This window comes from Ornithorhynchus anatinus, chromosome 1, assembly GCF_004115215.2.
Source record: "Ornithorhynchus anatinus isolate Pmale09 chromosome 1, mOrnAna1.pri.v4, whole genome shotgun sequence".
Taxonomy (NCBI): Eukaryota; Metazoa; Chordata; class Mammalia; order Monotremata; family Ornithorhynchidae; genus Ornithorhynchus; species Ornithorhynchus anatinus.
Genome location: NC_041728.1, coordinates 117,615,948 through 117,760,126, shown reverse-complemented (window position 1 = coordinate 117,760,126; position 144,179 = coordinate 117,615,948).

The window sequence follows — 144,179 nt, the reverse complement described above, 5'->3', positions numbered from 1 at the left end:
CCTCAGTTACCTCATTTATAAAATGGGGATAAAGACTGTGAGCCCCACGTGGGACAATCTCATCACTTTGTATCCCCCAGCACTTAGAACAGTGCCTTGCACATACTAAGCGCTTAACAGATATTATTATTATTGTGTGGCTTAGTGGAAAGAGCCTGGGCTTCAGAGTCAGAGGTCATGGGTTCGACTCCCGGCTCTGCCACTTGTCAGCTGTGTGACTGTGGGCAAGTCACTTCACTTCTCTGTGCCTCAGTTACCTCATCTGTAAAATGGGGATTGACTGTGAGCCTCACGTGGGACAACCTGATGACCCTGTATCTACCCCAGTGCTTAGAACAGTGCTCGGCACATAGTAAGCGCTTAACAAATACCAACATTATTATCATTATTATCATTCTTATTATTACTTTGAACATAGTCATCACTTAATGAATGCCCTCTCTACTCCTATTGAAGCTGTAGCAATACCGCGCTTGGACCAGCAGAGAGAGTGCCACAAACCCAAGAGAAGAGTAACAGCGCCCCCGCCGCCCTCCACCCAGGGAACCTGGGACTAGCATTAGGAATTCCCCTTTCCATCTGTTTGGGTAGTTTTATGACATAAAACAAATAACAAATTGTCCCTTCTTGAGGTTTTAAATGGATTTATGTGACTCTGCTGAATAGAAACAAGGATTTTCCTAGTTTAATGCTGATCCCAGGGAGTACCAAAACACTTATTAAAAGAACAATCTGTTTATCGGCTTCCATTCAGAGGAACTGTAACTAATAATGTTGGTATTTATTAAGCGCTTACTATGGGCAGAGCACTGTTCTAAGCGCTGGGCTAGATACAGGGTAATCAGGTTGTCCCACCGTGAGGCTCACAGTTAACCCCCATTTTACAGATGAGGGAACTGAGGCACAGAGAAGTGAAGTGACTTGCCCACAGTCATAGAGCTGACAAGTGGAAGAGCTGGTATTCAAACCCATGACCTCTGACTCCCAAGCCTGAGCTCTTTCCACTGAGCCACACTGCTTCTCTAGTATCTCTAGTATCGCTTTCTGTTTCCAAGAACATACTGGAATCTAGGACTCCTCTACCCCACTTCACCAAAAGACGTTGGGGAATTAGGTGAGAAGCAGCATGGCCAAGTGGATAGAGCATGGGCCTGGAAGTCAGAAGGAAGTGGGTTCTAATCCATCTTTGCTTGCTCTGCGACCTTGAGCAAGTCACTTAACTTCTCCATTCCTTAATTACTTCATCTGTAAAATGGGGATCAACACTATGAGACACATGTGGAATTTGGACTAGGTCCAACTCGACTAGCTTGTATCTACCCCACTGCTTAATATAATGACAGGAACATAGTAAGCACCTAACAAATATTATTTAAAAAGTGTAGTGGAACACTGTTCAAATGGGTGGATTTCAGATTCCTTGGACTATACAACTTTAAATGAGAAACTGAGCCATAACGGGTTGTCAGTTTTGCAATATGTCTTCTTCAGATCTGAATAATCCTTTATTACAGCACTTTCATTCATTTTTACTAAGGATGGAACATAAAATAGGTGTATTAATAATAATGATAATAGTTATGGTATTTGTTAAGTGCTTACTGTGTGCCAAGCACTGTTCTAAGCGCTGGAGTAGATTCAAGGTACATTATAGTAAGACGGATTTAAGTCATAATAATACTGTGGTTTTTGTTAAGCCCTTAGTGTGAGCCAGGCACTGTACTAAGTGCTGGGGTGGAGACAAGTAAATTGGGTTGGACATAGTCCCTGTCACACACAGGGCTCACAGTCTTAATCTCCATTTTACAGATGAGGTAACTGAGTCTCAGAGAAGTGAAGTGACTTGCACAAGGTTACCCAGCAAACAAATGGTGGACTCCCAGGCCCTAACTCTTTCCACTAGGCCATTTCGTTTCCTATAAGAGCAATTTCTCACAGGAAAGATTGGTAAGAGTAGGGGCTTTTATCGACGACGTGGAATTTTGACCCTCGAAGAACTTTGAAAACTGGAGAGATAATTGTACTGAATTTGATAAAGGCTGCCTGAAGGGAGGGGAATGCATTAGGTGACCTTTAGGGATCCTTTTCAGCTCCGTTATTACAATTCTGAGGGGACTGGCCATATCATCTGGAGTAAGCTCAGGATCATGATGAACTTCTCAGATAAACCCATTTACTGTGGAAGTGCCTAAAGAGGCCTTCTGATGAGGTCAAGGGCTTTCATCGTTTGATTTTGATTTTGTATTACCAATCTAACATTTGGTTTGACTCAAATGACCAGACAAGATTACCAACATTGATATCCTAGATCATAGTCAACTCATCCATATCAGCATTTAGGCAGTATTTAAGTGGGGGCTGGAGGGTGTAGGGGAGGTGGGACTCATGAAAAGAATGTTTTAAAGCAAGACTCCTAAGCTGCTATATGGTGAACTGAAAAAGGCCTCAGGATTGACAGAATAAACTATTTAAAGACATAGTGAAGTACAGTCTCAAACAATATGAATGTAAGTAGACTGTTGGGACCCCAGTGCAGGAGAGAGCCAAGCTTGACAAGCAACGTTTGGGAGAAGAGCTATTTTTCTTGAGCAGAAGAGATAGGAACACCAAGAGACAATTTCACAACCAACGGGCTTGACAAGGATTTAACTTTATATATTATAAGTTTGCATATATAAGTATACAGTCTGGCTTGGACTGTTAGTTGGATATCAGTTTCTTCAGCCACATATGCACATCAGTAGAATTTCACCATCAGATGCAACATCTTTCAAAATGAAGGATCTCCTCTCTCTCTCACTCACTTTCTCTCTCTCTTGCTACACAGTTTCTATTTGTTCACTTCTTGATTTCTTATTGACCTAGACTAATTTATTTCAAGTCTTGTGGGGGCTAATTTACAAAGACCATCTCAATCCCCCAAATTTAATCATATAGGGCAATATCTTAGATTTCCCCCAACTTACACTATTTACATTATAATGGCAGTCGGTTTTATCATAATAGCAAATTACTGTCATAATTCTGAAGCTCTTGGACTCCCTCGAGGTATGACAAGTTCAATTATGCTTAGTTTAGTACTGTCATTCAGTAAACAAATGTTAGGTTGATAGTTATAGGAAAGCTCCAATTTTCAGAAGAGTTATTATTACTTCTTTCTACAATTAGATTTCTCCCAAGCAGCCTCTCCATTGTATGCATTTTTCAGTGGTGTAGATGAAGAAGTGAAAACACCCAGTTTTCAGTAGGGGCAGGCTCACATTTTAATCAGCCTAGCAAGTATTCAACCTCCCTTTGGTTCTCTTTTCAACTTTATTCTAGTGTGTATATAGCAAATCTGTTCTTGCCAGCTGAATATCATTTCCTTGAAAAGAAACACAGAAGGAAAGCATACACTGGAACTGTTTTGGGGACTCTTATGAGCATTCTCTCATGAGGTCTAGAGCCCCCAACATCCCCCAACAGCTGGTGATATATGTGAATCAAGATGACCCAGAGCCAAAAAACAGTACAAGATAAGCAGGGGGTCATATTAGAAGTACCTCAATTCTTGCTAAAGAACTTCATTCATTCAATCATTTTTATTGAGTGCTTACTGTGTACAGAGCACTGCACTAAGTGCTTGGAAAGTACAATTCAGCAATAAAGAGGAACAATCCCTGCCCGCAGCGTGGCTCACTGGAAAGAGCCCGGGCTTGGGAGTCAGAGATCATGGGTTCGAATCCCAGCTCTGCCACGTGTCAGCTGTGTGACTGTGGGCAAGTCACTTCACTTCTCTGGGCCTCAGTTCCCTCATCTGCAAAAGGGGGCTTAAGACTGTGAGCCTCCCGTGGGACAACCTGATTACCCTGTATCTACCCCAGCGCTTAGAACAGTGCTCTGCACATAGTAAGCGCTTAACAAATACCAACTGTGAGAAGCAGCGTGGCGCAGTGGAAAAAGCATGGGCTTTGGAGTCAGGGCTCATGAGTTCGAATCCCAGCTCTGCCACTTGTCAGCTGTATGACTGTGGGCAAGTCACTTAACTTCTCTGTGCCTCATTTCCCTCATCTGTAAAATGAGGATTAAGACTGTGAGCCCCACGTGGGACAACCTGATTCCCCTGTGTTTACCCCAGCGCTTAGAACAGTGCTCTGCACATAGTAAGCACTTAACAAATACTAACATTATTATTACAGTCTAGAGAGGAGAGATAGATATCAAAACAAGTAAAAAGACATCAGTGTAAATAAATAGAAATTTATATATACATTAGTGTTGTAGGGCGGGGAGGGGGGAGAGCAAAGGGAGAGAGTTGAGGTAATGGGGAAGGGAAGGGGAGCTGAGGAAAAGGGGGCTTAGTCTGGGAAGGCCTCTTGGAGTAGATGCACCTCCAGTAGGGCTTTGCAGGGGGGGAATGGTGTTTGGTGGATTTGAGGAGGGAGGGCATTCCAGGCCAGAGGTAGGATGTGGGCTAGGGGTCAACAGCGGGACAAGCGAGAATGAGGCACATTGAGAAGGTTAGCAGCAGAGGAGCGGAGTGTGCAGGCTGGAATGCAGAAGGAGAGAAGCGAGGTGAGGTAAGAAGGGGCAAGGTGATAGAGAGCTTTGAAGCCAATAGTGAGGAGTTTTTGTTTGATACGGAGGTTGACAGGCAACCACTGGAGATTTTTGAGGAGGAGTGTGACATGCCCTGAACATTTCTGTAGAAAGATAATCTGGGCTTGGTTTTTATTGTCTTTCCCTTGCTCTCTGCTCTCCTCCTTTGTTCAGTGCTCAATGATCCAGCTCCCAGGGTGCAGCAGTGGGACCTTGGGAATCACCTGGTAGGATTTTTCCACTCTGCACCCTATCCCCAGTTCTCTGTTTAAAGTGTGATTAAGCAGTGTGGCTGGTAAAAGGCAACATTGGGGTCCATGATTCTTATTGTGTTTGGATAGTCTGAGGCTCCCTATAGATCAGGGTAAACTCATAAGATGGGCTCCTCCTGAGCCAGATGATTTCTGAGTTAGGGAGTAGTTAGGGAGGCAGTGTGGCATAGTGGATAGAGCATCGGCCTGGGAGTCAGAAGGACCTGGGTTTTGATCCCGGCTCTGCCACTTGCCTGCTGTGTGACTTTGGGCAAGTCATGTCACATCTCTGGGTCTCAGTTACCTCATGTGTAAAATGGGGATTAAGACTGGGAGCCCCATGTGGGACAGTGACTGTGTCCAGGTTGAAGAATCTGTATCCACCCCAGCGCATAGAATAGCCATCGACACATAATAAGTGCTACACAAGTACCATTATTATTGGTGGTGGATGGGAGACCCCTGCTTTCTTCAGGGGTTCCCAAACCAGGGTCCATTCCAGTTGGGATTCCCTGTCAGGACCTGCAATATACTGAAAGTTCCCCAAGTCATCCAGCTTCTCTGGCAGGCCTAGGTACAGTACATCACATTCTAGTGAATGTGCAGCAAATATCATTACTAGTCTTGGTACCCACATTGAGACTTAGGTGGCTCCCAAAGGTCTATACCCTCGAATAAGGCCCTGAGGTGAACAGTGGGAGGGCGGTGGGCCATCCCAGTGGCTTCTCACTGGGGGCAAGGTTGTGACCCAATTACTTCCCCAAACTGTGCTCTCCAAGAGTTCATAGTGAACAAGGACACAATATGTGCTCAATAAATATGATTCAATAAATATGGATGAATGAAAGGACAGGGTGGGGAGTAGAAGAGGCACACATGTATTCCAATCCCATCTACTTCCTCTATGTAAATCCACTGCAGGATTTCTGAAGAGGGAAAATCAGTGTCAACATTAAACACAATGAAAAATAGGTGGTTGTTTTAAACTCTGACATAACAGGGTAGTAATGAGAATAAGTGAAAATTTATTTTCATAAAAATGCTTATAAAGTTGCATAGCATATTCTGTTATTCCATACTGCACAAATACTTGAAGTATGTTTGATTCCTTCATATTTAAAATGCATTTAAGGTGAGTGAGTGGAATTATGCAGGGGACAAAAGCTTCTTAAGCCACACTGATTTGTGTGTTTACAAAGCTTTTGCTGCACACAAGCCCACCAAGCCGCATGGGACTAGATCATTCTTTCAACCAAAATTCTTTCAGGCTAATGAAAGTTATGTTTAAGACCTGAAAAGTAAGAGATTAGTCCCCCAACCCTATATCAGTAGCAGTTCTGACATGGAGGGCCAATAAACATATTGCCTAAGGAAGTGGCTAAGAGGGAATCTGGTCATTTTCTGTCCACCAAGGCAAGTTCTCCCTCTCAGGTTGCACCTGGAGAGTTTCTACCAGTCTTGATTTTGGGAAGAAGAGTCAAGCAGAGGTATACTCATTCTATTCCTAGCTTGGGCAGTGGCTAGCAAGTGGAAGGCAATCTGCTACAAGTCAAAACTCACCCATGCTGGGCAGCAGCGGGATGGGACAGAGTCGAGGGTGGAGACTCACGTTTACTGTATGGAAGGAAGCAATGATAAACCACTTCCATATTTTTACCAAGAAAACTCTCTGGATCTAGTGCCCGAATGATTGCAGATGGAACTGGAGCATTCTGGGAGAGATGCCTCCTTGGTGTCACTCTGGGTCGGACACCACTCGATAGCATAAGACAAGACAAGGCAAGTTCATCGGGGTGAGAGGAGGTTTTTTTTTTTTTAATGATGTTTGTTAAACACTTACTATGTGCCAAATACTGTTCTAAGTGCTGGGTAGATACAAGTTAATTCGGTTGAACCCAATCCCTGCCCCACAAGAAGAAGGGAGAACAGGAGAAGTGCGGCACAGAAAAGTTAAGTGACTTTTACAAGGACACACAACAAGTGTTTATCAGAGGTGGAATTAGTACCCTGATCCTCTGACTCCCAAGCCGGTGCTCTTTCCATTAGACCACCCTTCCCCTTGCAGTTCCTTTACTAATCAACAAAAGGGAAGATGATGCAGCAGGCATTATTCCTGGAAGCCCACAGCAGGGACTTGGTAGCAATGATTTCCAGGCACTTCTTTAGAAAGTCGCTCCAGCAACCCTGGGAGAGAATAGAATAACATATTTCAACACAGGCAGTCACTGAAAAAGATTCACTTAAATAGTAATTGAATGAACTGTAGGGAACAAAAAGCCATATGTTAATGAAGCCTTCAGTAATGAACACTATTCAGACTGTCCAAATTAATGGGACTGGAGGTTAGAAGAACATTCACTGACAATGAAACACTAAATTAGGTTGTGTAAACAGTTCCTCGGGGAAAACGCATCTCCATAAGAGATAGGACAGAGGGTGATGACCACAGGCTGCTAGAAAGTTAGCCTCTGCTGGAGCCCTCTTCTAATAACTACATCAGTTTGGAATGATTCCCCAAGGACTAGCACTTAGGTTTCAAAATATCATCCTGAGAGGAGATAGCAGTATGAATGTTGCCTATGATAGAGAAATACAGGAAGAACCTAGTAACTTGCCAGAGCAAGACTCAAATGGACAGCTGTCAAACAATGGAAAAATAAAGGCTCAGTGATTTCTGCTCCCATGCATAGTCCATCCCTGCTGCTAATTAGATCTTTATCTCTGCACTGAGAGGACTCAGGAGAGATGGAGAAACCTAAAACTCAGCTATACCCAGGAATATCAGAAGCTCTCTCTTTGTTTTATAAGGTTTTACTTACTTGCTATTCAGTTTTATGATTTGCTGTGGCCAAAGTAGAGACATTTTTTTCTAGTGGTATTTGTTAAGTATTTACTCTGAGCCAGACACAGTATTAAGCGCTGGAGTAAATATAAGATCATTAGGTCTGATCTGGTCCCTGTTCCACATGGGGCTCCAAGTCTAAGTAAGAGAGAAAACAGGTATTGAATCCCCATTTTACAGAAGAGGAAACTGAGGCACAGAGAAATTGAGTGATTTTCCCAAGGTCACCCAGCAGGCAAGTGGTGGAGCTGGGATTGGAACCCAGGGCCCCCAACTGCCAAGTCTGAGCTCTTTCCACTAAGCCACCATGGTGCAAAATTGAAAACTTAAGCCAGGTAGCTCACATCCTGCCTCTTTCCTGGTGCTTCCTGCCCTCTCTCATCTGGTAATCCACTGCTCTCCCTATCTGAAATTCCATCTTTTCAGGGAGGATTTCCTCAATTAATTTCTCATTACCCCATCTTATAAAATCCCAACTGCCTCTTGAGCACTTCTGTGCACTGGGATGTGCAAACCCCACCGAAGCACTTGTGTATCTATGTTTATATTCTATCTACTATCTGTGATTGAATTTCATGTCTATCAACCCTGCTAGACTGTAAATACATTGAAGGCAAGGAAACACGTCCATTAATCGTACTCTCCCAAGTGGTAGGTTTAGTGCTCTGCACAGAGTAACTGCTCAGTAGATGCTATGGATTGACTGATCATGGTCTCAGTAAAGGACAATTACCTGGCAGCACTGGCTGCTTCTGCTAAAGAGAAGGAGACAGATTTTTTTTAATGATATTTGTTAAGTACTTACTCTATGCCAGGCACTGTATTAAGTACTGTGATAGATACAAGTTAATTAACTTGGGCACTGTCCCACATTGGGCTCACAGTCTTAACTCTCATTTTACAGATGAGGTAAATTTAGGCTCACAGAAGTGAACCAACTTGCCCAAGGTCACCCAGCAGATTTATGATGGAGCCAGGATTAGAGCCCAGGTCCTTATGACTCCCAGGCCTGTACTCTATCAATTAGGCCGCACTCCATCTCTTGATAGCCATCCTCACCATTACCTCCTCTCTGTGCAAGTTGTCATTGCTATTCACACCGGAGCTCCTAAAATGCCCCCTCCCACCACTCCAATTATAAACAGGGCCTTAGAGAGTACTGCCTTGGCAAATTGAGTGGTAAGCCAGAGCCCTGAAAATCATATCCTCCCACACAATGTGGGACTTTTTTCTGTAATGATATTTGTTAAGCCCTTACTATGTGCCAGGCACTATACTAAAACACAGGGATAAACACAAGCTAATCAGGTTGGACACGTCCATGTCCCACATTCATTTAAAGCAGGGACCTGGGAGTCAGAAGGTCATGGGTTCTAATCCTGGCTCCATCACATGTCTGTTGTGTGACCTTGAGGAAGTCACTTTACTTCTCTGTGCCTTTGTTACCACATCTGAAGAATGGAGATTGAGACTGTGAGCCCAATGGGACAAGGACTCTATCGAATCCTATTTGCTTGTATCCACCCTAGTGCTTAATACAGTGCCTGGCATATAGTAAACACTTAGCAAATACCACAGTTATTATTATTATTCATTCATTCATATTTATTGAGCACTTACTGTGTGCAGAGCAGCGTGGCTCAGTGGAAAGAGCCCGGGCTTTGGAGTCAGAGGTCATGGGTTCGAATCCCTGCTCTGCCACTTGTCAGCTGTGTGACTGTGGGCAAGTCACTTAACCTCTCTGGGCCTCAGTTACCTCATCTGTAAAATGGGGATTAAGACTGTGAGCCCCACGTGGGACAATCTGATTCCCTGTGTCTACCCCAGTGCTTAGAACAGTGCTCTGCACATAGTAAGCGCTTAACAAATACCAACATTATTATTATTATTACTAAACACTTGGGAGAGTATAATAAACAATAAGTAGAGAGATTCCCTGCCCACGAAGAATTTACAGTTTAGAGGGGACTCACATGGGGCTCACAGTTTTAATCCCCTTTTTACAGATGAGATAACTGAGGCACAAAGAAGTGAAGTGACTTCCCCAAGGTCAAACAGCAGACAAGAGGCAGAGACAGTATTAGAACCCAGGTCCTCTGACTCCCAGACCCTGGCTCAATGCTGCTTCTCAACCTCTGGTCACGACAAGAAAGGAACACTTGCATATTGCTTTAGACTCTTTTAGGAAGGCACAGGCATTGGCTCTTACCAGCAGAACTGGGCTACATCAGCCAGACATTCCAGGAAAATATCCTGTCAAAATCTATCTTTCTAGCTGCAGTTGGAGGAAACTTTCAGTTGCTATATTTGATCTCATGAAGGCACCCAAAATACTTGAAGGGGGAAAATCTCTGTAATATTTTACTCTCAGGGATAACCTGTTTGAGCCTGCTGGTCATGTCCAGCTGTTAGCAAGTTTCAAAATCCACAAGGGATGGAGTACCAAGAAGGATGGATACTGAATTTGAAAAGAGCAAGGGCAATGAAAAACTAAGAGGGATACTAGGACTGCACCTACAACATGAATCAGATTTTCCTGAACCTAATTCTACAGTGGTAGTTTATAATCCTCTTCACATAGCAAATAATTAATCTAGTTCTCTATGGTTAGGAAAATAGCATCATCTACACCAAGTCTGAATTTCTACCCTACTCAATTTTCCAGGAGAGAGTTCTGCTTTAGAACCTCTTTTTTGGGGGGCAAATTTGAAATAAGAAGCAAAATGGTCTAGTGGATAGAGCAAACCCCTGGGAGTCAGAAGGACTTGGGTTTTAATCCTGTCTCCACCACTTTTCTGCTGTGTGACCTTGAAAAAGTCACTTCACTTCTCTCTGCCTGTTACTTCATCTGTAAAATGGGGACTCAGACTGTGAGCTCCATGTGGGACAAGAAGTGGGTCCAACTGGATTAGCTTGTATCTACCTCAGCATTTAGTATAGTGCCTGAAACATAGTAAGTACTTAAAAAATGCAGTTATATAAAAAAGGTCCACTGAAAATATCATGCTGAGGGTCTTGGGATGGGGGAGACATAACTCTCCATTTATGGGAGCCCCCACCAATGGACATGATGTTAAGGACACCATATGACCTTGCTTATCAGATTGCTTTCCAATCATTATTCCCATCCACCCACCTTGCTTCTGTTTGAGGGTCTTTTCTTAAAGGTATTTAAGTGCTTACTCTGTGCCAATCACCATATATCCACTAGACAATGACTCTCTACACCTTCAAAACCTTATTGAAGGCACATCTCCTCCAAGAGGCCTTCCCTGACTAAATCCTCATTTTCTCTTCCCCCACTCCCTTCTGGGTTGTCCTTGCACTTGGATTTCCTCCCTTTGTTCACCTCTCTCTCAACCACACAGCACTTATATGCATATGCATAATTTATTCATTTATATTGATGCCTGCCTCCTCCTCTAGTTTGTAAGCTCGTTGTGGGCAGGGAACGTACATACCAACCCTGTTGTACTCTTCAGAGTTCTTAGTACAGAGCTCTATATATGGTAAGCACTCAATAAATACAATTGATTGATTGCAGATGCAAGATAATCAGCTTGGACATAGTCATTATCCTATGTGGGACTCACAGATAAACCAATTGAATCACAGATAAGTTAAATGGCTTCCCCAAGGTCATACAGCATACTAGTGTCATATTAAGGACTTAGTACAGTGCTCTGCACACAGTAAGCACTCAATAGATACGATTTAATGAATTAGAACCCAGGTCCTCTGACTCATAGGCCCATGCTCTTTTCATTAGGGAAGGCTGCTTCTCAGCATATCTCCAAAATCTTTGGAATACCCCTAGAATCCAGACTGGCTGTGAGAAGATTTCAGAGGGAAGTCCAGAGCTGCTAACAACCCTGGATAGTGTTTGCCTATCAGATAGACAGACTCCTGGGCCAATTAGTAGACATGCACAAGACAGCCCTCTTCACAGACCCACTGTGAAGTCTTCTCAGAGCCCACTAGGTTTTCTCAAGGTGAGCCACATTAAATTGTCACAGAAACTGTAGTTCCAGATGATTTGAAATGAGTTTTAAATCTCAGTGGTCATAAAACTGCAGGCAATATCCATCCACTCAGATGCTTTTTATTCTATTCAAACTGCCATACAGTTTGCCTGTTGTCATATTGAAACTGAAACTGTTGTGCAGAGCCCTGCTAGTGAAGCAGAGATCTGATATCACCAGAGATTTAAGTGCCATTGTAATGTTCCACCTGTTCAACAGGAAACAGAAACTTGTCCTTAAGCCACAATTGGCTTTTTAATGCCCAGTTGTAGCTTACTCTAGAAACAGAATTGAAAGGAGAATGTCCATCCATTGATCAGTCACTGGTATTTGGTGGGCACCTACCGAGTACTACGCTCTGTACTATGAATAATAATTAAACAATTGTGATATTTGTTAAGCACTTACTGTGTGCCAACTACTGTACTAAGTGCTGAGGTAGATACAAAATAATCACATCAGACACAATCCCTGTTCTACAAGAGTCTCACAGTCTAAGTAGGAGGGAAAACAGGTATTAAAATCCCCATTTTACAGATGAGGCTACTGAGGCACAGAGAAGTTAAGGGACCTGCCCACGGAAACACACAGGCAAATGGGAGAGCCGAGATTAGAACTCAGACCTTTTGACTCACAGGTCCAAGCTCTTTCCACTAGACCAAGCTGCTTCTAAGCACTAAGCACTAAGCATTTGTAAGACCTTTTTCTAATCATCCAGATGGTCCGGTTTCAAAAATAATTGTGGTATTTGTTAAGCTCTTACTAGGTGCCAAGTACTTTACTAAGCGCTGGGGTAGATACAAGATAATCAGGTCCCACATGGGGCTCACAGTCTAAGTAGGAGGGAGAGCAGGTATTGAATCCCTATTTTACAGATGAGATAGCTGAGGCACAGAAAAATTGTCACTTGGCTTAGATCAAACAGAAGACAAGTGGCTGGGCCAGGATTGGAACCTAGTTCTCTGACTCCCAAACCTGTGCTCTTTCCACTAGGCAATGCTGTTTTCAATGAGGCTTAAATAGAGAACACGTAGTTATGGTGCAGGACAATTTTACACAGGAAGAATTAATAGAAAATTCTCAAAACAGTAATAAACCTGTCAAGTTGGCAAGTGATCTTCTGGCATTTTCATGACCCATGTGCTTTGTCAAACCATTGTAGAAGTGTTCTGATTTGGGAAGGGGAAAAGCAATTTAGTCAGTTACATAAAGAAAGGCAGCAATGGAGCTGAGATTTGAACTTATAATTATTCTGATTCCAAGCTCTAGGCTATGCCAAAGATGAAACATCTGGGATTCATTTTCATCTTGAAAGTGTTTAATATGGTGTTCTACACAGAGTAAATAGCGTGGCTTAGTGGAAAGAACATGAGCTTGGGAGTCAGAGGTCATGGGTTCTTATCCCAGCTCCTCCACTTGTCAGCTGTGTGACTTTGGGCAAGTCACTTCACTTCTCTGTGCTTCAGTTACCTCATTTGGAAAATGGGGATTAAGACTGTGAGCCCCACGTGGGACAACCTGATTATCTTGTGTCTACCCCAGCGATTAGAACAGGGCTTGGCACATAGTAAGTGCTTAACAAATACCTTAATCATTATTATTATTACTGATGTTGTGAGGTAGTTTCCTCAAAAAGCACTAAATATAAGTCCACACATATATTTACATGTATACATACATGTATGCATATATGTATATAATGCAGATATTCATCTGTAATTCATAGCCACCCTGTAGCAGGGCATAAGCCACAACCATGACATCAGGAAAAATGTTTTGCTAGGGAAAAAAAAAAAGCTTTTTGAAATGGGAAATTAGGTTTGCCACAACTTTCCATAAGAATGTCTATTTCTGAAAAGTCCTTGCCTTTTCAAACTTCATAAAAATAGTCAAATCAGGGATTTCTTTAGTATTGTTGAGTTTTTGTCATCCTTCTACCTCCCTCACAAAGCCTCACCATGGTCCAACCTTGGGGAGAAGTAAGTATTTCCTTTAAGACACCAATCACTGACATTTATTGAGCACTTACTGTGTGCAGAGCCCTGTAGTAAGGGCTTGGGGAACTACAGTAGAACAGGGATGGTAGACATGTTCCCTGCCAGACTTGAGAGGAAAATGCCAACCAGTTTTCTCTAAATATTCTGATGGCTTATTAAAATGAAATCCAAATATTTCAATGCTGACAATTAAGTTTATAAGTAAAAGCTGCCAAGGGTGAGTGTGACGAGTATTGCCAAAATTATCTTTCAGGGCATGGGGAAACACTATATGTAGGAAAGAAGAGCAGCTATATTTTCAATAATCATTTTTTAATGTGTTAAAATACACTTCCTAATTTTGCATCAATATGTGATTTTAACTAGCATGACAAATATAATTGTTTGGTAAACTATCTGACCGCCACCCCTATTCTTGAGTGGGGTTCAGTCCTCATTCTATCAATTCTATGTTCTTCAAATGGATCACAAACTAATCTTTAATACTTTGTGTTCCCCCCAAATTTCTAGAAATCACTGGGAACTGAGTGTGACGACTTCCCTCCCTTCCCAAAGTTAAAGTATGTACTTCACATATTCCTGTCTGAAACTCATTCCTTATCTCCTTCTAATAGTAATTGATATTTGTGGCATTTAAGGACCTGTTATGTGCTGGTCACTCAATTAATGGTATTTCTTGAATGGTTTCTGCATTAAGCACTTGGGAGAGCATAAAACAGCTGTTACACACATTCTCTGCCTCCAAGGAGCTCTCAGTCTAGAGGGGAGACAGACATTATTATAAATGAATAAATTACAATATGTATATAAGTCCTGCAAAGTTGGGAGGGGTGAATAAACAGAGCGAATCCAAATGTAAGAGAGATGCAAAAGGGAGTGGGAGAAGGGGAAATGAGGATTTAGTCAGGGAAAGCCTCACGGAGGAGATGTGCCTTCAATAAGACTTTGAAGGTGGGGAAAGTAATTATCTGGGGTATGAAGAGGGAGGGTGGTCCAGGCCAGAAGTAGGATGTGGCCAAGAGGTCGTCAGAGTTATAAGACAAGATCGAGGTACAGTGAGCAGGTTGGCATTGGAGGAGTAAAGTGCATGGGCTGGATTAGAGTAAGAGAGCAGCAAGCAAGAAGCAAGCATTGCAGTGAAGCTTTTGTAGAATGAATGAATTCCATAAATCCAAGCATCTTCAAAGTTTAAGTAGAATGAACTTAAATATAGGCTATTTCATGCTGCACACAGTGATGAAAGCCTTGTTAATCATAATGTTTCCATGTCAATGACCTATTTAAAATTGAAGAATTAAATGAGAAAACATTCTTAAATCTGTAAAAAATGATTTCCAGCCTCAAGGAAGAGGAGGCAAGGTGACTAAGTGTTATAAAAAGTTCCTTTTTGATATGGAGGTGGATGGGAAACCATTGAAGGTTCTTTTGGTGGGAGATATGGACTGGATGTTTTATTTAGAAAAATGATCCAGGCAGCAGAGTGAAGTAAGGTCTGGAGTTGGGAGAGACTGGAAGCAAGGAGATCAGTAAGTAAGAGGATGCAATAGTCAAGGCCAAATATGCGTGCAGCAGTTTGGATGAAGAGGAAGGGGCAGATTTTAGCAATGCTGTAAAGATAGAATCAACAGGATTGGTGACCGATTAAATATGCGGGTTGAATTAGAGAGAAGATTCAAGGATAATGAAAATGTATAGGCTTGTGAGACAGGGGGATAGTGGTGTTGTCTAAAGTAATGGGAAAGGAGGAGGACAGGGTTGGGTGGGAACAAGAGGATTTCTGTTTCACACATGTAAAGTTTGAGGTATCAGTAGTTGACAGAACATCCAAATAGAGATGTTCTGAAAGGAGACAAAAATGAGAGATTTCAGAGGAGAGAGGTCTGGCCCAGACAGAGAGATTTGGGAATCATCCACAGAAATGGTAATTGAAGCCATGGGAGTGAATGCCATCTGCAAGGGAGTCTGTGTAGATGGAGAATTGCAAAAGATGCAGAATTGAGTCATGATGGGTTCCCATATTAAAAAAGTGAAAGGCTGAGGAGGAGTCTCTGTAAGAGAATGAGAAAGAGTGACCAGAGAGATAGGAGGAGAACCAGGAGTGGGCATTGATAGTGAAGCCAGTTAGATAATGTTTCAAGGAGAAAGGGGTGGTCCTCAGTGTTGAAGGCAGCTGATAGATCAAGGAGGTTTAAGGTAGGGGTAGAATACAAAATGCTGAGGTAGATACAAGATAAAAAGCTCTAAAATTGTCCCTGTTCCCCATGGAACTCAGTCTACTTAGGAGGGAGAACAGATATTGAATCTCCATTTTACAAAAGAGGAAAAAGGCATAGAGAAGTTAAGTGACTTTCCCAAGGTCACAGAGCAGACAAGTGACAGACCCGGGATTAGAATCAAGGTCCTTTGACTCCCAGGCCTATGCTCTTTCCACAAGGCCATGCTACTTCTCTTCTTGGGTTGGAAAGGAAGGCAGCCATTTTAGTTCTTCTTGAAGAAATATTTAATACTCCTCAAAATTTCATGAGTCCCATTTTATTTCCTTTTGAAACAAATATTTGATACTCTGCAAAATTTCATGAGCATTGCAGTGAAGCCATTGTAGAATGAATGACTTCTATAAATCCAAGCATCTTCAAAGTTTAAGCAGAATGAACTTAAATATAGGCTATTGTATGCTGCACACAGTCATGAAAGCCTTGTTAATCATAACGTTTCCATGTCAGTGACCTATTTAATATTGAAGAATTAAATGGGAAAACATTCTTAAATCTGTAAGACACGATTTCTAGCCTCAAGTGAACACATTATTGATATGTGGCAATATATCAGAAGTGATTATCCACCCTGCTTCAGATGATTGATCCGAAGCCACCTCTGGTTCTGTGGTTAAATAGCTGATGAACTCAGAGAAGCTGGAGGCAATGATTGTTTCAAATTCCGGTGACTTACTGCTGCTATAAAATCTATTGATCTCCTAAGCATCAATTCATCTCACTTTGAGAATGATGTAAAATGAATGTATAAACTGCATTTCTTGGTGAATCAATTAAAAATTTAATGGCTTCTTAAGGCATGGCTTTTACAATCTTACTTTAAAGAATACCTAACACTAGAACTGAATTATTTTCTTAATGGAACAAACAGAAAGAGTGTTAATTTCAATCCAATGAAAAGAGTGTGCAAGCAATTCTTTTGTTTTTCAGGCTTCTCTGAATTGACTGAGGACTGGTGGTTTCGACCCCTGATTACAGAGTTAGATTAGCCGTAGGGTATCAGAGGGAGTACTTCCAGCCCCTCATCTCTACCCCACTCCCTCTTACTTAGACTTTGAGCCCCATGAGTCAAACCTGATTATCCCATGGGTTAGTGGAAAGAACATGGGTTTGGGAGTCAGAGGATGTGGGTTCTAATTACAGCTCTGCCACTTCTCTTCTGTGTGACCTTGGGCAAGATGCTTAACTTCTCTGTGCCTCAATTACCTCATCTGGAAAATGGGGATTAAAAGTGTGAGCCCCACGTGGGACAACCTGATTACCCTGCATCTCCCCCAGTGCTTAGAACAGTGCTTGGCACATAGTAAGCACTTAACAAATACGATGATTTTTTTTGTGTGTAGCTACCCCAGCACTTAGTACAGTGCTTGGAATACAGTAAGCACCTAACAATTGTTATCATCATTTCTATTAGAAGCAGCATGGTATAGTGGATAGAGCACAGGCCTGGGAGTCAGAAGGTCATGGATTCTAATCCCTGCTCTGCCACTTGTCTGCTATGTGGCCTTGGGCAAATCACTTAACCTCTCTGTGCTTCAGTTACCTCATCAGTAAAATGGGGATTAAAACTGTGAGTCCCATGTGGGACAGGGACTGTGTCCAACCCTATGGTATGCACCCTACCAATTGATATACTGCCTGGCATATAGTATGTGCCCAACAAATACCATTATTATTACTATATCCTTATTATTATTATTATCATTATTATTATCATACCATAGTTATTCTTATCCTTATTATTATAATAATGTTAATAATGTTGGTATTTGTTAAGCGCTTACTATGTGCCGAGCACTGTTCTAAGTGCTGGGGTAGACACAGGGGAAGCAGGTTGTCCCACGTGGGGCTCACAGTCTTCATCCCCATTTTACAGATGAGGGAACTGAGGCACAGAGAAGTTAAGTGACTTGTCCACAGTCACACAGCTGACAAGTGGCAGAGCTGGGATTCGAACTCATGAGCCCTGACTCCAAAGCCCGTGCTCTTTCCAATGAGCCATGCTTCTCATAGTATATGCTTAACAAATACCATTATTATTACTATACCCTTATTATTATCAATATATCATACCATAATTATTCTTATCATTATTATTATTATTTCCAGTGCTCCCCACCAGTAGGATAACTCCAGTGGACTGATGAAGGCCATGTTAAGCCAAGTGGCTCATGAAGGTCTATTACTTCTGCCATGACTCTAGGAGTCACTGAGCCATAGAGTCACTTGAAGCCTGAAGAAATCAAGGAACTTCTACCCCCCAAATCTGTAGATATGAGAGAGTTCCATCTGTCTTTGCTCAGGGTTGCCGATACCCTTAATTTTACTCAGGGAGCTTGATTTGGTTATGCTCCTGTACATTTCCTGATTGGCCTCCCCCCTACTTTCCATCCCCTCCCCTTCCCCTCCCCCCACCCTCTGTTCCTCCCCCTTCCCCTCCCCTCAGCACTGTGCTCATTTGTATATATTATTTATTACCCTATTATTTTGTTAATGAGGTATACATCCCCTGATTCTATTTATCGTGATAATGTTGTCTTGTTTTTGTTTTGTTTTGTTTTGCTTTGCTTTGCTGTCTGTCTCTCCAGGTTAGACTGTGAGCCCTTCATTGGCCAGGGATTGTCTCTATCTGTTGCTGAATTGTACATTCCTAGCGCTTAGTGTAGTGCTCTGCAAATTGTAAATGCTCAGTTAAATACCATTGAATGAATGAATGGCCTGGGAGCTAGCCTATTTGATGGTTGCCACCTGGGAATTCTGGGCTCTGTGTTCTTTTCACTCTACTGCCAGCCTGCCTAGACTCTGGCACTGTACTCAGGCTTCCAGAGTTGTGTCAGGATGTCAGGATCAAAGATCAAAGTCTCAAAGCACTCTTCCAGCAGATGGAGTCACTGACATAAGAGTACGTGAGGCAGAGGTGGACTAGTAATATCTAACTCTTTAATTACTCTTGTTCACACTATATACGCTCCCCACATATTCTCTCCTCTTGTTACATTCTGTTACAAATAAGTACTTCCACTTGAATAATAATAATAATAATAATAATAATAATAATAATGGTACTTGTTAAGCACTTATCTATGAGCCAAGAACTTTCCTAAGAGCTGGGGTAGATACATGTTAATCAGGTTGGACATAGTCCCTGTCCCACATGAGGCTCACATTCTTAATTTCTATTTTACAGATGAGATAACTGTGGTCCAGAGACGTTAAATGATTTGACCAAGGTCACACAGCAGACGTGGCAGAGCTAAGATTAGAACCCAGGTCTTTCTGACTCCTAGGCCCGTGCTCTAACCACCCTCAAAATGTTCACTTGCCCCATGAAAATTAATCCACCATGGACACGTTGGCATTAACAGTGACCCCAATTTAGTGATGAACAGCCATACCCCAGGTTATAGCCACCCCGTGTTGAAATCAAGCTTTAGTAAGGTTGAGAAAGGCAATGATCTCTTTGTAAAGTTGCCTCTAAAGCAATCAGTCTTAGGGAATTTACCAACATGAAGATCTTTGTCCATAAAGTTTAATTAGTTTCATGGTACTATATGGGCCAATCTACCTATCACTCCAATGATATACTTCCTTGTTTGAAGACCAAAAATCCAGTAACAGGAATAGGCTACCTGGAGATTGTTAGTGAATCATTTACTGATCCTAAGGCCTCAAAATTTCCTTAGTTCATTTAAAACTTAAGGCCTTTCTGAATTAGAAATCCCAGAATTTCCCAATGCTATAATTCACAAACATATTACCTAGAGCTGTGTTGGAAATTCCAGCATGTACTGATTGTATGTAATTTAGTGGTTTAAATAGCCAGAATTAGATTTCAAAGATTATTTATTATGTTTTGCATCTCCCTTGCAGCCTGAATTGCACATTTAAAAAAAAATATTCAGAAATGTGTATATATATACATATGAAAATGAACATGAAACTATAGCCACAGAGGAGGCTTGTGTTAATGTATGCAAAATGTCTAATTCTGAGACATGCTCTGGAGGTTTACAGAAGACTGAGGAAAGTTTCTCTTTTTCATTTTCATAATAATGATATTAAGCTCTTACTATGGGATATGTACTCTGCTAAATTCCATGATAAATACAAAATAATCATATTATACATAGTCATTTTCCCATTGAGGTTCATAATCTAAGAGGGAAGGGGAATCGGTATTTTATCCCCATTTTACAGATGAGGAACTTGAGCCACAGATAGGCCATACAGCTTCCCAATAGTGATTCTTGCTGGAAATTTAAAGACAATCACATTATAGTGTCTAGATACCCTTCGCTAACACCCTCCCCACCTTCAGAGCCTTGTGAAAATCACATCTTCTCCAAGATGCCTTGCCCTACTCCTTCTTCTTGCATGTCATCTTTACATTTGGATTTATACCCTTCTATTTATTTAAAATAGTATTTGTAAAGTGCTTACTTCGTGCCCAGAGACGTAAAGTGATTTGCCGAAGATCACACAGCAGACATGTGGCAGAGCCAGGATTAGAACCCATGGCCTTCTGACTCCCAGGCACATGCTCTATCCACTAGGCCATACTGCACTCTCCCAACAGCTTAGTTCAGTGCTCTGCACACAACAAATGCTTGATAAATGTGATTAATTGATCAGAGATTGGCTTATGAAAATGAAAATTGAACCACGTCTTTGAGTATGAGTCTGTCTGGAATGCCATGTCTCTTGGTTCATAGACTTCTATTGTGTGAGAACATAATCCTTTTAATGTATCTTGACTTCCTGTCTTGAAATCCAATACCCTCGTAAAACCAGTGTTTCAAGGGTCTGATACAAATTTATTGTGGGTAATAGAGGCAGAATTGAGTGTTGCTAAAATACCCATGTCCATCCCTGTTTATGAAGCTGCACATAACCCAGGTGGCCAACTAGCAAAATTATTGTATTTTACAATGGTTTAAAATACCCCATAAATGGTTTTTATTAAGGATGCTTAATTTTAACTAGGACTTTAAATTGTGGGGCATCTAAATGTCACCGTTCTTGGAATATTTATCGAACTACTGGTTTAAGAAAAATGGGCAAGACAAAGAGACAACCCAATATCAGTAACTCAGATTAGAGTTTTGAAAAGATGGAAAGGATATAGTCTTGCTCGTCAGAGTTTCGGAAAAATGTAGCCATCAATAGAAAGTAGAGCCTGTGTTCTTAGATTTCCCTAAGAATGTCTTATTCGCTAAATGATGTCCGGCTCAGTCACTGAGCTGGCTATGTAAGAGGATCAGTTGGCAACCATTCATTAAAACCTCTCTAGAGCTCGCATTGAAATAGCATCCCCTGGGACTCCTCTCTCCCGGGGAATGTGGGAAAAGGCATTTCTGTCAGGGAATGTGGAAAAAGGCATTTCTTTCACTTAATACTGTCTCTCCTTTTCCCAGGCTTAATTTTAGGAAAAGATGAAAATCAACTGACATCCTCATAATACTGCTTTTTGAGGTACAGTTCCTTTACTCCTGCCCCATTAATACCCTTTAATAATAGTAATTATGGTATTTGTTAAATGCTTATCATGTGCCAGGCACTGTTCTAACCGCTGGGGTGGTTACAAACAATCAGGTTAGGCACAGTCTGTGTCCCACGTGGGGCTCAGAGTGTCAATCCCTCTTCTACAGATGATGTAACTGTGGCACAGAGAAGTGAAGTGACTTGCCCAAGGTCGCACAGCCGACAGGTGGCAGAGTGGGAATTAGAACCCATGACTTTTGACTCCCAGGCCCATGCTCTATTCACTACACCATGCTTCCAAAATGAGGTCATGTGGAAAGAGACATTTTCCATTGCACTCTACCCTACTAGGACCTGCCAAATTACATATGAGATTCAAATAGAATATCAGGGCCAGAAGGAACCTTAAGAAACCATCTACCTCATCCCCATGCCTCTAGGCAGGCCTGTACTTAAGCTCTTCTTTGCAGTGTTCTCTATTATGCTTTTTCATACTTCTATAGAGACAAATTTGACAGCTTCCATTGATGATTACACATTTCAAGGTTTTCAATCTTATTGTCAAATTGTCCTTAACCATTCAGGTAGTGTAAAGAAAGTTATTCAACACATGAGATTTGGTGAATGGCAATCTGAGTAGTATGTCAAGAATAGAATCTGCAGTAAATATATAACTTTGTGTACCTGTGTATCCATAAATTTGTGAACTTCCATCCCAGTCAGGATATTAGAGAATGAAGGTGAAATGAGAAGATGGTTCCACTTTCCAAAGGGGAAGACATGATGTGATCACAGAAATGCAGATCCTCTCCTTGAAGCTGAGTTTGAGTCTGCTTCAGAGAGAGATTTCATACAGATGACTGAAATGTCAGAAAAATCACATAATTCTGTTAAATCTGGGTCAAGTTATAACAAATATAAATCAACCATTCTATGATACTGGTCTGTGTTAAATGGACCATCTTGCATGACTCAAATTTTTGAATTTCTACACCACTGAAATGGAAATATCTATTTCACTGGGGTATTCGTTGATAGGTAGAGCAGAAAAGAAAAGTGTGGAATGAATAGCTAAAGTTTCAGATGGCACCAGGAGTGGAAAATGGAACATTGGTGGGAGGATGCTAGACAGGCTTAGAAGCATAATCATAATAATAATAATTGTGGCATTTGTTAAGCACTTACTCTATGCTAAGCATTCTACTAAGTGCTGGGCTAGATTCAAGATAGTCAAGTCTCATATGGGGCTCACAGTTCATGTAGGAGGGAGAATAAGTATTGAACCTTCATTTTTCAGAAGAGTGAACTAAAGCACAGAGAAGCTCAATGACTTGCCCAAGGTCACACAACAGGTAAGTAACAGAGCAGGGACCAGAACCCAGGTTCTCTGACTCCCAGGTCCATTCATTTTCCATTAGGCCAACTCTGCTTCCCACACTCATAGAACTGACTGAATCACAGTATTAAACTGGTGCTAAATTTGTAAGGTTTTATTCAAGAAGACTTGAGTCACAGAAGCTGAAGCTATAAGGAAAGATAGGTGACTGTCCTGCAACATTCAGAATGGTCCTCATTAAAAAAAATGAGACATAAAACACCCACACAAGAGAAACTGCATGGCCTAGTGGAAAGAGCAAAGGCCTGGGAGTCAGAGGGCCTATCTTCTAATCCCAGTTCCACCACTTGTGGTCTTTGTGGCTCTGCCTCGGTTACCTCATCTGTAAAAAGGGGATTTAGACTGCAAGTCCTATGTGGGATAGGGACCGTGTCCCACCCAATTATCTTGTATCTATCCCAGCACTTAGGACAATGCTCGGCACATAGTAAGTGTTTAACAAATACCATAAAAAAAAAAGAAAGAAGTGGAGGAAACCATGGGACAGTGCAGGGACCTCAGGTTGGAAATATATAAGAAGGAGAATCTCTTAGTTTGAGAACAGATTAGCCCAGCTCAGCATGCCAGCTGAGCCTTAGCCAGTCATCAAATAGTTCCGCAGATGGGGGAGCCCTGCTGCTGATCCAGTGGATGGAGTATGGATTCACACAGCAGGAGCTCTAGTTCCATTCATTCAATCGTATTTATTGAGTGCTTACTATGTGCAGAGCACTGTACTATGCACTTGGAATGTACAATTCACCAACGGATAGACACAATCCCTGCCCAATAACGGGCTCACAGTCTAAACGATAGACAGTCTGCCTGCAGTGGGCCAACGTGGAAAAAGACTTCTGATGCAGATTTTGCTGCCCCCTTACTTGTTCATCACACTCGAGGACCTAGTGGAAATATGACTGGAAGGGGTGAGAGAGGCAAATGGTACTGGACATCCCCCCTTCCCTCAGCTTCCCCCTCCTCCCCCTGACCCTCTGCTCTTCCCCCTTCCCCTCCCCTCAACACTGTGCTCATTTGTATATATTATTTATTACCATATTCATTGTGTTAATGAGGTATATAACTCCTTGATTCTATTTTTCTTGATGATGTTGTCTTTTGTTTTGTTCTGTTTTGCTTTGCTGTCTGTCTCTCCCGTTTAGACTGCGAGCCCATCACTAGGCAGGGATTGTCTCTATCTGTTGCTGAATTGTACATTCCAAGCGATTAGTACAGTGCTCTGCAAATAGTAAGTCCTCAATAAATACTACTGAATGAATGAATGAAGAATGGACAAACCACTAGTGGCCTTGCGGGCAGAGCATAGGCCTGGGAATCATAAGGACCTGTGATCTAATCCTGTCTCTGCCACTTGTCGGCTGTATGACCTCAGGCAAGTCGCTTAAATTCTCTGTGCCTCAGTGCCCTCATCTGTTAAATGAGGATTAAGACTCTGAGCCCCATGTGGGACAGGGACTGTGTCCCACCCAAGTACCTCACAAAATCTCACAGAAGGCAGTATCTGCATACATGCTTGAATCTTATCTGCCAGTCTTTTCTTACATGCCTAAACTCAGTGTGGGCAGGGAACATATCTGTTAACTCTACCATATTGTGCTATCTAGGAATCCTGGCTCTGCCACTTGTCAGCTGTATGACTTTGGGCAAGTCACTTAACTTCTATGCCTCAGTTACCTCATCTGTAAAATGGCAATTAAGACTGTGAGCCCACATAGGACAACCTGATTACCTCGTATTTACCCCAGTGCTAAGAACAGTGCTTGACACAGAGTAAGAGCTTAACAAATACCATCATCATCCTCAATAAATACCATTGATATATGCCTAGTGGACTTGAGGTCAAGTCCATTTAATTCTGTACTTAAAGTTTTTCATCCTTCTCAACAAGTCTATGTAGAGTTGCCATATTGGGATAGGTACAGTAGGGTTTAAAGGAAGCAGCATGGCCTAGTGAATAACACACAGGTCTGGGAGTCAGAAGGACCTGTGTTCTAATCCTTCATCCACCACTTGTCTGCTGTGTGACCTTGGGCAAGTCACTTCACTTCTCTGGGCCTCAGATACCTCATTTGTAAAATGGGGAGTAAGACTGTAAATCCCATGTGGGACAGGGACTGTGTACAACCTGACCCCAGAACTTAGAACAATGCTTGACATATAGTAAATGCTTAAAAAATACTATTATTATTATTATTATTACTACCTTGTATCTACCCCAGCATTTAGAACAGTGCCTGGCACAACATAAGTGCTTAACAAATACCGCAATTATAATCCATTTATCTGGTTAGGTTCTAGGTTCTGAAGTCTCCCATCCAGTGCTCTTCATTCCTGACAGGAGACCCCATCCATCATCACACAAACTAGACCAGCACCCAGGATCAGAGAGAAGGACAAGGCAGAGCAAAAGCAGTTCAAACCCATAAAGATAGGTAATGCCCTGAGCCTGGCTGACCCAAGGAATAGAAGACCTAGGTTGACCAGCTGGAATCAATGCCCAGTAATTATTCTTTCATTCCACAAGTCCATGAAAGACTGCCAGGACTAAGCAGAAGGCCAGTGTTACAGGGAAACCTAGAGTCACCTCATCACTAAATCAGTGGAAGATGAGAATCCTAGAGGAGTACAACGCTTTTGTGTTTACTTGTCATTATTTCAGGAGATGAAAAGCAGTCATGGCAGCAGAGACAGAGGGAGGAAGCTATGGGTGGCTTGGTCAGAGCAGCAGCAGTAGCTATAAATGAAAATAGCTTGAAAATGGGCAGCAGTGTTTTCCTAGCAGGGGATGGGTTAGTAAGCATTTCACAGGCAGACTAGAGCAGGTGAGCAAATAAATAACAATGTAGAGCAGGAAAAAGGGGCAGAAGGCAGAGCAGCCCCAGGACCAGTCTAAGAAAGATGCTATTTTGGGCTGCACTGAGAGATGAGCAATTGGGTCACAGAGACAGTTGGTCAAACTGGGATAAATGAATTCTTACCCTGAAGCAGAAAGGTCAAGGAATGCTGCAATAGGATGAAAGGAGAAGTTAGGGGAAATGCAAACAGCTTTTAATTATCTATCTAACTGAGAAGCAGCATGGTCTAGTGCAAAGAGCAGTGGCTTAGGAGTCAGAGGATTTGGGTTCTAATCCTTACTCTGTTGATTACTTGCTGTGTGACTTTGGGCAAGTCACTTCTTTGTGCCTCAGTTTTCTCAACTGTAAAATGAGGATTAAATCCTACAACTTCCTACTTTGACTATAACCCCCATGTGGGACAGGGACTGCGTCTGACTTTTATTGATCCCAGTGCTTAGAATAGTATTTGACACATAGTAAATGCTCATCAAATATCATTAAAACAATGGAAAGAAACATAGCAGACCTAACTGAGGAAAACACTGATAATCAAGCAATAGCAATTGTAGACTATGAGTTCACTGTGGGCAGGGAATGTGTCTACCAACTCTGTTTATGGTACTCTCCCAAATGTTTAGTACAGTGCTCTGGACACAGTAAGTGATCAATAAATATGATTGACTGATAGATCACTTACTCTGTGCAAAGCACTGTACTAAGCCCAACAAAGTACAGTAGAGTTGGTAGAAATGATCCCTGACTTCAAAAAACACACTATCTAGTTGGGAGAAACAGTCACTAAAATTACAAAAATGGGAAAGAAAAAGAGTTTAAAAATATGTCCACAAGTGTTTAATAATAATAATAACGTTGGTATTTGTTAAGTGCTTACTATGTGCAGAGCTCTGTTTTAAGCGCTGGGGTAGATACAGGGCAATCAGGTTGTCCCTTGTAAGGCTCACAGTCTTAATCCCCATTTTATAGATGAGGGAACTAAGGCACAGAGAAGTTAAGTGACTTGCCCACAGTCACATAGCTGTTAAGTGGCAGAGTGGGGATTCGAACCCATGACCTCTGACTCCCAAGCCCATGTTCTTTCCACTAAGCCACACTGTTTAAACATATGTCCACAAGTGCTATCAGGAGGGAGAGGATCGGATGTGTACCCAAGTGCTAGGGTGGTAAGGATTCAAATGCATAAGTGACATTATAATAGGGAGCATATCAATCCCTCTATACTGAAAGTTCACTGTGTGCAGGAATTGTGTCTACCAACTCTGTTTATATGGTAGTCTTCCAAGCACTTAGTAGAGAGCTCTGCCAACAGTAAGTACTTAATAAATACAATTGATTGATTGCTTGTAAAGAGGAGTGATTAGTGTGGAAAAGCCTCCTGAGTAGATGTGTTTTCAGAGGATCTTTAAGCTGAAGAAGCCAGTGGTCTGCTCTCTGTGGAGGTGGAAAGAGGACCAGTCATTTGGGAGTATGTGAGAAAAAGGTTGACAGCAAGAGAAAAGAGTGAGACACAATGAGTGAAAAGAGAAAAGAGTGAGACATAATGAATGAACTGACTTAAGAAAAGAAAGGAAATATGCCAGCTGGGCATAGTGGCATAAGGGTAATAGGGGAGTAGGGGGCTAGGGGCAAGGATAAGTAGAGAGGAGAGAGCTGACTGCCTGAAAGCCAGAGGTCAGGAGTTTTTGCTTCATCTGGAAAGGAATGATAAACCAGAAATTTCATTTTATCGAATAATTTCAAACTTCTCACTACCAGAATTCTAAATAAGTAGCAGGAAAAATGACTCTGATGTCATCCCCTGGCTCCACCCCTCTCCCCTTTCCCAGAAAGGTGAATAGAACAAGGAAAAATATGAAATTGGGGAAGAGAATAGGAGAAGGATGAGATGTAAGGGGCCTGGATAGTTCACAAACTCGAATATGGAGAATGGAATGCAATAACCTGGAAAATTTGGTCTGCCCCTTATTAGAGGTTTGTGTTGGATCCACTTTGGGTCACTAACTTTAAAAAGAACATGGAGTTATCAGAGAAGATCTAAAGAAAGCCGAAAGAAATAAACTTATGAAGAAAGGTAAAAAGGAACAGGAATTGTTTTGTTTAGAGGAAAGAAGTTTAAAATGGGGATTCACAATAAGTGTCTTCCAACGTTTAAAATGTCTTTTTTAAATGAATCAGTCAAACATTTATTGAGCCCTGTACTAAGTGCTTTTCGACAGAGCTGTAGGTATATTCCCTCTTCACAAGGAGCTTACAGTCTAGAGAGGTAGACAGACCTTAAAATAAATTATGGATACTTATATAAGTGCTGTGGGACTAAGGGTGATGTGAATATCAAGTACTTGAAGGGTAAAGATCTAAGTACACAGACCATGTAGAAGGGAGAGAGAGTATGGGTAATAATGAGGGCTTAGTGAGGAAAAGCTTCTTGGAGAAGATGTGATTTTTACCAACTTGGAAGGTGGAGAGAATGGTGGTCTGTCCTATGTGAAGGAGGAGGGAGTTCTAGACCAGAGGGATGAGCAGTGAGATATATGAGATCTAATAATTATGTTTTTGGAGTGTTTATTGGGTGCAGAGCACTGTACTAACTACTTGGGAGAGTACATCGTAGCAAAGTTGGTAGATAGGTTGCCTGACCACAAGAGGCTTACAGTCTAGAAGAAGATCTGAAGTACAATGAGTAGGTTGGAGATAGAGGAGTAAAGTGTGTGGGCTGGGTTGTAGGCAGCGGAGAGATGATCAACTGTTTTTAAAGCCAATGTGAAGGAATTTCTGTTTGATGTGGAGGTGGTAGATTTTGAGAGGAGGCAGGAAATTTCTTGAGATACTGCTGGGAATGATGGGAGAGTTGAAGAAGGGGCAGAAGAAGAGAGGGACTGAAGAGGAGCAGGGGAAATTTTAGGGAGATCATACCTGATGTTTTCAGTTTTATAAGTAAGTGGCCAGGTCATTAGGGGCAAGAGATGGGGTAGGAGGACTGCGGTTTGTGGGAAGAGTTAAAAGACTGTATCTGGTGTAGGCACTAGGCATGGGAATCAATAAAGATGGAGAAATATCATTGCCTGCCTGGAGGAGGAGAGGGCAGAGTTAAAAATGTATTTTTAGTAGGTAAATGCTGAGCAGTCACATTGACAGTGACCAGGAATAGGAAATCTCCTCTGATTGAATCATGAGAGACTTCAGGTGGGTACTGGGACTAATAATAATAATAATAGGAATAGCATTGGCTAAGTGCTTACTGTGTATTAAGCAATGGAGTTGATACAAGCTAATCAATTTGGAACAATGCCTGTCTCACAGGTGGCTCCTAATCTAAATAAGAGGAAGTAGATTTTACTCCCTATTTTACATATAAGGAAACTGAGACAGAGAAGTTATAATAATTATACTAATGGTATTTTAAACACTATGTGCTAAGCTCTGGGATAGATACAAAATAAACAGGTCAGAAACAGTCCCTGTCCCAAATGGAGTTCACAGTCTAAGTGGGAAGGAGATCAGTTATTGAATCCCCATTTTATAGATGAGCTAATTTAGGCCCAGAGAAGTTAAGTGACTTACCCAAGGTCACACAGCAGGCAAGGGGCAGAGTCAGGATAAGCACTCAGGTCCTTGGAAACAATAACTTGACTGTCACGGGTTTAAGAAAAATAAAGATGGAATAAAACTACCTAGGGACTATGGAAACACTATCTCTAGGGATAATTAAGGAAATAATAAAGTCATCTGCCTTAGATGATTTATATAATCATTTGCTGGGGACAGGGGCCTGGGCCAAATGATCTCTCCAATTATTTTCCTACTCTATGACTAAATCCCTTTCACAGATGGAAAAACTAAGGTAAAACTAAGGTCACTGACTTGAATAAGGCATGCAGCTTTATATAACCAAGAGCAGAATTCAGAATTTTTGTATACATAGTGTTCTCTGTCCATTAGAGAAGCAGCATGGCTTAGTGGAAAGGGCACAGGCTTGGGAGTCAGAGGTCCTGAATTCGAATGCCGACTCATTCATTAATTCAGTAGTATTTATTGAGCTAAAAAAATACTGTTGAGCGCTTGCGCTTACTACGTGCAGAGCACTGTACTAAGCACCTTCTGGCAAGTCACTTAACTTCTCTGGGTCTCAGTTACCTCATCTGTAAAATGGGGATTAAGACTGTGAGCCCCACGTGGGACAACCTGATAACCTTGTATCTATCCCAGGGCTTAGAACAGTGCTTGGCACATGGTAAGTGCATAAAAAATACCATAATAAAATATTTAAAAATTTTTTTATAGTTTTTCAGAAACAGTTATACTGTTATAAAGTAAATTTTAATTCTAACAATTTTTCAGATTTATGGTAGCTTTAAATACATTTTCCTGTAATTTAAATATCACCAATTCTGTATGCTGAAAGTTTCTTTAAGACTCTACTTGCTTTATGAAGCTGTCTCCTCTACATCTCAATCAGAGCTTCCAGCAAAAAGTGTCAATGAAAGTTTGTTTTCCCAACTTCTTCCAATAGTTGAACTTCCTTGGCAACTTGCATGAAAAGTGGAAACATAATTGATGCATTGACAATATTTACCATGAAAACCTTTCAGCAAAGAGAAACTATAGCAAGACAGCTCTGACTGCCAAGTCTCGAAGTAAAAAGAAGGAAAAAAGAGCAGGATAATTACACTAATGTTAAAAACAAACAGTGAATTTTGGAAATGTTAGGATCTGGGGATTATATCAACAGGAGCAATTAGCTAGAAGTATATGTTGTAAGTGGTCTGCCTATTTAATTCCTATCCATTCATTTTATGCCCCTCTGAATAATGGTGTGGTGTGAAAAAGTTAAAAATGATCATAAAAGACAAAATTTATCAAAATCTGCAGGATGAGAGAAGTCACAACCTCTGATCCACCAGGTCTTTCTCCATTTGACTGTAAGGACTAGGAAAAGTTATTCAGTCTTAATAATGATAATAATGACATTTGTTAATCACTTTCTATGTGCAAAGCACTATTCTAAGCTCCGGGTTAATACAGGATAATCAGATTGTCCACGTAGGGGTGGCAGTCTTAAACCCCATCAGATGAGGTAACTAAGGCACAGAGAAGTTAAGTGACTTGCTCAACGTCACACAACAGACAAGTGGTAGAGTTGGGATAAGAACCCATGTCCTCTGACTTTCAACTCTATGCTCTTGCCACTAGACCATGCTGCTTCTCATAAAAAGTATCTGGATAAACTCAGAATACACACTGAGGTGGCAGAACTCTGTTCTTCTGGAGACAGTGGGATATGTGCTCTTTAAAACCCAGGATAATATCACCCCTACAAGTTAATCACAACTATTTGATTAGAAGAGAATAAATAAGTCATTCAAGGGAACAGGGTTGTCCCCAACTCACTGTACCTTGCTCTTGTCTACTTGGTCACAGACCCAGTGCCCTCATTCTCCTTCTGACTTGAAACTCCCTCCCCCTCCATATATGACTGGGTCACTACTCTCCCCACCTTAAAAGCCTTATTTAAGTCACATTTCCTCCAAGAGGCCTTCTCCACTTAACCTCTACTCCCCTTCCTTCTTTGTCTTCTGTATTGCCTAAGTCCTTGTGTCTGTACCCTTTAAGCATTTGATGTTCACTCCAGCTTCAGCTCCACAGCACTTATGTATATAGCCATATTTTATAAATTTATATTATTAGCTGTCTCCTGCTATAGCCTGTAAGGTCCTTTTGTGCAGGGAATGTGTCTACCAAGCTCTACTGTACTGTATTCTTCCAAGCATCTAGTTCAGTGCTCTGCACCCAGAAAGCAGTCAGTAAATACCAATAATTGTTTGATAGTTCAATTGTGAATCTCAAGGAAGCTCTTTTTACCAGATATGGAACTCCCAAGTAGGGGTCCCATTGATGCCTGTTTTGATGGTATTGATGCCTGTTTGTTTGCCTTGTTTTGTTGTCTGTCTCCCCCTTCTGGACTGTGAGTCCGTTGTTGGGTGGGGACTGCCTCTATCTGTTGCCGAATTGTACTTTCCAAGTGCTTAGTACAGTGCTCTGCACACAGTAAGTGCTCAGTAAATATGACTGATTGAATGAATGAATGAATGAATGAATGAATGAATAAATCCATATTTCCCTACATGTGGCTCAAATTCCATCACACTGCTCTATATTGAAACACAACTTAAGGCCTTCATCTAGGAAGCTTTGCCACCCATTTCACTAATCCATCAGCCCCCTCATCATTCAGTATATGCTTAGAATTACTGAGTTGTTTCAAAGCATCTAAGACAGTTTTGATTTTGTCCTCCTGGGCTTCATTTGCTCCATTCAAGTTTGCTGTACAATTGTGGTTTTTTTTCCATTGGTAATTAAGTTCTTACTATGTGCCAAACCCTGTACTAAGCATTGGAGTAGATTCAATATAATCATGTTGAACACAATTCACGTTTCACATGGGGCTCACAGTCTTTATCTCCATTTTACAGATGAGGTAACTGAGGCCCGGAGAAGAGAAATGACTTGCCCAAGGTCACACTTGCCCTAGGATTGCAACCTAGATCCTCTGACCTGCAGACCGTGCTCTTTCCACTAGGCCACTCTGCTTCCACAGCATATGTTTCATGCTTAGGCACCTTACTGTTATCTCTATTCCTCTCATGTCTTGTCTAGAGAAAGTGTGATGCAAGGAGAAATCTCTGAGGTTTGGAGGCTGAGTTGATTCCAGGATCTCATCAGTGGTGATTCCATTTGCCATTTAATGGAAAATACAACACTTGATTGAAGAGCTACGAAAGTTTGTTAAGGGGTCATCTTCTCCAGTCCGCTGCATCCAGATGGATGCTTGCAGAGATCATCTAGGACAGATTTCTTTCTCTCTGGTAAATCTAGGTGTTACTGTTATATAGAAATTTAATTTCATCTGAATCTTGATGCTAGTACCCCTCTGTCAGTCTCCAGAAGACATGTTGATTTTCTACCTCTCTGCTAGCCTTGCAAGTGTGCCGAGTAACTGTTGAAGGAGCCTTCAGGAAATTCAAATTCTGAAGGTGATGCATTGGCATCCTGGTAATAGACACATCCCAAACACATTCACAAATGCACCTACATTACTATTAGTTTGGGTATAAATGCCTATTTGCTTGGTACAGCTTAAGCCATTGCTTGACCAGCCTAGAAGTTAACAACGTTATGTTTCACTGTTAAACAAAATACAATTAAAAATGTTGCAAGATAACCCAATGAAAGCTAGGCCACCATCTATGAATTCATACAAGCTGTGGGGCCAAGCATCTGGCATATTAAAAGGACACTTCCACTATGACTGAATTTTTACTCCCTCATTAAAGAAGAATTAATTTGCAGTCTAGAGAGTACAAATCTGTTTATCTGTATTTATTTATTTAATCCTTTGATGAGATGCCAGTAGGACCAGGTAATGAACACTGAAGAACAAATTACCAACAACCAAATTAAAAAAACCCCAAAACCCCCAAATTTTCAGGTGCAAAGCCTAATCAAGCAATCATTAGTTATACTAGGAACTTTTAACCTCACAGAGCAAAAGCTATCACTTTCTTGAATTAATAAAAATTGATTGAGGAGAAAAGGATATCCCTAGGGTAGAAACAAAATGGGTTCAGAAAGCAGAGGTCTATGGCAAGGCTTTTTGGTGAACCTACAACCATGGAAAGCAGCATCGTCTAGTGGATAGACCCTGGGCCTGGGAGTCAGAAGATCCTGGGTTCTAATTCCAGTTCTTCCACTTTTCTGCTGTGTGACCTCAGACAAGTCACATCACTTATCTGAGCTTCAATTACCTCATCTGTAAAATGGGGATTAAGACTGTAAGCTCCATGTGGGACAGAAACTGTATCTAAAATGATTATCTTGTAACAACCCCAGCACTTTCAGTGCTTGACACATAGTAAACACTTAACACGTGCCATCATTATTACACAGATGCCACTTGCTTGTCTAAAGTCCTCATCAGGTTACACTTTTCCACTGTGAGATGCTTAGTACAGTGCTTTTCACACAGTAAGTGCTCAATAAATATGATCAAATGAATGATTGGAATAGGGACCCAGAGCATGAGCCAAAGGAGGGGAGTTTATGGGACTGAGCAGGTGGGCAAAATCACCATGCCTAGAACACACCCCCAGAGTCAAGTTAGGATAGGACAGGACTACTCTTGATTTTCAGTGGGCAGAGAGGGATGGTGGACAAGTGAGTGAAAGGCATAATCACCCACAGAAGCACTGGGTTTGAGCAAGTGGAACCCCAAAGGACAACTCTTTAACTCGTTATAGGCAGGGAATGGGACTATCAAATCTGTTTTAATGTCCCAAGATCTTGGTACAGAGTTCTGTTTATATAGATGCCTGTTTATTTATTTTGATGTGCCTATATCTATAATTCTATTTATTTATATTGATGAATGTTTACTTGTTTTGATGTCTGTCTCCCTCCTTCTGGACTGTAAGTCCGGTGTGGGCAGAGATTGTCTCTTTTTATCACCTGAATTGTACTGTCCAAGGGCTTAGTACAGGGATCTGTACACAGTAAGTGCTCAATAAATATATGATTGAATGAATTAAATCAATGGATGAATGTTCAGCCCACAGTACACATTCAAACATCATTGACTAACAGCTCTACCTCTCCTCCAGCATCATCATGAAAAAGTGACTCATGTTCAGAACATGCATTCATTCATTCATTCACATTTATTGAGCGCTTTCTATATGCAGAGGAGGGAAGAAATCCAGGTGGAGAAGTCCTGAAGGCAGGAGGAGATGCAAGCCTGGAGGGAAGGAGAACAGGGGATGAGATATAGATTTGGGTATCACTCTATCACCTTGCCCACCTCCTACCTCACCTAATTCATTCATTCATTCATTCATTCATTCATTCAATTGTATTTATTGAGTGATTACTGTGTGCAGAGTACTGTACTAAAGGCTTGGAATATACAATTCAGCAAAAGATAGAGAAAATCCCTGCCCAACAATGGGCTCACAGTCTAAAAGGGGGAGACAGACAGCAAAACAAAACAAGTAGTCAGGCATCAATACCACCAGAATAGATAAATAGAATCATAGATATATACACATCATTGATAGAATAGAGTGATAAATTATATACACAAATATATACAAGTACTGTGGGGAGGGGAAGGGGGTCGAACAGAGGGAGGGAGAAGGGGCAATGGGAAGGGAAGGAGGGGCAGAGGAAAAGGGAGGGCTTTCTCTGGGAAGGCCTCCTGGAGGAGATGAGCTCTCAGTAGGGTTTTGAAGAGGGGAAGAGAGTTAATTTGGTGGATGTGAGGAGGGAAGGCATTCCAGGCCAGAGGTAGGATGTGGGCCAGGGGTTGATGGCGGGACAGGTGAGAACAAGGCACAGTAAGGAGGTTAGCGGTGGCAAAGGAGCAGACTGTGCGGGCTGGGCTGTAGAAGGAGAGAAGGGAGGTGAGGTAGGAGAGGGCAAGGTGATGGAGAGCTTTGAAATCAGTAGTGAGGAGCTTTTGCTTCATGCAAAGGTTGATAGGCAACAACTGGAGGTTTATGGGGAGAGAGTGACATGCCCAGAGCGTTTCTGTAGAAAGATAATCTGGGCAGTAGAGTGAAGTATAGACTGAAGCGGGGAGAGACAGGAGGATGGGAAGTCAGAGGGAAGACTGATGCAATAATCCAGTCAGGATATTATGAGACACTATACCAGCAAGGTAGCAATTTGGATGGAGGGGAAAGGGTGGATCTTGGTGATGTTGTGTAGGTGAGACTGGAAGGTTTTGGTGATGGAATGGATGCGTGGGGTGGAAGAGAGAGCAGAGTCATGGATGACACCAAGGTTGTGGGCTTGGGAGATGGGAAGGATGGTAGTGCCGTCCACAGTGATGGGAAAGTCAGGGAGAGGACAGGGTTTGGGAGGGAAGATAAGGAGCTCGGTTTTGGACATGTTGAGTTTTAGGTCCCCACAGCACTGTACTCGTCCGCTCAACTGTATATATTTTCGTTACCCTATTTATTTTGTTAATGAATTGTACATCGCCTTGATTCTATTTAGTTGCCATTGTTTTTACGAGATGTTCTTCCCTTTTATTGCCATTGTTCTTGTCTGTCCGTCTCCCCCGATTAGACTGTAAGCCCGTCAAACGGCAGGGACTGTCTCTATCTGTTGCCGACTTGTTCATCCCAAGCGCTTAGTACAGTGCTCTGCACATAGTAAGCGCTCAATAAATACTATTGAATGAATGAATGAAGGTGGCAGGAGGACATCCAGGTGGAGATGTCCTGAAGGCAGGAAGAGATACGAGCCTGAAGGAAGGGAGAGAGAACAGCGGAGGAGATATAGATTTGGGTGTCATCTGCATGGAGATGTTAGTTGAAGCCATGGGAGTGAATGAGTTCCCCAAGGGAGTGAGTGTAGATGGAGAACAGAAGGGGACCAAGAACTGACCCTTGAGGAACCCCTACAGTTAGGGGATGGGAGGAGGACGAGTAACCTGTGAAGGAGACCGAGAATGAATGGCCAGAGAGATAAGAGGAGATCCAGGAGAGGACGGAGTCCGTGAAGTCAAGGTTGGTTAATGTGTTGAGGAGAAGGGTGTGATCAACAGTGTCAAAGGTAGCTGAGAGGTCGAGGAGGATTAGGATAGAATGGGAGCCATTGGATCTTGCAAGAAGGAAGCCATTGGTGACCTTTAAGAGGGCAGTTTCGGTGGAGTGGAGGGTATGGAAGCCAGAATGGAGGGGGTCCAGGAGACAGTTGTAGTTGAGGAATTCAAGGCAGTGAGTGTAGATGACTCGTTCTAGGAGTTTGGAAAGGAAGGATAGAAGGGAGATAGGGCGATAACTGGAAGGGGAAGTGGGGTCTTGAGAGGGTTTTTTTTAGGGTGGGGGCGTCATGGGCATGTCTCCCCTTCTCTCTCTTCTCTCCTTCTACAGTCCACACATCACTCCTCCAGTGCTAACCTTCTCACTGTGCCTTAATCTCACCTGTCTCACCACCTATTCCTATCCCAAGTCCTACCTCTGTCCAGGTAGGCCTTCCTTCCTCAAATTTGACAGACAATTACTCTCCCTCCCTTCCAAGTCTTATTGAAGGCACATCGCCTCCAAGAAGCCTTTCCAGAATAAGTGCCAGTTTTCCTCATCTCCCATTCCCTCTGCATTGCCATGACTTGCTCCCTTTACTCTTCCCCAGTCCTGGGTCCCACATCACTTATGTACATGTCTGTAGTTTTATTTATTTGTATTGATGTCTGTCTCTGCTCCCCGACCTAGACTGTAAACTGATTGTGGGCAGGGAATCTCACTGCCTATTATTGTACTTTCTCAAGAACTTAGTACAGTGCTCTGCACACAGTAAGCTTTCAATAAATATGAATGAATGAATGAATTCCACCAGTCACCCAGATCTCTGACATCAAATGGAAACAAAGTCTGGCATTTGGTAGCTCTTCCTGCTGCTGTGAAACTTTCTGAACCAAGTGCTTAGGATGTAATATTCTACTGCTAGCAATTCATATTTTATAGTTCCACTCGAAAATGAAATGCATGAAATTTGTTATTGAGGAATATTAAGTTAAAAGATAAATTTTTAGACATTACCAGAAATAGGTCATCTCATGCCAGCAACTACAGAAAGGAAACAATAAGATATCCCATTAAATCAGATCAGTTTGGTAAAGATCTAACATTTGAAAATGTTAACTTCTCTCCAGAGCTGAAAGAGATCTGTAATTTCACATTTTATCCACAGAGAAGTTGAAAGCCTACATCTCCTAATGCAAAGCATCTTTCAACACCATTAACATAATAAGAACAAATTGGGCAATGATTACACATGAAACAGGATAGACTGTACCCTGGAAACATCTAACAAATTGTAAAAAGGGATATTACTTGCTTTATTTCCCCAAAAATGCCATTTTAGAGGTGATAGCTGTTGGCTCAGTCGGGAAGACGCTCCATGGCTTAGTCAGATGCTAATGATGAGTTTCCCAAAGAGAATTATATTGAAACAGGAAGTTTAGGTGTCAGGGTGGATCCCGAGGGAGCTACTGATGCATTTTCTCTTGTCTTGTCTTATGCTGTTGTGTCGTCTCTGACCCATAGAGACTCAGCAGACACTTCTCTCTCAGAACGGCCCACCTTCATCTGCAGTTGTTCTGGTAGTAGATCCATAGAGTTTTCTTGGTAAAAGTATGGAAGTGGTTTACTTTGACTCCTTCCACGCAGTAAACTTGAGTCTCCGCCTCAAAGCTCTCCCATGCTGCTGCTGCCCAGCGCAGGTGAGTTTTGACTTGTATCAGATTGCCTTCCACTTGCTAGCCATTACCCAAGCTAGGAATCGAATGAGTAGGCCTCTGCTTGACTCTCCCTCCCATAGTCGGGACTGGTAGAGTACTTGAAACTCTCCAGCTGCCACCCTGAGAAGGGGACATTTTCTCTACAGTCTGGCTTTACCACTGAGGTGCTGAAATTCCAGAAGGGTTATAGCTGTGTGTTTTTACTGTTGATGACCACTTTTATCAAACTCTTGTTAGATGTTTATTTCATTATCTGAAATGACCATTGGAACAATGCTCTGTATACTGTTTCAGTGAAATATGTCTCCATTTTATATCTCATTTATCAAACTTTTATGAAGTATGAATTATGTATATGCTTCATGCACTGGGCACACTATAAAATTGCTGGGATATAATTTTTCCAAATAATATTTCATTCTTGCCTCTCAGAATGACAGAAAATGAAAGTGATCGTGTAGGCAAAGCTAAATCATATGAGAGAAAATGAAAGAATAGCTTACATGAAGCATTTTTTTCCCTAGCAGATTACATTCTCATTGAGGCTACTTTCTGAGCAAGGAGAGCCTAAAATGTAGAATTCAAAACCCAAAAGTATGACCTTTGTCATTTGTAAAGTCACACCATTTAAAATGATTCAGCATCTACCAAAGCATTATTGGTAGCAACATGTTTTCTAGTTCATATTAAAACTTCCATTTCTCCCTTCCCAGCTTCTTAAATAGCATGAGATTTTATGGGTCCTTTAATAAAATATACTTTTAAGTTTCTCCAAGATGATTATAAGATTCTTTATGTACACCAAGGGCAAATGTGCTGTACCATATTAAGTGCTCATTAATCTTTTCTCCTCCCTTTCCTCAAATAGTGCATCCACCAATAGAAGAACTCAAAGCCCTTGGCTGAGACAGCTTTAATCTCAACTATATATTTATAATCGACTGAGTGAAACAAAAATTTTCCATAGAAAAGAAAGCCCAATATGGCTCCTACCCGCAGTCAGATGAATAAGGATGAATATGAACTTCATTCTCCTATCCAGAAAAGCAGTGTGGATTGAATTTTTGTTGTGGATTGCTACCACTTGTAAAAGTTGTATTTTTGGAAGCAAAGAGTATTTTTCCCCTATAGGCAAGAAAACCAATGAAGCTCTCAGACTCTTTACATCCTTCAAGGAAAATAGAATTTTACTTCAAGTGAAGTAAAATAATCATCTTTTGCTTCCTTTTTTTCCCAATCGCTCAAAGGCACACATTAAAAACACAGTTTCCTCGATCCTTACAGCTTTCCTAGGAGGCGGGCAGGTATCGTTGTCCTTTTTTCTGATGAAGAAGGAAAGTTCAGAAAGAAAAGTGACTTTTTCGAGGTCAGATGATGAAGCCAAAGGAAATCAATTCAGTCGGTGCATCTAAATAAGAACAGCTCATTTTGGCTTGAAACCCTCATGGGTGTAACCTAAGGTTCTGGTTGGGGGCAAAGGATGCTGGGGAATGAGGACAGTTTCTCATCAAGTGTCCAGGATTTGGTTTTTCCTCTTTTAGGGTGCATGTGTGTGTGTGTGTGTGTGTGTGTATGTTCCACTTTTATCAATGTGTGTTCATCTCCTCATCTAAGCATGCACTTGGAGAGTAGGGACCATGACTGGGCTCAAGCAGTGGAAATTCACAGTGCCTCATGCTTCACCAACGACACTGACGGCACTCAAAAAATGTTCAGTGATGAGGATAAAAACACACTGATTGCTTGAAAGAATATTAGTAGTTCATGGCTGCCCTGCCCTAAATAGAAGGCCTGCACTGTAGTAGTTTGTACTAATTAGTACCTAGCGCATAGTAAAGTGCTTAACAAATACCATAAAAATATATATATTTTGTATTCTAGGGGGCAGGATTAGTAAACACACTACATTTATGGCCCACAAGCATGCATGATAAAATTTACTTAGCATTTATGCATTTTAACAGAAAATCTTGTCAGTGAACTAAAACACAACACAGTTTTTGTCTCAAGCAATATATCGCCTTACATATGAATAGTTTATGTCATGAACAGATGGCAGTGCATCTTTACATATAAAAATGATATGTGTTAACATTTATTATAGACTATTCAGAGAACCCCAGGAAGATTCATACACTTCACTCTTGTACGGAGAAGAACTGGGATTCCTAAGAACACATATCCTAAAGGAAATGCAGTCTATTCCATCAATCAATCACATTTATTGAATGCTTACTGTGTGCCAAGCACTGCACTAGGCTCTTGGGAGAGTACAATAATATAACAGGTGCATTCCCTGCCCAAAGCAAGCTTACAGTCTAGAAGATAATAATAATAATAATTATGGCATTTGTTGAGTGCTTACTTTTGTGTCAGGCACGTTCTACGCACTGGGGTGAATTCAAGTAAATTGGGTTAAACACAGTCCTTCTCTCATGTGGGTTTCACAGTCTCAATCCCCATTTTACAGATGAGGTGACTGAGGCCCAGAGATGTGAAGTGCCTTGCCCAAGATCACACAGCATTCATTCATTCATTCAACAGCAGAGAAGTGGCAGAACTGGGATTAGAACCCTTGACTTTCTGACTCCCAGGCTCATGCACTCTGCCATGGGTTTACTTACTTGGACCACGGTCTTTATTAACCCCCAAAACCTTTAGTAAATTATGAGTGAGCGGTCTGTAAAATATAAGCTGCTGCAACATTGTTATGGTTACAAACCCAGAGTTTAGTCTTTAATCTTTACCAGAATTTACAAGGGCAGTAACAGAACATTTCAGATGTGGCCAGTTTTCTTTGGGGAATAGGCATGGTTTTGCAAAAGGAAGAAAAAAAGAACATTTGTTCTTAAGGCCCTGCTTACCATCCAACTCGTCAACTGTCTCACCTTCTGCTTCTTGATTCTTTTTTTAATTCCAATAAACTCTACTTGAATCACTTTGCACATATGAATTTAAGGAGCTAACATTATTCACTGCTCTCCAGAGTTTCCCATAGCCTAGAAATAGGAACATGAAAACAAAATCAATGTCAAACTGGATTAGACCAGTGGTCCATCCAGTCCAGAATTCTCCCACTGTCAGTGACACCAAAGAACATCTGGAGGAATAATGTGGTGGTTTCTCTCCTTAAATTCTATCTGCAGGCTTAGAGATCTATCTTCTATACTACCTAACCTTTCTCTGTGCTAACCTATTGTGGTCTGATTATCCTTGAGTTATCCGCACTATTCCAACATCCCATTAATGGATCTCATCCGTGAATTTATCAAAGCCCTTCATAAATCTTATTGATATTTCAGCCTCTGTAAATTCCAGTGATAATCCATTCAGCTCCTCTTGTGGGAAGAAATGTTTCCAGGTGCCCTGATATACAACTCTCAAGCTTTGAGGGTTGGATGGGGTTCCTCACATTCTGGTAAAGTAGGATTTGCTGAGCATCAATCTCATGTTCCCCTGCTCTCCTGCTTCATGATTTTGTAAATTTTACAAATGTCCCTTCTCAATGTTTATCTTCCCAGATTCCTTCTTTCCCATTGAAAGAATATATTCAGAACATAGGCTTATTCATGTAAAATTTCAATCCTTGGTATTTACTGGGGATTTACTGTGTGAAGAGCACTATTCTAAGTGCATGGGCAACATAATAAGTAGACACAATTCCTGCTTTCAAGGAGCTTACAGTCTAGTCGAGGAGATGGATATTGAAATGAATTACCCATAATGGAAACAACAGAAGTTCAAGATATGTACCTAAGTTTTGTAGAGGTTGCTATGGGTGAGTATTAAATTGCTTAGTGGGTACACAGCCAAGTGCATAGGCAGCACAGAAGTGAGGGGAAGTAGGGTCAGAAGGTGAGAGGTAAATCAGGGTAGGCTTACTGGAAACAGTATGGTTTAAGTAGGGCTTTGTAGATGGGAAAAGAGGTGGTCTGTCATATATGATTAGAGAAGCAGCATGCCTTAGTGGAAAGAGCATGGGCTTGGGAGTCAGAGGTCATGGGTTCTAATCTCAAGTCCACAACTTGTCTGCTGTGTGACTTCGGGCAAATTACTTAACTTCTCTGTGCCTCAGTTACCTCATCTGTACAAAGGGGATTGAAACTGTGAGCCCCACGTGGGACAACCTGATTATCTTGTATCTACCCCAGGGGTTAGACCAGTGCTTGGCACAAAGTAAAAGCTTAACAAATACCATCATCATTAAATGAAGGGGAAATTCCAGGTAGGAGGGAGTACAGGGGGAAGGAGTCAATGGAGAGAGAGATGAGACTGAGGCACAGAAAGTAGGTTGGTGCTAGAGGAATGAAGTGTGCAGATTGGGCTTTAGGAGAGCAATAAGGTTAATTAGGATCCATCATTCAATATTTATTGAGTGCCTACTCCATGCAGAGTATTGTACTAAGTGATTGGAAGTGTATGATACATTAGAGTTGGTAAAAATTTTCCCTGCCCTCAGGAACTTATGGTGTAGAGGGGGAGACAGACATTAAAATCCAATAAGGATATCTATAGAAGTGCTGTGGTGCTGAGGTGAGGTGAATAAAGGATGCAAATCCAAGTGCAAGGATGATGCAGAAGGGAGAGGGAATAGGGGAAATGCTGGCTGGGTCAGGGAAGGCCTCTTGGAGGAGGTATGTTTTCAATAAGGCTTTGAAGGTGGGAGAGTGGTCTTCTGTCATATCTGAAAGGGGAACAGAGGCAGGATGTGAGCGAGGGGTTGGTGGTGAGATAGGTAAAATTGAGTTACAGAGAGTAAGTTGGCATTTTAAGAGTGAAGGGGGCGGTTGAGTTGCAGTAAGAAATAAAAAAAGGTAAGATTGGAGGGGACAAAGTGATTGAGTACTTTAAAAGCAATGCTAAGGAGTTTCTGTTTGATGTGGAGATAATTAGGTAATCACTGGAGGTTCTTGAGGAATGAGGATACATCTATTGAACATTTTTGTTAAAAAAAAAATCCAGGCAGTAGAGTGAAGTATGGACTGGAGTAGGGAGAGAAAGGAAGCAGAAAGGTTAGCAAGAGGGTTGATGTAATAATCAAAGTAGGATAGGATAAATGCTTGAATCAATGTGGTTGCAGTTTGGATAGAAAGGAGAGTGTGGGTTTTAGTAATGTGATGAAGGTAGAACCAACAGGATTTGGTAACAGATTGAATATATGGGTTGAATAAAAGAGATGAATCTAATATAATGCTAAGGTTAGAGGCTTGTGAGACAGGGAGAATGATAGTGCTGTGTACAGTGATCAAGGAGGACAAGGTTTGGGTGGGAAAATGAGGAGTTTTATTTTGGATGTGTTAAGCTTAAGGTGTTGTTGGGACATTGTCACCCATTTCCGGGGGAAGTGTTCGAGGATGAGTGCTGTGAGAGTGAGAGACTGGAGCCAGAAAGGCTGAGTCATGCAAAATATATTCCGTATGGCAAATTGAACTTCTCTTTCAGGAGGAACACCGTTTTTTAGTTACTTGCATGTGGCAAAACTCCTAACCTCCACCCCGTGAACACTTCTCACTTGGAAAGAATACACTTACGCAGCCAACATGGTTCCCAACTTCTAGCAGCTGGAGGATCTGGGAAGGAGACACAGGTTGTCTCCAGGGGCTACCTCTCAAATCACCCAGGGGCTACCTTTCAAACCACCCCAGCAATTGAGCTCTCTCTGGGAATATTCACTTCTCCAAGCTCCAGTGAGAAGGGGAGATCACTCACTTGGAATCACTTGGAGTCCAATAGAGTGGGCAGCCCAGACTCTGGGAAGTGCCTCGCCAAGGTGGTGTGACAGAATTCCAACCTACTGCCAAAATTTCATGGAGACTCCTCCCCAGATATACCTTACTACTTCCTGATCCTCTTCCCTTCTGTTGGCCATATTTTGGGGGAAAAATGATTGTGTGACAAGTTCCAGCAGAATTTACTCATTTCATTCTAATTGTTCAGCCTTACTGCTCACCAAGCCTTCCAGAGTAGGTCTCACTAAGATGTATGTTGGGTGTTTGTTTAGCCAACTGCTTCTTATAACTTACTACCTGCTTCTCTGACATTAGGAAGCTAAGGTTGTTAGCCTGACCAAGATCTGACTGGTCACAGTCCACCCTTTGGATCTTGCCTACCATGCTTTCCTGACTCTGCTCCACATCACACCAGCCTTATAGTGGGATGAGAACCATGCCATGACGACTCGCCCTAATTCTTGGGCGTGAGCGTGGGCCATCATCTATGTACAGATGGCATTTGAAGCTGTGGGAGTGAATAAGGTCCCCCAAGAGAGTGGGTATAGATAGAAAAGTGATAGGAATGCTTGAGGGGATCCCCATGGGAGTCAGAGGAGGAGCTGTAGAAAGATTGGCCAGATGGATTAGGAGGAAAACCAGGAGATGGCAGTGTCCATGAAACCAAGATTAGCTAGCAGTTCCAGGAGAAAGGGGTAGTCCACAGTTTTGAAGCCAGCAGAAATAATCATGGCCTAGTGAATAGAGCACAGACCTGGGCATCAGAAGGACTTGGGTTCTAATCCCAGCTCCACCACTTATCTGAAGTGTGAACTTGGATAAATCACTTCACTTCTTTGTGCCTCAGTTACATCATCTGTAAAATGGGGATTAAGACTGCGAGCCTTATGTGGGACAGGGACTGTGTCCTACTCAATTACCTTGTCTCTACCCCAGCACTCAGTACATGGCTTGGAAAATAGTAAGTAATTAACAAATGCCACAGTGATTATCATTATTATTATTATTAATAAGATGGAGTAGTGGACATTGGATCTGTCAAGAAGGAAGTCATTAGTGATTTTGGAGAGGTCACTTTCAGTGGGGTAAAGCAGGTAGAAACCCGATTGCAGGGGATTAAAGAGAAAGTTGAAGGAGGAGGAAGTGGAGGCTGCAGGTATGAAGGAGTTTGGAAAGAAATGGGAAGGATGGGATGGGGAATTAACTGGAGGAGTGAGATCATGGGAGGGTTTCTGTAGACTATGGTTATGTAGTTGAATGGAGCAGTGCATGGCTCAGTAGAAGGAGTCTGGACTTGGGAGTCAGACATCATAGTTTCTAATCCCGACTCCGCCGCTTGTCTGCTATGGGACTTTGGGCAAGTCCCTTAACTTCTCTGTGCCTCAGTTACCTCATCTGTAAAATGGGGATTAAGACTGTGAGCCCCACATGGGACAACCTGATCATTTTGTACCCCCCATCCAAGCACTTAGAACAATGCTCCGCACATAGTAAGTGCTTAACAAATATCATCATTATTATTATTATTATTTGAAGGCAGTGGGGAAGCATTCATTGGAGAATGAGCAGTCAGGAAAGGAAAAAGCGTGGAGGCAAGTGGTTTAATAAGTGTGAAGGGGTGGTGTTTGAGACTCAGGTGGAGAGGTAGATTTCAAAAGGAGGCAGGAGATTTCTTGACATATGGCAGAGAAGGATGAGAGAGTCGATGGGAGTAGCGCAGAAGAGATTTTAGTGAATTCATGTTTGGTGGTATCAGCTTTGTCAGTGAAATAGGTGACAATGAAATTGGGGCAAGAAATGGGGAGGGTGGGGAGACAAGGGGTTAGAAGTCAGAAACAGGATGGGCAGTGGTTTCGGGAAACAATAAGGGAGAAGAAAGATTGTTGCTGGGCAGAGGGGAGAACAGAATTCAAGCCTGTGAGGATGACTTCGAGATGGATGAAGTCAGCCTGATAAATGGATTTCCGGCAGAAGCCTTCTGCAGATTGAGCACAAGAGCTTAGGAAGCATACGGAGAAGCTGATCCAGGGCTGCAGTTAGTTGTAAGAGATCGGTGGAAAGGCAGGGGAGCAAGAGAGTTTAATTCAGTGGAGAGGATGGAGTTGAAGGCATGGATTTGTGTCTCAATGGAGGGTAGTTTGGGTAGTGAAACCAACTGGGGCATGATAACATGGGAAAATTGGACAGGATCAAAATATCGAAGGTCTCGGTGGTGGGGCATATCTGTTTAGTAGGAAGGAAAGAAGTTGTAGTCAGAGAGTGGAACTTTCAGAATTGGTGCTGGTATAAACTGAACATGACTAGAGATAATGAGAGCAAGCATTTGTCCAAGTTGGTGAGTGGGTGAGATAGTGTGGAGTGGAAGCCTGGTGGAGTTGAGGAGTGGGAGGAAGTGGGTGATTGGAGAGTTGTCAGATAATCATGTTGCTATTTGTTAAATGCTTACTATGTGCCAAGCACATGGATTTTGAAGGCCATGAGGGTCAGTGTAAGGATGCAGAAGGAGACAGACTAGGAGGAAGGACTCAGAGTGGTTCAGAAAATTGGAATTAGGGTCTGGATGATGGTAGGTGATGGTGACAGGTAATGTAGTGGATGGTAGAGTTGGATGAAAAGGGCTTCAAAGGAAGAGAAAGAGATAGGTAGAGGGGTTTGGGTTGGTATGAAAAATGCCTGAAGGTGCAAAGAACAGGCTGACTCTTTTCTTTCCCAGTAAATCGTGCGAAGTGGGAGAAAAGAGGTTTCTTCGGGAGACAGCGGAGGAGGAAACAGTCTCTCACCCTGCCCAAGTGAAGAGGCAGACTGTATCTTCTTTGTAAAAATAGTAGGGGTGGCATGTGGATATGAAAGTGTTTGAGTCCCAATTTAATGCACTCAGAACTGATTTATTTGAAAAATCACAATCACCATCACCAGAAGATGGAAAGGTACACAATTATCTGCAGCTTTGTTACAGCCCAGATAATCTTTAACTTGCCTGCCAGATTTTTTTCTTCTATTATATTTTCTCAACTTGACCTTTGATTTTCACATCATTCAGGATTTTCTCTTCCAAAATGTTATTCTTCTGATATGTTCAAATCCTTCTGATTCGTACCTCACTGCAGCATCCCTCTCATTGAACTGGGATATCCTCAGATATTGACAAATATCTCCAAAAGGGACTTTTCTCACTCCTAATATGTGATAAGTCCAATTTTCCCCCTTGAGGAGGGAAAAATCTGAATTGTTTCAAGCTGGCAGAGGCTTCCATCTGTTGCCCTATTGGCAGCTGACCTTCTACAGGCTTTGGTGGTAGCTCAGTGCTGAGCTAGAAGGAAGCAGTCCAAGGTCAGTAGGAGAAAGAGCAGTTAGTCTGTTCTTGGGGTGATTATATTGACAGTGTGGCTGCAGTCATTCCACTCTTTCTCTGGCAACTCTCTTGCTTACCAGAAAGAAGTGCATAAGGAAGATGCAGACAGAGGGTGAGTCTCTGCATAACATAGGTATAAAAGCCTACTCTTCTCTCAAAGAAGTATCTAATTATAATAATAATAATTATTGTGGTATTTATTAAACACTTACTATGTGCCAAGCCCTGTTCTAAATGCTGGGATAGATACAAGGTAATCCATTTTGACACAGTCCCAGTCCCTCATGGGGCTCATGGTCCTAATCCCCATTTTAAGATGAGGTAACTGAGGGGAAGAGAAATGAAGTGACTTGCTCAAGATCACACAGCAGTCAGGAGGTGGAGGCAGGATTAGAACTCAGGTCCTTCTGATTCCCAGGCTCATGTTTTATCCACTAGGCCATGCTGTGAAGGGACTGATTTTTTTTTCCACCCAGAAGATAAAGTGGTTGACTGACATGTTGGGATGATGATTCAAATTTTAGTCCCTATTTTAGTGGATAATCCTGGCATTTACTCCTTTGCAGCTTCACTCAGATAATCTACTAGATAAGAAGATGTCTCACATTTTCATTCTACCTTCCCCACGCTTACTAGTTTTGCTGTGAAAACACATCTGAGTCTGATAAGAGCTATTACCTGAAGATAATATGCTCATGCAAACTTAATTCTCTCTGGACTGAGCTAGTCAGCACTCTTCAGAGTCAGGGAGAGGGCACATCAGCTACTCTGCCTAACTCCCAAACCTGTGGCCTTCCCACTTGGTCATGGCAGGTTGACTCTATGCTGCTCATCTCTCTCAACTACCAGCCTAGTTGGCCCCTGAGGATTATCATGACAACTTTCTCTCCCTCACTCTGGGAGTCACTTAAAGCATATCGGGAGGACCAGGGATAGAAAAACCTATCATCATGGTATTTATTAGGCACCTACTATGTTCCAAGCCCTGGGCAGAGTGCTGGGGTGAACACAAGGGAATCAGCTTAGAAATGCTCTCAGTACATCAGAATGTGCTGAAGTTAAGATGTTAAGATAAGGTGGACGCAGGGATAGGATGTACAGAGTCAAAGCATTAATAGACTCTACACAGTGGAATTCATACTAGTGGCATCCTTGCATCTCATCCTAGCTTTGTCCCATGTTGATGTGTGTCAAAAAATATGCTCAATCCGTGAAGACCCCCACACTAATTGAAGATCTACAGTGAACCCGATTTACATTTCTTTAAACCCAAACTAATTTTTTACAAATCCCGACCACCCCGGGGTGTACTTTTTTCTTGGCCTCATTACATTTATTCTCTTCTCTGACACATTCATTGGTATGAAGGCGTTATGCAGGAAAACACAGTTTAAGGCTCTCTTCATCTCAGTCCCAGTTAGCCTTACAAGTTTATCCTTATCAGAGTTCCTAGCTACCAGGCTCAGAATAATTGGCTCATTTAGACAATGAAAATCAAAAGGAATGTGATCTCTGATTCTACCTTTCTAGAATAGAAGTTAGGAAGAGCAATTGATAAAGCAATTATTGAGTAGTTACCCCGATGTTTTAAAATTTGACATAAATCAAGAGGCTGAGAAACATGAGGCTGCTCTGGGTGAGGAGGAAATGGAGGAGGTTGGCAAAAAGGTTAAAGATAACAGGAAACTAATCTGGTTTCCTTCTCACTCTTCTCACTAAGGCAAGATTAAAACATCACACGGTGAAGCTGAGAAACATCAGCTTGAAAGGAAAAGCCAGAGCAATGTTTCCTTTCAAAAGAATACCACTTCTGGATCTTATTGCTGCCGGGTTCATTGGAACAAGTCGTTTTGCGGAAGGGTTAGAGGTCTTGCCTAAGTCAGTAAATTGTAATGTTTTTTTGTAGCTACAGAGGCTAAGGACCGTCACAGGAGAAATGAACTCCATTTTTTTAAGTCCTGCAGGGATTGGTTCTTCATTTCTTACAGCGATTGAGCATGATCTATATTCTTTATGAGGGGCATTTCCTTTCTCTGAATTATTTGGTACTAATAATCACTGTAAGAAACAACCTGGGCACTTAGTCTGAATAAGTGCAAAGTTTGTCCGATAGACACTGAAAAAAAGTTCATTGGTTGTTCAGTTTCTACCCTGCAGCAGTATGGGAGAAGCTTATTCTTACATTACCAGATAGGTAGCTTTACAGGATTAGCTCTAAATATTTAGTGCGTTTTTTCTAATGATCTTCCCAGCATCTGGTATAGATCTGTCTTGGCTAGCAGGAGGTGAAAAGTGATTTCATTCTTAGCAGCAGGTGGGGAATGGAAACCAGTCTAGTGAATTCTAATTCTTGAGTAGAGTGATTTATACCATGAAGGTACCCAGCCCTAGTGTACAATGCAAATACATCCAGAAGACACTCTCCAAGAATGACAGATGCCTGGTGGTCTCCCAATGGAGAAGGCTTAATTTTGTTTTTATGCTCATTCTCCCTTTTTATTTGAGTTATAGAGAGAGAAAGGAGCAACTGGTACTCAGGCTCTCTGTCACAGGCAAATAAACAAAATTGTTTTTCAAAAGAATGACAGTGTATAAATCCATTGGGTAAGAAGTAAATAAATGAGTCCCGGACTATTAGTCGTCCTCTAGAAATATGAAACCCTCACTTTGTTATGTTTCTGTAAATCCTTGCTTATTCAGCCTAGCAATTTTTTTTTTCATAATTTCAGAATTTTCATGAGGGCAAAAAATGAGGAGATTAGAAAGTCTTCCTCATTGATTCTTCCCTGACCTGCTTCTCCTATAGAATGGAAACTCCTTGAGGGCAAGAGATGTGTTTACCAACTCTACTGTGTTGTATGCTGTCAAGTACATAGTACTGTATACTGCACACAACAGGTAATCAATAACCACCATTGATGGATTTTAGACAGATCATATAATGAGAAATGCTAGCTTATAGTGGGAAGAAGGATACTTGACATCCTCTTTACTCATAGTCGTGCTTCTGCTAGAAAATTGGTTAGGTTATAGCTCTGCTAGGGAAGAAGGGTATGGAAAGAGAGCTGGAACTAGAGGGGGAAAGCATTTTCCAGCTGGACCTTAATAGAGACAAATCTAGATTGGGTGAACATGAAAGAGATGGGAATCCAGGGATAGACACACCCAACACTCCTTAGAGTTATTTGCAGGTTAGAAATTATGGTTGAGCGAATCAAGATGAGCTCCCTTCCCTCACTCCCGTGCTCTCCCAGTGTGCTTGAAGACACGGAGCAACAATAAATACTAATAATTGTGGTATTTGTTTAGCTCTTACTATGGACTAAGCACTTGATTTGATATAGACATACACTGATCAGAAACAGTCCCTGCCCCTCTTATAGTCACTGTCCAAGAGGAAGAACTTGCACTGAATCCCCATTTTAAGGATGAGGAAATGGAGGCACAGAGCAGCTAAATGACTTGCCCAAGGTGATGCAGCAGGCAAGTGGTGGCACTAGGACTAGAAGTCCAATTTTCTGACTTCCAGGCCTTTGCTGTCTCTACTAGGCCATGCTGTTGCTTCTGGGCAAGAACCCCCGTGTCTTTGTGCAATAAGGACTATGTATTAGAAATAGTTATTAGTGCCCCACTGGATGAAATGTGCCATACTAGTCTTTTGGGTTGTACAAAACAAGAAAGTGACAAGCTCCCAGCCCATCTTATTCCCCTAAAGACTTTGATTTTGCACCCCACTCTCACAACACTTATGTACTTATCCACCTGTAATCAATGCCAATGTTTCAGCCCCCTTCCAGTCGCATAGCTCCTTGTGGCCCGGGATTGAATCTACCTACTCTCATGTGTTGCTTTTTCCCAAGCATTTAGTACAGTGTCCTGCACCCAGCAAGTGCTTATAAATATAATGATCGATTACACTCTAATGGTGTATGTGGTGGGGGTGAGGGTGGAGGAAGGCGGGGGGAGACGGACATTAAATTATTTATAAAAAAGTAAGCCAAGTAAATCAATTCAATGCACAGCTGAATATACATGTAAACAGTAAACAACTGAATATCAAACAAAAGTACTGAAAATTGATCTATAATAAGGACATTAGTGTAGCGGGGGCTGGAGGTCCCAGAATCAATGATATCAGCAAACTTCTCTCTGCTTCATTCCAAAAGCCATGTAAACTTGTGTTCACTTGCATCTTTCTGCAGATTCCCAAAGTCAAAAGGGTTTTGTTAGATAGTTGGGTCACATCTAACTTCTTGGGTGAGGACCACCTTCTCAACCTCTCTAGTTAGGACAGGCAAAGGAATTACAGGGAATGTAAGAGAGAAAATTTATGACCCAGGAAGCAAAGGAGTTGATCTGTGTCCTGAGGAAGCAGTGTGGCCTATCAAAAAGCACACAGGTCTGGTAGTCAGAGAACCTGGGTTCTAGTCCAGTTCTGCCACCTGCCTGCTGTGCGACCTTGGGTAAGTCACTGTTCTTCTCCGTGCCTCAGTTTCCTCAACTGTGAATTGCGGATTCAATACTGGCTCTCTTTCCTTCTTAGACTGTGAGCCTGATATGGAACTGTGTCCATCCTGATTAACTTTTATCTTCCCCAGGGCTTAGAACATTGCTTGATATACAGTAAGCACTTAAGAACTACCATAATTTGCCTACATCTCCCAGAGGAAACTGGGATTTTCTGGGAGAATATGTCTGTTCTGATAGGACTGGATCAATCAATCATATTTATAGAGTTTTTACTGTGTGCAGAACACTGTTCTAAACACTAGTACAAAATAACAGAGTTGGTAGACACATTCGTTCATTCATTCATTCATTCATTCATTCATTCAATAGTATTTATTGAGCGCTTACTATGTGCAGAGCACTGTACTAAGCGCTTGGGATGAACAAGTCGGCAACAGATAGAGACAGTCCCTGCCGTTTGATGGACTTACAGTCTAATCAGGGGAGATGGACAGACAAGAACAATGGCAATAAACAGAGTCAAGGGGAAGAACATCTCGTAAAAACAATGGCAACTAAATAGAATCAAGGCGATGTACAATTCATTAACAAAATAAATAGGGTAACGAAAATATATACAGTTGAGCGGACAAGTACAGTGCTGTGGGGATGGGAAAGGAGAGGTGGAGGAGCAGAGGGAAAAGGGGAAAATGAGGCTTTAGCTGCGGAGAGGTAAAGGGGGGATGGCAGAGGGAGTAGAGGGAGAAGAGGAGCTCAGTCTGGGAACGCCTCTTGGAGGAGGTGAGTTTTAAGTAGGGAGCTTACAGTCTTGAGGGGGAGATGGATATTAAAATAAAATTGCCGATATGTACATAAGTACTCTGTGGCTGAGGGTGGGGTAAATAAAAGGTACAAATCCAAATGCAAGGGTGACACAGAAAAGAGAGACTTTGGAAAATGGGGTGTAGTTGGGGAAGGTCTCTTGAAGGAAATGTGGTCTTTAATAAGGCTTCAAAGTTAGGGAGAGTGATCACCTGTCAGATCTCAAGTGAGAGAGACTTCCAGGCCAGAGGCAGGACATGGGTGAACAGTCAGTGGTGAGATAGATGAGATTGAAGTACAGTGAATAAGTTGGTGTTAGACAAGGAAAGTGAATGTGCAGAATTTTAGTACAAATCAGCGAGATGAGATAAGAGGTGACAAGGAGATTGAGTGCTTTAAAGCCTGTGGAAAGGAGTTTCTGTTTGACGTGAGGTTGGATGGGCATCCACTGGGTTGTTTCTGAAGAGTAGGGAAGCATGGATTAAATAATCTTTTAGAAAAATGACCCAAGCAGCAGAGTGAAGTGTGGGTTGGAGTGAGGAAAGAGGACAAGAGGCAGAGAGGTGAAAAAGGAGGTTGATCTGTAACCAAGACAAGATAGGATAAGTTTTTGGATTAATGTGTTAGCAATTTGGATGAAAAGGAGAGGAAAGATTTTAACAATGATGTGAAGATTGAAGTGGCAGAATTTGGTGAGATTGAATATGTGGGTTGAATGAAAGAGATTAGGTAAGGATAATTCCAAGGTCAGAGGTTTGTAAGAAATGACGGATGGTGGTGTTGTCTACAGTTATGGGAAAGTCAAGGAGGGACATGTTAAATTTGAGGTGTTGAAAGCACATCCAGGTAGAAATGTCTTGAAGGTAGGAGGAAATATGAGACTGCAGAGTAGAGAGAGATCGGGGCTGTAAATCTAGATTTAAAAATCATTGATATAGAAATGGTAGTGAAAATCATGGGATTGAATGAGTTCTCCAAGGAAATGAATGGAAAGTTGCACCTACCCACTGAGGTGGACCTAAATTTTTAAAGTGATTATCCAAAGGCAAAATCAATCTTTTGGTTTCTGCCTACTCCCAGTCACTCCCTGTATGGGTTTCTGCTCCAGCTTTTGCTCTGACATACAGTGTGCTTTTCTCTGCATAACCAATATGTAGGGCAGAATAGGTCAGGGAAATAAGAATTTCCTTTTGGGGTTGCAATTCCACCATATTCCTAAATGAAAGCGTAAGTGAAAGGGTTCATGTGGTTTAGTGTGCAGTCTTTAAATTGAGAATATGAGCTCAGCTTATCTCTTCAGTGATCCTAGGGTCTGCAGTAGCAAATCTCAGGCTCTGAATCACCGTTAAAATCTTCCTTCTGCATTGTATTATTGACTAAGCCATTGATGTTGACCTATTTGGTCTGAGAACCACTTTGATCTATGCTTACCAGGACTTTTATGATGGTAATATCAAGATCCTGGCCAGCATCTCAACCTGCTTTTCCTTTCAGGGTTCACTGAGAGCAGAAGGGGGTTCATATGTTTCAGATCACTCTTCTTTCCATTAGCAGCAACAAGAAAGTCAGTTTCACAAAGCATGTGCTTATGAATCTAACAAGACTGTACTTCATGATCAATCTAGAGCTCAGCTAGTTATGCTAGTTAGAGAAACAGCATGGCTCAGTGGAAAAAACACGGGCTTGGGAGTCAGAGGTTCTAATCCCGGCTCCACCACTTGTCAGCTGTGTGACTTTGGGCAAGTCACTTAACTTCTCTGTACCTCAGTTCCTTCATCTGTAAAATGGGGATTAAGACTGAGAGCCACACTTGGGACAACCTGATCACCTTGTATCCTACCCAGTGCTTAGAACAGTGCTTTGCACATAGTAAGCACAAATAGCACTCAATGAATGTCACTGATTCATTAATTCATTTAATGCTGGGGATAAATGAGAATCCTCCCCCCCCCCTTCCTCCCCCACCCCCTCAGATTGTAAACTCACTGTGGGCAAGGAATGTACCCATGACCTCTGAGTTCCAAGCCCATGCTCTTTCCACTGGGCCACGCTGTTTCTCTAAAGAGTGAAGAGTTCAGCTGATACAGAAAAGAGGTCAAATAGGGGAAATGAGGGCTTAGTCAGGAACCACTTTGCCATCTCTCAACTCATCTCTCTCATTCAATGCAGACATTCAATCTGTCACAAAATTTTGTTTGTTCTGTCTTCACACCATCTCTAGAATCTGTCCTTTCCTTTCCATCCATACTGCTACCATATTGATCAAAGCAAATATCATATCCCACCTTGACTGCTGCATCATCCTCCTTCTTGACCTCTTGTCCTGATCTCTCTTCTCTCTCCAGCCCATACTTCACTCTGCTGCCTGGATCATTCTTCTGAAAAAAAAAAAAAAAATTCAGTTCATATCTCTCCACTCCTCTAAAATCTTCAGTGGTTTCCCATTCACTTCTACATCAAACAGAACCTCCTTTCCATTGGCTTGCGGTACCCTATCAGCTTTCCCCCTCTTTCCTTACTTCCCTGATCTCTATTACAACAAGAGATAACTCCCTCGGTGAACTCATCCGCTCTCACGGCTTTGACTACCATCTCTACGCAGATGACACGCAGATCTACATCTCCGCCCCTGTCCTCTACCCCTCCCTTCAGGCTCGCATCTCCTCCTGCCTCTGGGACGTCTCCACCTGGATGTCGGCCCGCCACCTAAAACTCAACATGAGCAAGACTGAGCTCCTCATCTTCCCTCCCAAGCCCGGTCCGCTCCCAGACTTCTCCATCACTGTTGGATGGCACGACCATCCTTCCCGTCCCGCAGGCCCGCAATCTCGGTGTCATCCTTGACTCGTCCCTCTCGTTCACCCCACACATCCTATCCGTTACCAAGACCTGCCGGTTTCACCTCTACAATATCGCCAAGATCCGCCCTTTCCTCTCCACCCAAACGGCTACCTTACTATTACGGGCTCTCGTTATATCCCGGCTAGACTACTGTGTCAGCCTTCTCTCTGACCTCCCTTCCTCCTCTCTCGCCCCGCTCCGGTCTATTCTTCACTCCGCTGCCCGGCTCATCTTCCTGCAGAAACGATCTGGGTATGTCACTCCCCTTCTTAAACAACTCCAGTGGTTGCCTATCGACCTCCGCTCCAAACAAAAACTCCTCACTCTAGGCTTCAAGGCTCTCCATCACCTTGCCCCTTCCTACCTCTCCTCCCTTCTCTCTTTCTACCGCCCACCCCGCACGCTCCGCTCCTCTGCCGCCCACCTCCTCACTGTCCCTCGGTCTCGCCTATCCCGCCGTCGACCCCTGGGTCACGTCCTCCCGCGGTCCTGGAACGCCCTCCCTCCTCACCTCCGCCAAACTGATTCTCTTTCCCTCTTCAAAACCTTACTTAAAAATCACCTCCTCCAAGAGGCCTTCCCAGACTGAGCTCCTCTTCCCCCTCTACTCCCTCTGCCATCCCCCCTTTACCTCTCCGCAGCTAAAGCCTCATTTTCCCCTTTTCCCTCTGCTCCTCCACCTCTCCCTTCCCATCCCCACAGCACTGTACTCGTCCACTCAACTGTATATATTTTCGTTACCCTATTTATTTTGTTAATGAATTGTACATCGCCTTGATTCTATTTAGTTGCCATTGTTTTTACGAGATGTTCTTCCCCTTGACGCTGTTTAGTGCCATTGTTCTTGTCTGTCCGTCTCCCCCGATTAGACTGTAAGCCCATCAAACGGCAGGGACTGTCTCTATCTGTTGCCGACTTGTTCATCCCAAGCGCTTAGTACAGTGCTCTGCACATAGTAAGCGCTCAATAAATACTATTGAATGAATGAATGAACTTTGTTCCTCTGTTCCTAGATATTCTCTGTATCTCAATCACATCTACCCCACCACTGATCCCTTGCCTATGTACTCCCTCTGGCCTGAAACTCCCTCCCCCTTTATAGCTGACAATCCACCACTCTCCCCACCATCAAGACCCTCCTAAAATCACATCTCCTCCAAGAAGCTTTCCCTGATTAAGCTCTCATTTCCCCTTACCATCTTCCCCTCTTCATCATCTATGTACTAGGCTGTGTTCCTTTCCAGCATTTTGATATCCTGCCCATCCTAAAGCACATGTGCACATATCTGCCATAGGAAATCTACTGACAGGAACCCCATGGACACCTACCTGGGCAACCATGGCCCTGGGAAATCCACATGACCTTGGGAAACCAGCAAGGAAGGCAGGGGAACTGACTCCAGACATCAGTCAGGAGTTTTATGAGAAAAGAAAGAAATTAGATGGCAGGTCTCGCTAACTTTGGGGAGCAATGTCTCTGGTGTCCCTGGCCCTTGACCCCTCTTTTGGCTCTGAAACCCCCAAGGGCCACCTCTGGACATCTCACCAAGTAGATATTCATTCATTCAATTGTATTTATTGAGCACTTACTGTGTGCAGAAGACTGCACTGAGCACTTGGAAAGTACAACTCAGCAACAAGTAGAGATGGGGAAAGAAGGCAGAGAGAGAGAGGTGGGGAAAGAGGGCTGAGAGAGAAAGCAGAGAAGCAGCGTGGCTCAGTGGAAAGAGCATGGGCTTTGGAGTCGGAGGTCATGGGTTCAAATCCCGGCTCGGCCATTTGTCAGCTGTGTGACTTTGGGCAAGTCACTTCACTTCTCGGTGCCTCAGTTACCTCATCTGTAAAATGGGGATTAAGACTGTGAGCCCCACGTGGGACAACCTGATTCCCTGTGTCTACCCCAGCACTTAGAACAGTGCTCGGCACATAGTAAGCGCTTAACAAATACCAACATTATTAGAGAAAGATGGGAAAAAGAGGGCTGAGAGAGAGAGAGATGGGAAAAGAGGGGTGGACAGGTCCCTGCACACCAAAACCTGTACCAGGCTGAGCATAGAGGTGCCTCATAGCCACTGACAGAGATTTTGGCAAAACTGGTCATTTGATCCATCTACTTTTGGGCTCCTTGGACTCGGCGGGATTGAGGGAAGACTGGAGGCAGAGACCAGGTGGGCTGGTTTATTCCCCAGCTTGTTCATTCATTCATTCACACTCATTCACTCATTCATTCACCCAATCATTCATCTAATCATCTATCCATTTGCCCAATCATTCACCCAATCATCCATCCATTCATTTATCAGTTTTGTTGAAAGTCTACTGTGTGTGGAGTGTGGTACAGGGCTTCCACTGTGTGTAGAGAGCAGCCCTGAACATCTGAAGGCTTAAGTACTTCGATTAATGTTAATAATTAAGGTATTTGTTAAGCACTTAGTGTATGCCAGGCACTATATTCAGGTAATTGGGTTAATCCCCATTTTCCAGATTAGGCAACTGAGATAAAGTGAAGGAAAGTCATTTGTCCAAGGTCACGCAGAAGACAAATGGCAGAGCCAGGATTAGGACCCAGATCTTTCTGACTCCCTGGACCATGCTCTACCCTATGTGAGACAGTGACTGTGTGTCCGACCTAATTATCTTTGGGTTATAATCCCGCCTCTGCCTCTTGCCAGCTTTGTAACTTTGGGCAAGTCACTTAACTTCTCTCTGACTCAGTTACCTCATCTGGAAAATGGGGATTATAACTGTGAGCCCCAAGGGGGAAAACCTGATCACCTTGTATCTCCCCCAGAGCTTAGAGCAGTGCTTTGAACATAGTAAGCACTTAACAAATACCAACACCATCATCATCATCATCGTGTATCAAACCCAGTGCTTAGTATGGGGCTTGACACATAGGACGTATCCTTAAAATCTATTAGTTTTCCCGGCTAATTTATTTTAATGCCTGTATCCTCATATTAACTGTAAGCTCCTTTTAGAGCATGGATCATGTCTACCAATTCTGTTTCACTGTACTTTATCAAGTGCTTAGTACAGTGCTCTACACACAGTAAGTGCTCAATAAATACCATGGATTAACTGATTGATTTATGTTTTTATACACTACTATTTTACCTAGATATAATATATTTTATTGTCTTTCTCCTCTTGTAGACTCTAAGCTCCTTGAGGGCAGGAATTGGGTCTACCAACTCTATTGTAGTGTATCATTCAATCAATCATATTTATTGAGTGCTTACTATATGCAGAATACTGTACTAAGCACTTAGGAGAGTACAGTACAACAAAATTAGCTGACACGTTCCTTGCCTTATAGTATAGAGGGGGACACAGACGTTAATTTGTACCCTCTCTTTACTTAGTACAGTGCTGCACCCACAGTAAGCACCTAAAAAATACCACTGATTGATTAACATTGACATTATGTCTTTCTTCATCAAGATCATCAAGTTTTTCACTGACATAATGTTAATTTGAAAGTAAAGAAAAGAGAGGGTGCAAATCCTTAACTAAAAACTTGGCTCCTCTGAAATTCCTCAGTCAATGCTTTGAGATCTCCTGACCATTTCATACTTCATATTCCATCCCTGATCTCTCTCTTTTCCTGCAATCTCAGATTTCCTCCTGACTTCAAGATAAATCTACTTGGTTGTCCCACTGACAACTCAAATTAAACACATCCAAAACTGAACTCCTTATCTTCCCAGGCAGACCGTATCGTCTTCCTGTCTTTCCCAGTACTGTAGACACCACTATCCTCCTTATCTTACAAGCCCATAACTTTGGCATTATCCTTGACTCCTGTCTCCCATGCCATCATTCTCACTCAATCAGTCACCAAATTCTAATAATAATAATAATAATGCCATTTGTTAAGTGTTTACTATGTACCAGGCACCGTACTAAGCTCTGGGGTGGAAACGAGATAATCACGTTGAAAATAGTCTCTGTCCCACATGGGGCTCACAGTCTCAATCTCGATTTTACAGATGAGGGAACTGAGGCACAGAGAAGCGAAGTGACTTACCCAAGGTCACACAGCTGACAAGTGGCAGAGCTGGGATTAATCCTGTCAGTTCTGTCTTCACAACATTGCTAAAATGTGCCTTATCCTCTCTGTCCAAACTGCTAATAATAATAATAATAATAATTGTGGGGTTTGTTAAGCACTTTCTATGTGCCAGGCACTATACTAAGTGCTGGAGTAGATATGAGCAAATCAGGTTGGTCACAAACCCTGTCCCTTATGAGGCTCACAGTCAGAGAAGCAGCATGGCTCACTGGAAGGAGCCCGGGCTTGGGAGTCAGAGGTCATGGGTTCGAATCCCAGCTCTGCCACTTGTCAGCTGTGTGACTGTAGGCAAGTCACTTAACTTCTCTGTGCCTCAGTTACCTCATCTCTAAAATGTGGATTAAATGTGAGCCTCATGTGGGACAACCTGATTACCCTGTATCTACCCCAGTGCTTAGAACAGTGCTCTGCACATAATAAGCGCTTAACAAATACCAACATCATTATTATTATTATCTTAATCTCCATTTTACAGATGAGGTAAACATCCCATCCTGCCTTGAATATTGCCTCCTTGCTTAACTCCTGGCCTCCTGTCTCTCCCCACTCCAATTCATATTTCACTCTGCTGCACAGATCATTTATCAACAAAAATGCTCAGTCCATGTCTCCCCCACCCTCAAGGACCTCCAGTGGCTGCCTATTCACCTTCACATCAGACAGGAACTCCTTACCAATGTCTTTAAAGCTGTTAATCAGGTTGCCCCATTTTACCTCACCTCACTAATCTCCGATTCCAGCCCAGCCCACACACTCCACTCCTCTAGCTCCAGTTTACTCACTAGACCCTGATCTCTATCTTGCCGTTGACCCCTTTCCATGTGCTCCTCCTAGCCTGGAACTCCCTCCCCCTCCATGTACACCAGATCACCACTCCCTCCACCTTCAATGCATTACTAAAATCATATTTCCTCCAAGAGGCCTTCCATGATTAACCTCTCTTATCTCCAGCTTTCTCTTCCTTTTGCATCTCCTATGCACTTCTGTCTGTGGCCTTTGGACATTTGATATTCACCTGAACCCCAGAGCACTTATGTACACATCTTAAAATTATATATTATACATTACTTATTCATTATTCAATTACTGAGCAGCATGGCTCAGTGGAAAGAGCATGGGCTTGGGTGTCAGAGGTCATGGGTTCTGATCCCAGCTCCACCACCTGTCAGCTGTGTGACTTGGGGCAAGAAACTCAACTTCTCTGTGCCTCAGTTCACTCATCTGTAAAATGGAGATTAAGATTGGGAGCCCCACTTGGGACAACTTGATTACCTTGCATCACACCCCAATACTTAGAACAGTGTTTGGCCCATAGTAATTGCTTAACAAATACTATTATCATTATTATTATTATATTTATGTCTGTCTCCTCCTCTAGACTGTAAGCTTGCTATGGGCAGAGAATCCTGCTGTACTATACTCTTCCAAGTGCTTAGTTCAGTGCCCTGCATATAGTAAGTGCTCAATAAATATGATTGATTTTAAAAAAAGCTACTTAGGGATCTCTTGAGTCTACATGAAAATAAAGGGATACCAACCAAAGCCAGTGAAAGTTCATGATCAAAACCCCAGAATAATTACTGCTGGGTAGAATCTGAAATATTAAAAGGTATATTTGATGAAAATTTAAATATGTGATAGCCTTTGGTAGAAAGGGTCTGACTTCAGGCAATAATTATTTCAGATTTACTCTCTGAATCCGGGGTCAGTAACACATGAGAGTTGGGTACATTTGTACTCTGTGCAACCAAAGCTTTTGGGTTTTATTTCTGATGCCCCACTAAGGATATCACCCAACTTCTCCTTTTCCTCAGAATCTGAGCCCTGCATATCATTATTTTGAAATGATGAAATAGACAGTGGTAACCAAGCCAGCTGCTTTCCACTAAAGATTCCAACACCAAGACGTGCAATTAAGTGTCTGCTCACTCTGATAACTCTAACATTTCTAAACTGGCCAGAGGAGAGCTTCCTTTCAATCAATGAATTAATGAACGGCATTTATTGAATGTTTACTGGGTTCAAAGCACTGTACTAAATACTTGAGAGATTATGATATAACCTACTTGTGTAGACATGCCCATGCTCACAAGGATCTTACCCAGCTAAGATACTTATTAGAATCCCCTATTCCTATCAATAAATCAATCATTGTTATACACTGAGCACTTATTGTGTGCAGAACACAGTACTAAGCTCTGTGGAGAGTACAATATAACAGTAGGTAGACATGTTCCCTGTCCACAGTGAGCTTACAGCCTAAAGGGGGAGACAGATATTCATATAAGTAAATATATTAAGGATTTGTACATTAGTTCTGTGAGGCTGAGGGAGGTTCTAATAAAGGGAGCAAATCCAAATACAAGGTTGATGCAGAAGGGAGTGGGAGAAGAGGAAATGACTGAAGGAAGACCTCTAGAAAATGCACTTTTAATAAGGTTTTGAAGCTGGAGATATTGATGTTATATATATGAAGGAGGAAGGAGTTGCAGCCCAGAGGCAGGACGTGGGTGACGAGATAGATGTGGGTGATGGGATAGATATGAAGTAGAGTGAGTAGGTAGATGTTAGAGGAGTGAAGTTTGTGAACTGGGTTGCAGAGGGGAAAAAGGAGTTAAAGTGGCGGGGGAGCTGATTGAGGGCTTTAAAGTGTGTGGTAAGGAGTTTTTGGTTGACATGGAGGTTGATAGGCAACCACTGTAGGATATTGAGTGGGGCAACATGGCCTGAAAGTTTTTGTAAAAAAATGATCTGGGCAGCATAATGAAGTATGGACTGAAGTTGGGAGAAACAGGAGGTAGGGAAGTCAGCAAGGAGGCTGATGCAGTAATCATGGCGGGATAGGATAAGTGCTTGGATTAACATGGTAGCAGCTTGGATGGAGAGGAAGGAGTGGATTTTAGCAATGTTTTGGAGGGTAAAACAACAGGATTAGGTGCCAGATTGAATATGTGGGGTGAATGAGAGAGCTAAGTCAACCTACTCAAGCTACCTCTACCTCGTCCATCTCAGTGTTGACATCTCACCCACATCCTGTCTCTGGCCTGGAACGTCCTCCTTCTTCATATCTGACAAAGACTTTCCCCACATTCAAAGTTGTATTGAAAACACATCTCCTCCAAGGGGACTTCCCTGACCAAGACTTCATGTCCATTTCTCCCACTTTCTTTGCATTGTTCTTGTACTTGGATTTTCACCCTTTATTCATCCGTCCTTCAACCCACAATATTTATTTATATATCATAATTTATTCATGTTTATTAATGTCCATCTCCCCCTCTAGACTGTAAACTAATTGTGGGCAGAGAACACATCACCAACTCTGTTAAATTGTACTCTCCTAATCACATAATACAGTGCTCTGTAGACAATAAGTGCTCAATAAATTGGCTTGATTGTTTGAAGATAACACCAAGATTATAAATAATAAATAATGATGGCATTTGTTAAGCACTTAATATGTGCAAAGCACTGTTCTAAGCGCAGGGGTGGATACAAGGTGATCAGGTTGTCCCACGTGGGGCTCACAGTCTTCATCTGCATTTTACAGATGAGGTAACTGAGGCCCAGAGAAGTTAAGTGACTTGCCCAAAGTCACACAGCTGACAAGCGGCGAAGCCGGGATTTGAATCCATGATCTCTGACTCCCCAGCCCGTTCTCTTTTCACTGAGCCATGCTGCTTCTGAGATAGGGATGATGATAGTGTTATCTACAGCAGTGGAAGGTGTTGGGTGAGAATATGAAGAGTTCTGTTTTGGACATGTTAAGTTGTAGGTGTCTGTGGGACATCCAAGTAGAGATGGCCTGAAGTCAGGAGGAAACGAGAGACTGCAGAGAAGGTCTGAGATCAGGGCTGGAGGTGGAGATTTGGGGATCATCTGCATAGAGATGGTAGTTGAAGCCTTGGGAGTGAATGAGTTTTCTAAGGGAGTAAGTGTAGACTCTAAGCTTGTTGTGGACAGGGAATGCATTTGCTATACTGTTATACTGTAGTCTCCCAAGTGTTCAATAAATACAACTGACTGACAGACCAAGAATAGAAGTGGCCCAGAGACCCAGAACTGAGGCTTTAAGCGAGTCCCACAGATAGGGAGTGGGAGGCAAAGAAGGAGCCTGTGAAAGAGATGAAAATGAGTGTCCAGAGAGAGGAGGAGAACCAAGGTTGGATAACATTTCCAGGAGAAGGGGGTGGTCGACAGTGTCAAAGGTAGTTGAGAGGTTGGGGAGGATTAGGATAGCTGTCAGATTTGGCAAGAAGATCACTGGTTACTTTACAGGGGTTATTTCTGTGAAACGAAGTGGGTGGAAACCAGATTGAAGGGCATCAAGAGCGGAATTGGAAGAGAGGAAATGGTGGCAGAGGAGTTTGGAGTTTGGAGAGGAGTGTTAGGAGAGAGATTGGGTGATAACTGGACATTTTATCCCTGTTTGGGTGGAAGAAATCCTCAGTGAGGGGTAGTAAATGCCACAGTGCTTTTCCCTGTAGGATGGATGGGTCTGAGAGCACTTGGCAGCAGCTTTTATTTCCAGTGCTGATGGAGCTTTTGGGGAGCAGAGATCCTACAGTGGCTGTTACCATGGTGTACTTCTCAGAGATGATGGAGGGTGCCAAGAGTGCACAAACTGAACAACTTACCAATGTTTGGAGAGATGTGGTGACTTCTTGATTTTTCATCCACCTTCATGGTTAAGGTAGCCTGTCTAGCATTCTAATTATCCCTCAAATAACCTAACTTGGATCAACTGGACATGAAAGGATCTAAAGCTTTATAATCATTTCCACATCCCGAATTCTCTCCTTTCACTGCTCATTATGATGAATGACCAATAACTCATGAATTATTGAACCCGTCCTTGAACATATCAATACTGTTGCAACAACATTACAAAATTAAATAACTACATTCTCAATCATTTGAAAAGGTTGCGGTGAGTTTGTTTTTCAGTTCAAAGCCATCTGAGCCATGACAGACAGGGTTTTTTATAGCAATTCCCTCATCTGGCATAGCTCCTGATTGGCTCAGAAAATTGTTTTATTAACAGTTGCTGTTTGGTGAGACTGTTCCTCTTTATTATTATTACTCATAATTAGTAATCAATAATAATAATAATCAATAATAATAATTTGTTAAGCATCTACTATGTGCTGGGCAATTGTACCATGTTCTGGGGTGGATACAAGGAACTCAGGTTGGACACAGTCCCTGTCCCATGTGGGGCTCATAGTCTCAATCTCCATTTTACAGATGAGGCACCTGAGACCCAGAGAAGTGAAATGACTTCCCCAAGGTCACCCAGCAGACAAGTGGCTGAGGCAGGATCAGAACCCATGACTTTTGAACTCCCAGGCCCATACTCTACTACATAAATGTTACAAAATTCATAATCTGCTACTTTTGTAGTTGCTCTATTCATTACAATGAGAGGTCAATAATAATAATAATAATAATAATAATGATGTTGGTATTTGTTAAGTGCTTACTATGTGCCAAGCACTGTTCTAAGTGCTGGAGTAGATACAAGGGAATCAGGTTGTCCCATGTGGGGCTCATAGTCTTCATCCCCATCCTTCAGATGAGGTAACTGAGAACAAGAAAAGTGAAGTGACTTGCCCAAGGTCACACAGCAGACCAGTGGCAGAGCCAGGATAAGAACCCACGACCTCTGGTTCCCAAGCCCGTGTTCTTTCCACTAAGCCACGCTGCTCCTGAAATCCTGAATAGGGGAGTTACCATTATTTAGGCTTGTAGTCTTTACATTTCATTCAATCAGTCAGTCATATTTATTGCATGCTTACTGTGTGCAGATTACTGTACTAAGCATTTGGGAGAGTATAATATAATGATAAACAAATTCCCTTCGCTGTAAGCGAACTTACAGTCTAGAGGCAGGAGAGACACAAATTAATATAAATAAATTACACATAATCAATAGTCTTTAAAGAAAATCTACTAAATGCTTGGGAGAGTTCCCTGTCTACAAGGAACCTACTATCTAGCTGAGAAAGAAGACCTTAAAATAGTTTACATATGAGGAAGAATGAAAGGAGGATATACCTAATAATTAATCCTTAAGCAATAAGGTGTACATGATACATACATAATATGTAATATATACATAAATAATGGTGATGTTGGAATTATGAAGTGTTTACTATATGCCAAGCACTTTCCTTTATCCTGGGGTAGATAGAAAATCATCAGATGAGACACAGTGTTATATTTATATCAATCAACTGATAGTATTTATTGAGTGCTTCCTCTGTGCCAAGGACTATACTTGGCACTTGGGAGAGTACAGTACAGTACAATTGGTAGACATGATCCCTGCCCACAAGGAGCTTTGCAATCTAGAGGGGAAGACAGGCATTAAAATAAAGTACTCTAGGGGAATGGAAGATTATAAAAATAGATACATAAGTTCCATGGGGCTGGGGAGATGATGTGAACACCAAGTTCTTGAGGGATACAGATTCAACTGCATAGGAAATTAGAAGGGCCTAGTCAGGGAAGACCTCTGGAAGGAAGTGTGGTTTTATTAGTACTTTGCAGGTGAGAAGGGTGGTGGTCTGTTGGACTGTGGTACCTGGATTTCACTTAAAATCATCCCCATCATTTCTCACATGTCCCCCTTTCCTGACATCCGAACGTTCAGGCCCCCATCTCTGAGTATTCCCTCACAAAACACACATATTCCCTCCCTCCCTCCTTCTCTGGCTCCCTCCCTCTCTCCAAGCATCTCTATTCACTCACCTGCGCATATTTTTTTTTTTTTTTACTCCTTTCCTTCTCGGCAGATAATTTCTCGTTCCTGTGGGCTTCACATTTTATCCCTGCCGGGGAGAAGAGACTGGCTGTGACTGACACTCCTGCTATTGGTAGGAGTCTGCTCTTACTTGCTATTATCTGCTAGAGATTTGTAGGGATTTGTAACCTAGATTACAGTACTTAAATTTAGATTATAGGAACAAGATAAGCCCTTTGGGCTAAGGGGAGGGACTGCCTTGTTTGGTTAAACAAAACAGCTCTCACTATAACCCTGATTTTTAGCACCAAGGAGAAGTAGCTCCAGAAAATTACAAAAACCTCATCCTACTTGATTGTCTTGTCACACAATCTAGATGGTCAGAAACCAGCACCTTCTGCCACTGGAAGTGATCACAGGGCAAGGGGCCAGAAGGTGACTTGAAAAGAAGTGTAACAATTAGGCAGCTGAATGAACAAATAACAGGGGTTCTGGGCATCAGCTCTGTGGTTAATAATAATAATAATAATTTTGGTATTTGTTAAGTGCTTACTATGTGCCGAGCACTGTTCTAAGCGCTGGGGTAGACACAGGGGAATCAGGTTGTCCCACGTGGGGCTCACAGTCTTAATCCCCATTTTACAGATGAGGTAACTGAGGCACAGAGAAGTTAAGTGACTTGCCCATAGTCACACAGCTGACAAGTGACAGAGCGGGGACTCAAACCCGTGACCTCTGACTCCCCTCTCTTTCCACTGAGCCATGCTGCATCTGCATAGCGGATAGAGCAGGGACCTGAGAGTCAGAAGGTTCTTGGCTTCTAATCTCACCTCAGCTACTAATGTGGTCTGTGACCTCGGGCAAGACACTTCACTTCTCTGGGCCTCATCTGTAAAATAGGGATTGAGACTGTGAGCCCCATGTGGGACAGGGACTGGGTCTAAACCAATTAGCTTGTATCCATGCCAGCACTTAGTACAGTGCCTGGGGCATAGTAAGCACTTAACTTCAACTATTATTATTAAAATCCAAGAAGGCAAAGCAGGTGCTTCTTGCTTCAGTTGTGCTTTCTCCAGAGTTTAGTACAGTTTTCTGCACTCTGCCAGTGCTCAGAAAATATCAATGATTGATTAACTGCACAAAGATGTAATGCACCCCAAAATGGTATGAATTTTTTTAAGCAGCATGTGTCAAACACTGTTCTAAGCACTGGAGTAGGTAGAGGTTAATTAGGTCAGTCACAGCTCCTGTCCCACATGGGGCTCATGATCCAAGTAGAATAATAATGTTGGTATTTGTTAAGCGCTTACTATGTGCAGAGCACTGTTCTAAGCGCTGGGGTAGACACAGGGGAATCAGGTTGTCCCACATGGGGCTCACAGTCTTAATCCCCATTTTACAGATGAGGGAACCGAGGCACAGAGAAGTTAAGTGACTTGCCCAGTCACACAGCTGACAAGTGGCAGAGCTGGGATTCAAACTCATGAGCCCTGACTCCAAAGCCCATGCTCTTTCCACTGCGCCACGCTGCTTCTCAGAGGGAGAACAGGTCTTTCCTCCCCATTTTACAGTAAAGGAAACTAAGTCACAGAGAATAATAATAATAACGTTGGTATTTGTTAAGCACTTACTAGGTACCAAGCACAGTTCTAAGCACTGGAGTAGACACAAGGTAATGTGATTGTCCCACATAGGGCTCACAGTCTTCATCCCCATTTTATTGATGAGGGAACAGAGGCACAGAGAAGTTAAGTAACTTGCCCAAGGTCAGACAGCTGACAAGCGGCGGAGCCAGGATTAGAACCCGTGACCTCTGACTCCCAAGCCCGGGCTCTTTCCACTGAGCCACTCTGCTTCTGTGACTTCTGAGAAGTGAAGTGACTTGCCCAATGTCACACAGGAAACAATTGGCAGAGCTAATTTTACATGTGTAAAACTGAGCTCCTTATCTTCCCTCCCAAACCCTGTCATGTCCCTGACTTCCCTGTCACTGTGGATGGTACGACCATCCTTTCCATCTCACAGGCCCGCAACCTGGGTGTCATCCTTGACTCTGCTCTCTCATTCTCCACACACATCCAATCTGTCACCAACACCTGCCAGTCTCACCTGCACAATATCGCCAAGATCCGCCCTTTCCTCTCTATCCAACCGGCGATTGTGCTGGTACAAGCTCTCATTAATATCCCAGCTGGGGTATTGGGTCAGCCTTCTCTCTGATCTCCCTTCCTCCTGTCTCTTCCCACTCCAGTCTATTCTTCATTCTGCTGCCCAGATCATCTTCCTACAGAAACACTCTGAGCATGTCACTCCCCTCTTTAAAAATCTCCAGTGGTTTCCTATCAACCTCTGCGTGAAACAAAAACTCCTCACTACTGGTTTCAAAGTTCTCCATCACCTTGCCCCCTCCTACCTCACCTCCCTTCTCTCTTTTAACTGCCCACCCCGTACACTCCGCTCCTTTGCCGCTCACCTCCTCACTGTCCCTCGTTCATACCTATCCTGCTGTCAACCTCTGGCCCACGTCCTACCTCGGTCTTGGAATGCTGTCCCTCCTCACCTCTGCCAAACTCTCTTCCCCTCTTCAAAGCCCTACTGAGAGCTTACCTCCTTCAGGACACCTTCCCAGACTAAGCCCCCCCCCCCCCCTTTTCCATCTGCTCCCCCTCCACCCTCTGTTCCTCCCCTTCCCCCTTCCCCTCTCCTCAGCTGAGCCCCCTTTCCCTCTGCTCCCCCTCCCCTCCCCTTCCCATCCTACCCTCTGCTCCACCCCCTTCCCCATTCCCCTCCCCTCAGCACTGTGCTCATTTGTATATATTATTTATTACTCTATTTTGTTAATGATATTTACATCCCCTTGATTCTATTTATTGTGATTATGTTGTCTTGTTTTTGTTTTGCTCTGTTTTGCTTTGCTGTCTCCCCCGATTAGACTGTGACCCCATCACTGGGCAGGGATTGTCTCTATCTGTTGCCGAATTGAACATTCCAAGCACTTAGTGCAGTGCTCTGCACGTAGTAAGTGCTCAATAAATACTGCTGAATGAATGAATGAATGAGCTGGGATTAGAGCCCTGGTCCTCCTATTCCCAGACTGGTGTTCTTTCCTCTAGGCCATGCTGCTTCTCTAGGCCATGTGATGTACATGTGGCCAACAATGCCATAGGGAGTCTCCAGTACAAAGGAGTCTATTGTTTCTGTGACCTTCACCTACCACCTTATTGCTAGACAACCATTTCAAGGCTGCTCAGTGTACACTCCATAAACCTAAAATGGCCACAGTTGGACACCGGACCCCCAAAATTTTCAAGAAGCAGAATGGCGAAGTGGATATGGTGTGGGCCTGGGAGACAGTAGATCATGGGTTCTAATTTCAAGTCCACCACTTGTCTGAAATGTGATCTTGGACAAGTCATTTCACTTCTCCATGCCTCAGTTACCTCATCTGTAAAATGGGGATTGAGACTGTGAGCCCCACATGGGACAGGACCGTGTCCAACTTAATTTGCTTGTATCCACCCCAGCACTTAATACAGGGCCTGGCTGTGTGACCTTGGACAAGTCACTTCATTTCTCCATGCCTCAGTTATCTCCTCTTTAAACTGGGGATTGAGACTGTGAGCCCCTTGTGGGTCAGGGACCTCATGCAACTTGATTTGCTTGTAACCCCACCAGCACTTAGTGCAGTTTCTGGCACGCAGTAAGTGCTTAACAAATACCATCGTTATTATTATTAACTGTCTTGGGAGAGATACTTTGGGCTGCATTTCTCAGTTCCTGGGAATGCATTTTCCATTCTTTCTCACCCCTTCTGGCCATATTCATTAGTTCCAGACTAAAAAGGAACTACCTAGACCTCTTAGCTACCATGAGAGTCTTCACCTTGTGAAATGGGGGTTTACTGAAGTTGGCAGGCATTTTGAATGATCTTCAGAACTTTGATTACTACACACCCCTGAGCATTATCACTGTTTGCTAACTTTTGTCTTTTTGTTCCTAGTTACCTTTCATTACTGCTGGCTGAGGTACCGTATAACCCCGATTGTCCTCATCAAATTTTTAATCCGTTTGATTATGTCCTCCTTCTCTCTCTTCCTACCTACCACTCTGTGTCTATTTGGGCTCTTTTCAAGCTAACCACAATCTCTTCCACTCCCATCTACTTACTGTACCTTAGCCAAACTCTTTATTTTCTTGTCCCTTTTTAAAATTTTCTTCCACTTTCATCTTGAATCCTTTCGTTTGCCTCATGGAGTGGTGAATTGTGTGTTAGGATAAAACACCTTATGCTTGAGGGACTCAAAGAGCTTCTAATACACAGAGCATGATCACTGACTGCAATCAAGAGGCCCCACATTTTGCATTGTTCAAAAATAATAGGATTCCCCCCTCAGTTTCCACAACCTGTCCAAAATGGTAAATGAAAGTGAAGAGAGATAATGAAATAATCAGTCACAAATTCCATTTTCTTCTCATTCAATCAGCAGCAGCTGTAGCCCAATTAAGCTCAACAGTTCACAGGAGGGTACTTGCACTCAATTTTCCTAAACAAACCCACTGTCTTCCAAATGCTTAGGATTTTAGCACTAAGGCACATAGTCTTCCTCCAGGGCACTTTAAAAGAATTACTTTAAAGCCCTTAAAATCAGTCAATTTAGGTAGTTGGTATTGTCTACATACATATATGGTATATGTATATATAATTATCCTTCATATTCAGAGGTAATATCACTGACGATGAAACTTACCTCAGCTGTGAAGCCTGATGTAGGAAGGGCAGACTAGATCAGACTGTGTATCCACAAAGATAGTCATGTGTTCTAATATGCTTGTTTGTGATACCTGGAACTGTTTTATTTTTTCTTTTGCCTGGTTATTAAAAATTTTCTTATAGCTGCTATTCATAAGGAGTTACTCTTTTCCGGATTGGAGGTAAAAAACTGATCTGCTACAATTATATTTCAGCATTGACCTGCGATGGCCACATTATCTGAGGCTGGGATTTTATTGCTTTCTTAAAGTTTTCCCCCATCCCCTTTGCTTTCACTTATTCTATTTCTGCTCACTGTATAGAAAACCCGTAGGTATACCATGGTCATCCATCCTTTTCACATGTCCCACCCAGAGAAGCTGAAATGCAGTGTGTGCTAATTTCAAATCTAGGAGACTGACTTCCTTTCTAGCAGTCCTACTTCATTCATTCATTCATTCGTTCAAACGTATTTATTGAGCACTTACTCTTTGTAGAGCACTGTACTAAGTGCTTGGAAAGTACAATTCGTCAAAAGATAGAGACAATCTCTTCCCAACAATGGGCTCACAGTCTAGAAGGGGGAGGCAAACAACAAAGTGAAACAAGCAGATAGGCATTGATACCATCAAAACAGATAAATAGAAGCATAGATATATACACATCATTAATAAAATATGTAAAGTAATAAATATGTACAAGTATACAAAAGTGCTGTGGGAAGGGGAAGGGGGTAGAGGAAAAGGGAAGGTTCAATCTTGGAAGGCCTCATGGAGGAGGTGAACTCTTGCCGTTTAATGTTGAGTGTGGCCCCAAAGTGATGCTGAAGGAATTGCTCAAGGAGCTGGATGTGGGGTTTGGAAAAGCCCAGATCGCATATTAAATATGAAGCAGCATGAGAAGCAGCTTGACTCTGTGAGAAGCAGCATGATTCAATGGATAGAGCACAGGCCAGGGAGTTAGAAGGAAATGGGTTCTAATCCCAGCTCTGCTACTTATCTGCTGCTTGACCTTGGGCAAGTCACTTCACTTCTCTGTGCCTCGGTTACCTCACGTGTAAAATGGGGATGAAGAGTGTGAACCCCATCTGGGACAAGGACTGTGTCCAACCTGCTAAAAGTATATCTACCCCAGTGCTTAGAACAGTGCTTGGCACATTGTAAGTGCTTAACATGTATCATAATTATTATCATTATTATTATTATTAATAGACGACAACAACATTATAGCTCTATAAACCTTCATTTCTAACCAGAGCTCGATGCCAAGGTGCTATGACAAATATCGTATAGTTTCCCTAATGGTGGTAGTGATTTAAAAAAAAATCTTCAGTACATTTTTTTATAGTCTCTGTTTGCCCTATACAGTTTGGGTAAACACCTCAAACTTGGAGAGTTTGTTGAATTTATTTTAGATCACAAACTTGGAAGATATTTTGTTCCCACCATTTTTACTGATTGTCTAACAGTTGAAAAAACTTCAGAGGTTTAAATTGAATGGTCAGTTCAAATTAAGTCTCCCATATTTTGGGTACTTATCCAAACATGGAGGTTAAAAACATGGCATTAACTTTTCCACATTTCTCTCTTCTCTGATTCTCCTGCACGTTCAACTTTTCATCACCTTTTTTCTGGTAGAGGAGGGGTTTTTGCCAGGCTTTTGTCAAATTTGCCTTCACTGGGCTTACTTAATCGGTATGATCCCCTCTTTAGAAGATTACATATTTCTGTTTCCTCTTCCTTATAGTCTCTGCTGTAAAACACAGGACCTTCTTTACTTGGTTTGCAGGTAACACAGAAAATGGTTTCTGCCCCAGGATTCTTAAACTTTAGGTCAGATCTACACTTACAAATCATTTGGGTGATTCCACTCCAAAAATGCTTTCAATTCTCCATTTCACTTGTGGATATATAACAGGCCCAGTCAGAGTCTCCAGAATCCCTCTCTGCATCCCTAACAGTGGTCTTGGGCAAAAAAAGTAGGACAAAGTCATTTTGCATTTTACCTTGAAAAAGACTAATAGGAACATTTCCTGATCATCTTAACCTGCAGATTTCTAGGTGGAGATGAGTAGTCAGTCTCCATGGAAGAAAACAACTGCCAAAGGTAAGCACTGCTGTTATTAAGCACAAGTGTCAGGAAAAAATTATTTTCCAAGGCCCAAGTGCCATCATACCACTAGAAATTGGTATATGAAGTATTCCTACACATTCAGTGGCTATTCCCACTCCCCACTATAGGATTATTGACTTCTAGACTGTGAGCCCATTATGGGCAGGGGTTGTCCCTATTTGTTGTTGAATTGTACTTCCCTATCACCTAGTACAGTGGTCTGCACACAATAAGCACTCAACAAATACAATTGAATGAATGAATGAATTATGGCAGAGCTAATTCTTGATTGTTCCCAGCTTCCCTCACTGGTTTTCAGGCCTGCCCATCCAGTTCACTGATTTATAGGAAAGGGACTAAAATTATGGACAGAAGTCATGGCAGAAGCGATTGCTGCAGATATAAATCCGATGACTCACATTCAGTGGGGTCTTTTCTCATTACATCAGGGGAGAGTTTATATAAATAGAACGGCTTTCACTTGCCTATGGTGAGGACCGGAATTCAGTACAATGCAAAAGCAGTCATCATTAGATCATCCTTTGCCTTTGATTCAAGGGCATTATATCAAAAGGCCACTCCAATGCCACAGCTGGGGTCTGAGGACCAGGGAAAGAAATACAACATCTGAACATGATTTTAACAGTTCTTATTGTCCAAGTTATTTATCAGGAGTGGCACTTTACTAAAGAAGGCTTTTGATGCATTGTACTCAGCTGGGTTACTTGACTGCTTATTTGACCATGTATCTAAGCTATTTTCCTCACTTAAAATCAGTGCAGGGGCAAAATGTGAAATTAGCTTTTTTCTCCAGGAGTCATCAAATTCACTGTAATATAAATCATCAGTACAGTAAGTAATTAAATAAGTAACACCAATTATTGTTCACTCTACCTTGGAAGAGTCTGCAGGGACAAAATCTACTCATAATAGCAGCCTTTTCTCTGTGTACTGCTTTATTATTTAAGTATTCCCTATTTGGTGTCCCTTGGGGAAACAATGATGAAAAGGTAATATTGATAAGAAAGTTGGCCAGAAGGTTAAACAAAATACAGTAAAATCATGGGAAGAGAAACTACTTTTGAACGGTTCTAATATACATCATTAAACATAACTGGGTCATATTTATTGGCCCACTCTAAGTTTGTTACGACAGGGTTGTGAAACAGGACCTATGCAGAAAGGTTACAGTAATTGAAGTTGTTTAGCAGGGAGAATAATAATAGTAATGATGTTGGTATTTGTTAAGCGCTTACTATGTGCACAGCACTGTTCTAAGTGCTGGGGTAGAGACAGGGTAATCAGTTTGTCCCATGTGAGGCTCACAGTTAATCCCCATTTTACAGATGAGGTAACTGAGGCACAGAGAAGTTAAGTGACTTGCCCACAGTCACACAGCTGTCAAGTGGCAGAGCCGGGATTCGAACCCATGACCCCTGGCTCCCAAGTCCGGGTTCTTTCCACTGAGCCATGCTGCTTAAGATCAGGTAATAGATGGTTTAGTGGCTCTTTTAAGCATATCAAAGAATTTCTGTGTGGAGTCTGGTATATAACAGTTAACCTTTTATCAAGTGCAGATAAAGGTAGAAATAAGAATAAATGCTTTTGAAGGAATCAATACAGAAAATACCTGTATGTAGATATGATATTAGTAGAGAAGTAGCATGGCCTAGTGGAAAGAGCACGGGCTTTGGAGTTGGAGGACCAGGGTTCTAATCCTGTTTTGTTGCTGTGTGACCTTAGGCAAGTCTTTTAACTTCTCTGGGCCTCAGTTACCTCATCTGTAAAATGGGGATTAAGCCTGTTTGCCCCACGAGGGAGAGGGACTGTGTCCAACCTGATCTATCTTGTATCTACCCCAGTGCTTAGTATAGTGTCTGGCCCATAGTAAGTACTTAACAAATGCCATAAAAAATAATAGCACATTTAGTGAGCATCTACTCTGTGCAGACCCACATAGTAAGAGCTTAGGGAAGTTCAGTAGAGTCAGATGAATTTTTGTATTCAGAGAAATGCAATATAAAAAGGTATTCAGATATGAAATAAATGGCAGATGAAGAGAATAGAAAGATGGCTAGTTGGATGAAAAAGTGCTTAAAAAGTAGATTCATCAAATGCCACCAAGTAATTTCCAATTAATAGCAAATTTATGGACTTTTTCCGTAGAATTTTCTTGGTAAAAAGTATGGAAGTGGTTTACCATTGCCTTCCTCTGCACAGTAAAAACTTAAGTCACTACCGCTCTCTTGGTTCAGCACTTTGATCACTTGATCATCCTCCTTTGACTCTTTCCCATGCTGCTGCTGCCCAGCTTTTGTCTGACTTTGGCTTAGACCTTTCTATTATTGGTAACCTTGGTGAGAGAATATCTCTCAATGACATAGCTCTAATCTAGAGTAAATTCTTGATTATTAATTAGGAATCAAATGCAATTCTAAGCAAAGAAAAATCTATTCATGTTAAACTAAAATTATAAGGAAAATCGTTTCCAGCCATTTTCCCTTTCTGTCAAGGTTGGGGAAATCTTGGAAATTGAATTTTACTGCTGCAACCGGATTTTTTGGATAAAGCACAAAGGAAATAACTTGATTAGTGGTATTGTTGGACACTGGAACAGATTTCCAAGATAATTTCCTGAGAAGACTGTTAAAAACAAAACAAAACATTTTAGTCTGCCTCAGACAAGTAAAATATGATCATGTTATGAATTAGGAAGAGGGCAAAAGGTCTCTAAGGTTTCTTGAATTAATTAATGGTATTTATTGAGTGCTTACTGTGTGCCAGGTTCTGTATTGAGCACTATTGTTCACCAGAAGACCATGGTTCCACAAAGCTGGATTTGTTGAAGAAACATTGCCAATCACCCCTTGAAAACATTCAATATGATGGAATTGATTTTAAGATCCATAACATCTTTTTTTTTATAAACACCAGTGTTCTTGGTTACTCTCTATAAAACATATTTACCGATGGAGATCAAGTAGAAGGCGAATGCTAGCAAATATCCTGCTGAAGCATGGGTTTTTTGGGTTTTTTTGGAAGATATTGCTCAGAGACTAGCTCACTTTGCAAATGAAATTCCAGGGCAAGGTACAAATTAAGCTCTTATTAAACTGTGACTGGGACCTCTATTATGGCTTGGTAGGCTCCCAGGCTTCTTTCTGCAGGTGATTTATATCTTTTCCAATTTCACTGGCAAGACCATTTGAAAAATGACTGATATATTAAATTAATGATCTCTACAAAGCACAGAGGCCAGTTGGTTATTAAATGCTATTTAGGCAAAGGCTCAGGAACATATTGAAGGGGCTATGGGTGAAAAAAATTTGCTTCGTAATGCTGTATTATTCCATATCTTCAGTGTATTCTTTGCTTTCTTCTATTTAAGATAGCACAAGAAAAATATTTCAGATCATTTACAAGATCATTCTGAATCAACTTAATCCCTCAAAAGGCTTATGCAGTTCTCTTTACAGCTTTAAATGAAGCTTCCATGATACAAGAAAAATAATAAAACAAGATAGGATTCCAGAGAGGAAACCAACACAAAAACAGGACCTAAAATTCCTCAAGTGAAACTGAAGTGGGTTGGTTACTGCCTGGGGAAACGTCTAGAGAAACAACAGGTGTGTAAAGTGTACAGAAAATGAGAAGAAACGTGCTTTGCAAAATGCAGTTACTGCAGTCTGTTATCATATGCAAGTTGATTATGATAGATTGTATTTATCTTCCAAGCTTGTTTAAAGTCAAAACTCTTGGTTATCCAGATGGCCTTCAAAGATCAATAATACCTTCCTTCAGTTTAAATTGGCTGGATATGGAAATCGGGATTCCCAGTTTGCATATTTAACATTCATCTATAAGCCCTGACATCAAAACTGCCATTTATCTCTTATTGGGCACATGGTAACTAGCCTGATCAATCAATCAGTATTTGAAAATGTGTAATTTTTTAATGGTAATTAAGCTCTTACTATATGCCAGGCATTGTTCTAAGTGCTAGAGTGTGAATAAAAGCAAACTCTATTGGACATAGTCCCTGTCCCACATGGAACTCACAGTTTTAACCCCCATTTTTCAGATGAGGTAACTGAGGCACAGAGAAGTGAAATAACTTGCCCAAGGTCACCCAGCAGCCAAGTGGCAGCATGGGATTAGAACCCAGATTCTCTTTGATCCCAGGCTTGTACTCTGAAAGACCTGACCTAAAATCAATCAATTAATCCATGGTATTTATTAAGCACTTACTATGTGCAGAGCACTATTCTAAGCACTTGGGAGAGTACAACACAACGGAATTAACAGACACGTTCCCTGCCTATAATGAGCTAAAATCTGAGGAAAATCACAGCAATCAGAAATTATCGAAAATAAGATAATTTCCCAGTATCATCATCATCATCATCAATATCATTTTCAATGGTTAATGTACTTACTGAGTGTCTATTTTTGTGTAAAACACTGGAGTTGGTGCTGGTAAAGATATCCAAGAAAAGAATATAGCATGGTCCCTGTATTCAAGGGGTTTACCATCAAATGTAAGCTTGTTATGGGCAGGGACTGTGCCTGTTTGTTGTTGTATTGTACTCTCCCAAGTGCTTGGCACTCAGTAAACTCTCAATAAATACAATTGAATGAATGAATGAATAATAAGGGAAGTAGACAGTAGAAATACAAGGATTAGGCAGTCAAGGCAAATGCAAGGGGTATAAGATATAGGGGCACAAATAGCAGGACATATAAGTAGGATTTATAGTTCTATATTCAGGTGCTGGGGTAATTGGGAGGACTGGTATGAATGAGATCAGGAAGAGAAATAAACTTTTTTTTTTTATTTGCCTGACTTCATATAATGGCTTCTTGGCTGCCTGAATCATTTACACTCAAGTAGATTGTCATATTTTTTTTTCCATTTAACAAAGACCTGATAAGGTCACTCCTTATTGGATCTGTATTTCATATTGCATACATTTGATAAAGGATGGTTTGAATATCACTGCTCATTTCTTTCACCTGTTTCTTTCTTTCCTCCCCAGTTCAGACAATATCACTGATTCTATAGGAGCATAGGGGTTTTGGACAGGAATAAGCCAGTACATTCAGAACCAAAGCAGTAACTGAAGTAAAAATCAACATCGAAAAAGTAAAATGAAAGGATAGAGAATCCTGGTCATGCACAGAGAAATGACAATATGCAGGATGTCTGTGCTTACAGGTTCAAGGTTATAATCTTCTTTAGGCAGCATCTCTCCTTCCTCTCAGAACAGTTATCGTTTTGCGCAGAAAAAACAGATCCCTGAGGGTGAATGGTTTTCACTCACCCTGTGGCAATGAAGTCTTAGATTCTGACATTGTGTACCACCTGTTTTTCACAAGCTTAATTGCTGTTCATTGTTTCAACTGATAAAGAGGAAAAAAAGGGTATGAGCCAGAAACACCACACTGAGTAGTTAAGGGCCTTTAGGCACTGACAGGAACTGGAGTAGCAACTAGTATTAGTTTGTACTCATCATGTTTATTTCCAAGTTGGTGATATTCAACATTAAAATCTGAAACTAAAAAATGGGATGAGCAGGATTATTGTAATGGACAAAAATCATCCCTTTACCACGCTTTTGCTTTCCCCAGTTAATGGGAGCCTCATCCCCCTTATCCTCAACAAATATTTATGGGGTGGGAGTGAAGGAGTTGGAGGACCAAGGAAAACAGCATGGCCTAAAGGCAAGAACACAGGCCTGGGAGTGAGAGGACCTGAGTTCTAATACTGACTCTACTCCAGAGAAGTTTGACCCTGGGCAAGTCACTTAACTTCTCTGTGCCTCAGTTATCTCATCTTTAAAATGGGTTTTTAAGTTTACTCTTTCCTACTTCAGTTGTGAGCCCCATTTGGGACAGAGACTGTTAAACCTGACTATCTTGAATCTATCCCCCATGTTTAAAAGAGTGCTTGGCACATAGTAAGATCTTAACAAGTATTGTTAAAAAAAAGAGAGAGACTAATATACCTCATTAAGATTACAGAACCCAAGAAGTATTCATGTCAGTCCAGAGCAGACTAGACCGAGGGTCACGTTCTGACTCTGTCTGGAATTCCCTCCCCAATTATATCCACCAGAAGATCAATCTACCCACCTTCAAAGACTTTGTACAAGATGGAAATGGAGAGGGCAGAGGATGTTCTGGCAGTGCATACATTTTGAATATAAAAAAATAACCACAAAACAGACATCCCCAACTTTGTAATTAAGAGGGCGGACAAGACAGCAAGTCAAAATTATGCTGATACCCATTCCTTCCCAACTCTCCTCCCACTTGGAATTTATGAGAAAGTATCAGCAGTTCAGTCAGAGAAAATGAATATCAAAATCAATGGATTAACAAATAATAGAGAGAATTCCATTTTCTCATGCAACTTTTAGATGCAGTAGAAATAAGGCTCTGTTTGATACAACCTAATTAAAAGCAATAATTTTCCCTTTATGGCTCCGTGCATAGACTAGATATGGAGAAATTACACCAACTGCCAATTGAATAGATATGGGGGAATTTGGTACCAAGTCAAGAGAGAGACTCCCAGATACCTGAGAAAATAATTAAATAAAACAATTATGGTATTATGGAATACAGTGGAGGGCATCTTGGAAAGTCTTGCCCTATAACCCCAGTGCATGGAGGAATGTTTCATACATGCAGATGCCATATATTCTGATTTTGCTGAGGAAGTCTGGTCAGCTGTTAATATTATCAAAATCCTCAGGTGTTTCAGGACTTGAATAGTGGGGTAAAAAATAGTGGGGAAGGATGGCATTTTTAAGCCAGTCCATGTTCTAAGTCTTAGGCTGGACTTATCACCCTTCAGACTGAAAGCTCCTTGTGGGCAGGGGATGTGACTCTTCTTCCAAGCACTCACTCCAGTGCTCTGCACATGATCAACACTCAATAAATATGATTAACAGACCAGCTTCGTGGGAATATTGTTATTATGATTATATTTGACAAGTGCTTACACTGTGTCAGGCACTGTTCTAAGTAAGGGGATAGAGATGAAATAATTAAGTCAGACACAGTTCCTGTCCCACACTGGGGTGCAAAGTTAAAATCTAAGACTAAATATCTGGCTAGATAAACAAAGCAAATCTTTGGAAAATTGCTTATCTTGGAAAATTGCTTGGGAGGACCAAGATCAATTCTTACTTACAGAAACAAAATAGAAACCACAGTTATTATTATCATTATGGTATTTGTTAAGCGCTTACTATGTGCCCAACACTGTTCTAAGTGCTGAGGGAGATATAAAATAATCAGGTTGTCCCATTTGGGGCTCACAGTTTTAATCCCCATTTTCCAGATGAGGTAAATGAGGCACAGAGAAGTTAAATGGCTTGCCCAAAGTCACGCAGCAGACAAGTGGTGGACCCGGGATTAGAACCCACGTCCTCTCAATACCAAGCCTTTCCACTAAGCCACGCTGCTTCCCTTTTGTCCTGCTGCAGGTCCTATTCAGTTTTCCTCAAACATATCCCCCTTTGCCTTAATCTCCTGTACAAAGGGATATCTTAGGGACAGAAAAGCCTAGAATAACAACATGAACAGATCTCATGTATCACACATCTACTGTACAGTCTTTTCATCGTGTTTGGGAAAAGGTCCAGAAAGTGTTTTATCACCTGTTAATGTGTTTGTTTTGAAAATCCACCCAGAGAATTTGTGCAATTCTATAAATCTTTAAAAGTGACATGAAATAGCAACAGATTCTTCAAAACTCAGGGTGGAAAGACTGTCTTTTTTTGTTTAGTAATATTTACCATTAAAACCACACAGTTTCCCAAGAAGCATTCTGTAATGAGTTAAACTGAACAAAAAGCGGAAAGGAGTAGGTTATGATTTGGGATTTTGAAATTGTGAAATCTATATGGCATAGGGATTTTATCTGATCAGATTTTCTTGTATTTATACCAGCGCTTAGCACAGGGCTTGACAACTTGTGAGCACTCAATATATACCATAATTTAATTGGAGAGTTTTGATCCTATGGGCAGCTGCTCAGCTTTGAGTAAGCAGTTGTGGTCTCTGCTTACATGTGTTGTTTCAGCACACATACACCTATTCAAGGCTGGAATTTAGATGGAATTTTCTATTTTGACAAGAACACTGAGTCTGTTCCCTCTAGCCTGCTCTTATCTTCTGCTTTCCAGTCCTGCATTGTGAATCAAAAAGAAGTTTCCACATTGTCAAAGCAGTCTCTCTTAAGGACAAATTCCAAGTTTTTATTATTTTTTAAAGTCCTCGTTTGCCGGCAAATATTCCTTGTAAGACTAAAGTATAAGAATATATTTTTATTGCAATTATATCTCCTCCCTCTCTGCCTGTTTCCCTTAATCATATATAGTAGCTCCTCACTTTTGTGGAAGATTAGTGAAAGAAAGCCTGATGATGATGATGATGGTATTTGTTAAGCACTTACTCTGTGCCAAGCACTGTTCTAAGCACAAGGGTAGATACAAGATAAGCAGGTTGTTCCACATGAGGCTCACAGTCTTAATCACCATTTTCCATCTGAGGTAACTGAGGCCTAGAGAAGTGAAGTGAGTTCCCAAAGTCACACATCTGAAAAGTGGCAGAGCTGGAATTTGAACCCATGACATCTGATTCCCAAGCCCATGCTCTTGCAACTAAGCTAGACTGGTGAATGAGGTGAAGCTGCAGATGCCATCTGTGCCCAATGCCAAAAGTTTATTTAACAACTCACAGCTGTCTGGGATTTCCAGGGGATGGCGTGACCTGGTGGATAGAACATGGACCTGGGAGTCAGAAGGACATGGGTTCTAATTCCAACTCCACCTCTTATCTGCTGTTTGACCTTGGGAAAGTCACTTTACTTCTCTGTGCCTCAGTTACCTCATTTGTAAAATGGGGATTAAGACTGGCACCTAGTAAGCATTTAACAAATATCAGAGTAATTGTTATTATTATGTAATGCACAGTGTGAGACTGGAGATTTGAAAACAAAATCCAATCTTTCCAGATTGGGCAAAGGAACATCTTTAACTTCCTAGATTGCAATATCAGTCAAATTAATGGCTAGTAATCAGTTGCCTCATTCAGTTATGCAATGATTTCTGCTTTTTCATTCACAGCTTAGCTGACCACAGTTGACTGGGCCCATATTTATAGCAGGAGCTGTAGAGGTCTTCATCCCCAACCCCCAGGCCCTGCTGTGCCTCTTTGGTCAACAGCAGCCACAGTTAATGATACTACTACTACTACTACTACTACTACTAACAATAATGGTATTTGTTAAGCACTTACTATGTGCAGAGCACTGTTCTAAGCACTGGGATAGATACAACGTTATCAGGTTGCCCCATGTGGGGCTCACAGTCATAATCCCCATTTGACAGATGAGGTAACTGAAGCAGAGAGAAATTAAGTGACTTTCCCAAAGTCACACAGCTGACAAGTGACAGAGCCATAATTAGAACCCATGACCTCTGACTCCCAAGCCCATGCTCTTTCCACTAAGCCATACAGGTTCTACATTTCTGCCTCTTCAATGGTTGGCTAGCCATTTCCATTATAATTACAATAATGGTATTTTTTAAGCACCTACTAGGTGTCAAGCACTGTTCTAACCACTGGGGTAGATACAAGCTAATCAGGTCGTACACGGTTCCTGTCCCTCATGGAACTCGCCGTCTTAATCCCCATTTTGCAGATGAGGTAACTGAGGCACAGATAAGTTAAATGACTTGCCAGAAGTCACACAGAAGGTATGTGGCAGAGAGGGGATTAGAACCCAGGTCCTTCTCACTCCTAGGCCTATGCTCTATCCACTAGATAATGATCCTTCTTATCTAGAGTGTAAACTCCACTAGGTTGTCCTTGAGAGCTGCAGGATTGTCTACAAGTGCTAGGTGCAGGGCTTTGCAAAGAATAAGCCCTCTCTAAATGTTGTGATTCGATTTACATTACCCAGAGTGGTCAATCAATCCATTGGCCATATTTATTGAGCACTTACTGTGTGCAGAGGATTGCACTAAGCTATTGGGAGAGTACAGTACCTCAGAGTAGGTAGACAAGTTCCCTACCCACATTCGGTTACAATCTGGAGAAAGAGATGGATATTAAAATGAATTGTGAATATGTATATAAGTGCTGTGGGACTGAGGGTAGGGTGAATATCAAGTGCTTTAAGGGTACAGATCCAAGGGCAAGTGCAATCCAGAAGGGAGAGGGAGTAAGAGAAATGATGGCTCAATCAGGGAAGACCTCCTGGAGGAGTCATGATTTAAACAAGACTGTAAAAGTGAAAATAATAATAATAATGTTGGTATTTGTTAAGCGCTTACTATGTGCTGAGCACTGTTCTAAGCGCTGGGGTAGACACAGGGGAATCAGGGTGTCCCACGTGGGGCTCACAGTCTTCATCCCCATTTTACAGATGAGGGAACTGAGGCCCAGAGAAGTGAAGTGACTTGCCCACAGTCACACAGCTGACAAGTGGCAGAGCTGGGATTCGAACTCATGAACCCTGACTCCAAAGCCCGTGCTCTTTCCACTGAGCCACACTGCTTCTGGTGGTCCATTGTAAATGAAGGTGGAGGGAGTTCCAGTCCAAAGGCAGGATGTGGGTGAGGGAAAGTTTATGTTCTAGGTAATATACACTAGGAGATTGGAGATTTGAAAGCAAAATTCAATCTTTCCAGCTCGAGCAAAATAATATCCTTGCTTTCCTGGACTGCAATATCACCTGAGGTACAGTTAATAGGATGGCATTGGAGGAGTGAAATGCATGGTCTTAGTTGTAGTGCAAAATCAGTGAGGTAAGGTAGGAAGGAGAGAGCTGATTGAGTGCTTTAAAACCAGTGGTCATGCATTCTGCTGTCCACCTTGTCATCACGAGGTATCTCTGTCCAATAAGCTACTATCCAAAAAAGCCCTCCCTTGACACCACAGCCCCCTCCAGATATCGCCTCATCTCTCTCCTGCTCTTCCTTTCCAAACTCCTGGAGAGAGTCATCTACACTCACTGCCTCGAATTCCTCTCTTCTAATTCTCTCCTGGACCCCCTCCAGTCTAGCTTCTGTCCCCTCCACTCCACTGAAACTGCCCTCTCAAGAGTCACCAGTGTCCTCCTTCTTGCCAAATCCAATGGCTCCTGCTCTATCCTAGTCCTCCTTCACCTCTCAGCTGCCTTTGACACTGTCAACATCTCCTTCTCTATAAAACACATTATCCAACCTCAGCTTCACAGACTCCATCCTCTCCTGGTTCTCTTCATCTCTCTGGCAGTTCATTCTTGGTCTCCTTTGCGGGCTCCTCTTCCCCCTCTCATCCCCTAACTGTAGGGGTTCCTCAAAGGTCAGAGCTTGGTCCCCTTCTATTCTCCATCTATAGTCATTCCCTGGGTGAATTCATTCTCTCCCGCAGCTTCAACTATCATCTCTATGCAGATGATTCCCAAATCTACAACTCCTCCCCAGTTCTTCCTCCCTCCCTCCCCTCCCTCCCTCCCTCCAGGCTCACATCTCCTCCTGCCTTCAGGACATCCCCACATGGATGTCCTCCTGCCCCCTAAAACTCAACATGTACAAGACAGAGCTCCTTTTCTTCCCTCCCAAACCGTGTCCTCTCCCTGACTTTCCCATCCTTTCCATGTGGATGGCACTGACATCCTTCCTGCCTCACAAGCCCGCAACCATAGTGAGAGAAGCAGCATGGCTCAGTGGAAAGAGCATGGGCTTGGGACTCAGATGTCATTTGTTCTAATCCCGGCTCTGCCACTTGTCAGCTGTGTTGACTTTGGGCAAGTCAATTAACTTCTCAGTGCCTCAGTTACCTCATCTGTAAATGGGGATTAGACTGTGAGCCCCACGTGTCTTCCCCAGTGTTTAGAACAGTACTTGGAACATAGTAAGTACTTAAATACCATCATTATTATCATTATCCTTGACTCTGCTCTCTCACTCACCCCACACATCCAATCCATCACCAAAACCCGCTGGTCTCACCTTCACAACATCACCATGATCTGCCCTTTCCTCTCCATCCAAACTGCTACATATCCCACTGGATTACTGCATCAGCTTCCTTTCTGATCTCCCAACCTCCTGAATCTCCGCAATTCAGTCTATACTTCATTCTGCTACCCAGGTTGTCTTTCTACAGAAACGCTCTGGGCATGTCACCCCCCTCCTCAAAAGTCCCCAGTGGTTGCCTATCAGCCTCCATATCAAGCAAAAAATTCCTCAATATTAGTTTCAAAGCTCTCCATCACCTTGCCCTCTCCTACCTCACCTCCCTTCTCTCCTTCTACAGCCCAGCCCGTACACTCCACTCTTCTGCTGTTAACCTCCTCATGGTGCCTCGTTCTTGCCTTTCCTGCCATCTACCTCTGGCCCATGTTTTACCTCTGGCCTGGAATGCCCTCCCTTCTCACATCCACCAAACTAGCTCTCTTTCCCCCTTCAAAGCCCTACTGAGAGCTCACCTCCTCTAGGAAACCTTTCCAGACTGAGCCCTCCTTTTCTTCTGCTCCTCCTCCCCTCCCTATCGCCCCCACTCCCTCTCTCTGCCCAAAGTCACACAGCTGACAAGTGACGGAGCTGAGATTAGAACATATGACCTCTGACTCTCTAGCCCAAGCTCTTTCGACTGAGCCACACTGCTTCCCTAGTACAGTGCTCTGCATTAAGTAAGCACTCAATAAATACAATAGAATGAAATTTATTCTGTCACCAAAACTCTTTTACTGTGGTTGCCCAAAAGTGGAATCTCCTGTCAGGAGAGGCAACATTTCTCTTCCTTTGCTCATTCTTTTCATCTGGACCTTAGTTTCCCTACCTATCTTGGGGATTTCTTCCATAGCCATTCCATAATTGTAATCTGCTTAGCCCTGCCCATATATGTCACTGATCTTTTGACCGTTGAATGATTTCCAGCAGTTACACCAATCCCTGTGGTTAAAGGAATGAACTAAATTCTTCTCAGGACTGAACTTCCCCCATGGTAGTAAATTGGGTTTCTATGGAGAAATCACAACTCCTTTCAGGCCTCGGGGGAACCAACTGGTGCCACGATGCTTAAAACTAAATTCTACCTGTTGTGTAGCTTCACCTCTTTCTGCCTCGGTGAGCAGTTAGATTGTGAAGAGGGACAACTCACCACAACCCAACATCAAAATGGAAGATTACTTCATCCTAAGAAAATGCATGCTAATTAATGGAATTTCAGATGTGAGTCATTGGGAGTTTTTACACTAGGACCTCCATTTGAAATTTACAGGCAACGAGGTTATATGTTCTATTTGCTAAGGTGGAAATGAAGGAGTTACCTTGCTTTTTTTCTCACCATCAATGCCCCATGTGTAGTCGACCAAGGCTAGAATTTCCTAGAGGTGGCTATTGTTTAACATAACATCTGCTACCCCCAGAATCAGTGTAACTTTTAAACTATCTACTTTCTCTGTAAGCCTGAGACTTACTGCAGAAAATGAACACCTCAGAGTCTTAAATTATTCATGCAATAATCCACCTCCCGGAGTGGTCTTATTCCTCCTACAAAATAACTCTGTGCTACAGCTAGGGAAGATTTTTTGTTTCTTAATTTTTGCTGGAAGGAGATGAGTCTGGAAGTTTAGAATGTGGAACAGATGGCAGTGCAGAAGTCTTGCCTGCAAAGTCAGCTGTGCTTTGGGGTTCACGTAGCTCAGACTTCCCCTTTGGAATGTAGAGGAGCCAATCATATTCCTTTCAGGGTTCTTTTAGAATAGCCAGTAGTCATTCTTTTATGCAACCACCAAAATAGCAGTTGTTATTTTCATTTTCACATAATATCAGCGTCACATAAACTGCTGGATCTACTTTCTCTGTGTGAACCTAGGTAATCAGATGCTCTCTAGCAGCTGTGTTTCTGTGGGATGTTACTGTAAATATCTCCAATAATTGAGTGTTTTCTGGTCTTCAGTTTACAAAGTCATTTGCAAGAGAGTGCTGAATAAAATGAACAGTCATTAAATCACTGAGGAACATTCTTATCTTCTGCTCCTTAATTATGAGCAAAAGAAATACCTAACCCACCCATTGGTGGAATTTGTGGTTGGAAGCTGTAACGTAGGAAAGTTCAGAAATTCAACCTGATGCATCTGCAGTAATAGTAATAATAATAATGGCATTTGTTAAGCACTTACTGTGTGCAAAGCACCGTTCTAAGCGCTGGGGAAGATACAAGGTGATCAGGTTGTCCCACGTGGGGTTCACGGTCTTAATCCCCATTTTACAGATGGAGTAGTTGAGGCACAGAGAAGTTAAGTGACTTGACCAAACTCACACAGCTGACAAGCAGCTGAGCTTGGATTAGAACTCATGACATCTGACTCCCAAACCCGTGCTTTTTCCACTGAGCCACGTGGCCCTCTAGTTGTAACTTTTCCATGGAGTGGAGTATGCTTTTTCTGTATCTGTATTTTGGTTTTTATTCCTCAATACATAAATGTGCAGTGATATATTTTCCATGGGAACGGTCCTTGAATTTACTCATCTCCCTGGAATAGGAAAGTCGCCTGTAACATTGGATTCATATAGCATTTTGTATTTCATTTCTTTAATTTTCCTTCAGTAAAAGAAAATAAAAGAATAGAACAGAAATGAATTCTTAAGGAAATTCAAACAGAGAGGAGTACCCTAAAGTCACATACCTGACCTCTCATCTTAAAAAAAGTTGGTTAGTGTGGTTTAGTGCATTACAAAAGAACCAAGCCCTCATTTCTTCTTCTCTTTAGCTCTGAACCCTGTAGCCCTGTTTCTGTTTCCTGCAGAAGCACTCTGGGCATGTCACTCCCCTTCTTAAAAACCTCCAGTGGTTGCCTATCCACCTCCTCACGAAACAAAAACTTCTCACTCTAGGCTTCAAGGCTCTCCATCACCTCGCCCCCTCCTACCTCTCCTTTCTACTGCCTACCCCGCATGCGCCGCTCCTCTGCCACCCACCTTCTCACCTTCCCCGTTCTCGCCTATCCCGCCGTAGACCCCTGGGCCATGTCCTCCCACTGTCCTGGAATGCCCTCCCTCCTCTCCTCCGCCAAACTAATTCTCTTCCCCTCTTCAAAGTCCTACAGAGAGCCCACTGCCTCCAAGAGGCTTTCCCAGATTGAGCTTCCCCTTTCCCTCTGCTCCCTCTCTGCCCTTCCCTTCACCTCCCCTCAGCTAAGCCCCCTTTTCCCCCACCTTCCCTCTGCTCTTCCCCCTCTCCCTTCCCCTCCCCTCAGCACTGTGCTCATTTGCTCATTTGTATATATTTTTATTACCCTATTTATTTTAATGAGGTACACATCCCCTTGATTTTATTTATTGCTATTGTTTTTGTCTGTCTCCCCTGATTAGACTGTAAGCTCATCAATGGGCAGGGATTGTCTCTATCTGTTGCCAAATTATACATTCCAAGCACTTAGTACAGTGCTCTGCACATAGTAAGCGCTCAATAAATACTATTGAATGAATGAAATGTTTCCTTTATTCATCCCACCTTCCAACCCCTCAGCACTTATGTACGTATCAGTAATTTGTTTATATTAATGTCTGTCTCTCTCTCTAGACTGTAAGGTCATTGTTGGCAGGACTTGTGTCTGTTTATGGTTACACTGTACTCCCCCAAGCGCTTACTACAGAGCTTTGAACATAATAAAGCAGCATGGCTTAGTGGCAAGAGTGCAGGCTTGGAAGTTGGATGTCGTGGGTTCTAATCTTGCCACTGCCACTTGTCAGCTGTGTGACTTTGGGCAAGTCACTTCACTTCTCTGGGCCTCAGTTACCTCATCTGTAAACTGGAAATTAAGACGGTGAGCCCCACATGGGACAACCTGATTACTCTATATCAACCCCAGCTCTCAGAAAAGTGGTTGGCACATAGTAAGCGCTTAACAAAGTACCACAATTATCATAGTAATCACTCAATAAATAAGGTTGATGAATGAGTGAAAAGACCTCAAAATCTGGAGATGGATGTACTGTCTATCCTCCTCTCCATTATTGACTCCATGGGCCTGCTACTGGTCCAGTGGCTAGAGCTGTGCTCTGGGAATATACAGCCCTGGATTCTAGTCTGAGCCTTGCCTGGGGCTGACTAACATGGCTGAAAACTCTCCATGCATTTTACAGTGTTTGGCATGCTGCCAGTCTAACCTGCTGGTTGCACTCCATGCACAAGCAAGAAAATGCCTGGTGGAATGAAAGAGCATGTGCAAACTGGTAACATTATAATAAATTCCACCCTCACCAGTGTAGGAAGGAAGTTGAAACCAGAATAAAGAAAAGATCAGAAGTTGAGTTTCAAGATGGCAGAGATATTGGTTGTAGGTGGTGGTCTCTGGAGCCCATGGACCTTGTCATCGACCCTCTGTTTGGTCACATTCTCACTTCTTCCATTTGCTCTGGGCCTCCTCACCTTGGCTGTGTCTCTGTGAGCTGCTTTATCACTGCTGGAGGCTGGGCTTCAGAGTCAGAACCATGAGTTTGACCACACAGCGGAACTGCATATAAAATCCAGTGAATGCCCCTGGCACACTGTGAACTACAGTTCCAAAACTTCACTTTCTAGTGAATATTTTGCTGTTGCATCTCCCTGAATTTCTGTGTTTCGGTGCCTCCTTCAGTCAAATGGAAATGATAAAGCCTTAGTTTAACTTCTGCAAAGGTCACACTGCACCTGAAGAGGCATTTTAAAAATTCAAATAATTGTTATTTAATCCTAGACTTTCACTTCTCTTATGTCCTTTTTGTGGTATTTGTTAAGCTCTTACTCTGTGCCAGGCACTGTTCTAAACACAGGAGTAGATGAAAATACAAAGTAATCAGGTTGGACACATTCTCTGTCCCACAGAGGGCTTCCAGTCTTAATACCCATTTTGCACATGAGGTAACTGAGGCCCAGAGAAGTAAAGTGACTTGCCCATGGACACAAAGCAGACACTTGGCAGAGCTGGGATTAGGATTCAGGCCCCTGTGATTTCCAGGCCTGTGATTTATCCATAGACCATGCTACTTCTCATCATCTTGTAGTTCTTGATGAACGAGGTGCCAAGAAAAAAGTACAGTCAAAATGTTGAAGTAATGCAGGAGGTGTCCATAATGCTTTTGTAATTTTGCACCAGTTTTTTGAGTTTACTGTTCAAAACCTCCATCACTTTGCGGAGTTTTAAAGATCTCTGATGCTGCCTTCCTTATGGTGGGAGTGTCAGGGATGGGGCATCCAGGATAAGTACACCAATCTTTTACTCTCCCAGATTCAGGAAGGGAAAATGGTCATGTCTTTGTTAGTGTCTTTGGATGAAGAGGAATAAAGATGCAACTAGATCGAGGAGAGTCCAAGGGCCCCTCCTTCTCTGAGGCTCTGTTACCTATTTCTTCTTACATGAGGCTCTTCGAGTTTATCTTCACCCCACAAATAGGATAAGAACATAAAGGATGTTGGAAGGTGGCATAGAAGAGTGGATGTTCAAAACTATGTTTTTCATTTAAATAATGAAATAAGACATTTTTTCTCAAGAAACGGTTGCTGTAGATTTGCCTTTATTTTTCCAAGATCCATCGCAGAACCACAGTGACAGGGATTCAGCTTCAAGTACAGAGCTCTGCACACAGAAGGCTTTCAATATGTACTGTTGATGAAAATGATGAATATGATGGATGATGCAAAGATGTTCATGATGGTGATGATGGAGACCTTCTGTTGCACTGGTGCTTATTTTCCAGAGTATTCATGTTGTCTGAGAATGAATGCGACTTGTCCCCTCCCCTTTACTTATTAAAATATTGAGTCGAGTCCAAAAGTGTTGATGAAAAGAATAACCCTGCTCTCTCTACCTTTTAGTGAGTGATAGGAGACCTTGGTTCTAGCCCCATCTTTGCTTCTGAACTTCTCTGTGACCTGGGAAGAGTTGCTTAACCTCTCTGAGCTTTAGTTTCCTCATTTACAAATGGGGATAGGACCTGTACTTAACATGCCTATTTTAATATAATAATAAAAATTGTGGTATTTTTAAGTGCTTGTTATATGCTAGCCACTGTTTAGGCACTATGGTAGATACAAGCAAATAGGATTGGGTGCAGTCTGTGTCCCATATGGGGCTCAAAATCTTAATCTCCATTATACAGCAGAGGTAACTGAGACACAGAGAAGTGAAATGAGTTGCCCAAGGTCACACAGCAGACACGTGGTGGGAGCCATATTAGAACCCAGATCCTTCTGACTCCCACCCCTGTGCTCTATCAACTAGGCCACACTGCTTCTCATTGGACCAGGCTGTATAGGGCAGGGACTGGGCCCAGTTGGATTACTTTGGATCTACACCTGTGTTTAGCAAATGCTTGGAACATATTATTCACTTTATGAATACCATAAGTATTATTATATTCACTAATGTTCTAATTCATGCTTATTAACATGGAAAATGGGATTGCCTCCTTGTGATCAATGCCATATTGTGGAGGGTGGCAAAAAGCCCTGAACCCTCCACATGAGGAACATTAATGATGAAATGACATTTTTTGTCACAGATGGTTCTGCCTGAAGCCTCCTGAATTCATCCAAATCATCCCTGGTTCTCCCCTTTCCTCCTGAATTCATCCAAACCATAATGAATCATTAAAAACTTTTACTGTTGAGACATTTGAATTTTTGACAACTAAACTATTGTAATTTTTTGTTTATTTTTTAATGTATTTAAATGCCTACTATATTCCAGGCACTGTAGTAAGCTCTAGGGTAGATGCAAGCTAATCAGAATGGACACAGTCCAATGCCCTACATAGGGCTCACAGTCTTAATCTCCACTTTACAGATGAGGTAACTGAGGCCCAGAGAAGCTAAGTGACTTGCCCAGGTTCACACAACAGATGAGTGTCAGAGCTGTGATTAGAATCCAGGTCCTTCTGACTCCCAGCCTTGTGGTCTACCCAATAGACTATACTACTTCACATTTGTTACTGTGAAGTATTGAATTCTGTTCAATTGTGTTCTGTTCATTTCTCTCGGTATGACAGTCCCTTTCAGGTCAGGACCTGCTTCTTGTTTGCCTGGGGTTAGTAGAGTGTTTTGTGTAAGGTGAATAATTAATGTCATCCTACCTCCTTCCTATCATTCCTGCCAGAATCCCTGAACCAGATCTTTTACACCCACTACCTCCACTTCATCTCCTCCGACACACTCCTTGACCTTCTAAAAAACAGCTTCTTTCCCACAAACTCCACTGAAAGGGATCTCTCCACTGAAAGGTAAACAGTGACCTCTTTCTCCTCACCAAATCTAATGGACTTTACCTCCTCTTATTCCTCCTTTACCACTTAGCAAAACTTGACCCTGTGAATTACCTTTTCTCCTGAAAATATTATTAAATATTGGTGGGTTTTTTTCTGATACTACCCTCTCTCCTGATTCTCCTCCTATTTTTCTGGCCACTGCTTCTCGCTTTCTTTGGCCAGCTTCTCTTCTGTTTCCTATCCTTTAACTGTGGAAGTCCCTCAAGGTTCAGATAAGGGTCCTCTATTCTATTTCTGTTCATTCATTCGTTCATTCATTCATTCATTCAACTGTATTTATTGAGCACTTACTTTGTGCAGAGCACCGTACTAAGCGTTTGGGAGAGTACAATAGAACCAAATAGAAGACACATTCCCTGCTCACAACAAGCTTACAGTCTGGGGGAGGAGAAGACACACATTAATATAAATGAATAAATTATTACCCCATTCCCTTGGATGGCTCCTCTGCTTCCACTACTTCAACCACCCTCCCTACACAGATGACTCCCTAATTCTGCCTTACTAACCCCAATTTCTCTGCTTGGCAATCTCACATTTCCTCCCATCTTCAGGGCATCTCTACTTGGATGTCCCAGCAACACCTCAATCTTAACATATCCAAAACAGAATCTTCCTGACCAATGTTTCATAACTTTTCTAAATGTGGAGCTCCCCCGATCGGCATGCCCGACGAGGTTGGCCTGGGGCCCTTCCCCAAGTGTCGCTCAGTGGAAAGATCATGGGCTTGGGAATCAGAGGTCATGGGTTCAAATCCCAACTCACCCACTTGTCAGATGTGTGAATTTGGACACGTCACTTAACTTCTCTGTGCCTCAGTTACCTCATCTGTAAAATGGGAATTAAGACTGTGAGCGCCACATGTGACAACCTGATCACCTTGTATTATCCCCAGCGCTTAGAACAGTGCTTTGGACATAGTAATTGCTTCACAAATGCTATCATTATTATCATTATTATTATTACTCATTCAATGGATAATCTTGAAGGATTTCTCCTGATTAATATATCATAATGTAATATGTGCCCATTTGTCCAATTTGACCATTCAAATTATAGCTGAATGTAGAAGAAGCTATGGGATCACAGGCGGTATCTGCCACCCTCACACTGCTTGGGTGGGTTGACATTACTCACTAGGACACGGAGACTTGCCTGTCATAGACTGAAATGATTGACACGATAGATGGAACAAGGAGTCATGAATCAATACTTGTTCTCCCTCCCATTTAGACGTGAACCTCAGGGTTTGTGATCTGATTATCTTATACTCAGCACTTAGTACAGTGTCTGGCACCTACAAAAATACCACAGTCATTATTATTATCATTAATATGAATCAGGGGACCTGACCCTCCTAGAGTTTGGATCCTTCAAGTGAAGTTAGAAGCAAGACCAGGGTTAAACGTGAGCCAAACTGGCACCGGAAAGTATTGAGGTAGAAGAAATAGACTCACTTTGGACTATTAAGGAAGTAAATTGGAATTAGGGTATTGCTTATTACACCTTGACTGGGGAGGCAGTGTGGCTTAATGGGAAGCCAACCTTGTTCATTTTAAATTTATCCTTTCCTGCCTTAACTCTGCCCTCTCTTCCACCACGCAAAACTACTTTTTTTCCCTCATTGACGCCCATGCCCATCATCCCCGCCAATTGTTCTGGACTTTTAACTCTCTCCTCAGGCCGTCAGTTCCTCCCCCTCCCCCATCCCTCACCCCCAATAATCTGGCCACCTACTTCATCACGAAAATTAACACAGTGAGGTCTGAGCTCCCCAAACTCACCCCTCCTACTTCTGCTTCACCCCACCAACCCTCTCCCCTACTTTCCCATCACCCCCAGCAGTATCCTCAGAGGAGATCTCCTCCCTTCTCACAAGTGCCACCTCCTCCACCTGTCCTTCGGACCCCATTCCCGCTCACCTTATAAAAAACATCGCCTCTGCCCTCCTCCCCTCCTTAACTTCTATCTTTAACCACTCACTCTCCAATGGCTTCTTCCCCTATGCCTTCAAACATGCCCATGTATCCCCCATCCTAAAAAAACCCTCTCTCGACCCCATTTCCCCTTCCAGTTATCGTCCTATCTCCCTCCTCCCCTCCCTTTCCAAACTCCTAGAATGAGTCGTCTACACTCGCTGCCTTGAATTCCTCAACTCCAACTTTTTTCTGGACCCCCTCCAATCTGGCTTCCATCCCCTCCACTCTACCAAGACTGCTCTCTCTAGGTCACCCATAACCTTCTTCTTGCCAAATCCAATGGCTCCTACTCTATCCTAATCCTCCTCGACCTCTCAGCTGCCTTTGACACTATTGACCATGCCCTTCTCCTCCACACCTTATCTCACCTTGGCTTCACGGACTCCGTCCTCTCCTGGTTCTCCTCTTATCTTTCTGGCTGTTCATTCTTGGTCTCCTTTGCAGGCTCCTTCTCCCCATCCCATCCACTAACTGTAGGGGTTCCTCAAGGGTCAGTTCTTGGCCCTCTTCTATTCTCCATCTACACTCACTCCCTTGGTGAACTCATTCACCTCCACGGCTTCAACTATCATCTCTATGCAGATGACACACAGATCTACATCTCTGCCCCTGTCCTCTCCCCCTCCCTTCAGGCTCATGTCTCCTCCTGCCTCCAGGACGTCTCCACCAGGATGTCTGCCCACCACCTAAAACTCAACATGTCCAAAACTGCACTCCTTATCTTCTCTCCCAAGCCCTGTCCTCTTCCTGACTTCCCTGTCACTGTGGATGGCACGACCATCCTTCCCATCTCACAAACCCAAAACCTTGGTGTCATCCTCGACTCAGCTCTCTCATTCACCCCACACATACAGTCTGTCTACAACACCTGTTGGTCTCACCTTTACAATATCACCACGGTCCACCCTTTCCTCTCTGTCCAAACAGCTATCGTGCTGGTACAAGTTCTCATAATATCCCGGCTGGATTACTGTGTCAGCCTTCTCTTTGATTTCCCTTTTTCCTGTCTCTCCCCGCTCCAGTCTATTCTTCATTCTACTGCCTGGATCATCTTCCTGCAGAAACTCTCTGGGCATGTCACTCACCACCTTAAAAACCTCCAGTGGCTGCCTATCAACCTCCACATGAAACAAAAACTCCTCACTCTGGGCTTCAAAGCTCTCCATCACCTTGCCCCTTCCTACCTCTCCTCCCTTCTCTCTTTCCACTGTCCACTCCGCACGCTCCGCTCCTCTGCCACCCACCTCCTCACCGTCCCCTGTTCTCGCCTATTCCGCCGTCAACCTCTGGGCCATGTCCTCCCGCTGTCCTGGAATGCCCTCCCTCCTCACCTCCGCCAAACTAACTCTCTATCCCTCTTCAAAGCCCTACTGAGAGCTCACCTCCCCCAAGAGGCCTTCCCAGCCTGAGCTTCCCCTTTGCCCTCTGCTCCCTCTGCTCCCCCTATGCTCCCCCTCTGCCCTCTGCTCGTCCTCCCTTCCCCCCTCACCTCCCCTCAGCTAAGCCCCCTTTCCCTCTGTTCCTCACCCTCCCCTTCCCCTCAGCACTGTGCTCATTTGTATATATTTTTTATTACCTATTTATTTTGTTAATGAGGTGTACATCATTAACATAGACATCATGGTCATGGGTTCGAATACCGGCTCTGCCACCTGTCAGCTGTGTGACTCTGGGCAAGTCACTTCTCTTCTCTGTGCCTCAGTGACCTCATCTGTAAAATGGGGATGAAGACTGTGAGCCTCATGTGGGACAACCTCATGACCCTGTGTCTCCTCCAGCGCTTAGAACAGTGCTCTGCACATAGTAAGCGCTTAACAAATACCAATATTATCATTATTATGATTACATCCCCTTGATTCTATTTATTGTGATTATGTTGTCTTGTTTTTGTTTCATTCTGTTTTGCCCTGCCATCTGTCTCCCTGGATTAGACTGTGAGCCCATCATTAAGCAGGGATTGTCTCTATCTGTTGCCAAATTGTACATTCCAAGTGCTTAGTACTGTGCTCTGCAGAGAGTAAGCACTCAATAAATAGTATTGAATGAATGAATGAATGAATGAATGAATGAATGAATGAATGAATGAAAAGAGCATGGGCCTAGGAGTAAAGAGACTGGGGTTCTGTCTCTGCCACTGATCTGCTATGTAGCCTTGGGAAGAAATTGTGCCTCTGTTTCTTCATAAGTAAACATGAGCTCCAGGAGGGACATGAAGTATGTGCAATCTGATTGAGTTGTGTCTACCTCAGCCCTTCCCCGCTCAGAATGGCACCTGGAGAATTTCCAGTACTCTACCAGTCTCAGCTACTGGAGTGAGAGTCAAGCAGATGCCTGTCCATTACACTGCTAGCTTGGCCAGTGGCTAGCAAGTGGAAGGCAATCTGCTACAAGTCAAAATTCACCCATGCTGAACAGCAGCGGCATGGAAGAAAATCGAGGGCAGAGATTCATTTACTGTATGGAAGGAGGCAATGGTAAACCACTCTTGTATTTTTACCAAGAAAACTCTATGAACACACTACCAGAACGATGACAGATGGAGTTGGGGCTTTGTAGGAGAGTTGTGTTCATGGAGTCGCTAGATGTTGGAAATGTGTATAACATATAAGACGAGACCTTGGCCTTGGGACAGTGCTTTGGCCCCTAGTAAATTCTTAGAAGATATTCAAAAAAAGGCATCCCACATAAAAATCATACCACAGCACTCATTTTCATAGCCTGGACACTGTTCAACCTTTTAATTCAATGGGAGTCTTGGCTGTGAGCTCGTTGTGGGCAGGGAATATGTCTATTAATTTTATTAGCATGGCTTAGTGGAAAGAGCACAGGCTTGGGAATCAGACGCCATGGATTCTAATCCTGGCTCCACCACTTGTCTGCTATGTGACCTTGGGCAAGCCACTTAACTTCTCTGTACCTCAGTTACCTTATCTGTAAAATGGGGAAGAAGACAGTGAGCCCCACCTGGGGCAATCTGATTACCTTCTAACTAGCTCAGCATTTAGAACAATGCTTGGCACTTAATAAGCACTTAACAAATACCATAATTATTATATTGTACTCTCCAAAGTGCTCAATACAGTTCTCTGCACATAGTAAGCACTCAACAACTATGAGTGATGGATTAAATAATTCAAAGACAAAGAGGTATTTCTGTTTCCATCCCCTGTTGGAAAAAGAGTGCCATCAAGAGGGCAGCTTGAAAGGAAGAAGAAAAGATGCATAATAGCATTTGCTACTAAATTAATTTTTATTTCAGGAAAAGGGAAGACAAAATGAATTAAACAAAATCAATTTGTACTGCTATTCCTAAATTTCTACTGGTCATTTCCCCCCATTTAACTCTAATTACTAAGTATGAGCATATGCGCAGAAGTGGTTTATTGTAATGATAATTGCTTTTCTATTATATCTTGTCTTTTACTATTATACTTATTATTCCTGAGTATGAAGTATAATTTTCTTTCATTCACAACAGTTGGTTATGCTTACTGCACCTGTCTATGCTTATATTAGATTATTAGATTCCTCCATAATCAGATTTATAGCTTTACCCAGAGTTGCAGAGTCAAATGTGCTTAAAATGAAATACCAATTCTTATTTAGAAATGAAAATCTCCATACCACCTATCTTTCCTATCATAGCTCATAAAAATGATTCAGAACTGATCTCCCACCATAATCGATGCAAAAGCCTAGTATAGGTGGGGAATGAAGGCCAGTATGTCTATCCCATAGTGTTCATTTTTGTAGTCTTCAGCTAAAACTCATATATTTGAGCAATAAATTCAAAAGGGAAAAATTGAAACTGTTCTGAAATTGCCTGGTTTATTAGGGATTAATTTTTCGGAGCACATGAGAGGAAAATTTCAATGAGTACAAAAGAAAATGAAAAGAAAACAGACAAGATGTCTTGGGACTCACATGCCTCTTTGGAGTCTTTGAAAAAAATAATTTTATTTGAAGGGATTGTGAATGAGGGAAGAGTTGGAAACCAAATGCAAACTCTTTCCTACTTCCTATGCGGTGTCTTTCAAATTGATATGGATTGGTGGCTTGTGATGAATTTTCAATTAAGTTGGGCTCATTGCATTATGTCGCAGGACCTGCTGCCCCATGTCTCTAGCCCCACTCCAGCTGGGTGCAGACAACACTGGGGCCTTTCGCTGCATGAGAGTTGGTGGGGAGGGTTGTGGGATGGGCTTGTAATAACAACTGTGGTATTTGTTAAATGCTTACTGTGTGCCAGGCCCTGTACTAAGCATTGGAGTGGATACAAGCAATTCGATTGGACACAGACTATGTCCCACATGGGGCTCACGGTCTTCACCCCCATTTTACAGATGAGGTAACTGAGGCACAGAGAAGTGAAGTGACTTGCCCAAGGTCATGCAACAGACCTGTAGCAGAGCTAGGATCAGAACCCAGGACCCTATGATTAGGGGTGAGTTGACAGTAGCCTCTGCGCCACGTCGATTTCCCAACCAGGTTTCCAGCAGTTTTCCCTGTTTATAATGGTCCCCTCCTCCCTATACTCTCCATTTCTGGAAAAGTGGTCTGGTGCTCAACTTGATCCTCAGGATGACCAGTGCTCGCTTTGGTGGGGTTAATGGGGGCATGCTCCATAGCTCGAATGCTCTAATAATTGTGTTATTTGTTGAGTGCTTACTTTGTGTCAAGCACTGTATTAAGTGTTGGAGTAGATACAGTATATTCAAATTGGACAGAGTCCTTGTCCCCCTTGGGACTCACAGTCCAAGTCTCTAGGGCTTATTAATAATAATAATAATAATGATTATGTTAATATTTGTTAAGAGCTTACTACGTGCCAGGCACTGTACTAAGGACTGGGGTGTATACGAGCAAATCAGGTTGGACGTAGTCTCTGTCCACGCAGGTCTTTACAAATGAGGTAACAGGCACAGATAATTGAATTGACTTGCCCAAGTTCACACAGCAGACAGATGGTGGAGTGGGAATTAGAACACATGACCTTCTGACTTCCAGGCCTGTGCTCTATCCACTATACCATGCTGCTTCTTACATGGAGCCAAGCTGCTGTCTTTTCCTTTATCTGAGCAAGAACCTCAAGGTCTTTATTGCTCCCTGCAGTGGCCAACCTCTGACCTAGCCTGGAAGCTCATTCTGGGCAGGCAATGTGTCTGCTATTTAGTTGTATTGTACTCTCCCAAGTGCTTAGTACAGTGCTCTGCACAAAGTCGCATATGATCGACTGACTCCATGATTTCTGTAAATGGACTAGCTCTAAGTTATTTTAGAGCAACGTGAATAGAGTTATATTTCTAAGGGATCACTTGGATGTCTGGAAGAAATCAAGATTAGGTTGAACTCATCGGAAAGGCATGCTGAACTCGTCTAGCATGACATGAAATTAGACAGTGTATTTATTTAGTCCAAAGAAACCAAACAAGTGGACATCCATAAATATAATAGTCATTTTTTGATACAGTGCTATGGCCCCATTTTTAGATTTCCGTTTGGAAAAGCACTGAATGACATGCAAGGCCCTTGTTTGCCCATTTGCCCACCCCTGATATGGATTCCTCTTCTGTCTCAAGAGCCCATTAGTTAGCATTTTTCCATTACATTACTCAAAGAACACCTACTTTGGCTTGGGAAGTTTTCAGATTGGATTCTTTTAATCTCATTTACATTAAATGGAAAACGCACTGGCCCTTTGCAACATTATGCATTATTTGTCCTACAAATAGATCTTGTAATTTTGCTTTAATTCAAGCAGTGGTATTGTGGGCATTTTCCTGAAAGATTTTACAGGAGCAAAGTGGACAGGGATAATGTGCAAAAGCAAAGCATTTATAAGTAGGAACAGCGAACCAAAGAGCCATCTTTTTGCTCTTAATTCATTTAGAGCAATGAATTGGGGTGTTATTATTATAACTAAGCAGGTGGTGATGTCACTTGGGAGGAACATTATCTACTCTAAATATACAACCAGCCCACACAGCAAATATCTAAATTTACTGGAGTAGACATAAGAGGCATATTTAGTCAGTTTAAACTTAAATCTATTGGTGTACTCAGTAGGCTCAGTAATATTAACGATTTCTAGCTCAGAGAGCCCAAATAAGTTCCAAGATTAGGTCAATTTAAAATTTTTCATTCAATCTTGGCATTAACTCAATATTTTTACAGGCCCAAATAAACATCTGCTATTTTATCTGTGGATTACCTGTGGCTAAGAGTAACCATGGGCATTTTTTACAGCTTATCTCCCTAAGCATACACTACTAATAATTTAAATTTAGAAGGAAAATGAGGTCAAACTTGGCCCATGATGAGCATTACCCAACTCAGTTTTTCTGCTTTAAAGGTCCAAGGCTTTGAAGGAAAAATAAATGGTTTGAAGCCTTTTGTAGTACCAGGTATTTTATTCCAAACATCATACTATAGTGTTCCCTTGAGTGTATTTTCTCAGGGGTGACCTACTGCTTTGTGTCCTTTGGCTGCAGACCAAGATGAAAAGAAAGCAATTCTTGAGCACAAAAACAAAACTGAATCAGCGTAGACCAGCAACCACCCAATTTCTGAGGGTTCTTCACTTCTGCACTCCACTTCAGTGTATTTGGCATCCTTCATCTTCCTGGCTTCTCCTCTTACTTCCATCTGGAGTAAGTGCTTTCTAAAATGCCAGTTTTCTGATTCGCCATTGTGACTGCAGTTCCGTAAGGCAGAAAATGTTCTTTCAGGCTCCTCTCTTCCAAAACAGGGAAAAAATGTCCATATAATTGGTCAGGCTTACAGTGTCCTTCAGCCTGATTTCTACAACTCTCTCTCCCTTTTTCCCTTTATTTCATCCCATCTGGTGTGCGGGGGCGGATCATGATTCCTAAGCAAAAGAGGTTGTCCTTCTTGATAAAAAGACAGGCCCAAAGGGCAGAACAGCTAGGAGCCAAGTTGCTTTACAAGCAAGTTGTTCTTTAGGCAAAGTGAGACCCTGTCTCTACTAGGTGCTTCCCTTAATACTCGGCATCATTTATCTGAGACAGACACAGCTTAATCAAATAGGTGGAAATACGTTGTTCCAGCATCAGGCATGGGAAGCTTGCATGGCATAGTGAATAAAGCAAGGGTCTAGGAATCAGAATATACTGGCTTCTAATCCTGGCTCGGCCACGTGTCTTCTGTGTGAACTTGGACAAGTCACTTCATTTCTCTAAGCCTCAGTTCCCTCATCTGCAAAATGGGGATTAAGATTTTGAGCCCCACCATGGGACAGGGACTGTGTCCAACCCAATTTGCTTATATTCACCCCAGTGCTTCGTACAGTGCTTGGCCCACAGTAAGCACTTAACAAATACCACAATTAAGCAGCACAGCCTAGCAGAAGGGGCATGAGGCTGGAAGACAGAGGACCTGGGTTCTAATCTTGGCTCTACCACTTTTCTGTTACGTGATCTGGGGCAAGTCACTTAACTTCTCTGTGCCTCAGTTTCTTCATATGTAAAATGGGAATTAAATTCTACTCCCTCCTACTTAGACTTTGAGTGCCATGAAAAACAGAAACTGTGTCCAACCAGATTATCTTGTATCTACTGCAGAGTTTAGTACAGTGCTTAGCACATAGTAAATGCTTAATAAATAACATAGTTGTGAATTATTATTTTTGAAAAAACTGCCATGGGAGCATCTATTCTAGCATATATCCAGGGTGACTTCTGATGTGATGAGAAATCTAAAAAGAGATTTTCTACCCATTCAAAAGTATAGAAAAATGTCTCTCCTTCAGTAACCAGTATAATGTAATGGAAGCAAGAGTAAGCCAGTACATGGTGGTTTAAATTGAAAATCTGAGCCAAAGACTGCCCTAACAAGACTGTAACAGAAAAGCCAATAGTCTATGCTCCTGCTTTGCTTGCTCAGAGATCCAGGAGTATTTGGAAGGGATAGAGGTGTGGCCAGGTAGTAGAGAAAGATAGCCCCTGCAGTCCTGGTTTCGTTGGGGTTATTATTTGAGTTCACAATAGGCTCTATGTTATAAGCCGCAAGCTCCTTGTGGGAAGGTGATTTATCTACCAACTCTATTTGAATGTACTTTCCCGAGTGCTTAATACAGTGGTCTGCATACTCTAAGTGGTCAATAAATACCACTGATTACAAGCAACCTTATTAAATACTCTCTACCACCCAGCACCTTAAATTCTCTTGTTGGGCATGGCATTCTTAGTGTCCATTCTTGGATGTTTTTCAATCAATCATTTTTATTGAATACTTACTGTGTGCAGACCACTGTACTAAGTGCTTGGGGGAGTACAATATATAGGTACATTCCTTGCACTCAGTGTTCAAAAAAAACCTTAATAACCATCTCTTCTGAAACTACCAAGAGGAAGGAGGCTGAATTAAATGACCTCTCAAGGTCTAAGTGCTGGGGAAATTCTAGGGGGTGAAAGAAGGGGAGCTCCCCATTGTCTCAGAATATCCACATGCTGCTCTTCCCTACATTCATTCACTGAGAAGCAGCATGACAGTGGATAGCGCATAGGTCTGGGAGTCAGAAGGACCTGGGTTCTAATCCCAACTCCACCACATGTCTGCTGTGTGACCTAGTTATCTGCTGTGTGACTTAGTTAATTATCTTCTCTGGGCCTCCATTACCTCATTTGCAAAATGGGGATTAAGAGTATGAGCCCCAATGTGGGGCAGGGACTGTGTCCAACCTGATTAAATTGTATCTACCACAGCACTTAGTAACTGCTTTAGTACCATAATTGTTAGCATTTATTGAGTGCTTCCTGTGTACGAAGTACTATCCTAAGCACTTGGGAGAGTACAAGAGAACAATAAACAGACACATTTCCTACCCACAATGACTTTACAGTCTAGAGGGGAAGACAGACACTAATGTGAATAATAAATGAATTACAGTGCAGAACTGGATGCTGCCAGGCCTAGGCTCTTGTGCCCACTGTAGATCATGCCCCCAAATGAGTGTGAGCCAACTTCATGTCCATGCATGAGCTGAATAGAGAGCTGGGGGAGACAACATGGCCAGCTGGGTGGCTGCCAGCAGAGGTGTCACAGAATTCCCTGAAGATTCACCAGCAGCTGCATGTTTGGAATCTAAATAAGTGCCCTGGGATGTTTTCTGGGGGTGTTGTATGACAATGCCTTCTACTCTTGCTTGACAACCTTCTCTTGGCCCTCGGTTTCTCTTCCAATCACCCTTCTCATTTCCTTATAAAAGACCATAGTCCTGGACCAAACCCCCGGACTATTACTATGTCTAGTTGGCACTGTGAAACCAATCTGACATTATGGGACCACTGGCAAATTCCCCAAAGACCAGCTATTTTCATGCCATCTAATAAAAGTCAATATACCCCTTCTCAAGTATGGTCAGTCAATCAATTGTATTTATTGAGCACTTACTGTGTCCAGACCACTTCACTAAGCACTTGGGAGAGTATGACATAACAATATAGCAGATCTACCAGACACATTTCTTGCCCACAGGAGTTTACAGTCTAACAGTGGAGACAGACATTAATATAAGTAAGTAAATTACAGATATGTACATAAGTGCTGTGGGGCTGGGAGGAGGATTAATAAAGGGAGCAAGTCATGGCAACGCAGGAGGGAATGGATGACTTCTTGGAGAAGATGTGCCTTTAATAAAAATAACGATATTAATAATAATGATATTTGTTAAGTGTTTACTATGTGCCAAGCACCGTTCTAAGCACTGGGGTAGATACAAGGTTATCAGGTTATCCCACGTGGGGCTCACAGTCTTTATCTCCATTTTCCAGATGTGGTAGTTGAGGCACAGAAAAGTTAAGTGACTTGCCCAAAGTCACAAGGCTGACAAGTGGTGGAGAGGGGATTAGAACCCAAGATTTCTGACTCCCAAGACTGTGCTCTTTCCATTAAGCCACACTTGTCTGTTGGATATGAAGAGGAAATATGTTTCAGGCCAGAAGCAGGATGAGGGCAAGAGGTCAACAATAAAATAGATGATATTGAGGTACAGTCAGAGGTACATGTATATATGTACATGTATGTGTACATATGTATATGTACATGTATATGTACATGTGTATATGTATATGTATAGATATGTGTGTGTGTTTGTGTATATATGCATGTGATGTGTATATGTATGTATATGTATATGTGTGTGTGAATATACATACACACATACATATATATACACACAAACATTTATGTATATACACACACACACACACATATATATATATATATCCCCATTTCACAGATGAGGTAACTGAGTCACAGAGAGTGAAGTAATTTGTAGGCAAGTGGCAGAACTGGGATTAGAACCCATGACTTTCTGGATCCCAGGCCCATGCTCCATCCACTTTGCCTTGCTGCTTCCTCTAACTGTACCTCAATCATATATGTGTGTGTGTGTGTGTGTGTATTCACACACACATATACACAACTGTACCTCAATCATATGTGTGTGTGTGTGTGTGTGTGTATTCACACACACATATACATATACACACATATATATATATATATATATATATATATATATATATATATATATATATAATATCTGTCTCCCCATCTAGACTGTGAACTCACTGTGCGCAGGGAATTCATCTGTTTTTTGTTCTATTGTACTCTCCTAAGCACTTAGTACAGTGGTTTGCATATAGTAAGTGCTCAATAAATATGACTGAATGAATGAATGCTTAACATCTTTAAGAGAAAAACACCAAATAGATTAAATACCTCACTAATATATACTGATTACTGTTTTTAGTTAGGTTTTGCTATTAGTTATTATCAATCAATCTTATTTACTATTTGCAGAACACTGTACTAAGTACTGGAGAGAACACAATACAATATATTATGGATATGTACATAAGGCTTGAGGGTATGGTGAATGTCAAATGCTCACAAGGTACAATTCCAAGTGCAGTGGTGACACAGAAGAGAGAGGGTGTTGGAGAAGCAGCATGGCTCAGTGGAAAGAACAAGGGCTTAGGAGTTAGAGGTCAGTGGGTTCTAATCCCGACTCCGCCACTTATCAACTGTATGACTTTGAGCAAGTGACTTGACTTCTCTGGGAGTCAGTTACCTCATCTGTAAAATAGGGATTAAGTCTGTGACCCTCACATGGGACAACCTGATCACCTTGTATCTACCTCAGCGCTTAGAACAGTGCTCGGCACATAGTGTGCACTTAACAAATACCAACATTATTATCATTATTGGAGAAAAGAAGACTTAATAGGGGAAGGCCTCTTGTTAGAGATGTGACCTTAATAAGACTTAGAAGGTGGGAAAGAGTGGTGGTCTACAGTGCTCTGCACATAGTAAGCGCTCAATAAATACTATTGAATGAATGAATGAATGAATGAATGGTATTTATGGATGGGGAGGGATACAAATAATATATAACAAATGATCCACCAAAAAGCAGCTAAAATTTTAAGCATCAACACATACAATAATCAAATATTAAATCATATGCACATCAAGCATCCACCAAATCCATTATGGAATTCCAATCCTAAACTTAAAGTCTACCATAACCCTCATCCTCACTTTATTCATATAATGGGCTTTCTTGTTGTCAGTGGTTGGACTTTGACTTAGACATATCAAAGACATTTTCCGTTGATGTTTGTCTGTGTTTGATTTTTCAAGTTTTAGCCTCCGGCACTTCTTCCTTTTATCCTTTTTAGTGACTCCTTGTAGCAGGCGAACAAGGATTCAAATCAAGTTCTGACAATGGTAAGGTTCAATGCTGTTGGGCTAGTAATTGTTTATGGAATAACATAAACACAGTATTCTGATACATTCATTCCAAACATTCCAGTGGCCCTTGGCTGACCCAGTGTAGATTGGTTTATTTCAGGTAGGTGTTGGAGAAGAAATCTGATCTGAGTGTGTTTAATGTGAACCCTCTAGGTGGAAGCTCATTTTGGGTAGGGAACATATCTACCAACTCTGTTATACACAGGACAGCAGCATGGCATAGTGGATGGAGCACAGACCTGGGAGTCAGAAGGTCATGGGTACTAATCCTGCTCTGCCACTTGTCTGCTGTGCGGCCTTGGGCAAGTCAACTGACTTCTCTGTGCCTCAGTAACCTCTTCTGTAAAATGGGGATTTAGACTATGAGCTCCACTTGGGACAGAGACTGCGTCCAAATCAATTTGCCTGTATCCAGCCCAGCACTTACAATGCCTGGCACATAGTAAGTGCTTAACAAATGCCATCATTATTATTAGTAGTGGAAACCTGTCTTTACACACAGTAAGCGCTCAGTAAAGATGATAGAATGAATGAATGGATGTTAGAATCATTCTAGCTGAGATAAAGAAGGTTGGAGTGTTACTGGACATGAAGGGAAGCTTTTGAATATGATAAAATATATTCTCCTCTCTTTCTGATTCAACTCATCTCAGCATCAAAAGCTCAAGATATGACCAATTTACCTTCCCCAACTTCTAACATCTAGCCTACACATTTCTCTAGTCAAAGGTCAGGTGATGCACACTGCCATTTAGTTTAGTGAGTTAGAAAATTGGCCCCTAAGTAGTTGCCCAGTGGGATTCCTTAGAATAATAGTGGTCTAGTCCACTTTAACTTTACCCAGAAAGATTGTAAGCTCATTGTGAGCAGGGAATGTGTCAGTTTATTGTTATATTGCACTTTCCCTAGCACTTAGTACAGTGCTTTGCACACAGTAAACAAAATAAATATGATTGAATGAATAAATGACTCCCCCCCACTTCATCTTCCAGGTGAGAGACCATTGCCACAATTTCCTCAGAAACCTGTCAGTGCAAATTTTTCATGGGAGCCAAAAGGAGATCACTGTAGCAGACTTGCACATCCTTCTGTCCCCCAGGATTCCTTAAATCTCACAGATACCCTATAGTTTGAAGATTAACTCTTTTATAATATCTACAGAATGGAAGCTTATTTTTCCTCCCTCTAGTCTAAAATATTTCAATGTTAATGTCACACTCCTGCCTTGGCAGCTGATAAACTCATTGAATGCTAATTTTGGTATAAATATTTCCTAATTCCCACTTCAAGCCCCGGATGAAAATGAGGAGATGTCCTAGGTTTCTACTGTCATCATTCTCCAGTGAGGTCAAAATGTTCTTCAGTCATTTTCTATTCATCCCATGAATTGGACACATGAGAATGGATGATAGGAGGATTTTCAAATAGGTGTGTATGTGAAACTGAATAAGTAGGAGAGTTCATAAAGCAGAGAGGGCAGGACTGTTTATTTATGGTATTTGTTAAGCACTTACTATGTGCCAGGCACTGTACTAAACACTAGGTTAAGTATAAGTTCATCGGCTTGGAGATAGTACTTGTCCCACCTGGGACTCACAGCCTTAATCACCATTTTACAGATTAGGTAACTGAGGACCAAAGAAGTGAAGTGACTTTCCCAAGGTCACATGGCAGACAAGTGGCAGAGCTGGGATTAGAACCCTGGTCCTTCTATATACAGTAGGCCACACTGCTTTCCAGATGGAGTGTAGATGTATGGAAGTTCATTTTCAAGCAAAGCCAGAGAGAAATGTACTAACTAGAGAATACCACAGCAGACAAAAGCACTTATTGGGCAGCAGTGAGGAAATGAGCTCCTCTCCCTGAGTGGAAGCTTCATAAAACTGGGGACATCAATACTAAATTTTACAAGCAGCAAATCCTTCAGTGTGGCAGAGAAATCTGTGACCAAAATGGACACTGACCTTCCAGGTAGGAAACTGTCATTTTGATCATATACATAGCTACAACTCTACCATCCTCAATGTTAACTTGGAAAACTAAACACATATCTGTACATTGCCTATTGAGAGTCCTCTTTATATATTTCTCTCTATATATAGATATATGACTATGCATAGTAGTAATTATTAAGTGCTTACCATGGGTTAAGTGCTTAGGTGGATACAAGATATAGTCCTTATTTCAAATGGGACTCAGTCTCTCTCTCACACTCATATTTGTCTAGATAGAGAACAGGCTTGACTTCTAATCCTGGTTCTGCCACTCCTCTGATGTACGACCTTGGGAGAGTCACTTCACTTCTCTGGGTCTCAATTACCTCATCTGTAAAATGAAGATTAAAACTCTGAGCCCTCTGTGGCACAGTGACTGTGACCACCTCATTTACCTTGTTTCTACCCCAGCACTTAAAACAGTGATTGACAAATAGTGAGTGCTTAATGAATACCACATTTAAAAAATATTATTATTATTATTAATAAAGAACTACTTTCATGTTGGTGGAAGGGGATTAGGATTCTTGCCTGAACTCTTGGTGTTAATCACTAGACCTCCTGGGGACCTGTAGTTTGGTCCCTATGTTTGCTAGCAAATGCCATCATCTAGGCAAGCACTGGAATCCATCTCTTTAATGGGGATTTTTAGAGCATGTATTGGAAATACTGGATTTTAAAAATCAATCATCATATTTATTGAATGCTTACTGTGTGCAGAGCTCTGTATTAAGCATCTGGGAGAATAAGAGACTTTGTAGACATGTTCCCTGACCAAAGGGAGTTTACAATCTAGGGGGAAGACAGACATTAACATAAATTATGGATATGTATATTTGCTGAAGTTGGGATGAATAAAGGGTACAAATCCAAGAGAAAGAGTGATACAGAAGGGAGAGGGAGTAGTAAAATGAGATCTTAGTCAGGGAAGACCACCTGGAGGAGATGTGATTTTAATTAAGCTCATTGTGGGCAGGGAATCTGTTTGTATTGCTATATTATACTCTCCCAAGTGCTTAATATAATGCTCTGCACACAGAAAGCGCTCAATAAATATGATTGAACAAATGAATGAAGCTTTGAAGGTGGGGAGAGTGATGGTCTATAGAATAGTGAGCTCCCTCTAAACTGTAAGCTCATTGTGGGCAGGGATTGCCACTGTTTATTGTTCTGTCGTACTTTCCCAAGTGTTCAGTACAGTTCTCTGCACATAGTAAGTACTTAATAAATATGATCGAACGAATGAATGGGAGGGAGTTTCAGGCCAAGGACACAACCTAGTAGAGGGGTCGGGGCAAGGAAGATGAGATTGAGGTGCAGAGTGAAGATTGGTGTTATAGGAGTGAAGTGAGAATGCTGGGTTGTTGTATGGGAACAGGTAGGTAAAATAGGAAAAGGCAATGTGATTATGTGTTTTAAAGACAACGGTAAAGAGTTTTTGCTTGATGAGGAGGTGGATAGGCAAACACTAAATATTCTTGAGGAGTGGAGAGGACTGAAGGGGTTTTTTTAGAGAAATGATCTGGGCAGCAGAATGAAGTATGGACTGGAGTAAGGAGAGACAGGAGGTAGGAAGGTCAGCAAGGAGGCTGATGCGGTGGTCAAGGCAGGATGGGATAAATGCTTGGATAAGCATAAAAGTTTCTTTGGAGAGAAAAGGGCAGATTTTAGGGACGTTGTCAAGGTAGAACATTATTTGAATCTTTACATGTCATTCTGCCAGAGTGTGAACCAATATCTCAACCGGAACCATGATAGACACTAACCCCAGAGCTCTTGTTTCTCGGTTAGCTGGGCCCTGTTGCTGACTGGAGACAGAAAATGAATCCATTCTCTCCTTGACTGCCCTAGCTGGACTTTGCCATTTGCATTGTAAAGAGGGGATTTAATTCTTTGGGAAATGAAATTTCAGGATCAAAATGATGACATTTCAGCAAGAGATCAGCTAGCATGAAGAATGGTGTGCTCTTCATCCTTACTGTGAACTCTGGCCTGAAGGATGGTCACATTGAACAGCCTTGAATCACTCATTCAGTGCAGTAGCTCATCACAAAAGGAGTTGCAAGAACCAAAGAGCCTGAGCAGTTTTAGAGAAGAGGCTTTGGTGTTTTTATAGTGGCAACAGGACATGAGAGACAATTGTATTCAATATGTTCACAGCTAAAACAGCTTGCCAAACCCAGTAGCAATAATTTCAGAACAATAATCAGAACTAACAATAATGAACAGCCTCCTTTTTAACACAACTTCCAGATGGTTGTCCCCCTCCCAGTACCTGCTAACTGCTGTTTGTCTCCTGGAGAGTTTATTTTTAATGTGATTCACTAATTGCTTGTTTGGACTCCCACAAAAAAAATAAATAAGTTGGGTCACCCGGCTGCATGAAAACAATCCTTTGTTGTACTAAAGACAGGGGTATCCCTATTATAGTCAGGGTGATATAAAACCTTTTTATTTAATGCCAAATGACATCTTGCACAATTGGCATCTTTTAAATGACTTTAAAAATGTCAGCCTGGGTCTCCAGTAATTTGGGCTGAAAGTAGAACAGGTATTTCATTCCTATAAGACAGTGGTGTTCTAGAGAGGAATGGTGATTACTTTATTTCTTTGTTTCTTTCTCCTACTTGCAGCACTTATGAATATATGCATATTTATTTGTACATTCAATTACTTATTCAGTAACTTCAACTACCATTTCTAAGTAGATGATACCCAAATCTATAGCACCAGCCCTGATCTCTCTCTGTCTCTCCAGGCTCACATCTCTTTCTGCCTTCAAGACATCTCTACTTGGATGTCCAAAAGGGAGTGCCTTGTCTTCCCATCCAAACTTTGTCTTCCCCATGACTTTGCCATCACTGTAGATGGCACCACCATCCTTCCTGTCTCTCAAGTCCATAACCTTGGCATAACCCTTAAGTCCTCTCTCTCATTCAACCCACATATTCAATCCATCACCAAATCCTGTCAGTTGCACCTTCGCAACATTGCTAAAATCTGCCCTTTGCTCTGCCCTATTACTACCACTTTAATACAGTCATTCATCCTATTCTACCTGGATTACTGCATCAACCTCCTTGCTGACTTCCCAGCCTCCTGCCTTTCCCACTCCAGTCCATATTTCACTCTGCTACCTGGATCATTGTTCTACAAAAATGTTCAGATCATCTTTCCCCACTCCTCAAGAAACTCCTCTCTTTGGACAAAATTCCTCTCCATTGGCTTTAAAGCACTACCTCACCTTGCCTCCTCCTACCTCACCTCTCTTCTCTCCTTCTACAACCCAGTCCACACACTTCTCTCCTCTTGTGCTAACCTTCTCAATGTGTCTTGCCACCAGCCCCTAGCCCATGTCCTGCATCTGGCCTGGAACATCCTCCCTCCTTTAATCTCACAACCACTCTCCCCTGCTTCAAAGCCTTATTGAAGGCACATCTCCTCCAAGAGGCCTTCCCAGACTAAGCCCCACTTTCATTCATTCATTCATTCAGTAGTATTTATTGAGTGCTTACTATGTGCAGAGCACTGTACTAAGCACTTGGAATGTACATTTTGGCAACAGATAGAGACAATCCCTGCCCATTGATGGATTTACAGTCTAATCACGGGCTTACAGTCTAATCACAGGCTTACAGTCGAATCTTTTCTCATCTCCCACTCCCTTCTGTGTTGCCCTGACTTGCTCCCCTTGCTCTTCCCCCCTCTGAGCCCTAAAGCACTTATGTACATATATATATAACATTATTGATCCCTTTACTCTTCCCCCACATTCAAGCTGCAAAGCAATTATGTACATATCTATAATTTCATTTGTTTGTATTGTTATGTCTCCCCCACTCTAGACTGTGAGCACATTGTCAGCAGGGAATGCCACTGTTTATTGTTGTACTGTACTTTCCCAAACACTTAGTACAGTGTTCTGCACATAGTAAGCACTCAATAAATACAATTGAATGAATGAATGGAAGACTTCATCCTGATTTAAGTCCTTGTTGTTCCTCCTGCTCCCACTATTGGTAAATAAACTTTGTCTCTCCCATTAGCTTGTAAGTTCCTTGAGGACAGAAAATGTTCCTTTTCCTTCTATCCTACTCTCAGAGGAGGTATAGACAAAATGGGGTAATACCACTGGGGTCCCCACCTCACGGCCCCCCGCCCCCTCCCCGGGGTCAACCCTGGAAGCCCCCTCTGTGTCCGTTGGGAGACGTCACATTTTAGTGGCGGAGGTGGGGAGGGGAAGAAAGGGAGGGTGCCCCCCACCGCCTCCATCCACCTCATAGCTTGAGAGCTCACCTCCTCCAGGAGGCCTTCCCAGACTGAGCCCTTCTTTCCCTCTGCTCCCTCTCCCCTCCTCCCCCAACTTCTGCTCTTCCCCCTTCCCCTCAGCACTGTGCTCATTTGTATATATTATTTATTATCACCTATTTATTTTGTTAATGAAGTGTATATCTCCTTGATTCTATTTATCTTGATGATGCTGTCTTATTTTTTTGTTCTGTTTTGCTTTGCTGTCTCCCCCGTTTAGCCTGAGAGCCCATCATTGGGCAGGGATTTTCTCTATCTGTTGCCAAATTATACATTCCTAGCGCTTAGTACAGTGCTCTGCACATAGTAATCACTCAGTAAATACTACTGAATGAATAAATTAGTAATACAATGCTTGGCATTCTGGGGCTTAACAAATACCATTGGTTATTAGATTTTTTATAAAGGTGTTCTCCTTAAAATTCCTAGAAGCTTAAGGTACATAAAAGGGCAGCACAGTAAGTAAGGAAAATAGTTATCCTCTGAACTCCTCATATCCTTCTCAGACTCAATGTATCAAATAAATCAATCAACTGTAAGAATGCTTGCTGTGTTCAGAGCACTGTACTAAGTGGTTGGGATAGAACAATGCAAAAGAGTTGATAGATGTTTTCTTTGCCCACAAGGAGTTTACAGTCTACCGGGAGAGACATTCATTAAAATAAATTACATATATTTATGTGTGTGCTGTGGGGCAAATATAAAGACAGTGCATGGGTGATACAGAAGGGAGAGGGAGTAAAATGAGAATGAGAGGCAAATGAGAGTTTAGTTGAGGAAGCTCTCTTAGGGAGATTTAATTTTAATAGTACTTTGAAGGTGGGGACAGTGGTGCCTGTTATGTATGAACTGGAAGGAAGTTCAGCCCAAAGGGAGGATGTGATGATGATGATGATGTCGGTATTTGTTAAGCGCTTACTATGTGCCGAGCACTGTTCTAAGCGCTGGGGGAGACACAGGGTGATGTGGGCAAGGGGCAGTCGTTGAGAGAGATGAGATTAAGGTACTTCCCTTAATGAAAAGTAGGTTCATTCATTCATTAATTCAATTGTATTTATTGAGCGCTTACTGTATGCAAAGCACTGTACTAAGTGCTTGGAAAATACAATTCAGCAACAAATAGAGAAAATCCCTACCCAACCACAGGCTCACAGATTAGAAGCGGAGAGACAGACGACAAAAGAAGTGAACAGAATCAGTGGCATCAATATTAAATAAATAGAATTATAAAAATATACACATCATTAATAAAATAAATAGAATAATAAATATGAACATATATACACAAGTGCTATGGGGCAGGAAAGGGGTTAGAGCAGAAGGAGAGGGTTGGGGCGATGGGGAGGGGAGGAGAAGCAAAGGAAAGGGGTTGAAAAGGAAAAGGAAAAGGTTGACAATAGAAGAATGAAAGTGTATGGGCTGGATTGAAGTGAGAGAGGGAAAGCGGATTGAGTGCCCTAAAACTGATGGCAAGGAGTTTCTGTTTGATAGGGAGGTAGTTGGGCAACCCCTGGAGGTTCTTGAGGAGTGGGGAGACATGGACACAATTTTTAGTAAAATGATCTGGGTGATAGAGCGAATAAGAACTGGAGAGGGGAGATAAAGGAGGCATGGAGGTCAGCAAGGAGGCTGATGCAGAATTCAAGGTGATATATAAGGGAATGGATCAGTACTGATGCAGTTTGGTTGAAGAGGAAAGGGTATTTTAGCAATATTATGAAAGTAGAACTAACAAGATTTGGAGGCACATTAAATATGTGTATTGAATGAGAGAGATGAGTTGTAGATAATGCCAAGGTTATGGGCTTTGAGATAGGGAGGTTAGGGATGTTGGGTAAGGTGATGGGAAAGATGGGGAGGACAGGATTTGGGTGGAAAGATGTGGAGTTCTTTTCCCTGGTCTCAAAGCCAATAAGCCTTATTATTAGTAGTAGTAGTAGTATTTGTTGTAAAAGCAACATTTGAGTGTCGACTTGATGTAATCCACTGTACTAGGCACTTGGAAAGTTCAGGATAAAGAAGTGACCCTTCCCTGTCTACAATACACTTACATGCTAATGGAAAAGACTGGAATGGTAAAAATGAATATTTGAGAAGATATAAGTATACACGAGGACTGAGGAGCATGCAAATAAGTTCATAATACTAGAATTGGCTGAAGGGATGGTACACCTTAGGTGCTGGATAATTAATCAGGGAAAGCTTGTTGGAGAAGGTGGGATATCAGTGGACTTTGAATGTGGAAGAGCAGTTAGAAGAAGAGAGGGAAGTTCTGGACAATCAGGGCTCTCTCTTCACCCCCTAGAAGGAGAGAGCAGAATTGGAAACAGGAGCATTGTATCAAGTAAGCAGCATGACTCCCTGGAAAGTCTACTGAACAGGGAGTCAGGAAACCTGGGTTCTTACTCCAGCTTGGCCACCGACTTGCTGTGCCACCTTGGCCAATTCACTTAACCTCTCTGGATCTCTTTCATCATCTGGAAAATGGGGAGAAAAATACTTACTCTCCCTACCTCCTAGAAGGAGATCCTCATGTTTCAGTGTCTTATCTGACTATACTCTACCTTCTTGCTTTGTGCAGTACTTAGCACTAAACAAACTCATAAAAAATACACAAATCATCATCTTTTTGGCTAAACTAATCCATTTTAAAGTGTAGAGAGAAATAATAATAATAATGTTGGTATTTGTTAAGCGCTTACTATGTGCCAAGCACTATTCTAAGCACTGGGGTAGATACAGGGTAATCAGGTTGTCCCACATGAGGCTCACTGAAAGAAATGTATGTCACTGAGAGAAAGTATGTCAAAGATCATCACAGGACAAATCATGTTGGGCTCTGGCACTAAACAATGAATAACCTGAACTGGAGGTCTGCACAAATCAGTTACCAAGGAAAACTGGGGGATATCAGGCAAAATTGACTTTTTTCTAACAAAGCAGCAGTATCTATTTCTGCAGCATCTGAAAGATCCAAGAAACCTTTGAGGCTAGCCCAAACACGACACTACAGCAGTTATTTTGGAAGGTCAAATAGTTTATATCTATGAGCCTTTACATCCAAGTATTCCCTGGGCACAAATGCACCCACTGAAGATGGATCAGACCAGGGAGAGAACATCAAACCTTATGGGCATTCAACCTTCTCAGAGAGAATTGTCCCCAAAAGCTCTTTGCACTTGATCCATTCTCCATAACATCAAGATGTGTCTGCTTCATTCTCTGTGGGAGTTGTTGAGCCGCCTTCAGATTCTCCTACCAGCCAAACTTTTAATCCCTTCCACCTCATTCCTCACACACATTTCCATCATCTCACATGTGAGCAACCTGTTGTCCTTTCACTGGCTGCAAATCATTCAGCTGCTTGCACTCTTCCAGAAGCTTGAGAAAGAGCCCCAGATCCTCTTGGTGTTTACATGGCAATCAGGTAGTATACAGGAGAGACCACTGCAGCTAGCCAAGCGGGCACAGATCAACGATGCTGTTAGCAAAACACATCTCTGTTCTGTGAGATCAAACACTGAATCAAGCAGCAGCACCAGAATGGCATTAAGATGAGGCGCTGGGAATGATTTGACTTGATTTTCTCAAATCTCATTCACTGTTTGATCCCACTTAAATCCACTTGGTATTGACAAAGGCACAGTCAAGGGCAATTGAAGTGAGGGAAAGCAGCAGGGAGGGGTCATAGATCCAGCACTTTTTAAACAAGTCAAATAGCCATTTTTTGGAAAATCAGAAAGGAGACAAGATTCAAGGAACACCTGAAATTTCAAACCTGTGTGACAAAAAAACCCCAGCCTCTTTTGTCCTGGTAGACCAGGGTTGTCACCACCAAAAGATTAAAGACAATATGTACATTGGTAGAACTCAGCTGTACATCAATCTGGTATATACATGAAGGGGATGTGTGACCAGAGGGGGCAGAAAACATAGGAAGCCTATTTCAGGAACCTTCTCCTTTCTGGTTACTAAATATCTCAGAATCCTCTGAGAATGGAACCTTTTGGGAAGAGGAGAATTTGGTAAATAGGAGCCTAAGAAGAGTTTATCCAAGTAGTGTGTCATTCAGAGGAATGGGACCTAGTGGAAAGAGCATGGGGTTGGGAATCAGAGGACCTGGGTTCTAATCCTGACTCTGTCATCTGTTTCAAATGGTTGCCCATGTACCTCCACATCAAAGAGAAACTTCTTACCATCAGGTTTAAAGTACTCAAACACCTTGGCCCCTCCTACCTCACCTCGTTATTCTCCTACTACAACCCAGACCACACATTTTGTTCCTCTAATGCCAACCTCCTCATTGTACCTCAACCTCATCTATCTCACCGTCAAACTCTCATCCATATCCTGCCTCAGGCCTGGAAAGCCCTCTCTTTTCATATCCAACAGGCAATTTCTCTGCCCCACTTAAAAGCCTTATTAAAGGTGCATCTCCTCCAAGAAGCCTTCCCTGACTAAACCCTCTTTCCCTTTTCTTCCACTCCCTTCTATATCATTCTGACAATAATAATAATGATAATGATATTTATTAAGTGCTTACTATGTGCCAAGCACTGTTCTAAGCTCTGGGGTAGATACAAGGTAATCAGTTTGTCCCATGTCAGGCTCACAGTCTTCATCCCCTTTTTACAAATGAGGAAAGTGAGGCACAGAGAAGTTAAGTGACTTGCTCAAGGTCACACAGCAGACAAGTGGCAGAGTCTGGAGTAGAACTCATGTCCTCTGACTCCCAACCCCTTGCTCTTTCTAGTAAGCTCCCTTTAGTCACCCCCCTCCTAGCCTCACAGCACCTATGTACATATCTGTGGTTAATTTATTTATAATAATGTCTGTTTCTCTCTCTAGATGGTAAACTCATTTTGGGCAGGGAATGTGTCTGTTATATTGCTATACTGTACTCTCCCAAGTGCTTAGTATAGTACCGTGCACACAGTAAGCACTCAATAAATATGACTGATTGACTGCTGTGTGACTTAAGGCAGTCATATAACTTCTTTGTACTTCAGTTACCTTATGTGAAAAATGGGGACTAGACTGTAAATCCTATGTGGGACAGAGACTGTGTCCAGTCTGATTATCTTGTGTCCATCCCAGTGCTCAATACAATGCCTGGCATATAATAAGCGCTAACAGAGACACTAAAGAGGAATTTTCCATCTTTTGCTTCTCTTCCAGTAAGCTTCTCTCCCTGATTGATTTGTAAGTATCTAGGCAGGAGTATGAGTTTTCTAGACAGGATCGCTTGTCTCCTTCTTAGCTCTTCTCTTTCTAAGTACATTAAATTAGAATTACATCAAATTAAAATTCCTGTACCTATTACTGCTCCATGTGACTTGAAAATATCTGGGCCAAATGTGATTTCTTTCCATGGTGCCTACATCATTATCAGTGATTGACCTTCTTTTGTAAGGCAGCACATAGATTTTTAACCACTACCTTGTGGTGTAGAACTGTGAGATGTTAGCTTTTGACAGAGTATCTTTATTAAGATTTTTTTTTTTAATTATACCCTTCAATAGGGACCCTTGGTGGAAATGAAAGATCACAGAATATGATGCACTGAAGTCATAGATAAATAGCCAGGAGGCACATTATAAAAACTGGTATTTTAAAGTTAAAGTCTACATTAATTTACCATCCCCATTTTAAAAGGTTGCATTGCAATCTGAAGACCCATTAAGCCAGCTCTGTTGGATCTTAGCTAATAGGTAGTTTCGATGCATGGTTCCCCCAGAGAAAATCCCCTGACTCTGGTCTCCTGACAGTAAAAGCGGCACCAGAGAAATAACAATGGGCTTGAACTATGTAATGCAAAAAAAAAAAAGTTCCATCACCAATTCAGATTCATTTAACATCCTTTAGTGGTGTTCAGGCACTCTTCCAAAATGCTAACAAACACAGACTGGTGGTGTCTTCAGGCATTATTCACAGTTACTAATGAATAACTCCCTTTTGGTTTTTCTGTAGCAGAGTCCAACAAGTGGCTTTGGGAACTCATTAGTGAGTTATTGGCCTCAGTAGAGGTGTAAAGCTGGGAAATGGTAATAGAAACTGGCTTTCTGATCTCTGTTGTCTTCTGGGCATAAAAGAGACAGAGATCTTAAAAGAAGCAAAATCCCAAACCATGTGGAAGTTGGCTGATAAAGGTCGCCTCCTTGAAGGGTGGTGGCAAACAGATTGGTGGTCCACACAAATTAGAGAGGCTGATGCAGGATGGATGATTATGTCCATACTGGTTTCTAGGAAACAAATGCAGCTGCTGAAGTTGCCCCAGTTGAAGCCTTCAGGTGGTTTGTGATGTCTTTCCCATGGAAAACTCATGGCAGTAATCCAGACTGGCATTAAAATGGGCAATTGAACTGCATTTGAAATGGGGATCATAATATCCAAAATAAATGCAAATAGAGGAGGAAGCAGTGCTGCCTAGTGGATAGAGCACAGGCCTGGAAGTTGAAGGACCTGAGTCGTAAGCCCGGCTCTGCCATTTGTCTGCTGTGGAGCTGGGACAAGGCACTAAACTAATCTGTGTCTCAGTTACTTTATCTGTACAATGGGAATTAAGACTTTGAGCCCTATAAGGGGCAGGGACTGTGTTCAACCTAAGTATCTTGTATCTCCCCAGCTACTACTAGAGTGCCTGGCACAGAGCAAGCACTTAACAAATCTCATAAAAAAATAAAAACAACAACAACAATGACAAAAAACCTGGATGAAATTTAGGATTCAAAGGACTACCGTAAAACTAGGATAATTCAAAATCAATTAATTAATAGCACTTACTGAGTGCAGACTAAAGTATTAGGCATTTGGGAGAGCACTATAAAGTAGATATGTTGGCTGCCTTTAAGAAGTTTACAATATAGTGTGAGAGACAGACATTAAAATAAATTAAAGAGAGAGGGAAGAAACAGAGTTTAAAGATAGGTATTTGAGTGTTATCAGAGGGAGTACCCTTGTGTGTAAGTGTCATGGAAGTGCTGATGTGGCAGCACGGTGTGGGGAAATAATAGTTAATCAGAATAGTCCCCTTGGAAGAGGTACAATTTGAAGATGAAGAAAGCTGTGGTCTGTTAATTGAAAAGGAAGAGAGTTCCAGGAAGGAAGAAGGGTGAGGACAAGAGGTTAATGGCAAGAGAAACAAGATTGAGGCACTATGCCTAAGGTGGGTTTGAGAGGTGCTAAATGTGTGAGCTGGATTGTAATGGAGATGAGGCCTGAATAACTGCAGGAAGAGAGAGATGATTGAGTTCCTTAGAGTTGATAGTTAAGAGTTTCTATTTGATGCTGAGAGGATTGGGTAACCTTTGGAGGGTTTTGAGAAGACAGGGAGATGGGTACAAAGCCACGTTTTTGAAAAATGATTCCACAAAGCAGAATGAAAAAAGTACTGGAGAGTCTAGAAGCAGAGAGCCCTGCCAAGAAGCTGTTGTGATCATTGAGTTGGTTACCACAAGTGCATAGAAGACATGTCTGGTTGGAGAGGAAAGGCTAGATTAGGGAGATTTTGTGAAAACAAAACTGACAGGAAAACAAAACTGATAGGATCTGACAACTGACTGAATATAAAGGTTAAAAGAGAGGTGTCAAGAATATTCAATGGATCAATCAATTATTAGTGTGTATTGAGCACTTACTATGTGCATACCACTGTTCTAAGAGCTTGAGAGAGTACAATACAACAGAATTAACAGGTATGTTCCTTGCTAATAATGAGTTTACAGTCTAGAGGGGGAGACAGATATTCATAATAATAATAATAATAATAATGATTGTGGCATTTGTTAAGCATTTACTATGTGCCAAGCACTGTATTAAAAGCTGGGATAGATACAAGCTAATCAGGCTGGAAACAATTCATGTTCGTCATGGGGCTCACAGTCTTAATCCCCATTTTGCAGAAGAAGTAAACTGAGGCACAGAGCACTTAAGTGGACTTCACCAAGGTCATACATCAGACACATGGTAGAGCCTGGATTAGAACCCATGTCCTTCTGACTCCCAGGCCAGGGTTCTAGCCACTAGGCCATGCTGCTATGAATAAATAAGTAATTTATAATAAATAATTTAAAGGCATGTACATTAGTGTTGTGGATTTATTCATTCATATTTATTGAGCACTTACTGTGTGCAGAGCACTGTACTAAGCACTTGGGAGAGTACAATACAACAACAGTCATGTAATAATAATAATTATGGTATTTGTTAAGTGGTTACTATGTGCCACGCACTGTTCTAAACACTCGGGTAGATACAAGTTAATTAGGTTGGACACAATCCCTATCCCACGTGGGGCTCACACTCAATTCCCATTTTTACAGATAAGGTAACTGAGGCCCAGAGAAGTGAAGTGACTTGCCTAATAAGGAGGTTGTTGGCAATTAAGGAATCCCATTAATAATGATGGTATTTGTTAAGCGCTTACTATGTGCAGAGCACTGTTCTAATCACTGTGGTAGATACAGGGTAATCAGGTTGTCCCACATGAGGCTCACAGTTAATCCCCATTTTACAGATGAGGAAACTGAGGCACAGAGAAGCTAAGTGACTTGCCCACAGTCACACAGCTGACAAGTGGCAGAGCTGGGATTCGAACGCATGACCTCTGACTCCCAAGCCCGGGCTCTTTCCACTGACCCACGCTGCTTATTAAGCTCTTACTGTGTGCCAAGAACTGTACACTTGGGAGACCTGCTACAGCAGAGTTGGTAAACACATTCCCTGCCTACAAAGAGCTTACAGAAAAGAGAGGGAGACAGACATTAATATAAATAAATTATGGGTACATAGATAATGGCAAGGTTACAGTCTTCACAGATGGGAAAAGGATGGTTGTCAGGGGTGATGGGAAAGTCTGAGGAGGAGAGGATTTGGGAGAGAATACAAATTCACTTTCAGACATATTGAGATTGGGGTACCAGTGAGGAACCTAGTGGAAATAGCTAGTGGAAATAGCTCATGCCCAGGAGTTAGGAGACCAGGGTTCTAATCCCAGACATGAAATTTACCTGCTCTGGGCCTTGTTTGGGCAAGTCAGCTAACTTCTGTGTACCCCACTTTTCTCATCTGCAAAAGTGGGGTTAAGGTGCCTGTTCTTTCTACCCATCAATCAGTAGTATTTATTCAGCACTGTATGCAGAGCACTGTTCTAAGCATTTGGGACAGTACAATCCCCACTTTACAGATGAAGAAGCTGAGGCACTGATAATTTAATTGACTTGCCCAAGGTCACACAACAAGCAAGTAGTAGACCTGGGATTAAAACCCAGGTCTTTTGACTCCCAGGCCTGAGCTTTTTCCACTAGACCAGGCTTCCTTCTCTATATGCTTCCATTTCCCCTACCTGTACTTTATTTTAATGTCTGCCTCCCCATCTAGACTACAAGCTCCTTGTGGGCAAAGATCATATCCACTAACTCTATTGGATTGTCTTTTCCTGTTGGATAAATATGTAGTTGAGGCCATTTGATTTGGCAAAAATGAGGACATCATTGGTGTTCTTAGAGCAGCAGGTTGAGTGGAGAGGGCTGAAACCAGGTTGTAGAAGATCAAGAAGGAAATTGAAGAAGGGGAAGTAGTGGCAGAAGGTGTAAGGATAACAATAATAATAATAATAATTGCAGTATTTGTTAGTTGCTTTCTGTGTGCCAAGAACTGTACTAAGCACTGGGATAGATACAAGATAATCAGATCCCACATGGGACTCACACTCTAAGTAGGAATATCAACGGGTATTGAATCCCCATTTTGCAGTTAAGGAAACTGAAGCACAAAGATTAGAACCCAGGCTCTTTAGCTCCCAGCCCTGTGCTCTTTCCACTAGTCTCTGCTGCTTCAACCAGTTCAAACAATGAGTTCATTGAATTTGGGCAGGAATGGCAGAAGGGAGATGGGGAGATTAACTAAGTGGGGCAGTGGGTCCAGAGAGGGTTTTTTCCTTTCTTTTTTTAGGATAGAAGACCCTTAGACATATTTGAGAAGGGTAGGGAAGGAGTCATTGGAAAATGAATGGTGGAATGTGGTGGTCAGGGAGAGAAGTGTAAAAGTTTAATAAATTGCCAAGGGATAGGGTTAGCCATGCAGAGCAATGAGGTCAGAGGTGCAAGTCGAGGGAGTAATAATAATAATAATGTTGGTATTTGTTAAGCACTTACTATGTGAGAGCACTGTTCTAAATGCTGGGGTAGATACAGGGTAATCAGGTTGTCCCATGTGAGGCTCACAGTTAATCCCTATTTTCCAGATGAGGTAACTGAGACACAGAGAAGTTAAGTGACTTCCCCACAGTCACAGAACTGACAAGTGGCAGAGCTGGGATTCGAACCCGTGACCTCTGACTCCAAAGCCCAGGCTCTTTCCATTGAGCCGCGAGTACATTTCAAAATCAGAAGATCATCTCTTGAGAGATGGTTGGGAAGGATGGGGTAGTGAAGAGGGGAAGGAGAGAACTAGGGAAGTTAGAGGAAAATTTGGGGGAGTTCACCCTTGATGGTTTCGATTTAGTCAACAAAGTAGTTGGCAAGGTTTTCCGAGTTGAGAGAGTTGTACTGCTCAAAGTAACCATGTGTTTTAATAATAATGTTGGTATTTGTTAAGTGCTTACTATATGCAGAGTAGTGATTAGAACAGTGGTTCTAAGCGCTGGGGTAGATACAAGGTAATGAGGTTGTCCCACGTGAGGCTCACAGTCTTCATCCCCATTTTGCAGATGAGGTAACTGAGGCACAGAGAAGTTAAGTGACTTGCCCACAGTCACACAGCTGACAAGTGGCATAGGCAGCAGAGTTTTAGAATGAGGAGGATGAGTCTTTCTTCAGAAGAACATTTAGACCACACAGCCTCTCTTCAGTAATTTACTATTACTACTAAGGTTCAGGCTGGTCACTTGAAAGTCAATTTTCTGACATCAATTTTGGACTAAAATGGTATCATGGACTTCTTATCTTCTCTTATGGAGCTCTAGCCCAAGGCAATCCTTAACTCTTCTAAATGGGGCCTCCTTGTTTTACAGTGCTGTTTCTCTTTTAACTCAGGATTCTCAGCTTATTTGCTCTAATCGACTTCTAATTCAGGCACTGGAGAGTAGGGTAGGAGCCCCAGTTTGATTTAATGGGTTCAATTTCTCTTCTACTGTTGGAGGTCTGAGGAATGCTAAATCTTTTAACTCCCTCTAAACCACAGTTGCCATCTCTAAAATGAAAGTGGAATGTTTAATTTTTGTTTGCAAAGCTACTTAAGTCACTAGAGGGAGAGGTCTTATTGAAAAGCATTGTAATTATACAGTTAGAGAGCTGCATAATATTTGGCAGAGCAAACATTAGAAGCTGTGAAGAAGACTTGTATTATAGCAAGTTCTGTATATTTGCTATAACAATTTATTTTTGGGTCTCAGGATATCTACCAATGTAGTGTATGGAAGACAGAAGAAATCTGCCATTTTAAACTGCATGTTTAAGATGCAATTAGGGCTTAAACTTGGTCATGCGCTATTTGCCTGGGGTGTTCTAGATATAGATTATAAAGGAAAGGGGTTGATAAGCATTTATACATATGTTGTGAGGCATTGGAAGGCATATTGTTGTCTCCAAAAACAATTTTATTGGGCTGTTTTTCTTTCCTCCCTTAGTTGGAAGTGTAGTTCAATGTTAGCCAAAGGGGAAGGACACATACCTTAGTGAAGGCAAGGAAAGGTACATTTTAATGAGACAGTCCCATACTTTCAAGTGCTTAGTACAGTTCTCTGCACACAATAAGCACTCAATAAATTCCATGATTGATTTATTCTAATAGGATGTTGAGTGTTTTTTAAATGGCAGTCGGACCAGAAAAAAAACACAAGGTAAATGGAGTTTGTACTAGCTTCTCATTTTGACTTGTTTGGTGGCCCGACCCAATATAGGTCAAGTGGGTTGAATGAGGGTTAGCTCATCTCTAGCCTGGAGGACCCCAGAAGGTCTGGTCCAGCCTAGGATCATCCCCATATAAGAAACCAAGAAAGAGTCCATGAGAGTCCTGGAGGTGAGAGTCCATACTCGAGGTTCAGCTCCAGAGCCAGGGAGTAACTATGACTGGTACCGCTGAGAAAGTTGCCCAGGTTTTGAGTTAAAAGGCCCATTTGAGTCCTCAGCTCTAAAACTCCTGCCTAACAATGATTGCAACTTTCTGAAATATCTGTACTTCCGGAGTCCTGGTTCAGGGCCTAAACCGTAAGCAACAGAAACAGGAGTAGTTTGCACAAACTGCCATGGTTCCAGTTTACTTGGGGCATACAGAGCTTCAAACATCCCCTGCCCCAACACTTCTTTGTTTCCTCCAAACTCCACCACCATCAACTCCCAAAACACTGATGTCACCAAGACTAAATACTGACCCTGGACGATCCACTTCCGCATCAAACAGAAACTCCTCACCACTGACTTTAAAGTATTAAATCACCTTGGCCCCTCTTACCTTACCTCTATGCTCTCCTTCTTCAACCCAGCCCAGATATGTTGCTCCTGTAATGCCAGACTACTCGCTGTACCTGGATCTGGTCTATCTCCACCAAGCACTCCCCCTCTTTCTGATTCTGGCCTGGAATACCAAAACTTCTTCTTCTCCCTCATCGACACCCATGCCCGTCACCCCCGCCGATTGTTCCGGACCTTTAACTCTCTCCTTAGGCCCCCTGTTCCTCCCCCTCCCCCATCTCTCACCCCCAATGATATGGCCACCTATTTCATCACAAAAATCAACACAGTCAGGTCTGAGCTCCCCAAAGTCACCCCTCCACCTCTCCCCTCCCCCCCACCAACCCTCTCCCCTACTTTTCCATCCTTCCCTGCAGTATCCTCAGAGGAGATCTCCTCCCTCCTCGCAAGTGCCACCCCCTCCACCTGCGCCTCGGACCCCATTCCCTCTCACCTTATTAAAACCATCGCCCCTGCCCTCCTCCCTTCCTTACCTTCTATTTTTAACCACTCAGTCTCCAATGGCTCCTTCCCCTCTGCCTTCAAACATGCCCACGTCTCCCCCATCCTAAAAAAACCCGCTCTTGACCCCACTTCCCCTTCCAGTTATCGCCCTATCTCCCTACTACCCTTCCTTTCCAAAATCCTAGAACGAGTCGTCTACAATCGCTGCTTAGAATTCCTTAACTCCCATTCTCTCCTGAACCCCATCCAATCTGGCTTCCATCCCCTCCACTCTACCGAGACTGCTCTCTCTAAGGTCACCCATGACCTGCTTCTTGCCAAATCCAATGGCTCCTACTCCATTCTGATCCTCCTTGACCTCTCTGCTGCCTTTGACACTGTCGACCATCCCCTCCTCCTCCATACCTTATCTCACCTTGGCTTCACGGACTCTGTCCTCTCCCGGTTCTCCTCTTACCTCTCTGGCCGATCATTCTCGGTCTCCTTCGCTGGAGCCTCCTCCCCCTCCCATCCTTTAACTGTTGGAGTTCCTCAAGGGTCAGTTCTTGGCCCTCTTCTGTTCTCCATTTACACTCACTCCCTCGGTGAACTCATTCGCTCTCACGGCTTTGACTACCATCTCTACGCAGATGACACGCAGATCTACATCTCCACCCGTCCTCTCCCCCTCCCTTCAGGCTCGCATCTCCTCCTGCCTCCAGGATGTCTCCACCTGGATGTCGGCCCGTCACCTAAAACTCAACATGAGCAAGACTGAGCTCATCTTCCATCCCAAACCCGGTCCTCTCCCAGACTTCCCTATCACCGTGGATGGCACGACCATCCTTCCCGTCTCTCGGGCCCGCGATCTTGGTGTCATCCTTCACTCGTCTCTCTCGTTCACCCCACACATCCTATCCGTTACCAAGACCTGCCGGTTTCACCTTTACAATATCGCCAAGATCCGCCCTTTCCTCTCCACCCAAACGGCTACCTTACTGCTACAGGCTCTCGTTATATCCCGGCTAGACTACTGTGTCAGCCTTCTATCTGACCTCCCTTCCTCCTCTCTCACCCCGCTCCAGTGTATTCTTCACTCCGCTGCCCGGGATCTCCACCCCTGTCCTCTCCCCCTCCCTTCAGGCTCGCATCTCCTCCTGCCTCCAGGACGTCTCCACCTGGATGTCGGCCCGCCACCTAAAACTCAACATGAGCAAGACTGAGCTCCTCATCTTCCCTCCCAAACCCAGTCCTCTCCCAGACTTCCCTATCACCGTTGATGGCACGACCATCCTTCCCGTCTCTCAGGCCCGCAATCTCAGTGTCATCCTTGACTCGTCTCTCTCGTTCACCCCACACATCCTATCCGTTACCAAGACCTGCCGGTTTCACCTCTACAATATCGCCAGGATCCACCCTTTCCTCTCCACCCAAACAGCTACCTTACTGTTACGGGCTCTCGTTATATCCCGGCTAGACTACTGTGTCAGCCTTCTCTCTGACCTCCCTTCCTCTTCTCTCGCCCCGCTCCGGTCTATTCTTCACTCCGCTGCCCGGCTCATCTTCCTGCAGAAACGATCTGGGCATGTCACTCCCCTTCTTAAACAACTCCAATGGTTGCCTATCAACCTCCGCTCCAAACAAAAACTCCTCACACTAGGCTTCGAGGCTCTCCATCACCTTGCCCCTTCCTACCTCTCCTCCCTTCTCTCTTTCTACCGCCCACCCCGCACGCTCCGCTCCTCTGCCGCCCACCTCCTCACCGTCCCTCGGTCTCGCCTATCCCGCCGTCGACCCCTGGGTCACGTCCTCCCACGGTCCTGGAACGCCCTCCCTCCTCACCTCCGCCAAACTGATTCTCTTTCCCTCTTCAAAACCCTACTTAAAACTCACCTCCTCCAAGAGGCGTTCCCAGACTGAGCTCCTCTTCTCCCTCTACTCCCTCTGCCAGCCCCCCCTTTACCTCTCCGCAGCTTAACCCTCTTTTTCCCCTTTTCCCTCTGCTCCTCCACCTCTCCCTTCCCATCCCCACAGCACTGTACTCGTTCGCTCAACTGTATATATTTTCGTTACCCTATTTATTTTGTTAATGAATTGTGCATCGCCTCGATTCTATTTGGTTGCCATTGTTTTTGCGAGATGTTCTTCCCCTTGACTCTATTTGTTGCCATTGTTCTTGTCTGTCCGTCTCCCCCGATTAGACTGTAAGCCCGTCAAACGGCAGGGACTGTCTCTATCTGTTGCCGACTTGTTCATCCCAAGCGCTTAGTACAGTGCTCTGCACATAGTAAGCGCTCAATAAATACTATTGAATGAATGAATGAATCTTCCTGCAGAAACGTTCTGGGCATGTCACTCCCCTTCTTAAACAGCTCTAGTGGTTGCCTATCAACCTCCACTCCAAACAAAAACTCCTCACTCTAGGCTTCAAGGCTCTCCATCACCTTGCCCCTTCCTACCTCTCCTCCCTTCTCTCTTTCTACCGCCGACCCCGCACGCTCCGCTCCTCTGCCGCCCACCTCCTCACCGTCCCTCGGTCTCGCCTATCCCGCCGACCCCTGGGCCATGTCCTCCCGCGGTTCTGGAACGCCCTCCCTCCTCACCTCCGCCAAACTACTTCTCTTCCCCTCTTCAAAACCCTACTTAAAACTCACCTCCTCCAAGAGGCCTTCCCAGACTGAGCTCCCCTTCTCCCTCTACTCCCTCTACCACCCCACCTTTCACCTCTCCGCAGCTTAACCCTCTTTTCCCCCCATTTCCCTCTGCTCCTCCCCCTCTCCCTTCCCCATCCCCTCAGCACTGTACTCGTCTGCTCAACTGTATATATTTTCATTACCCTATTCATTTTGTTAATGAAATGTACATCGCCTTAATTCTATTTAGTTGCCATTGTTTATACGAGATCTTCTTCCCCTTGACTCTATTTATTGCCATTGTTCTTGTCTGTCCGTCTCCCCCGATTAGACTGTAAGCCCGTCATATGGCAGGGACTGTCTCTATCTGTTGCCGACTTGTTCATCCCAAGCGCTTAGTACAGTGCTCTGCACATAGTAAGCGCTCAATAAATACATTGAATGAATGAATGAACACCATCCTTCATATCCAAGAGACGATAACTCTTCCGACCTTCAAAACCTTATTGAAGGCACATCGCCTCCAAGAGGCCTTCTCTGACAAAGTTCTCATTTTCTTTTCTACCATTCCCTTCTGTGTCACTCTTGCACTTTAATTTGCTACCCTTATTCACCCCTCCCTCAGCCCCACGTCATTATGTATGTATTCATGATTTATTTTTATTTATATTAATGCCTGTCCCCTCCTCTAGATTGTAAGCTCAATGTGGGCAGCGAACGTGTGTACCAACTTTGCTATATTGCCCTCTTCCATGTGCTTAGTACAGTGCTGTGCACACAGTAAGCACTCAATAAATATGATTGATTGACTGACTGAAGGCTAGGTGATCCTGCTGAAGCCCAGAAAGAGCGTGGTTTCCTGAAATACTTCCACACCACGGTTGCTTAAAACAAGTCTTTCAGAGAGTTTTGGCCCAAATGGGTCCCAAGGAAGGTGGTGGTGGAATTGAGGGAAGAAGGAGGGGCTCAAGTTGAATAGCTCTGCCTCTCTCTGCTCTCTTTGCTTTTGTCTATTTCCAAAAACATTTTCATTGCTAATCCCTTCAAGTGAAGTGGATGAGGGAAACTTTGTACCAGAGATCCAGAAAGGTCTAGGAAATTGCTTCAGGTAGCCAGGAAGGCTGGAAGAGCTGAGATAATGTTTATATTCCTTTGGGTTTCTTCCCCAATTTCCTTAGTTAGTTTCCTCAACCATGCTGCCTCTCATTTTATTACTCCAAGCAGTTGAGAAAGGGGCAGAACAAGAGACAGTAGCTTCAATGAGGCCCAGTCACTTGAACTCAAGAAATATAGAAATTAAGTTTGGATCAACTGCCCCATCACTGTTCCCCTTCCTAAGGCCCATAATGAATCCCTTCCTCTGCTCTTTTCCCTGAAAAAGAATATTTAGAGTATTCAAAACCCAATGAATCTAAGTTTTTCATCGTTGACCCACACAGGAGACAATGCACAAAAGAAAATGCATAACAGCTTGGGGCCAGCCTACTCAGTCATGATTCATTCATTCAGTCATTTATTGAACACTTGCTATGTGCAGCACACTGTACTAAGCACTTGGAATGTACAGTGCGGCAACAAATAGAGACAATCCCTGCCCAATAACGGGCTCACAGTCTAAGCCCCAGCTGGGACATGGCTAGGAGAAACGGGAGCATGTGACTGACACTGCAGAAGCCTCTAGTTCTGGAACCTATTCCTTAGCACACTTTCTCAGTTCCAAAATCTCAGGACTGAAGCTTGTCTGCCATTCCCTACTGTGGACTCCATTGTCAGACAGATTAAGTATGACAGGAAGCTGGAGAGAGAACATTTAACAAAGGCATTGAGGTGTTTTTCCAGAATCCAACTGGTATCTTAGCTAATACGTTTATAACTGACCTGGCTATCTCTAACTTTGAGGTTTTCCAAAAAAGTCCTGTTCCCTAAGGTCAGTCACCTGGCTTTTATATAAATTGCTTTAATCTGCTAAAATATATAAAAACTGCCTCCAATATCTAGATCTGAGCTTTGGTATTGGATCTCGTTCCTACATTTTCATTAAATTGATTAGTTGTTTAATAGGAGAATAGAAAAATTTGATGGCAGTGGCAGAAAAGCCCAGGGCATATTTGGAATCTCTGCTAAAGAAAGTCGTTAATCTCTGCTGGACAAATTTGTAGCGGTTTGGTTTGCAATAATTCCTTTTCGACGTTAAGGTTGGCCAGTTGGTTGTTCGAGATCTTTCTTAGGAAATTACAGTACTTGGGCTTTTTTTAACTATTCTGAATTTAAGATATCTTGAGTTCAAACTGAAAAGTGATGTAAAATAGGAGAGGTATGGAGGTGGAATAGTTTGGAATCTGTGTGTGTGTGTGTGTGTGTGTGCATGTGTGTATGCCTGCATCAATATCTAAGTGGGCATGTATGGATGAGGTTATGGAGGTTTGATGGAGGAGCCTCAATCTTGCTTCTTCTGGCATGTGAAGATCATTGCTGGTTACTTTGCAGTTCGTGAGCCATCTTTGGTCAAGCATATTTCTCCTTTGCTGTGACAGTGTGTTTGTCCTCAGAGGACTGAATAATCAAATGGCAGATCTGACCCCAAACTCTAAGCATGGACCATGCCCTAATTATTTGGCCTTAAGTTCGTCTTGGTACTTTTTCTTCTAGCCACCCTTGTAGTGTGCTCTATTGCTTACCTTTCTTTAAAAGAGTAAAAGATCTTGGGAATCCTTTGATAATTCGTTCATCTCAGATGGCCATACCATTGCAGCTGAACTCTGATCATCACTGCCTCAGTGACGGGAGCTCTGCGTCATTGTAGGACCTCAATGTTTGGGATGCAATCTTGCCATTTTATGCCAGCTATTCTTTTTGGACACTGCAAGTGAAACTGGTCAAGTTGTTACATGTTTTCAGCAACTTAATAGTAACAATCATATTTGTTAAGCACTTACTATGTGCCAAGCACTGTTCTAAATGCTGGGGTAGATACAAGGTAATCAGGCTGGACAGTCCCTGTCCCATGTGGGGAACACAGTCTTAATCCCCATTTTACAGATGAGTTACTGAGGCATGGAGAAATGAAGTGACTTCCTCCAGACCATAAAACAGAAGAATGGTGGAGCTGGGATTAGAACCCATGACCTTCTGTGTTTGAGGCCTGTGCTCTATCCACAAGGCCACACTGTTTCTTCAAGTTGTCCTGCCACCCTGCTGTACAGCAATATCGTAATTACCACAACCTAGTAGACATCCATCTTTGTCTTTAGGCTTATTTTCCAGCTTTCCAGAGGCTGCAATGGCCAGACCAATGCTTCTTGTGATGAAATCCTCAATAGCAGCATTTTGCAAAAGCACACTTCCCAAATAGCACAATTTATTGATGACTTCATGGGCTACCTCACTGTTGGCTACCCCTGCAGCAGAAGTGTGATGTAGTTGGAAACATGAGTTCAGTCTTTTTCAGACTCATTTTCAATCCAAAGCATAGAGCAGTTCATGCAAAACATTTAATGAGCAACTGTATGTCTTGAAGAGTGTTAGCCTCTAGTGAGCAATTATCTGTAAAGAGAAGCTCACAGATGAGAGTCACGATCACTTTTGTTTATATGTTGTCACTTCAAATTCAGGATTCCACCATCTAGGTAGGTACAGAGAAGCAGTGTGGCCCAGTGGAAAGAGCACGGGCTTAGGAGTCAGAGGTCATGGGTTCTAATCCCAGCTCCACCACTTGTCAGCTGTGTGACTTTGGGCAAGTCACTTGACTTCTTGGTGTCTCAGTTACCTCATCTGTAAAATGGGGATTAAGACTGTGACCCTCACATGGGACAACCTGATTACCCTGTATCTACCCCAGCGCTTAGGACAGTGCTCGGCACAGAGTAAGCGCTTAACAAATACCAACACTATTATTGCAGACATGGATAAATTTTGTATACAATGTTGTCTACATGCCACAGTCCTCTTTAAGGTTCTTTCATTACTGTTTCCATGTACTATAATAATAATAATTGTGATAGTAATGATAATAATGATAATTGTGTCTCCCCACCTCACTCATCTCTTGCCCCTAATGCCATACTTTACTGAGAAATTTAAACCATCAGGCATGATCCTCCTAAATTTCTCCTGCTCATCTCCAGCCCCTCCTTCCTTCCACCCCTTCTTCAACCCTCCCATCTTTTCCATAAGTATCTCAAGAGGAGATCTCCTGCCTCCTCTCAAAATCCAACCTCTCCACCTGATCCTCTGATCCCTCTGAACCTTATCAAAGGGATTGCCCACTTTTTTCTTCCCTCCCTCACTGCTATCTTCAACTGGTCATTTTCCAATAGTTTCTTCCCTACTGCTTTGAAACATGCTCATGTCTCCCCTATCGTAAAAAAAACTCTCCCTTGACCCCATGGCCCTCTTCAATTATTGCCCCATCTTCTTCCTACATTCCTCTCCAAACTCTGAGTCAGTTATCTACACTACTATCTCCACTTCCTTTCCTCAGCCCCTTCCAATCCATCTTCCAACCTTTTCACTTCACAGAAACTGCCCTCTCAAAGGTTACTAGTGATCTCCTTCTTGGTAAATCCAACAGCCTCTACTCCATCTGAATCCTCTTCAATCTTTCACCTGCTTTCAACACTGTTGACTACCCCTTTCTCCTGGAAACATTATCCAACCTTGTCTTCATTGACACTGTCCTCTCCTGATTCTCCTATCGCTCTGGCTGCTTATTCTCAGTCTCCTTTTATTCATTCAGTCATATTTATTGAGCACTTACTGTGTGCAGAGCACCCTACTAAGTGCTTGGGAGAGTACAATACAATAATAAACAGACACATTCCCTGCTCACAATGAGTTTACAGTCTAGAGGGAGGGGAGACAGACATTGATAAATAAAGAAATTACAGATATGTACAAAAGTGTTGTGGGCCTTGGAGTGGGGAAGAACAAAGGGAACAAGTCAGGGTGGCAGAAGGGAGTGGAAGAAGAGGACAGGTTTGAAGGAAGGAAGGCCTCTTGGAGATGTGCTGGTCCTCTTCTGCCTCCCACCTGTAACTCAAGGCTCAGTTCTGTGTCTCCTATTCTCCATCTATAACCACTCCCTTGGAGAATGCATTCGCTCCCATGGCTTCAACTACCATCTCTAGGCAGATGATTCCCAAATTTACATCTCTAGCCCTGATCTCTGAGGCCTCACATTTCCTCCTCCCTTCTGGACAACCCTAATCTGATGTCCTGCTGATACCTCAAATTTAACATATCCAAAAGAGAACTCCTTATTGTCCCACCCAAACCCTGCCTGCCTATGACTTTCCCACCACTGTAGAAAAGGTCACCATCCTTCCTGTCTCACAAGCCCGTAACCTTATCCTCAACTCATTTTTCTCATTCATTCATTCATTCAATAGTATTTATTGAGCACTTACTATGTGCAGAGCACTGTACTAAGCACTTGGAATGTACAAATCGGTAACAGATAGAGACAGTTCCTGCCCTTCGACGGGCTTACAGTCTAAATGGGGGAGACAGACAAAAACAATAGCAATAAATAGAATTAAGGGGATGTACATCTCATTAAAACAGTAGCAATTAAATAGAATCAAGGTAATGCACATCTCATTAACAAAATGAATAGGGTAATGAAAATATATACAGTTGAGCGGACGAGTAAAGTGCTGGGGGGGGAGGGGGAAGGGAGAGGGGGAGGAGCAGAGGGAAAGGGGGAAAAAGGGGGCTTAGCTGAGGAGAGGTGAGGGGGGTAGAAGGGGAGCAGAGGGAGCAGAGGGAAAAGGGGGAGCTCAGTCTGGGAAGGCCTCTTGGAGGAGGTGAGCTCTCAGTAGGGTTTTGAAGAGGGGAAGAAAATTTGTTTGGCGGAGGTGAGGAGGGAGGGCATTCCAGGACCGCGGGAGGACGTGGCCCAGGGGTCGACGGCAGGATAGGCAAGACCGAGGGACGGTGAGGAGGTGGGCGGCAGAGGAGCAGAGCGTGCGGGGTGGGCAGTAGAAAGAGAGAAGGGAGGAGAGGTAGGAAGGGGCAAGGTGATGGAGAGCCTTGAAGCCTAGAGTGAGAAATTTTTGTATCATGCGGAGGTTGATAGGCAACCACTGGAGGTTTTTAAGAAGGGAAGTGACATGCCCAGAGCGTTTCTGCAGGAAGATGAGCCGGGCAGCGTAGTGAAGAATAGACTGGAGCGGGGAGAGAGAGGAGGAAGGGAGATCAGAGAGAAGGCTGACACAATAATCCAGCCGGGATATTATGAGAGTCTGTAACAGTAAGATAGCCATTTGGGTGGAGAGGAAAGGGTGGATCTTGGTGATATTATAAAGGTGAGACTGACAGGTTTCGGTGATGGATTGGATATATGGGGTGAACGAGAGAGCCGAGTCAAAGTTAATAATAATAATAATAATAATAATGTTGGTATTTGTTAAGCGCATACTATGTGCAGAGCACTGTTCTAAGTGCTGGGGGAGATACAGGGTCATCAGGTTGTCCCACGTGAGGCTCACAGTTAATCCCCATTTTACAGATGAGGTAACTAAGGCACAGAGAAGTTAAGTGACTTGCCCACAGTCACACAGCTGACAAGTGGCAGAGCCGGCAGTCGAACCCATGACCTCTGACTCCGAAGCCCAAGCTCTTTCCACTGAGCCACGCTGCTTCCCCATGACACTGAGGTGCGGGCCTGAGAGACGGGAAGGAAGGTCGTACCATCCACAGTGATAGGGAAGTCAAGGAGAGGACAGGGCTTGGGAGGGAAGATGAGGAGCTCAGTTTTGGTCATGTTGAGTTTTAGGTGGTGGGCAGACATCCAGGTAGAGACGTCTTGGAGGCAGGAGGAGATATGAGCCTGAAGGGAGGGGGAGAGGACAGGGACAGAGATGTAGATCTGTGTGTCATCTGCATAGAGATGATAACTGAAGCCGTGAGAGAGGATAACTTCACCGAGGGAGTGAGTGTATATGGAGAACAGAAGAGGGCCAAGAACTGACCCTTGAGGAACCCCAACAGTTAGAGGATGGGAGGGGGAGGAGGAGCCTGTGAAGGAGACTGAGAATGACCCGCCAGAGAGATAAGAGGAGAACCAGGAGAGGACGGAGTCCGTGAAGCCAAGGTGAGATAAGGTGTGAAGGAGAAGGGGATGGTCAACAGTGTCAAAGGCAGCGGAGAGATCAAGGAGAATTAGAATGGAGTAGGAGCCATTGGATTTGGCAAGAAGGAGGTCATGGGTGACCTTAGAGAGAGCAGTCTCGGTAGAGTGGAGGGGACGGAAGCCAGATTGGAAGGGGTCCAGAAGAGAATGGGAGTTAAGGAATTCTAGGCAGCGAGTGTAGACGACTCATTCTATGAGCTTGGAAAGGAAGGGTAGTAGGGAGATAGGGCGATAACTGGAAAGGGAAGTGGGGTCGAGAGAGGGTTTTTTTTAGGATGGGGGAGATATGGACATGTTTGAAGGCAGAGGGGAAGAAGCCTTTGGAGAGTGAGCGGTTAAAAATAGAAGTGGTTAATAATGAAAATAAAAAATTCTAAAAATAGAATAAAAATAAAAACAAACCAATAATCTTGGTATTATCCTTGACTCATTTATCTTATTCAACCAACCTATTAAATATTTCACCAAATCCTGTCAGTTCTGCCTTCACAATTTTGCTAAAAGCTGCCACTCTTTTCTGGCCAAACTGCTCTGATCCAAGCATTTATCATATTCTACTTTGACTATTGCATCTTCCTCCTTGCTGAGCTTCCTGACTCTCCTCAATCCAATCCTTACTTCACTCTTTTGTCCGGATCATTGTTCCTAAAAAGAGTTTAATCCATGTTTCCTCACTCTTCAAGAACCTCCAGGGTTACCATCCACCTTTACATCAAACAGACACTCCTTACCATAAGACCATAAGATTTAAAGCACTCAAATGTCCCCCTCCTACCATTCCTCACTGATTTCCTACTACAATCCAGCCCACACACTTCACTCTTCTAACACCTACCTACTCACTATACCACAATTTCATCAATTTCACCACTGAGATAGTTGCTCATTCCATCAATCAGGGGTATTAGTGAGTACAGTACCTCAATCTCATCTATCTCACCACTGAGATAAATTCATTTAATGATATTTATTTGTCTCTTATGGTGTGCAAAGCACTGTACTAAGCACTTGAGAGAGTGCAATATAACAACAGACCCATTCCTGCCCACAACAAGCTCACATGCTCATTCCATCAATCAAGGGTATTAGTGAGCCCTTACTCTGGGCAGATCACTGTACTAAGCACTTAGGAGAGTACAATAGAATAAGTAGACAGGGACCCTGCCCTTAAGAAGCTTATAATCTTGTGTGGGATTCACACAATAAAATGAATTATTGGTGGAGGAAGTTAACATGTATAAAGGTATGTATTTAAAGGCCATTAGTAGGGATAATTAGCTAAGTGCACAGCTGACATTCCTTCTGGTTTCCCTCCTTTACCTCCACAATCAATGGCATTTATTGAGCACCTTCTGTGTAGAGCACTGTACTAGGTGATTGAGAGAGAACAATACAGTGGAGTTGGTAGACATGATCCCCAGTCTCAAGGAGCTTTCAGTCCAGAAGATGAGACAGACATGAAAATAAATTACAAATAGGTGAAGTAGTAGAATAGAAGAATATGTACATAAGTGCTATGGAACTGGGAATAGGGTGACAAAGAACATAAGTGGTATACACCCAAATACTTAAGCAACATAGAAGGGAGACTGGGATAATGAGAGGTAAATCAGGGAAAGCTTCCTGGAGGAGATATGATTTTATTGGAGAAGAGTGGTAGTATATAAGATGTGAAGGGCGAAAGATTTCCAGGTAGGAGAGAGGACATGAACAATGGATTGATGATGAGCTAAGCGAGATTCAATTGCAGTAAATAGAGGTTGGCATTAGAGGACCAAAGTATATAGGCTGGGTTGTAGCAAGAGATGAGCATGGTTAGGTACAAGGGAAAGACCTGACTCTGTGACTTAAAGCCAATCAGTCATTGTTCTCTGTGTTCCGAGCGCTGTATTAAACACTTGGTAGAGTACAGTATAACAGAGTTGACAGACATGTTCCCTGCCCACAACAAGCTTATTAATTCAATAGTATTTATTGAGCGCTTACTATGTGCAGAGCACTGTACTAAGCACTTGGAATGAACAAGTTGGCAACAGATAGAGACAGTCCCTGCTGTTTGACGGGCGCACAGTCTAATCGGGGGAGACGGACAGACGAGAACAATGGCAATAAATAGAGTCGAGGGGAAGAACATATCGTAAAAACAATGGCAACTAAATAGAATCAAGGCGATGACATTTGGGGCTGGGGGCCGGCAGGAGGACCGTCCCGGCCCAGGGCCACCGGCCGCCAGCCCAAGAAGGGCCCGTCGCTACAGTAGTGAGAAGTTTCTGCATGATGCAGAGTTGGATGGACTACATTCAAGGTTTGTGAGTGGAGAGATGTGCACAGAATTATTTTTTTCTTTGAAAATAGATCTAGGCAGCAGAGTGAGGTATAGAATGGAGAGGGGAGAGGCTGGAGGCATGGAGGTAAGAGAGAAGACTGATGCAGTAGCTGAGGCCACATATGGCAAGTGCTTTCATCAGTGTGGTAACAGTTTGGATGGAGAGAAATCCTTACTTGTTCCCTTTTTTCATGAATTAACTACTCACTGTTGCCTTTTTTGCCTATATATTCCTTAGTCCAAATCTTTCCTTTCACCTCCCTTGTGCTTAGAGTTCCAGACTTTCTATGAAGGTCTCAAATTAAAAATCCTTCTGCCTGGAATCCTGTATCCTCCATGAATTTTTCCCAACTCTCTGAAAATGAAGTGTTGTCTCCCCAGTTTCCCATTTCCCAAATCTGCTCCTCAGACTCCTCACTCTATGCTAAGCATGGCACCTATCCCAGATTACAGGAGTTTCCTGTCCTTTAAATGTCAGGATAAATCAACGCTGTCTGTTTTACATTGTAAACTCTTATACAGCAGCGGCACGCTAGCTTACTATTTTATACCACTCTCTTACCCTCGCATCGGGCACCTATGAGAGCCTAACAAATCATTCTCGATGTTCACCAGGAAAATGCTTTTCTACATTCTGGTGGCAGTGGAGGAGGACAGGAAAGATTGAGAGAGAGAGAGCTTCCATCATGGAGTCACTGACTATATTTACAAAGTGCCCTGATGCATGGGCCAAATGAGATGTTCCAGCATCGGCTCCGATATTACATTAAAAATTACATTACATTATAATTTTCCCTGAGTGGTCCATAAACAAACTTTAATTAGGTTTATGCCATGTGGAATGACCTTTTCGACAAACTCATTGTAAAACTAAAGCAAGTGCTTCCTACAGTTTTTCTTACAGAGTGTATGAAAACAAAAAAGGACCCATTCACAGGAATGTGGCCTCTATATTTTAAAAAGCCTGCCCATAATTTTAACTCAGACCTTTGGCTACTTTCCATAGAAAATGCAAGAGATTATAATCACAGAAAAGGAATAAAGATGTAATTTGTTAGTTTTTACAAAATCAACTATATATGATGATATACGGTGATATACAGTGGTAAAAATTGGGAGTTGAAAGAAAAGAAGTGATCAGAAAATATGTCTTTAGCTTTCCAGGTCTGGGTCTGCATGAAGTAAAGGGTAAATCTGAGCAATTAAATGTCAGTGAACTTGGACAAATCAAATTTATGATTTGAATAATTCAGACTTGCTCTTTTCCCTTAGCTTGCCCCTCTTCATCCTACTACTCTCTATTCCCTCTGCCCTGCCTCTGCCTTCACCATTTAACATTTAACTTAAGTTTGGGGATTTTTGTCCCAAATAGCTCACCTCTCCACTTAGTTGTCTTTGGATAGTTTTTGAATAACCTTCCCTATAGAGGTTTAATGAGTATACTAAAATCCACCTCTTTACCCAGACAATATGGAAATTCCCATTTCATTTTTTTTTCAATATTAAAATCAGACAGCAGAAACATTTCCTTGGTGCTCAGTCTCACATTCTGAAGTTAGGAAGGTGAGTGAGAGTTTTGCAATGCCTCAATAAGAGGGAGTTTAGGAAAGCATTTTATCCTTCTATCATATGGATTCAGCAGGTTTTGGGGGGAAATAAGTGAGGGGTGTAATGTCCCTCTGAGATTTATTCCACTAAAGGAATTCACCTTATATGCAATTTGAGAGAATCCAACAAATATGTGTAAAACCAAAAAAGTAATTATGTATTGTTCAAATGTCCAGAGGCAAAGTGTTAGAGATGAGTAGAAGTTATTTGATGATATTTCAGCCTAGCATGGATGATTTGGATGCAGGAACTATCTTTGGAAGTCACAGACGGCTGTTTTTCCTTGAGGGGCACACATTCCTCCCCCAGCTAATGGGAGTGATGTGTGAACATCAAAGGAGTTTGTCACAACTTTGCTCTTCAGCCTGCCAGTCTATGCCGCACTGATACTCCTACGCCAATCTTAGAGATCACAGGAAAAAACTCAGCCTTTCAAGTTTCTTCAAGATGGAATTTAAATTTGCTGCTATGTTTTGTCTCAACCACATGAATATTATGATACTATAACACAAACATCACAGGCTCATAGAATAACAGAGTTGAAGGGATTTCAAGGGATCATCTAGCCCAGTCATCTGCAGTAGTAGACTTTTAAATGGTCTGAGTGATAATAGCAATGTCTATCATTATTATTATGGTATTTGTTAAGTACTATACTAAACCCTGGGGTAGATACAAGACAATCAGATCAGAAACATTTCTTGTCCCATATGGGGCTCCCTGTCTAAATAGGAGAGAGAACATTTATTGAATCCCCATTTCACAGATGAGGAAACTGAGCCACAGAGAAGCTAAGGGTCTTGCCCAAGGTCACCTAGTCAGCAGGTGGCAGATCGGGAATTAGAACTCCCAGTTCAGTGTTCTTTCCATTAGGTCCTGCTACCTAACCTCCTCCTAACTTCTATGTCTTACCTCCTCCCTTCCTACCTTACCTCACTGCTTTCCTAGTACAACCCAGCCTACACATCACGCTCCTTAACATGACCCACTCTACCTCGATCTTGTCTATCTCACTACTGACCTCTCGTTCTCATCCTGCCACTGGCCTGGAATGCCCTCCCTCCCCATATTCAAAGGACGATCATACTCCCCACCTTCAAAATCTTATTAAAATTACATTCCCTCCAAGAGGCCTTCCCAGACTAAGTCCTCATTTCCTTTTCTCCCACTGACTTCTGCATTGCCCTTGAACTGAGATATGCACCCTTTATTCAAGCCTCCCTTGGCAGTTATGTATATATCAGTAATTTATTTATTGATATTAATGCCTGTCTCTCTCTAGACTGTAAGCTCCCTGTAGGCATGGAACATGCCTGTCAACTCTGCTCTATTGTACTCTCCTAAGAGATCAGTACAATGTTGTGCAACTATAAGTGCTCAATAAATATGACTGATTGATGGATCCTGCTGCTTGCGTATCCCTCTGCCCTCCTGTTCCAGGAAGTGTGACTCACCCAAAGTGTGACAGTAGGATAGGGGTGATGTGGAGGAGAGTGAAAATTTGGTCAGAGGTCATATGAGGGCAGCAGGATTTGGGGCAGAGCCTGCTGTTTGGCTTTGTAGATGGAACAGCTGGATAATTTAGCAGTAGAAATGCCTTGGGAGTTGTTAGTTCAAGAAGGAGTGAATAGTGGCCAGGAAACTTGCTCCTCTTTAAACTTTTCCTCCCTAGACCTGCATCTTGTTGTCATATAGGGAAATTTAATAAGAGAATCACCCAGGGGTCGATAGGTCTATACCATCCTTTCAAAATGAAAGTAATATCAGCAGCATTATAGCTGTGTTGCACTTCACCTCCCTCAGATTTTGCTGAGAAGTGGTGCCAGTGCTGAAAAGCTGTCAGCTTTTAACATGTCCCCAGAACTGACTTGGACTGTGTGCTTTGGTGTCACAGACCTCTTGAATGGATTTCCCTCCTTTCACATAAAACATGCAGTTTGGAACAGTCTAGGATGGAGAAAGGTTCCCAAAGGAATTGGGGTAGAAGCATTCAGAGTACTCTTGGGAGATCAATCATTCACTTGAATCTATTACCTTTGGGATTTTGGTATTTGCCCCACTCTCAACCTCACAGCACTTACATTGAGATCTATAAATTATGCATTATAAATTATTTGTTCATATTAATAAATGATATTAGACTGTAAGCTTGTTGTGGTCAGGGAATGTGTCAATCAACTCTGTTGTACTGTACTCTCCCAAGCACTTGTTACAGTGCTCCTTACACATTAAGTGCTCAATATATACAATTTATGGATGGATTCACAGGCAACTGTGATGGGACCTGTATAGGAAGTGATCTGAAATGTAAGAACAGTGAAGGTGGTCTGTGAGACTAGATCCCAGCTCTCTCCCAAGAGGTTAGTCCAGTGCTCTGCACAAGGTAAGCACTCAATAAATATGATTGATTGATTGACTCCTGGCTCAAAGTACTTTCCACATGCCATCTCTCTAAACCTCACAAGTCTTCGGATCAGTGAATCAATAAAATGTATTTATTGAGCATGTATTGTGTGCAGAAAACTTTACTAAGCACTTGGAAATGTACAATACAGTATAGTTGGTAGACACAATCCCTCCCCACAAGAAGCTTACAGTCAACAGGGGAAGACAAACCTTAAAATACTTTACAGATAGGGGAAATAGTTTTTTCTGTCCAGGGACTGAGACAAATAACTGGTCTTAGTCTCAAACTTCCAACTCTGGGAGTAAGTTCAGGCTCCATCCTGAAACCAGTCCCAGGGAGGTACAGGGAGAAGAAGCTTTCTTCGACTGTCTCATCAGAATCAATCTCTGTAGGGGAGAGAGTGAATATGCACCAAATAGAACACACGGCTAAATGTTCAGAGTGTTATTCTTTGTTTCCTCCTCACCATTAAATTTCTGCATATTAAACAACTAATTACACAGTAATGAAAATGGTGGCATTTGTTTAGCAAATCCTAAGTGCTAAGTACCGTACTGAGCAGTGGGGTAGATACAAGATCATCAGGTTGGACACAGTCTTTGTCCCACATGAGGCTAACAGTTTTGGGTTTTTTTATTGGTATTTCTCAATTGCTTACTATGTGTCAGGCACTCTACTAAGCTCTGAGGTAGATACAACGTTGTCAGATGGACACAGTCCCTGTCCTGCATGGGGCTCTCAGCCTTAATCCCAATTTTACAGATGAGATAACTGAAGCATAGAGAAGTTAAATGAGTCACCTAAGCTCACATAGCAGAGAAGTGGCAAAATCAGGATTAGAACCGAGGTCCTTCTGATTCCCAGGCCCGTGCTCTATCCACTAGGCAAAGCTGTTTCTCTTAGTCTAAAGAAGAGGTAGAAAAAGTATTGGATCACCATTTAACAGATGAGAAAAATGTAGGCTCAAAGAAGAGTTCAATGACTTTCATGCATTCATTCAATCTTATTTTTTGATAATTTACTATGTGGAGAACACTGTAGTAAGCCTTATTTGGGAGAGTACAATATTCATTCATTCATTCAATCATATTTATTTTGCACATACAGTGTGCAGAACACTGTAGTAAGTGCTTGGAAAAGTACAGACGAGCTTACAGTCTAGAGGATAATAGCTTACACAGCAAGCAAGTGGAAGAGTCCAGATTAAAAGCTTGGTAGTCCTCTGACTCCCAAGTCCAAGCTTTTTCCACTAAACAGTGCTGCTCCTCTTCAGTGTAAAGAAAAGAGGGCTTCATGAGGGAAGGCTCTTGAAAGAGATGTGCCTTCAATAGGTTTTTGAATGCTGGGAGAGCAATTGTCTGTTGGCTATGAAGGAGGAGGGTGTTCCAGGCCAAAGGAAGGATGTGGGCAAGAGGTCTGCAGCGAGATAGATTTACATAGATGCTATGTAAATGCAGTGATGAGAAAGCTATGTTGGAGAGAGGAGTGTTCTAAATTAAGACTGGAAGAAGAGCTAGAACATTGTATTAGGAGATATTTTTGTTGGGGATATATAAAGTTGAACAAATCTAAAAGTATTTTTTGTTATGCAAAATGTCATCTATTTTCAATGAGTGTTTGATTTCCCTCTATACTTAAGCCCCTTAAAATTTAATCTTTCCATTTCTTTCTAATATTTTCATTATCCTGATTCAAGAAACAGGTCAACTCGAAAGAGCTATATTGGGCATCTAAGGAAATTTTCAAAATTCCCTTTGAACTTTCTGAAGCATATGGAATCTGCATACATTTATATTTTGGGTTATTTTATGCATTTTCTTCTATGTTGGGGGAAAAAAAAAACCTAAATTACCCAAATTCTTTTTTCATAGATTGCATATTGAATGACTTCTTTCAGGGTGGATTATGGAATGAGAGCTTGTATCAAATTTAAGCCCAAGTCACTCTGCTTATGCAGTTGAATGATTTTTTTTTTTCACTTAATGAGCATGGACAATTGTCATGGGTTTATGATTCCAAGGCAGGAATCCAGTCTTTTACTTCTACCTAGAAAAGTGCTCTGGACACAGCAGGTGCTCAATAAACACTATTGCTTATTTCCTCTATCCCTCTTCTAGTTTCCTGTCTGTTTCACACTTCAGACCTTAAGCACCTTTTGGGCAAAAGTCACGTCTACCAACTCTGTTGTGTGGAACTTGGCAACTATGCATTTGGATCTGTGACCTTTAGGCATTTTATATTTGCCCACTCTCAACCCCACAGCACTTAAGAACATATCAATGAATTATATATCATCATTTATATCTACTAATGTCTATCTCCCACCATCTAGACTGTAAGTTCACCGTGGGCAGGAATGTTTCTACTAACTCTATTGTCCTATACTCTCCAAAGAACTTAGTGCATTGCTTTGCACACAGTAAGTACTCGATAAATACCATTGATTGACTGGTGAATTGATTGATTGGACAGGTGACTGAGAGTGTAAGTGGAGACCAGTGCAGAAAGCAAACTGGTTAGGATGAGGGAGAGATGAACCAATCTGTTTGTTGTTATACCATCCCAAGCACTTAGTACATTGTTATGCACCCAGTAAGTGCTCAGTAAATACACTTGAATGAACGAATGAAAGAACCAACATGGCTACAGGAAGATGAGGCAGGAGGTGGGTGCCGGTGTGGGAAGGGTAGGGAGGACAGGGAACATGCCGAGAGAAATAGCATGGCGTAGTGGATAGAGCATAGGCTTGGCAGTCAGAAGGTCATGGGTTCTAATTCCAACTCCACCACTAGTCTGCTTGAGTGACCTTGTGCAAGTCACTTCACTTCTCTGGGCCACAGTTACCTCATCTGTAAAATGGGGATTACCATGTGGGACAGGGACTGTTTCCAACCTGATCACATTGTATCTACCTCAATGCTTAGAACAGTGCTTGGCACATGT